The sequence below is a fragment of the Bos indicus x Bos taurus genome, chromosome 4, assembly GCF_003369695.1.
Source record: "Bos indicus x Bos taurus breed Angus x Brahman F1 hybrid chromosome 4, Bos_hybrid_MaternalHap_v2.0, whole genome shotgun sequence".
In the NCBI taxonomy this organism is placed as follows: domain Eukaryota; kingdom Metazoa; phylum Chordata; class Mammalia; order Artiodactyla; family Bovidae; genus Bos; species Bos indicus x Bos taurus.
The window spans coordinates 57,753,686-57,859,972 of NC_040079.1; the positions used below are offsets into that span (position 1 = coordinate 57,753,686).

A 106,287-nucleotide genomic window follows, 5' to 3' on the forward strand; every position below is an offset into this window, starting at 1 on the left:
GTAGGACTATTTGGAATTCTGAGACAACACACCAGGTAACACGGTATTACAGAACCGGTTGGTGGGTAAGGGAGAAAGAGTAAATGGGCTAACAATTGTCAATTGTCGAGGGCCTGAATGTGCTCTAACACATCATCTCACCAATCCTCAAAATGACTCTGCCAAGTAGGTAGTGTGAGTCTCCTTTTTTGTTAAGTTTTGTTAAGTTTTCAGAGTAGAGCCACATAGCCACGAATAGTGCCTGACATACAATCAGTGTTCAAGAAATATCTTTTCGATGGATGGTAGGTAATATACCTAGTAAATGAAAGTTATCAGGATTCATACTGAGATCCACCTGGTTACAAAGCCACACTATTTCCTCCATAGTACATTGCCTTTCGTGTGAGACTACACAGAATTGATTTAAAATGGTTAAAAAAACACTATCAATGTAAACATGGTCAGGAAACCATGATTTCTACTTTTATATCAGAGTGATTTCAATTTCCAAATGGGTTTTAGTAAAGAATGAAGAAAGACAGAAAACACATGCCAGGATCTTCAAGGGCTTTTTTAATTTAAAACACATATAGCACGTGAAAATAACATAAATTCACATTAATACATTATATTTATATGAAATATGTTTTAGTTAATCCAACTCATCCATTTTTGTTGCTACATTCTAGCAATTTCTTTTAAATGTTGCTTATGAAAATACTATCCAAAATGTGCTACTTTAATTTCATTAATCTTAGGTGTTGTAGCTCTTTTATCTCACATTTATACCAAATGAAATATTTGAAAATGCTAAAATAATGCTTTCTTAGTGGCTTTGCATCCTGTATTAAAATATTTTACAACTATAAAAGTTGAAAATAATTTTATTGATTCCCTATATATACATCCATGTAAATATACTTGTACTGCATATTTTATTAATTGATAAAGTTCTTTAAAAATTCTACCAACTTCTTTAGAATAGTTCCTATGAAAGCATCATCCAAAATATATTTCAATTTTTGTGTTAGGTGTTCTATCTCCTTTACTTCTTTGCCCCATACTTAGATCAAAACAAAGTATCTGAAATGTGAATATAAATACAATTTTATATTCCTAGCTGTTCTGTATCTTGTATTAAAATATTTTACAATTATAATAAAAGTTGAAAAATAATTTATTGGTTTTCCGGTATATGTACTTTTCTACCTACTATAAATGAACTAATCTATGGGATTAAGTCATTTTGCTATCTCAAACACAGAGAGGGCCAAAAACAAGGGAATTACAAACATTCCAAGATTATTAAAGTAGATGCACATTAAAATACTACAGATATGGCATATTCAACATCTATCAATCAGAGACAGTGTTTAACTTTCCACTTGGCAACCATATTTTCTAGAGAACTACCACTTTTCAAAGCATTACTGTTGGATAGGTTTTATACTGGAAGAGAGGATCTATAAAACATTACTGTCCTCATCCAAAACCAAAACTAAATAAGGACTTAAAACATATTATTAAAAAAGATGGTGACTGGGGTAAAAATGACTATGACCAATGAGCTACAGGACTTCAAGATGAAAATGCCTTTGCTTCTTCAAATTTTATTTGATAAAGTTAACTGGATTTTCTTTTCTGATAATGCTTAAGCCCTAAATTTGACTGTGTACTATAACAATTTTACTTGGATAGTAAAAGAAAAAAAAAAAAACCACTGTATTCTAAAAGACAGATTAATAATCTGCTGAACTTAAATTGAGAACTGATCAGTGGAAAATATCTGGCTGGATAAATAAATTTAAAAAGATTGAAAACATTGCAAAATAAGCTGTTTTGAAAAAAACTTGAAATGATTAAAAAAAAAGTTGTTAAAAGCTATTAAAGATCTTTCCTGAGGGCTACTAAAGGCAAAAACAACCTTAATAGACACATGGTTACAAACAAATTTCCTCACAAAGACAGAGGTTGTGATCAGTAGCAGGATCTTAGGGAAGTGTCATTTCAGAAACTGCATTAGTCTCTTCTAAGTGTTTTAAAGAGTTTGAGTTGGTACATCCTAGAACTAGAGAAAATTAGAAGCAATTCGCCTCGTTGGATACAAAAGGACTTATATATTCTTGATTTATTCAATTTCATTGTTCTCTTACATATATTTTTCTTCTTTAAAACTTTAAGATGAACATTTATTTATGGAATATGAAATGATTTACTCATTTATATGACAAGTTTAATAAGGCTGACATTCAATGGAAAACAATGAAATAATTTACCTTTTAGAAATTAGAAAAACTTTAAATCATTTTTCCTATCTTGTTTTTAAGGGTCCCTTATTAAAGCTTGTGATTTTTATTAATGTAAATAAACTAAAGTGATTGTTTTTGTGCACCTCTTTGCACCACAGTGTAACGGGCAGTCTTTTCTCAATTAACTTTTAACACTCTGTACATACTATTCTGAAACACTGTGGTGAAGTATGGCCTTGCATCCTTGAGCAAGACGCTACATAAGGGAGGGTTAGCTGAGTTAGAAGGGTCTTCCACATCCCAAATTTCAAGCATACTGCAACCAGGCCTGAAAAAATAAGCAAATATATATATTAAAAATGCATTCATATCTAGAAGAACTATAATTATAAAATATCTCAGATTTTTAGAGACTAACATTTAATAAATTAAAGATCTTAGTACATTTCAAAAAACATGTTTAAAATTTAGAGATATTAATAATAAAATGAAATTATGCTATATTCTTATATTCCAGTTAACCAAATAACCAATATATGATTGAATCAAATAATAAGAGCTCAATGTAATTCAGAAACATATATTTAAAAATCCACCTTCAAAGTGAAATATAAATGAGTATATGTTCTAAGCGGTACTGCCATCCAAATATAATACCCGTTTACTGTAAAATGAGACAAATTAAAGCAAAGTTAATAGTTAATCTAATTCCTGATGAATTACCTACTTCATATTCTTGAACTTAAATTTTGAGTTAAATTAGCATGATAACATATAAAGTCCAAAGCAGGAAAGAGAAGCTCTTCTGCCACTGTTACTCCCCTCAACTCTTCCCTTTCTGAGTGGACTGAATGAGATATTTCTCACTAGAGAATAACCCTGCATGGGAATCATTACAGGGAAGAAGTCAGACAAAATCAGTCTATATTGAGGTATAATTTACATACAATAAAATTCACCCAGTTTATGTGTAAATTTTCATAAGCATGGGTAAACGTGTATGTGTGTGAACACCATCATAATCATAAGACAGAAAATTTCCATCATCTCAACAAGTTCCCTTGTACTCTTTTATAGTCAATCCCCTCCCTGAAACATCAGCCTAGGTAAGTACTGATCTTCCTTCCACACTATAGTGTTGCCTTTTTAGAATATGCTAGAAAATACATATTTAGCATATGCTACACACATGGCTACTCAAGTGGTAAATTTTTATCCTTTCTACTTCAACCTTTCTTTCATGTATTTGTACTTAAAATGCATCTTCCTGTAAGGAAGGACATAGATGGGTTTTGCTTTTATATTCAGTCTCAATCTCTGACATTTGATTGGAGTGTTTAGTCCCCACTCACATTTGCAAGTACTGATATACTTCTTCCTATATATTATTTATTAGATTTTAAAATTAGATACAAAAATTGGCTACGAAAATCTCAAAAATTAGCTCTTCAAAAGTCTAATATAGCCAATTCCTAATTATTCATAGGAGAAATGAAAATTCTTAATGTTAAGATTAATACAACTAAGGATTTTTTAAATCAAGGAGACTAAACAAAGGCCTGATGATATTCATTACACATCTCAGAATTTGATGTATTTTTTAGGTATTCAAAATTTAGAAATTTAAAACTGTTAATTAGAAACATTTTCTTATTATGTCCTTCTGAGTTATGTGAAACTTTTCTTATATGTCTTATAAAGCCAATGTAAATCAGCTGTAGTAGCAGAATGCTAGTATCTCACTTTGCTATAAATTCAAATCTGTATTTTAGATATCTAATAAAAGTTTTAAAAACTTGAAAATTATGGAAAAAAGCAACATTCAGATGTTAAAATTGAAAGAATTAGGATAGCAAAATACACTATCATTTCTGAAATCACATTATGCTTAAATAGTATATAATTCCATGCAAGAATTTTAAATAAAATGCCAAGATAACAATTTTAATGGAATTAATTTAAAATAAAAAATTTTAAAGAATCAGGACTGCTGTAATGAAGTAAAACATTCATTGCTTTAAAATATACCATATATCATAGAGCATAGGGCTCATACTCACTTAGTTCTCACAACACACCATGCCTCTTCTAAAATGTAGTAATTTACATGTAACTCCACCAACTTATCTCTCACTTCTTTTGCAGATTTTCGACTATATGCGGAGTAAACTATTTTTGTCCGAGCTCTTTAAATTCAAACAAGTAAAAAATGTGTCTAAATAAGTGATAACAGAGTTGACTAAAGAAATTTTGTTACCAAATTAAAACCCCAATGCTTACTGGATGGAGCACTGATTATACATGATCCCAAACAGCATGAATTATTTGGGGATAGAAATTTCCACATTTTACTTACATTTTAAATGTTCTAAAACTTACAGAAATTTGAATTTTTCAGGTACTGATTATCAGTGTATAAGCCAGTTTAGAGTCTAGAGATAGGTAGCAGTATAATAGTTCAGAATATAAAATTAGCTTTGCATAATTAATAAAATAACTAATCTGGAAGAAACTCAGATAGAGGCTAAATATAGTGAAAATACAGATTTCAGTAGATAATTTCATTTAGAGAAGGTCTGAAAGACATATGAGTTGAAGCTAATGTAGTAAATAGAATAATTAGACAATGAGCATCTACAGTAGTAGTCAGGTAGAGAAAGTACCCTAACAGAAGCTTGAGAAACAGGAATGTTGACCAAAATATGGTAGACAGATGATTTAGTTCTAAATGGGAGTTTTTATAAAATCCTAAGTAAATGATCAATTATACATTAGACTTTTCTTAAGAGTTCAAACATACAGAATGCCCAATCTTCAAAGCCAAACATAAAACTTTAATTTAAAATATTACCTTTAACAATAAACCAAGGTCACATTACAAGGAAAAGATTATCCAATTACTAGGATGATTAAAATAATTTTTAAAAGTCACTTAAGGAAAACAAAACTTTCAGATTTCAGTGGAAAATAGGGTTCCCATAATCAACTAATAAAAGAGCATAAAAGCATTTAACATAGTGGACTTCATAAACTCTTTTTATCCGTGAAAAAAAGGCTAATCATTGGCTACCAGTAAGATCAAGAGTGGTTTCTTGATCTAGTTTTTACTTTGAGCAAAATTCAGTTTTGCTTTTTTCAGTTTTCAGCCATTTATTAAGGTTGCTTTAACAGGTACATGTTGTAATTTCTGAATTGTTACTACTTTTTAACTTCTAGAATGAACATGAGGATGAAAGAATGTGTGTGTGTAGATAAACATTTTCCCCATTCCTACGAGTCAGCAGAAGTCCTTGGTGTGTCTGGTTGTAGTACTCTATCAGTTGCCCACCTCAAGTCTGCATCCTCATAATGTGGGTGATTCACAATGGGGTGAAGAGTGGAAAGCTTGACACTTGCCATTGTAGGCATGGCACCAGCAAAAACAGCATCTGGAAAACAAGATTATATTTCTTAACAACATGTTTTAAAGAAAACCAAAAGTTACTCATCTGTAATATTTGAACCCAGTTAAGAAAGATGTGCTGTGCTTAGTTGCTCAGTCATGTCCAACTCTTTCCGACCCCATGGACTGTAGCCTACCAGTGGACAGAGGTCCATGGGATTTTTCTGGCAAGAATACCAGAGTAGCTCGTCATTTCCTCCTCCAGGGGATCTTCCCAACCCAGGAATCGAACTTAGGTCTCCTACATCGCAGGCAGATTCTTCACCATCTGAGCCACCAGGGGAGCCTGGGAATACTGGTGTGGGTAGCCTATCCCTTCTCCAGAGGATCTTCCCAACCCAGGAATCAAACCAGGCTCTCCTGCATTGCAGGCGGATTCTTTACCAGAAGAGCTACCAGGGAAGCCCAAGAAAGATGAAGTACAGTTAAAATAATAATCATTGATAGCATTCTTTTTTTTTCACTTAATATTTACTGATGGTCTACATAATAATAGCCAACTTTGTTAAATGTTATCTTGGTGCCATACACTTGGTGATTATACAATTTAACTTGCACAGCTTTGGGGGTGGGTTCTATGTTATTCCTGTTTTGTAGATTAGGAAGCCAAGAGACAGCAAAGCAATTAGCCCTAGACAGCACAGCTAGGAACTCTCAGGGCCCATCCTCTCAGCCACTTCACTAGAGCACACTGCCCTGTTCAAGTGCTATACTAACAGACAGCACTACAAAGACGGGACTGGAAAGAATTGTAAAATTTCATATCTTGTTCCAACAGTCTGAAGTTCTAGGAACTAGAAGACTTATAAAGGGCAAGTCTCATGGTACATGTTTTAAAGTGAGTTTCATGGGTTATGAACTGTAGTCCTGAGAACTTGACAGATGAAGGCATTGTTTTCTTCCCTCAGATCACTTTTAAATATTCATAACTAAGCCTTGACTTTATAAATACATTTCATCAAACCATTTCATTACATGTTAGTAGTACTTTCTGGAATAATACCATGTATAAATCCATTGCTTTGTGGTTGTAACTAGTGATACACCAAAATCTACTGTGTGGCTTCAGTTTTAGTTGTATTTCTTGAGAGACAAAAAGACCAAATGAACGAAATAAATATGATTTATTAGAATCATATAATAAATGATTATATAACTATGAAGATCATTATCACTTTTAATCAGCAAAGTAAAACCACCAATAAGAACTAGGCATATTACTCAGATCTACTGGAAATAATTGAATATTTATTTTCAAATATTATTAACCATTCTAAATGTAACTTTGAATGAATTTGTTGTTGCTCTTCAGTCGCTCAGTCATGTCCAACTCTTTGCAACCCCACAGCCTGCAGCACACCAGCTTCCCTGTCCTTCACCATCTCCCAGAGCTTGCTCAAACTCATGTCCATTGAGTCGGTGATGCCATCTAACCATCTCATCCTCTGTCATCCCCTTCTCCTCTTGCCTTCAATCTTTCCCAGCACCAGGGTCTTTTCCAATGAGTTAGTTCTTTGCATAAGGTGGCCAAAGTACTGAAACTTCAGCTTCAGCATCAGTCCTTCCAATGAATATTCAGGATTGATTTCCTTTAGAATTGACTGGTTTGATCTCCTGGCCAACTCTCAAGAGTCTTCTCCAACATCACAGTTCAAAAGTATCAGTTCTTCGGCACTCAGCTTTCTTTATGGTCCAGCTCTCACATCCATATATGACTACTGGAAAAACCATAGCTTTGACTAGATAGACCTTTGTCCGCAAAGTAATGTCTCTGCTTTTTAATACGTTGTCTAGGTCTGTTGTAGCTTTTCTTCCAAGGAGAAAGCGTCTTTTAATTTCATGGCTGCAGTCACCATCTGCAGTGATTTTGGAACCCAAGAAAATAAAAGTCTGTCACTGTTTCCATTGTTTCCCATCTATTTGCCATGCTTGGATACCACGATTTTCATTTTTTCTACTCTGAGTTTTAAGCCAACTTTTTCACTCTTCTCTATCACCTTCATCAAAAGGCTTGTTAGTTCCTTTTTGCTTTCTGTCACAAGGGTGGTGTTATCTGCATATCTGAGGTTATTGATATTTCTTCCAGCAATCTTGATTCCATCTTGCACTTCATCTGGCCCAGCATTTTGCATGATGTGCTCTGCTGCAAAGTCACTTCAGTCGTGTCCGACTCTGTGCGACCCCATAGACGGCAGCCCATCAGGCCCCACCATCCCTGGGATTCTCCAGGCAAGAACACTGGAGTGGGTTGCCATTTTCTCCTCCAATGCATGAAAGTGCAAAGTGAAAGTGAAGTCACTCAGTCATGTCCGACTCTTAGCGACCCCATGGACTGCAGCCTAGCAGGCTCCCCTGTCCATGGGATTTTCCAGGCAAGAGTACTGGAGTGGGTTGCCATTGCCTTCTTTGATGATGTGCTCTACATATAAGTTAAATAAGCAAGGTGACAATATACAGCTTTCACGTACTCCTTTCCCAATTTAGAACCAGTCCATTGCTCCATGTCCAATTCTCACTGCTACTTCTTGACCTGCATACAGGTTTCTCAGGAGGCAGGTTAGGTGGTTTAGTATTCTTATCTCTTGAAGAATTTTCCATATTTTGTTGTGGTCCACACAGTCAAAGGCTTTATTTAGTGTGGTCAATGAAGCAGAAGATGCCTTTCTGGACTTCTTCTGCTTTTTCTATGATCCAATGGATGTTGGCAATTTGATCTCTGGTTCCTCTGTCTTTTCGAAATCCAGCTTGAACATCTGGAAGTTCTCAGTTAATGAAGCCTAGTCTGGAGAATTTTGAGCATTACTTTGCTAGCAGGTGAGATGAGTGCAATTGTGCGGTACTTTGAGCATTCTTTGGCATTGCCTTTCTTTGGGACTGGAATGAAAACTGACCTTTTCCAGTGCTTTGGCCACTGCTGAGTTTTCCAAATTTACTGGCATATTGAGTGCAGCACTTTCACAGCATCATCTTTTAGGATTTGAAATAGCTCAACTGGAATTCCATCACCTCCACTAGCTTTGTTTATTGTCATGCTTCCTAAGACCTACTTGACTTTGCATTCCAGGATGTCTGGCTCTAGGCAAGTGATCACACCATCCTGATTATCTGGGTCAATAAGATCTTTTTTGTACAGTTATGTGTATTCTTGCCACCTCCTCTCAATATCTTCTGCTTCTGTTAGGTACATACCATTTCTGTCCTTTATCGAGCCCATCTTTGCATGAAATGTTCCCTTGGTATCTCTAATTTTCTTGAAGAGATCTCTAGTCTTTCCCATTCTATTGTTTTCCTTTGTTTCTTTGCATTGTTCACTTAGGAAGGCTTTCTTATCTCTCCCTGCTACTCTTTGGAACTCTGCATTCAGATGAGTGTATCTTTCCTTTTTTCCTTTGCCTTTCACTTCTCTTTTTTTCTCAGTTATTTGTAAGGCCTCCTCAGACAACCATTTTGTCTTTTTGCATTTCTTTTTTTTGGACATGGTTTCCATCACCACCTCCTGTACAATGTTATGAAACTCTGTCCATAGTGCTTCAGGCACTCTATCAGAACTAATCTCTTGAATCCATTTGTCACATCCACTGTATAATTGTAGGGATTTGATTTAGGTCATATCTGAATGGCCTAGTGGTTTTCCCTACTTTCTTCAATTTAAGTCTGAATTTGGCAATAGGGAGTTCATGATCTGAGCCACAATCAGCTCCTGGTCTTGTTTTTCTGACTGTATAGAGCTTCTCCATCTTTGGCTGCAAAGACTATAATCAATCTGATTTCAGTACTGGCCATCTGGTGGTGTCTATGTGTAGAGCTGTCTCTTCTGTGTTGGAAGACTGTATATGCATTCTCTTGGCAAAAGTCTATTAGCCTTTGCCCTGCTTTATTTTGTACTCCAAGGCCAAATTTGCCTGTTATTCCAGGTATCCCTTGATTTCCTACTTTTGCATTCCAGTCTCCTGTGATGAAAAGGATATCTTTTTTGGTGTTAGTTCTAGAAGGTCTTGTAGGTCTTCACAGATCATTCAACTTCAGCTTCCTTGGCATTAGTGGTTGCTGCATAGACTTAGATTACTGTGATATTGAATGGTTTGCTTTGGAAACAAACAGAGATCATTCTGTTGCTTTTGAGATTACACCCAAGTACTGCATTTTGGACTCTTTTGTTGACAATGAGGGCAATTACATTTCTTCTAAGGGATTTATATCTCTTCATATGCCTGCAGTCCATGGGGTCGCTGGGAATCAGGCACGACTGAGCAACTTCGCTTTCACTTTTCACTTTCATGCATTGGAGAAGGAGATGGCACCCCACTCCTGTATTCTTGCCTGGAGAATCCCATGGACGGAGGAGCCTGGTAGGCTACCGTCTATGGGGTCGCGCAGAGTTGGACACGACTGAAGTGACTTAGCAGCAGCAGCATATGCCTTAAATTAAAAAACATATAAATAAACTGAAGTAAACATATCTTTATTACTGTAAGATTCAATAATTAATGATGAAAAGCTCTTAGTCAGGAGTAATTTTGTTCCTGGCAACTTCTGGAGACATTTTTGGTTACCACACTGTTACGGGAGAGGTGCTACTGACATCTGATTGGTAGAAGAAAGGAATGCTGCTAATGCTGCTAAATATTATTCTGCCAGTGTAAAGGGTAGCCCCAAATTTCAAAGTTGAGAAACTCTGGGCTAGAGGGACCCAAGCTCAGAACTAGGGTCATCCAGAAGAAACTAGGGAAGCCTGTCCAGCAAGAACTGGAACCACGGAGAAGAAACCGTCTATGAAACAGAGGGAAAGGGAGAAATACTCCTTAGCTGCTTCTTTCCTCTTGGGAGTAAGGCATCAAATATGAGCATGACAGGGAAACCACAGGATCTTTTCTATAATATATTTAAATCTCCAATTAGCCTACTGCATGTATTAGAAAAAAGTATCCCTTCTGATCTGACAGAACCTCACTAATACATGACTTGTGAGTGGACCACAGGCTGGATTACAGTTCCCTCTTGTCCTCTCAACTGAGCACCTTTGTGCTGTGTACAAACTATGCAAAGCTACATGGTAGACCTGAATGTAAGCTCTAGTCTCACCCTAATTATAGAATCTCAAGCTTCGTTTAATAAAACCTGTGGTAACCATGAGAGAACTCATAATACAGAGATGAGAAAAATTGGTAGGATCAAAGAAGAGGCAAAAATGATGTAAGAGTTTGTGGGAAATCTCTCAGAAGGGTAAGTTTGCTAAACATAGGCTTTCTTTGCCAAGAACCCAAGACAAACACTGGAACAAAGATGCAAGCAAACATGAAAAGAACAGATACCTTTTAAAGCTTTGGAAAAACAGCTGTAAGTGGTGAGGGGTGAGAGAGATTAAAAGCAGTAACTACCTTGTACTTTATAGGGAAAAAATAAAGGATTAGTTCAAAAATTCTGATTAAACTAGCCTGGAAGCTCTAAGACTCAGAGTCTAAGTGATGAGGCATTGTCACTGTCATCCTTTGAAAGACACAGACCAAATATTTGAGTTGAAGTTTATAAGAGTTTACCTTAATGATAGCTAAATAGTAGAATGATGACTATCAAATAGGAGATAAGAGGAAAGTGGCTCAAAGAGTCACAGAATAAATTTAAATAAATCACAGTGAAGAAATTAAGCCAGAAAAAACTGTCTCGGACAGGACTATAGAATAGTTGCAGAAAATAGCATAGAATATATTCATTCTCTGGAAAGGTATTTAAAAATGAAGTAAATATCAATCTGCTTGAGGTGGTCTTAGATAAAGACTGTAAGAAAAGAAAAACTAAAAAAATATTTTAAACTATTTAAAAGTAGCATGTATAATCATCTTTTTGAGATGAGTTAGTGAAAAAACCCAAATGTCCAAGATTTTAACCCTTCTGTATGTGATTGGTTTTATAGACATGAAGCAGAGGGTATGCACTGGCGGAAGTAATGGGAAGGGTATTGTTAACCTCCCCACAGTCAAAACTGGTTTCTCCAGTCGCCTGTCACACAGTGCAAAAGTTTGTCATTTATTAAAGGCTTTTTACTTTGAAGTGTCACTGTTATGATACAGTAATAATCTCAGAGTTATAGCATATAACTTGTGAACAATTATTAACTCTAGATATCAATTAAAATTCTTTTTGACAGGTATCCAGGAGGGGTTTAAAGAAGACACGAAGTTTCCTTTTGGAAATTTGATTTGATGAACGCTGCAATTAACACACTAAAAATGTGTGAAGGTATAAATGCATGTGTTTTTTTAAATTGCATGTATACACACATACATATATGAAATGACAACTATACAATATACACAAATGTATAACAACATATAATGTGTATAAGTGTATGTGTGTGTGCTAGCTATACACATAATCAAAACAGCTACATACCTGGCCTGGTATTGTATTTGATCCACTGTATCAGTTCTTCCTGGGGCAAATTATTAAATTCTCCTATTATGCTCCATTGATTATGGAGGTTTGCATAACCTTGTATTGACATTACTGTTACAAGACTGAGGATAACAGGCATAAAACGAACTCTGCAAAAAATCCAGCCAAAGAGCTGAAATGAAAGAAACCATTTATTTATCATTCTTATATGAACAGTGCTATTGGGTCAATAATATATTCTCACCTTTCTACCTAAACCAAGATGGATTACCATTTGATACGAATAATATACAGAATATAATAATTATCTATTGTTTAAAACCCGCAAATATTTTAGAATTATATGATCCAGTTAAAAATGGAGCTTACTTTCCTCTTGAAAGAATTAAAGAAGAAATACCTGATCCTTCCAGGACAGATTTACAAGCAGGAGTTAAGGTTAACAAATCATAATTCTGACATATCCTCGAACTAAATCCTATAATATCTGGATGTCTTTTATGGACATCTTGAATATCTAGGGAAACACCATTAGTACTGACAATTTTTATCCTCTCAGGAATTTAAGTATTATGATATTCTAAGGCAAAACATTTATAATCAAGACCAAGTAAGGGGTCTCTAGAAGTAACTTGGTCCCAAAATTCTAGCTACTTTATCTAGCTGTCTTGCATATGAGCTACAGTAACAGAACCTTAGAAACTGACAATTTTTCCACAGATTATCCAAGCCCAACAGGACAATACTAGAACAATTGCACTGCATCTTCTCTAGTATTACAAGAGCACTTGAGGATAGTTTTGATGGGCCATGAAACTGTTACACTTACCTGAATTTCAAAAACTATATTAGTGAGAATACTGATAGAGGGGAAAGTCACAGAATTATCAGCTAAAGTCTAGGAATAAATTTCAAAGCTACTTGAATTTGCTTTTCTTATGCTATAATGAATCACAAACTAGTACTTTAAATCACTTAAGATAAAAAAACACCAAGTACTTTTATGTTTTAGATTAGTGACCAAAACCATGATTAACTACATTGTAGTTGCTATAGTGTTATAGAGTAGTTATAAAAGAATGAATACCTTACCCGCCGAGAACATATCAGTGAAGCCATAACACACATATGAGGTGTCAAAAAGAGCTTCAGTCTCATAATTAAAATGGCAAGGGGAGTAAATGCAAACAACTGCAATGTGTGAAAAATTATCTATAAAAACAAAAACAAAAATTAATTTTCACTTCATATTTTAAAATTAGTATATGTACAATAAAGTATATTAAAACTATTGGTATTCACTAGGACAAGGATCTTTTAACTCAGTAATACATCTATTAATATTCGTTCATTCATTCAACAAAGATTTATCAAATACCTGCTATATGCCAGGTACTGTTGTGAGTGCTGGATATAGTAGGGTGCTAAAACACCACTGAGCAATTCCTGTCCTCAGGAGACTCACATTTTAGTAGATTTAGTAAGGAGAGACAGAAAATAAACAGACATATCAAATAACAAAACCTATTAAACAGTCTTTCAGAAAGTGGTAAGCATAATGGAAAAGGAAGTAGAGCTGAAAAGGAGACTGAAGTGCAGGGTGTGGTGTGAAGTCACAGGCAGAAGTTGCAAGTGTACTTAGGATCATCAGAGTGGAACTCCTGAAAGGTGGTATTTGAGCAAGGCCCTATACCAGGTGAGAAAGGGAATCACAGAGACTTAAAAAAATGGGGTGCTTCAAAAATTTGTGATATTTAGTCAGCAACAAAAATCGTAACACAATCTAGGTTATTTTAGAAGTAGTGGAATTGTATAAATATTTGTACTAATCAGTAGGACACCCCATTTTGACTAAGATGGAGTTTCACTGAGCTAAGTTTTCAAACAAAACTTTTCTAATAGACATATTCATAAAATATCAACAAACTCCTCAGTACATAAATGGACAAAGAATTAATACAAGTAAAATTAACTAAATATTCATGTTCTAAACCACTAATATTAAAACAAGGTAAATAGTAAAAATAATATTTTCATCTATAAAATTGACAAATATTAAATTAATATTGAGTATTAGAGAGGATGCCATGAAACCACACACTGTAATAACTGGTATATGTTTGTAATTTAGTAATATTTATCAAGATCCTAGAAAAGAGCCAACCTTAGCTAGGGTCTAGCCAAGACCCTAGAACCAAACCAACCTAAATTTTGGTTCTAGGCATTAAAGGGAATAATCAAAACATAAAAATACTTCTATAAAGATGGTAACTTAAGTGAGCTTTTCACACCAGAAATAGAAACAAACTAAATGAACAATATAGAAGACTAAGTAAATTATTGCATTTTCACATGTGAAAAGTAAAGTGTTAGTTCCTCAGCTGTGTCTGACTCTTTGCAACCCCATGTACTGTAGCCCCCCAGGCTCCTTTGTCCATGAGATTCTCCAGGCAAGAATATTGGAGTGGGTTTCCATTCCCTTCTCCAGGGGATCTTCCCAATGCAGTAATCAAACCCAGGTTTCCTGCATTTCCTGCATTGTAGGCAGATTCTTTACCATCTGAGCTACCAGAGAAGCTCCACTATCACATGTTATATAGACATTAATATATTGGAAGACTATTTAATGGTGTGGAACAGTTTTCAAAAACAAAGATCATGGCATCTGGTCTCATCACTTCATAGCAAGTATATGGGGGAGAAAATGGAAACAGTGACAGACTTTATTTTTGGGGGGGCTCCAAAATCACTGCAGATGGTGACTACAGCCATGAAATTAAAAGGCGCTTGCTCCTTGCAAAAAAAGCCATGGCAAACCTAGACAGCATATTAAAAAGCATAGCCATCACTTTGCCAACAAAGGTCCATATAGTCAAAGCTATGGTTTTTCCAGTAATCATGTACAGATGTGACAGTTGGACCATAAAGAAGGCCGAATGCTGAAGAACTGATGCTTTTCAACAGTGGTGCTGAAAAAGATGCTTGAGAGTCCCTTGGATAGGAAGGCGATCAAACCAGTCCATCCTAAAGGAAATCAATCCTGAATATTCTTTGAAAGGACTGATACTGAAGCTTCAATACTTTGGCCACCTGACGCGAAGAACCGACTCACTGGAAAAGACACTGATACTAGGAAAGATTGAAGGCAGGAGGACAAGAGGATGACAGAGTATGAGATGGTTGGATGGCATCACCAACTCGATGGATATGAGTTTGAGCAAGCTTTGGGAGATGGTAAAGGATAGGGAAGTCTGGCGTACTGCAGTCCATGGGGTTGCAGAGTCTGACACTCTGTCTAGTCAAGGCTGTGGTTTTTCCAGTGGTCATGTATGGATGTGAGTTGGACTATAAAGAAAGCTGAGCGCTAAAGAATTGATGCTTTTGAACTGTGGTGTTGGAGAAGACTCTTGAGAGTCCCTTGGACTGCAAGGAGATCCAACCAGTCCATCCTAAAGGAGATCAGTCCTGGGTGTTCATTGGAAGGACTGATGTTGAAGCTGAAACTCCAATACTTTGGCCACCTGATACAAAAGAGCTGACTCATCTGAAAAGACCCTGATGCTGGGAAAGATTGAGGGCAGGAGGAGAAGGGGATGTCAAAGGATGAGATGGTTGGATGGCATTACCAACTCAACGGACATGGGTTTGGGTGAACTCCGGCAGTTGGTGATGTACAGGGAGGCCTGGCGTGCTGTGGTTCATGGGGTCACAAAGAGTTGGACACGACTGAGTGACTGAACTGAACTGAGATGTCCATCGGCAGACAAATGGATAAGAAAGCTGTGGTATGGTGAAAGAAATCAAAGAGGACACTAATAGATGGAGAAATATACCATGTTCATGGATTGGGAAGAATCAATATAGTGAAAATGAGAATACTACCCAAAGCAATTTATAGATTCAATGCAATCCCTATCAAGCTATCAACGGTTTACTTCACAGAGCTAGAACAAATAATTTCACAATTTGTATGGAAATACAAAAAACCTCGAATAGCCAAAGCGATCTTGAGAAAGAAGAATGGAACTGGAGGAATCAACCTGCCTGACTTCAGGTCTACTACAAAGCCACAGTCATCAAGACAGTATGGTACTGGCACAAAGACAGAGATATAGATCAATGGAACAAAATAGAAAGCCCAGAGATAAATCCAAGCACATATGGACACCTTATCTTTGACAAAGGAGGCAAGAACATACAATGGATTAAAGACAATCTCTTTAACAAGTGGTGCTGGGAAAACTGGTCAACCACTTGTAAAAGAATGAAACTAGAACACTTTCTAACACCATACACAAAAATAAACTCAAAATGGACTAAAGATCTAAACGTAAGACCAGAAACTATAAAACTCCTAGAGGAGAACATAGGCAAAATTACTCTCCGACATACACCACAGTAGGATCCTCTATGACCCACCTCCCAGAATATTGGAAATAAAAGCAAAAATAAACAAATGGGATCTAATTAAAATTAAAAGCTTCTGCACAACAGAGGAAACTATTGGCAAGGTGAAAAGACAGCCTTCAGAATGGGAGAAAATAATAGCAAATGAAGCAACAGACAAACAACTAATCTCAAAAATATACAAGCAACTCCTACAGCTCAACTCCAGAAAAATAAATGACCCAATCAAAAAATGGGCCAAAGAACTACATAGACATTTCTCCAAAGAAGACATACAGATGGCTAACAAACACATGAAAAGATGCTCAACATCACTCATTATCAGAGAAATGAAAATCAAAACCACTATGAGGTACCATTTCACGCCAGCCAGAATGGCTGCGATCCAAAAGTCTACAAGCAATAAATGCTGGCGAGGGTGTGGAGAAAAGGGAACCCTCTTACACTGTTGGTGGGAATGCAAACTAGTACAGCCACTATGGAGAACAGTGTGGAGATTCCTTAAAAAACTGGAAATAGAACTGCCTTATGATCCAGCAATCCCACTGCTGGGCATACACACTGAGGAAACCAGAAGGGAAAGAGACACGTGTACCCCCAATGTTCATTGCAGCACTGTTTATAATAGCCAGGACATGGAAGCAACCTAGATGTCCATCAGCAGATGAATGGATAAGAAAGCTGTGGTACATATACACAATGGAGTATTACTCAGCCATTAAAAAGAATACATTTGAATCAGTTCTAATGAGGTGGATGAAACTGGAGCCTATATACAGAGCGAAGTAAGCCAGAAAGAAAAACACCAATACAGTATACTAACACATATATATGGAATTTAGAAAGATGGTAACAATAACCCTGTATATAAGACAGCAAAAGAGACACTGATGTATAGAACAGTCTTATGGACTCTGTGGGAGAGGGAGAGGGTGGGAAGATTTGGGAGAATGGCATTGAAACATGTATAATATCATGTATGATACGAGTCTCCAGTCCAGGTTCGATGCACGATACTGGATGCTTGGAGCTGGTGCACTGGGACAACCCAGAGGGATGGTATGGGGAGGGAGGAGGGTTCAGGATGGGGAACACATGTATACCTGTGGCAGATTCATTTCGATATTTGGCAAAACCAATACAATATTGTAAAGTTTAAAAATAAAATGAAATTTTTTTAAAAATTAAAAAAAAAAAAAAAAGAAAGAAAGCTGTGGTACACACACACAATGGAATATTACTCAGGTATTAAAAAGAATGCATTTGAATCAGTTCTAATGAGGTGGATGAAACTGGAGCCTATTATAGAGAGCGAAGTAAGGCAGAAAGAAAAACACCAATGTAGTACATTAATGCACATATATGGAATTTAGAAAGATGGTAACTATGATACTATATATGAGACAGCAAAAGAGACACAGGTGTAAAGAACAGATTGTTGGACTCTGTGGGAGAAGGCAAGAGTGGGATGATTTGAGAGAATAGCATTGAAACATTTCATATGTGAAATAGGTTGCCAGTCCAGGTTTGATACATGAGGCAGGGTGCTCAGGGCTGGTACACTGGGATGACCCTGAGGGATGGGATGGGGAGGGAGGGTCAGGATAGGGAACACATGTACACCCATGGCTGATTCATGTGAATGTATGGCAAAAACCACCACAATATTGTAATTAGCCTCCAATTAAAATAAAAATAAAATAAAAATAAAACAGAATGACAAAAAGTGTACCTAAAGCTATTTTTTTCATTTTAAAATGATGTTTAAAAACTGAAATCTTTTTTAAAATAATTCTTGAACCCAAGTTTGGAATGTGGAAAATTTATTTCAAAATCAACCCTTCATTTTCCTTAGTCAGACTCACCCTTGAACAAAATCTGAATCATGCTTTGGAGAAAGAAAAGAAACCTACACATTTCACACCCAAATAGGTCCTTTTTTGGAGGGCCACTAAATCACAGATTGGTAGATTATGTGAGCCATCTACTTTAATCAACTACCCAAAACAGGGATCACTTTAATAAATCTATGAACAGAATATTCACCATTTCCGGGATAGGAATATGCCATAGGAGTACCTATTACAAAGACAGATGCTGTATATATGTGAGAAAATCTTTTCTAAAACTGAACTAGTGTTTTCCTGTAACTTCCACACCTATTGGTGCATCTCAGTTCTCAATTATCTAAAAACTGTAATTATGATTTTGCACTATTAACTTATGCTTTCTCTCCAAACAACAAACTATTCAACAATATAGTTCTATTAATCTGTGAATACAGAAGTGTACGGATTCCCAAAATATATTACTCAATACCAGTTTCTCAAAAGAAGTAATTTCTCCCCCAAATTCTGGATCACTTCAGTTTTTCAACTGAATAGCTCCAAATAAGTTGTATGTTATGACATATGCCTTCAGCTGTATGTCATATAAAGCCCTCTGGCTATAACAGAAAAACTTTGTTTATAATATAAAACACAAAATAAAATGGACTTAAATATAAAGGATCTAATATAAAGTAATCACAAAATATAATAAATTAGGGACTAGACAAAAGTGAAGGCTGATGCAATACTGACTGTCATGCTCAAAATGAGGTATTAGTAGGTCAAAAGAATATTCAGGAGTTAATTATTCTAAACGTTATCTCTCCCTAGCCCATCTTTTCACAAGTTCTTCACAGGATTATGATATTCTGGAACTAAATATTGTTTCTAAATCTCTTTCTTTTTCTTTCCTGTGAATTACTATGTATTCCTTCATTAATTTCTAAGCTCGTAACATAGAACAGCTGGCTAAAACTAACTAATATGAAGGAACAAATAAAACACAAATACATTAAATTATGAGTAAAAAATCACAATAGACTCCACTAATCTAACAAACTTTAATAATATCATGACAGTAGGGAGGTGACCCAGGGGTTCATTTAGTGAGTTGAGATTTGCAGACTGTCCCTGATTCAGAGGGTTGGCACAAAGCAAGGAACTTAGAACTTACTCCCTGGTGAAAAAAGTATCCTAAGGATTTATTCAAAATCCTCACCTAATTTTGAAACAAGCTGGAATGTACAACCTTTCATTATCATATCACATTCAGAGTTTGTCAACATTTCTGCCTCTCACACCCTGTCATCCCTTAAGGTGAAGGGAAGTCGCTCAGTCATGTCCGACTCTTTGTGACCCCATGGACAATAGCCAACCAGGCTCCTCCATCCGTGGGATTTCCAGGTAAGAATACTGGAGTGGGTTGCCATTTCCTTCTCCAGGGGATATTCCCGACCCAGGAATCGAACCCGGGTCTCCCGCATTGTAGGCAGACGCTTTACCATCTGAGCCACCAGGGAAGTCAAGGTGAAAACAGTTCCATCCCAAACCAAAGAGATTTATCAAGTGTGAGTCACAAGTGGGAGTAGGATTAGGTGCCAGGAAGACACAAGACTTCACATTGGTACTGCCCAGAAAGCTATCATCTCCTTCTATAAGATCTACTATTTTTAGAAATTTAAATCTGTTTATGTATTAGGAGTTTAACATACCCACTTTAGTTTAAAAAAAATTAGAGATTTTCTATCACTGTCCTCTTTTTGGTCAGCTTGACTTATAACTGCCTTTCAAAAAAATATATATATATAATCTTCTTTACTGCCAACAGACTAAAGTATTTAAAACTCAGATCTGACCACACCATCTCCAACTTCTCAACAAGGTCCTGATAACGTCCAGCTTCTTTGCATACAAAGCTCCCACAGTCTAATGCTGCTTACTTTTCCCACCTTGTCATTTTTATCCATCAGCAACACTGATTTGCCTTATATCTATGGATAAATTTGGAAAACTCAGCCGTAGCCACAGAAAGGCAATGCCAACAAATGTTCAAACTACCGCACAATTGCATTCATCTCACATACTACCAAAGTAATACTCAAAATTTTCCAAGGTAGGCCTTAACAGTATGTGAATGAGAACTTCCAGATATTCAAGCTGGATTTACAAAAGGCAGAGGAACAAGAGATCAAATTGCCAATATCTGTCGGATCACTGAAAAAGCCTAAGTCGAGAAAAACATCTATTTCTGCTTTATCGACTATGCCAAAGCCTTTGACTGTGTGGATCACAATAAACTGTGGAAAATTCTGAAAGAGATGGCAATACCAGACCACCTAACCTGCCTCCTGAGAAACCTGCATGCAAGTCAAGAAGCAACAGTTAGAACAGGACATGAACAACAGACTGGTTCCAAACTGGGAAAGGAGTACATCGAGTTGTATATTGTCACCCTACTTATTTAACTTATATGCAGAGTACATCATGCAAAATGCCACCCTGGATGAAGCACAAGCTGGAATCAAGACTGCAGGGAGAAATATCAATAACCTCAGATATGAAGATGACATCACCCGTATGGCAGAAAGCGAAAAGAACTAAAGAGCCTCTTGATGAAAGTGAAAGAGGAGAGTGAAAAAGTTGGTTTAAAACTCATCATTCAGAAAACTAAGCTCATGGCATCCATTCCCATCACTTCATGGCAACTAGATGGGGAAAAAATGAAAACAATGAGAGACTTTATTTTCTTGGGCTCTAAAATCACTGCAGATGGTGACTGCAGCCATAAAATTAAAGGACATTTGGTCCTCGGAAGAAAAGCTAGGACAAACATAGACAGCATATTAAAAAACAGAGACGTTACTTTGCCAACAAAGGTCTGTCTAGTCAAAGCTATGGTTTTTCTAGTAGTCACGTATGGATTTGAGAGCTGGACCATAAAGAAAGCTGAGTGCCAAAGAACTGATATTTTTGAACTGCGATGTTGGAGAAGACTCTTAAGAGTCATCCAGGAGATCAAACCAGTCAATCCTAAAGGAAATAAGTCCTGAATATTCACTGGAAGGACTGATGCTGAAGCTGAAGCTTCAATACTTTTGCCACCTGATGTGAAGAACCAACTCATTGGAAAAGGCCCTGGGAAAGATTGACGGCAGGAGGAGAAGGGAACAACAGACGATGGGATGGTTGCATGACATCACTGACTCAATGGACATGAGTTTGAGCAAGCTCTGGGAGTTGGTGATGGACAGGGAAAGCTGGCCTGCTGCAGTCCATGGAGTCACAAAGAGTCGAACACAACTGAGTCACTGAACTGAGCTAAACCAGATAAATTCATTACCTTCTGTCTTCCTTGCACACGTGCATCCTTTGTCTTCAGCTAGCTATTCCTCTATATACATTTTAAAAACCTTTCTCCAACTACCACATCCCCTCCACACAGATTTAATCACTTCTTCTGTACTACTTTTATATCTCCCTTTGTCATTTCACATATACTTATATGTTCTCGTTTTTTCCTTCTACTATATACCTTCATTTCCATAGAAGTAGAAACTTGGTGTATAGTAGGCACATAATAAAGATTGAATGGATAAATATACAGAATTAACACAAAAGAGAAAAGTGGGCAAAATAAGAATAAATGGAGAAATGAATGACAATGAGAAGGTAGCAAACTAATGTGAAAAAGGGAGGCAGAAACTTAAGGAATACTTATGGAATTAGGTGGTTGCAGAGTGAATGACAAACAGCATAGATTTTGTTGCTACACTGCCTGGATTCATAGTACTTGGCTCTACAAAGCTCAGCTCACTCTAGCTTTCTGACTTTAGGCAAGTTACTGACCATCTCTTTGCAACATTTTTTTTAAATCTGTGAAATAAAAAGTAATAATATTTACATCAGTGGGTTGTTGTGAGAATGAAAGTATAAAAGTAAGTAAATAACTACCCTCCCCAACCAAAATACCTGGCACATAGGAAGCAGAAAGTGCTGACCACTCCTCTAGGAGCGCTGGAAACGGATTGGCAGTGGATAAATGGAAGATTTACTGCAAATTTGCTGTGAGACCTTAGGTGAACTGTTTCATTTCTCCAGGTCTCCAGTTCTTGGCAGAGACTCTTTGCTTTTATTCCTAGAAACACAGCAAGATTCCACTTCCCAACTTCCCTGGCAGTCAGGTGTGGCCATATGTCTGAGTTCTGGCTGTGAGCAGGAAGCGATATTTGTCTCTTTTCCAGGGGTAGCTCTTACAAAGCCTCCAGTGTGCAGTGTTCTTTTTTCTTTGCTGGCTTGTACAAATCAAGCCTGAAAACCACATATTAAAGACGGCAGAACCATAGGTGGAAGGAATCTGGGTCCCTGAAACACTGCTTGTTGGAGAACCACCTGCTAATCCGAAACTCTGGTTTTAACTTTATGTGAGCAAAGAATTAAACTTCCACTGAGTTAAGTCATTTTGATGTTATCATTTATCTTTAACAGCTAATATCATTTAATTAACATGATTTTCTTATTTGCAAAGTGGGAATAATATTATGAGACTCAAACAGCACAGTACATGGCACATAGTAACTATTCAAAACACATTGTTTATCATCATAAGGTATTCCTATTAAGTTCACAATCAGTGGTCCTTTCATGTAAATTTGACCTGTCCCTTCAGACTCAAAGTTCTATTACTTAGGAAATCATATTTCTAGCCCATGCTATTTTTTCTCTTATCGCAGAACAATTTAGCACCATAAAAAAAAAAGACTATCCTGTTTTGTTCTCCATTGAAAAATTAGATGTATCTGAGAGCAGGAACACTGCTATACTATCTGGTTTATCCTATAACACTGCTAAGATTATAACTGATTGACCATCAAGTCTGTGTGTGGCAAAGTCACCAGTCACAGTACCTACCCTGATGGCCCATAGCTGATTGGCTCAGCGGGCTAGAAATTAATGTTTATTATTGTTGAATGAATGAATGAATGAAGGTAATTTAATTTAATTATACTCAGTGGTCATAAATCAGCTTTCTGGTTGTAAAGTCCTTACCACTCTTCAAAGTTGAGAGCAGCTTAAAAAGTGGGAAGATCAGCAGAAATTTACTATCAGTATTGAACCACTTTAGCACTGCTGATGGTACACCTGCAGCAAGGTTATACCTTTGTGAATATCCTTGAACTTAAATATAATACACAAATCTAGCAGAGATTAAAATGAAAGCTTTACCTCACCATGTTCAAGGAGCTGTTTTCTGGAATAAAACAAAAATATTCTCTATTAACTGACTGTTCATTATACTATGATTGTATCAGAATGAACCTCCACTTATTTGTTCTTATATTTTAAATAAATTAATATATAAATAAAGCTGTTAGGTAAAAATTACTAAGTTCTACCAAAAAATTACTAAATTAGATAAAAATTACTAAAAACAATGGAAATTTAAAAGGCATGATTTATAGTCATTCTATTTAAAGTATATTAAAATGCTCTTCTTTGGTTAAGACAAAATGGGTTTTACTGATTGCTAAATACTCCCTTTGGAGAAATAAATAATAAAAAGAATATTTATTAAATATTCAATCACATACATATATTATGCTTTAGATAAGCACTGCTGTGACTTTTGAGTTATTTTTATTTTTCACAATTATAAATATGAACATCCTTGCACTTAAAACTCTGTAAGCATCTCTGAGTATTTCCTTAGGATAAATTTCTAGAATAAATTTTTTGGGTAAAGCATATAAATAATTTTAGTTCCACAAAAGTTGTTTTAGAAATTTTCTAAATATTTATGTCTAAAAATTTACTAAAAATTTATGGCATACCTACCGTATTCCAGACACTGTGCAGTGAACACAGTGTGAACAGAACAGATCCTGTTCTTATTCTCCACAGTTTGTGTTAGATTGGGAAGAGGTACAAGACTGCTTATTTTGCTTCCCATTGTAAAGACAATATTTCACTTTTATAACAAAGGTTTGTAGTATAAAAGGCCTTCTCATATGGATTTTGGGTTTGGCAAGAGAAGTAAGACAGTATAAATATGAAAGTATGAAGTATAAGGAAGTTCAGGGGCACACACAGATCCAGAGATTAAAAAAAAAAAAAAAAGAGTAGTGAGGGGAAGGCCACTGAGAAGAGTACTGAAATCACTCAATTATTTTGCCACCACTGCAGCTCCTTCCTGACTTCTGCAGTCAAGGGTGGAAGTGGGTGTGGATGGATGGGTTCCCACATGTCCAGAAACCTGTCAGTCACAACAGAATCCTGTAGTGAGTGATTGCATGTAAGGAAGAGGCCTGGTAGGTAAGTATTATAATCACCAAAGACCCCAACAATAACTATGGATACAAATAAATCTAGTAACTAATTTAGAATATCAGTATACAATCAAATCATGAGAAACAAATAGGATGGAAGAAAAACACCAAGATAAATGAGCAAATGAACTCTCAAGAAAGTGTTAATATAAGCAATAAGAGTATTAAATGAAAGTTCCAATTATTATCTTCACAGATGCTTAAGAGAACACTGTATTCATACAAATAAAACAAGCTGTAATAAAAAAGAGCTTTCAGAGATAATTAAAAAAACATTTGCCAAATTTAAAACCTTAAAAAAAGGTCAAATAGCAGTGTACACAACTGAAAGTTGTGTTGAAGATGCATTCATGAAATTCTGAGGAGAAAAAAGAAATAAAAAATATGATAAATATAATAATAGATGTTCAAAAAGAGAGGCTAAAGCAAAAGAGAGAGGGAAAGAGAATATCCTTTGAGCTAAAGAAAAATTTGAGTGTTCAGATTGAAATTTCCATGAATAATTATATAAATAGAGCAGAAACTTTATTTAAAGAATAACAGCTGAAAACCTGCAACTCTGGAGAGAGATATGGACATTCAAGTACATGAAGCTCATAGGTAACTCCCCACACACACTGCAAATTCACTAGATATAATAAAACTGTCAAAAGCAAAAAATGAACTTCGAAAACAAAAAATCATCTCATATAAGGGAACCCCTGTAAGGCTATCAGCAGATTTCTCAACAGAAACCTTGCAAGCTAGGAGAGACTGGGATTCTTAAAAGTGCTCAAATAAAAAAAATCTGCCATCTAAGAATACTTTACCTAGCAAAGCTGTCTTTCAGATGAAGGTGAGAAAGACTTTCCCAGAAAAACAAAGTTGAGGGAGTCATCATCACTAGACCTGCCTTATAAGAAATGCTAAAGAGAGTCCTTCAAGCTGAAATGAAAGAATGCTCATTAGTAACATAAACATACACGAAAGCACAAAATTAGCTAGTAAAAGTAACTATATAGTCAATCTCAGAATTGTAAATCACTTAACTCTAGTATAAAAAGACTGAAGCATTAAAAAATAAATATAGCTACAATAATTTGCTAACTCATACACAATATAAGGAGATATAGATTGTGACATCAAAAGCATAAAATGGGGACGAGGGAAGTAAAAAAGCAGAATTTTTATATATAAATGAAGTTGAGCTGTTATCAGCTTAAAATAGACTCATAACTATAAGATGTATTATGATAACCACACAGCAAAAACGTGCAACAGATATGCAAAAGATAAAGGAATAAAAGTATACCACTATGAAAATCATCACATGATGAAGAAAGATAGCATGAAAGGAAGACAGACACTACAAAACAGAAAGAAAACAAGATGGCAAAAATAAGCCATCCCTATCTATTAATAATTAAGTATAAATTGATTAAATTCTCTAAAGACAAAGAGTGGCTAAATGGATAAAAAACAAGACCCAATCATGCTGCCTATGAGAGTCTCATTTTAGTTTTAAGGATATGCATGAAGGATACACACTTTTAAGTGAATGGATGACAAAAAATATCCCACTAAAATGGAAGTGAAAAGAAAGCACGGGTGAGCACGGGTGTGTGTGTGTGTGTGTGTGTGTGTAATCAGGAGAATCAGTCTAAGTTGAAAAATGTAACAAGAGGTACAGGATTTCCCAGGATATCCAGATCAGGCCTGTTGGAAATTTATCATCAAACCTTTGAGGATGACATGGCACTTTAGATGATCACAAAGATCTAAGATCTTGATAATGTATAAACATTAGATAAAAAGTCTCTGAGAGGTCTCCTTCCCATCTCTCTTTGTTACTTGCATGTGTCCTCAATAGGTTTCTAATCAGTATACTTTTCCTCTGCAGACACTACACACAGAAAAAGTCCTTCCTGGCATTAAGGGACAGAAAGCTACTGAAACTGGAAAACCTGACTCTCGATCAATGCTGCTTTCAGAGAAAGGTCTTGATCAAAAGGGAGAAAGAAAAAAAAAGGGAAATCTCAATTAAATAGGAGTTGGGAGACAAAAAGGGGGCACTTTCATGCCCTGAAACAATAGAAGAGTCCAACAAGAAGAATAAGGATTCCTCTTCTTTCCTGGCAAGTAGTCAGCCAATGAAAAGCCATGAACTTTTTTGTTTACTATAGCTCTCACAACTTTGTTTTCTCTTCCGTAAAAGTGTTCTCTTCTCCTTGCTGTGCAGGGACTTGCATGTGGCTCACCATGGTGGTAAACCTCAAAGTGCAATCCTCTGCTGATCCCCAGTAAACCCAATTTTGCTGAAGAAATTATCTGGCAGTCCAATTATTTTGTTAGGTCAACAATGAATAAAGGAAATGTGGCATGTGTGTATACTCTAATACAACAGAGTATTATTCCACCATAAAAAAAAAAGAAAGAAAAACAAGGAAATCCTGGCATTTGCCACTACATGGATAAACCTGGAGGGCATTATGGTACGTGAAATAGGGCAGACAAGGAAAGACAAATATTTTATGGTATCACTCGTATGTGGAATCTAAAAGTGACCCCCAAAAACATAAAAGAAAGAGCAGAATGGTAGTTGCCAGGGTCTGGGGACTGGGCATAATGATGCGATGTTCCTTAAAGGGTACAAGCATTTAGTTATAAGATGAAGAAATTCTGAGGAAGCAATGTACAGCACAGTGACTATACTTAATAATACTGCACGGTATACTTGGCATTTGCTAAGACGGTAGGCCTTAAGTATCTACACACATACAAACACTCACAGTAACTCTGTGAGTTGATAGATGTGTTGAATGTGTTAATTAACTTTGTTGTGGTGATCACTTCACAAAATTTATGAATATCAAATCATTGCATTATCTACTTTACACATATTTATTTTGCAAAAAACTATGAAAGAGAATATGGGGAACTATTTTTATGATACTGATGTGGGGAAGTGTATCTAAGCGCAGAAATGAACAGAAAACAGAGAGTGTACAGTTGTGATTGTACAGAAATTTTAATCTTCTATAGAGCAATGACCATTAATAAGTTACAAACTGACATTCTACAGTAAAGCCTGTTATACACATAACAGACAAAAGATTACTGTCTATACTATAAAAAGACACCATAAATAAATTTTCAAATGGACAAAATAGAAATACAAATAGCCAACAAACATATGGAAAGATGTACTTCACTGGTAAAAATGTAAAACTTCACTTCACTTTGTAAAATGAGTTACTTCTTAAAAAACTACCAGTAAGAAAATGTGATTAAGAAAACTTAATAACATTGGTGTTCACAGACATGCAGAGAAATGGACACTCTCACCATTATTCTCTCAGTATCCAGCAAACTGTAAAATATTCATAGCTTATGACCCAGCAGTCCCATTTCAAATATGTTAACTATTCTAAATACTGAAATAAGTGTCCAAATGAATGTGTATAAAGTCGGTAATTACTCATAGCATTGGTTGTTATGACAAAAAGAGAAGTATAATCTAAACTCCACTAATGTGAGAATGGCTAAGTACACGATAGTCACTCGTGATAATGAATAAATAAAACATGGGGACTACTATAAAGTATGAGCAAGATGCCCAAGAGAAACTGCTAAATAAAGGGAAAGTTACAGAGTAATACCAGTAAAAAAAAAAAATACACTGTGCTTTCAGAAGTATTTACTGCAATGATACAAACTAAGCCATTTATAAACAGCACTAATTGAGGAATACATCTAAGAGACGGGAATATTTCTTCTTTTCTTGATATACTATTTTTTCTGATTGTATCACCATAAGCATACAGTTGGCCCTTGAACGACACAACAGTGAGGGGTGCAGTTGAAAGTCTGAGTATAAATTACAGTCAGCTTTCCATATACTTGGTCCCTCTGTATCCTGAAATTCAATCAACCACAGATCTAGTAATAGTATAGTGTTTATTACTGTAAAAAGTTTGCGAATAAGTGGAACCACGCAGTTCAAATCCATGTTGTTCAACAGTCAACTGTATTATTTTTGTGGTTTAAAGGACCCTTCTGCCCAGATACCCATAGAGAGCCAGAACTTTCAGGAATGTAATCACCAAGAAAGACCTCATTTCCACCCACGTGCCCCTCAAGTCTGTCCTTTACATGGTTGTTGTTGTTTCAGTCACTAAATCATGTCCAACTCTTTCGTAACCCCAAAGACTGTAGTCCGCCAGGCTCCTCTTTCTCTGTTCATGGGATTTCCAGGCAAGAATATCAGAGTGAGACATTTCCTTCTCCAGGGGTTCTTCGTGACCGACAGGTGGATTCTTTACCACTGACTGAGCCACCATACCCGCTCAGTTTTTTTGAGACAGCAGCCATGTATCATGGGCTTCCCAGGTGGCACTGGTGGTAAAGAACTCACTGGCCAACGCAGGAGACATAAGAGACATGGTTTTGATCCCAGAGTGAGGAAGATACCCTGGAGGAGGGTGTGGAAACCCACTCCAATATTCTTGTCTGGAGAATCCCATGGACAGAAGAGCCTAGAGGGCTATAGTCCACAGGGTTGCAAAGAGTCATTCAAGACTGAAGTAGCTTAGCACACTTGCCATGCACCCCTTCATCATCTATTATTCAATTAAATATCTCAAGTCTCTTAATGCACTCCTTATATGAATAGTTTTCAGAGCTCTAAAAACATTGTTTTTAGAATGTCAAGACACATCCTCTGGGCTCCATCTGACCAGAACAAGGTAGAGTGGATCTATTAATTCTCTTGATTTGGAAACAATTTCAACAAATAAGATTTTACCATTTCAAGTATAAGATTCTAATTAGCTCTTCTGGCTACCATACAAAGTTGTTTACTGAAAATATAAGCAGAGGGCATAGGGTTCATGGAAGCCCTGTGCACTAATTTTACAATTTTTCTGTAAATATAAATTGGCCTAAAAAATAAACTTTATTTAAAAACAATAAATCTAATGGCTATATGTACAAATATAATGCAATCTGAGTTAAAATTTTTTCTTAGATGAAGTTTTCCTCACAATTTACTTCTCATGTCCTATAACAGTGTGTGCTTTAGTTATATTTTGCTTGTATTTGTTTATACCATAATTCTAGTGACTACTAAAACCACAAATAAATGTAATAAAACAGTTTTAACCATAAATGTAGGAAAAACTATTCCATGAATACTCAGAAAAGCAAGTTGCTTTCTCTGAAAGTTAAAAAAAATCACCAAAAATAACTTCAGCTTACTTCTGTTTACTGACTTTAAATTGTAGTGGTATATGAAATTAAACCAATTTAAACTTTGAGTTAATTCACAAATATAAATCCTTCAAAACAAGTCCAAATACATAAAAGAGACACAGCCATCATACAGTCTTTTTTTTTTCTTCCCAAGAAGAAGAAATCTAAGTTTGGTTCATGTTTCCTTTCGTAATCGTAATGGTGAAGTTTAATGTACATTCATTTGGAAAACTGATATTATAGTAAGTTATTTAATAACTGAATATTAAAAACAACTATGATATAATTACCTTAGATAGGTGTTTGCACACAAGACACACAGAATATCACGAAAAGCCTGTGAACAGAATCAAATTGATGAAATGTCTAAGGAATTAAGTGGTATTTAAAATGCCCTGATTCATTAACAAAGACATCCCTACTAGAAGGAAGTATTTTTGTTGTTAAAACAAGTCCTTGGGAACAATGTAGTTCCAGCTCTGCCTTAGGAAAGCAGTATCTTGAAGTTGTAACCTCCTTTTCTGTGAAAATAAAAGGTACTAGAGTAAATCTTTCGGGTCTAAAATTCTAAGGTTTATATATGGGTAACTTCTGACTGGAGTTTAAATTTATATTTTACTAGATGCAAGTGAGCTGTAGTTGGGGGACTGTTTCCACAAAGGAGGCAGGTTTCTCCAGGTATTTCAGAGGCTATTTTATGTCAAACTTCTAAGAAATTAGGACTCTCTCTCTATCTCTGTCTACAAAGACTATATTCCTACCTCAAACTCTTGATTATTATAAAATTAGCTGTGGCATACCTGCTTCCCTGGTCTACCTCAGCCTGAAGTGACTGCTACAGAAGGCTTAAGAGCACTTATCAAGATGTATCAGCTAATGATGAGAGAGGGAGGAGTAAAGATGAGTATGAAGCTAACGTTGGCCAAAGAGGTTTCAGCAGCATTTATAGACAAGAAATTTACAAGAACTTAAAATTTTGTACTCTGCATGATATGTGGCTTATAACTCACAGATAAACATTGAAAAAATACATAATAAAATTTGGACTCAAATGTTAAATCTAAGTTTAGAATTTTTAACTTCTCTCATTGATCCAAGAGCATCCTGCAAGGAAGAATGTTTCAAATAACAAAAATGAGATTACACTCCTTGTGACAAGCAAAAGCCTATTCAAAGGTACAGACAACAGAACACACACATTTATAGGAGTCTAAGATTCAGTAGTGTCATGGTAGAATCATACTACACATGTCTTGCTCCTTTCCTTCCCAGAAGAGATTTCACACAAGTGAAAAGTTAAATGAACATCAGAAGTATCCCTGATGTGGAAAATAAGCCATAACAGGACAAATAAAGACTGAGGCATTTATGTGGATGCAAAAGTGGAGTTAAGCTTTAACGGCTGCAGGGATGGTTATGTCTGTGTATACGTGTGGGGATGTTATGTCTGTGTATACTGTATGTTATGTCTGTGTATGTGTATATATGTGTATATGTGTGGAGATGGTTATGTCTGTGTATATGTCTGGGGATACGTGTGTCTGCATGCCAGCTACTGCACAAACATGGTTTGAGCTGTGGTATGTTTGGGGGCTAGTATTACATTTATGAGGCTTTATATCTTTATTTTTAAAATAGTTAATAGTAGATCTAGCTGTCATTTTCTCCTGTGCTGGATATTTCCCCCACTGAATAGTTAATTCTTGCATTAGTACTTCCAAGTGGGACCTCATAAGAGTAACAGAAGCTGACATGATGGAATAGAGAAATTGGCTAATCTCGACTCGAGCTAAGCAGGGTCAAAGCAAGGGAGAGCAGCAAACTTGTGTGCGGTTTACTCACTCCCTCTCATCACCTCTGTCTATTCCTGACACTTTCCAAGTGGTGCCTAGGGAACTAGACCAGGGGTGAAGCAGCACAGATGTAGAGGGAATGTCTTTCTCACTCATAAATTAGTCATCTTCGATGTGAAAACAAAATAATAAGAAATGCGGGAACTGAAACTACATAGAAAGATAGGCAATTTGACTTTAAATATAGAATACTGACTTCAACAGAACCAGCTGAAGTAGAGACAACTTGCTGTGACAGTAGAGAAATAATGTTACTGCTATCTGCTTAAAAGCATAAAACACCTACTGACTAAAGGCAGGGCAATTTTTCAATGATATAAATAAAGATGGTTCAAAATTGCTAAAAAACTGAGGACCCACTGTCTTTAACCAGGCTTTCAGATAAACTACTCCCAGACCAAGAAAATCTTCCAGTAGTATTTTAAACACTAGCTTTTCTATGGTGATAATACTATCTTTTTTGTGTGTGAAAACAGTGAACAGTAGAGAATGATATTTTAATGGCTATACAAATTTCTATTCATGTTTCAAAATGGATGAAGACTTCTTCGAATGTGTCTTATTTTGAAAGATACTGAAAATGTATTCTACTTTTCTTTTTTAGTACTAATAACAATTGCAATTATCTAATCATTTGGGAAATTCTTTGTTTATTGTTCCCACTGGATCAGACTGTGAGTTTCCAGAGAGGGTGGACTCGTCTTATTCACCCCAGCGTACCTACAGTGTTAACATAGTTCCTACCAGACAGTGGGTAACTGACACGCTTCTTTTGAAAGAATAAATAAAATTTAAAACTCCATATAAAGTGAGATAAAGAAAAATCTGAATAAAAAAAGGTTTCAGGGAGGGGAAGAGTCATCCTAAAAGTAAGACAGAATTCTGAGCTATTAGCACTAACCTAAGTCCTTGTCTTAAACCCAAAAGCAAGTAAAAAAAAATTTTAAATACCTTTTTAAAGATAACATAAGTAATCACCACAACAATTGGAAGCAGTAATGTCTTTGAATATCGCACTGGCGTCTGAAATATAGCAAATTATTCCAAACATTTTTTATTAAAGTTTATACTACTATAAAAGTCTATGTAAAATTGTCACAATGAGATTTCTTAAAGGTAAAAGATATCTTTGTCATTAACAGAATATATATTATCAAGTTTCATATTCTAACATAAGAATCAAAATTATAATGAGTTGCACAAATATATCAAAAATTATAATGATAAAAACTATTAAAGCAAAATTAGCTATGGATATTATTTTTTCCTTTCTTGAGTTTTATTTCCTTTATTTATATAATAGTAAGTTTTAAAATGTGTGTTTATTGATCCCTGGGCCCTAGATTATCATCTCCTGGGCTTTAAGTTTCTATTATTTTCATTTGTGAAACTATAGGACTAACAAGGGAGAAAGACTAAGTAATTACTGTGCTTGCTAAGTCACTTCAGTCGTGTCCGACTCTGTGCGACCCCATAGACAGCAGCCCACCAGGCTCCTCCATCCATGGGATTTTCCAGGCAAGAGTACTGGAGTGAGGTGCCATTGCCTTCTCCAAAGTAATTACTGTAAGTATAAATAAATACTTATTTATACTTATTATTTAGTATACTAAGTATACTTATTATTTAGCAGCAGCTAAATAATTCTCATGAGTTGTGACAGGGAGTGATTTACCACTTAACTACATGATATATTTCTTAAAGGCAGGAACCAAGTTATTTAACTCTTTGTAGTCCTATTACAAACTGCCTCATAGATAATTAATGGTCAATAATTGTTTTTGAATGAATGTATGACTGATTTGACAGATAAGAGAATAATATATGATTACTAGCATATTTACTTGGCAACATTTTATTATAAAATTTTGTAATATTTGAGATATTAAGTGAAAGAAAATTGAATTTTTAAAAAATAAAACAGTAATTTGGGTTTATTTTTCCTGAAGGCTCTCATACCTCCAACTGACCTAGATTATGAAAAGTAACTGAACTGCAATAATAGTAATTGACCATAGGTCACATCCTGTGCACTTGCCCTGGTAGGGGCCACTGTTTACTGATTTTACATGTACGAAACTAGATGAGAATGGCCATATTATTAGCAAAAGTTATCATAAAAAATGATAAGAATAAATAAACTGGGTGTTTCTAAATAAAATTTTTGAGTTTCAGATTAAAGAGAAACTTAAGAGCAAGAACTCATCATACCTGTAGAGGAAAAAAATAAAAGAATCATTCATACCGCTGTTTCCATGAAGTCAAATTCAGGAGCACAGGTGTAAATTAAGGTATCAAAATCTGTATATCTTAAGATTCTGGCGGCAATAAGGTCACTCAGGCGAATCTGGAAGAAAAATTAAAATTATAAAAATAATTATAGTTAATAATAATTGATTTGCTGCAGCAGTAATAATGTCTACAGAGAAGATATATCCATGGTACATGGATGCCCCTTCAAGAAAACAAAAAATACAGTGAACCCCATTATGTGCTGAGTTATGAAAAAAATTGAAAAAAAATAGAAATATCAAGAGAAATGAAAAGGAAAAAGAAGTCAGGAAAAATAAGTAAATAAGATGATAATATAAAGAATGAGCTAAAATCAACATTTGCTGGGCACAAACCACCATGCAGTTGACCATGAAATTTTATGATCAGATCATTTATCAAGAACAAAACATTTCATGTTAACCCCTTTTACCACATATTGTAAATCATTAACAAATTTTCTGTGTGTTGTCATTTTCACAAAGCCTCATACATTAAGGACAATTTTTTGGTGCTTCTTGAATTTTTCAGACATACATTGAAGCCATTAACAACGAAGCTATTCTTCAAGAGAATTACAACAACTATACATACCACTCTGATTTAGTTACTTGGTCTGGAAGGCCTTTAAAATAAATACCATCAACTAAATCCAATGTAGAACTATTTTCTACTGATCATTTATTATTTACTTTGGTGAGACAATTATTTTTACGCTGCATCCTTAGAAGGTAAGAAAAATATCTGGTATGCAAAGCAGTAATTCAAATTACTTTACAAGAACATAAATTATTTATATCAACTTCAATGATTATGGTTTTCAATTACTCATTATTGCATTATCTACCAGTACCAAACATACTTCACAGTTAAACTTTATTTTTCCAATTTAGAGTAGGGCTGGTGACTAATGATAATTTAACCAAGCCACTTTAGTTTCAAGTCTTTCTCACAGTTGTCACATAGAAGTCACTTAAGAATACCAAGGGTGTATGTGTGTGTGTGTGTTTTAGGATTTGTACAGAGTTGAGTGACAATGTAGGGCAAGTCAAGAAAGAAAATCACAGATCAACTTAATAGTAACTTGAGATGCCTAAATAAAGTTTACCATAAAATATACATCCCCTAAAGAATAAAAATTTAAGAATGACAAATAAACCTAATAAACCATAATGCAGAGCTAATAGTAAATGACAAATCCTTATATTTTGAAATTTCATTTACCATTAATAGGGCCAATTGTACTGGATAATGATAGCACTTGTCATTTTAAGAGAGTTAACTATGATAATCCCTTGTTAAGTTTGAAGCAATTTCATCAGCAGACAGGGTTCTAACTGGAGAGTACCTGATATGGTAAATTTCAGGGTAGATTATTGCATGATACACTCATCTATCTTCTATCCAAACAGAATGTGCTAAAAATCAAAAGTTAAATTCATGCACTGCTTTCTATTCCCTAAACAAATTAGCTGATAGGAATTTATCTTTGAAAACAGCCATCATTTGAGGCATGAGCCTTAAAACAGACAGAAACACTGTACATTAGGGATGTGGTCCATATATGTTCTAGAAGATGAAAAGATACAGAATTTTTATCATATTCTTTATATAAGAAAAATTTTAAAGATATCAAATCACACCTTTAGTGTCTAATTATAAATAAAACTTTGAGTTCTATACTTCAAAGTTGAGGACAGACTGTTCATATTTACATTTATAATGAATCAGTAACTTGCTAAACAAATTATTTGTATTTTAACCAAAATATAACCAACTATTTAACATAATTTTTCCAAGAAGGTTTAGTCACCATTCATTAATGTACTTTTTTCTTAGTGGGCTGAAAAAAATCTACAGGATTTTAGTACTGACTCTGCCAATAACCAGCTTGGGACTTTGAAGAAGGTACTCAGCCTCCATAAAATATAGAGGTTTCATTTTAAAATAGATGGTTTCAAAGTCTTCTCCAACTATGCATTTACAGAACTCTTAATGTTCTGACTAGAAAGTACTTACATGGTCTGATACACCTAAAATTTTAGATGTCAGAAATTTCAAAATGATTGTTCCAAAAAACCAAGCACTACCTTGAATTACCTAGAAAATAAACAAAATAGATGAAGTCAGAAGACTAAAAAGCTCTTTCTCTTGGAAATTATTAATAACAAACATTCTAATAACAAGTCCTAAGTGAAAGGGAAACACAAACTTGAAGAATTTTTAAATAAAAAAAAAATTTTTTTTTTAATAAGGTAATGAAAACTACATACTAGAAACTAAGGAATGTATGTAACACAGTGATCAGAAGAAAATGCATGTCCTCAAAAACTTTTATCAATAAAATAATGGGGGAGAATGGATACATGTATATGCATGGCAGAGTCCCTTTGCTGTTCCACTGAAACTATCACAACACTCTTAATCAGCTATATCCCAATGCAAAATAAAAAGTTTGTAAAAATTAGAGTAAAAATAAATGAAAAGCCTGACTCAAACATCTAGATAAAAAAAACAACAAAATTAAAAGGAAACACATGAAAGGAAATACTCAAAAGAAAAATAGTCAATTATATTTACACCTATGTGTATCCATTTTGTTGTCCTTTATTTCTTCTGAATGTTCTAAGATTCTTTCTCTCATCATTTACTTCCTGCTTCAAGGACTTCCATTTAAGGGTTGCTCTGCTAAAAACAAATTCTTAGTTTTCCTTCATCTGAGAATACATTTTACTTCCTCTTCATTTCAAAAAGACACTTTCACTGTATATGTAAATTATCATTCACAATTCTTTCCAGCATTTTTCAAATGCTGTGCCACATCCTTCTGGCTCCCATAGTTATAGAAAAGAAGTCTGGTGTGATTGAAATCTGTTTGGGCCTAAAGGTAATATCCCATTTCTCCCTGTTTTCAAAACTTTTTCTTTGCCTTTAGTTTGCAGCAGTTTATGATTGTGCCTTAACATGGATTTTGTTAGCTTTATCCTACTTTGGATTCACTCAGTTTCATGACATATATACATATATACATACACATACACATGCATATGGCTACTTTTGGGTTGCTAATCTTTTCTTTTGTATTTTAGATCCATGGAGTCATTTTTAGTATATATGGAATTTAAAAATCTATGTTCATGAGTAAAGCGAAGTTGAAAGTGAAGTTGCTCAGTCGTGTCTAATTCTTTGCGACCCCATAGACTATAGCCTACCAGGTTCCTCTGTCCATGGGATTTTCAGGCAAGAACACTGGAGTGGGTTGCCATTTCCTTCTCCAGGAGATCTTCCCAACCCAGGCACTGAACCCAGGTCTCCCTGAGTGTTCATGAGTAAACCTAGGCTTAACCATACTGTTCATGCCTGACCTTCAGTTCAGTTCAGTAGCTCAGTCGTGTCCGACTCTTTGTGATCCCATGAATCGCAGCACACCAGGCCTCCCTGTACATCACCAACTCCCAGAGTTCACTCAAACTCATGTCCATCGAGTTGGTGATGCCATCCAGCCATCTCATCCTCTGTCGTCCCCTTCTCCTCCTGCACCCAATGCCTCCCAGCATCAGAGTCTTTTCCAATGAGTCAATTCTTCGCATGAGGTGGCCAAAGTATTGGCGTTTCAGCTTTAGCATCAGTCCTTCCAATGAACACCCAGGACTGATCTCCTTCAGAATGGACTGGTTGGATCTCCTTGTAGTCCAAGGGACTCTCAAGAGTCTTCTCCAACACCACAGTTCAAAAGCATCAATTCTTCGGTGCTCAGCTTTCTTCACAGTCCAACTCTCACATCCATACATGACCACTGGAAAAACCACAGCCTTGACTAGACGGACCTTTGTTGGCAAAGTAATACCTCTACTTTTCAATATGCTATCTATGTTGGTCACAACTTTCCTTCCAAGGAGTAAGCGTCTTTTAATTTCATGGCTGTAATCACCATCTGCAGTGATTTTGGAACCCAAAAAATAAAATCTGACACTGTTTTCACTGTTTCCCCATCTATTTCCCATGAAGTGATGGGACAAGATGCCATGATCTTAGTTTCCTGAATGTTGAGCTTTAGATTACCAATAAAATTTTGTTTTCCTTTTTGTAAGGATTTACATTCCTTATGATACACACAGAGTTCCCCTTGGGTTTTGAGTAAATTTCAGCATAAGCTCAATTCAATATTTACCTTGCAACTAAAAACTGAGGTCTCCCATTAAGCACTGAGTTTGTTCCTATTGAGGAAAACTGTAAGTGAATCACTTAGGCCTAAAAGTACTTGTTTAGGCTTTATGTCATAAATACTTATCTTTGCTAAAGATACACAGAAGCGAAAAATAGAGAATACTTAGTACCTAGCAAGGGGAAAAAGAGTCTTTCTTCCAACTTACCATATGATGGTAAAGAATATTAAAATTAGGGTTTGATCACTCATAAGTGACAATTTTCCTATACATTGTTTTACTATCATTCAATTCAAAAACATAAGGATTTCCTTGTTTTCAAATTTCCCAATTATGACAGAATAAGATATGCAACATAATCTTTATTCCACAGGCATGTAAGAATTACTTCGAGTAATAAAATAGATGTTTTCGTAAAAAAAAAAAAAAGTGTCAGTTCAAAACAGTTTTGCCTTTTCTTTTACTCTTTTCAAAAAAAATTAGCCATATAGCTCTTTAGATGACTACGGTGGTTTATTTCTCCCTTTTGCAAGAGACTGGTGGTATTAATTATATCAGTTTAAAAACATACATATAAGCTGTATGTTTTCCAAAATCACTGCAGATGGTGACTGCAGCCATGAAATTAAAAGACGCTTACTCCTTGGAAGGAAAGTTATGGCCAACCTAGATAGCATATTCAAAAGCAGAGACATTACTTTGCCAACAAAGGTTCGTCTAGTCAAGGCTATGGTTTTTCCTGTGGTCATGTATGGATGTGAGAGTTGGACTGTGAAGAAGGCTGAGAGCCGAAGAATTGATGCTTTTGAACTGTGGTGTTGGAGAAGACTCTTGAGAGTCCCTTGGACTGCAAGGAGATCCAACCAGTCCATTCTGAAGGAGATCAGCCCTGGGTGTTCTTTGGAAGGAATGATGCTAAAGCTAAAACTCCAGTACTTTGGCCACCTCATGCGAAGTGTTGACTCATTGGAAAAGACTCTGATGCTGGGAGGGATTGGGGGCAGGAGGAGAAGGGGACGACAGAGGATGAGATGGCTGGATGGCATCATTGACTAGATGGATGTGAGACTGAGTGAACTCCAGGAGTTGGTGATAGACAGGGAGGCCTGGCATGCTGCGATTCATGGGGTCGCAAAGAGTCAGACATGACTGAGTGGCTGAACTGAACTGAACTGAAGCTGAATATTCATAATATCTTAACTTTTCCCTCATTCAGATTTTTGTTTCTTTGAAATTCTTGAGTTGAAAGCTTTTTATTCTTTCTGATCTAAAATTGGAAATATACAAGATAATAAACTTTCCTCTGAGCACAATGTTGGCAGAATTCCCTAAATATCCACAGGCACTGCTGACTTGCTGTCATTTTACAATAATTTGTAATTAAAACTTTGCTTTTCTTTTGAGTTCAATTATTAAATAAAAATCTTTAAATTTTCTTTTGATTTCTTGGTTTAATCTCTTAAAAAACAGGCATTGCCAATTTTTCTAAAATAAAATAAACTCATATATCACACATTAGAAAAGTAATGTGATTCAATAACTTAAGTGCATTTTCATCATGGTTGTGGGAGAATGCTTCCAGTAATGAAAAACTGGCAAAACTCATCCCATTTTGTTCATTTGTATTCTGAGTAGATATTTACCTTATATTTTCCAGTTTTACCATAACAATATATAATATGTAATCACACAGTTCTTCTATATGGCAGATTTTATTTTTTAGAAAGAGTACATTAAAGACCCAGAGTAAAAGAATGTTATCTGCCTGATATTATAAGAATTAAGTCATTGCAACACCTACCTAATAAAATACTTACTTTACTTTGTAACATAACACACAAGTATAAAGGTGACCTGGGCCACTCATGTGTACATTTGGGAACAAGTGAAACAAAGATCAGGTAATGGCTGAGTTGAAATTACAAAGGAACTGTGAGATTGTAAGGAAAATATTAAAAAGACAAAGATAATAAGAATCTAAAGATGGAAGATGAAGGAAAGATTGATGATGAATAAATGCAGAAAAAACAAACATGGACAGCAGGGACAGAACTACAGATTGAGTTATGTTGAAGAGAAGGTTACTAAATCTAAAGAAAAAAAAAACTCAAAGCAAATAGAAAAAAAAAATTGAAAGCAAGGTAGTAGGGGTATAGCAGAATGAAAAGTAAAGAAGAAAGGCCTGAGAGTAGTGCTGAAATAAATGAACTAACTTCTTGAAAAGGACTTGCAGATGTTGCTAAGGACTATTTCCCACCTTGTGAAAGTAGCTTAATATTTATTAACTATAAATCATTCAATTCTTAAAGTCCATTATTTGTATTCAGTTTATAGAAATAAAGAAGGATTTGAAGAAATTGTGGTAAAAATGTTGAACCTTACCCAAAAGTGGAGTTCAGATACTCCAAATCTTTGAATTTTATTTCTCTTTAGAATTATCACCTAAAATGCATATGATATAAAATAAAATAATTAAATAAAATTAACATTTATATTTTATATGAATGATACATTTCAAAAATCATGCAGCCAACCCCTTCTACCTTGGTTATCACCAGACATTTTCCTTCATTGTTGATTTTTCTGAATTTGAACATGGAAAATTTTGGGGGGTGTAAGAGCCAAATGCTTTCTGTGCCAAAAAGTTGACTCTAGGATCAAGTTAATTCCTCACTGAGTTACTTGGGATGTTTTATGTACAAAAACTCCTCTGAGGAGGCAGATAGTGTGGGAAAGGTACATTCCATGCAAGTGTACACATAAGTTACCCAGCAAAAGGAGAATTCTTCCTCTCCAAACTCCCACATATTTTAAAATGTTAAAAAATATGTCTAACTGAATTTATAAGAAAGAAAAGGTACTTATCAGGTGCCAAAGAAAGGAGGTGATTTTTAAAAACTAAACCATTAATTAGGAGAGAACCTATGACAGTTTTTAAGGAGGTCTGTAGGCCAGAGTTACAGTGTTACAAATGTGAGCTTATATTAAAAGGGAGGGCAGCAGAACTGACTTGAAGCTATGTAAGGCTAATTAAGACTCGTGCAGACATTTTGAGATCCCAGGGATCCTCAAAATCCCTGGGATCCTTGGTGCTATCAACTAAATATTTATATCCCTGTACAAATCCGTATGTTGAAATGATAATCTCAAATGCAACATATTTAGATGTGGAAACTTTGTGAGGTAATTATATAACATTATGAAAGTGGGAACTTCATAAATGGGCTTAATGTCTTTATAAGAAGAGACATAACAAAGTAAATCCCTTTCTCCATCATGGGAGGACAAAGCAGATATCCGTCTATACATCAAAAAGAAAGCTCTTACCAAGAACTAAATCAGGTGGCATCTTGATCTTGCACATTCCAGCATTTAGAATTGTAAGAAATAGATTTCTACAAAAGCTACCCAGTCTGGTATTTTTATTATAGCAGTCTAAATTGACAAAGATGTACAGGGAGGTATTTGTTTATTCTCAAGTTGGTATTGAAAAATAAAGGCTCCAATGAGAAACAAATCTTAGGCCTGTGTATTATTTAGATCTGGAGGAGAATTTTGTATCATCTATTTGGCCCAAGATGAACCAGATTTCCTGAACTTCCAACAACAGAAAAATATAAATTTACCATATTATACCATGCAAAATTGCTTGTAAATGCAAAATACAAGAAATAAACCAAGTGCCCAGACATAGGACAGTGGTTAAATTATCTATAGAATATGCAGAAGGGAATATTAACTATGAAATTATAAGGAAGGTTGAAGATCTCTATCCAGGAAAGGTTAATAAGTGATACCCAGGATAGGCTGATAAATCAAAAATGCAAAAGACTATAGTATGCTACCTTTCATGTAATTAAGAGGGGTTATGATAAAATATATATGTAATATTTATTAGTGCAAAAAAGAAAAAAGTAAATGGGTAAACTAGAAAACCAATGAGCTATCTCACTTATAAGATACAGGGAGGGGACTTCCCTGGTGAAGTCCCTGTGGTTAAGAATCCATACTGCAATGCATGGGACGCAGGTTCAATTCCTGGTTGGGGAACTAAGATCACATGTGCCTCAAATCAGCTGGGCCCCCTCGCCACAAACGGAGAGTCCGTGTGCCACCATGAAAGATCCCACATGATGCAATGAAGATCCTAGGACCCAACACAGCCAAATAAATAAATACTTTTTTTAAAAGAAACAGGCAGGACCAAGGTAAAAAGAAAAGTAGAGAGAATGAGGTGGAAAGGAGGAGAGAGAGTGGTATTTTCTGAGTATAAGATGTATATTTCTTATTCCTAGAAACATGGTACTTTTCACCACAAAAATAATTAAAAACAATCAAGAGGGAACTTTTGCTTGTGGTCAAAGTTGGTACACTTTGAAAGAAATTTACTTTCCCATCTTTAACAACTAAAAACAAGCAAAATAGGTAAGAGACTACTATGAACAATTAAATGTCAATGTATTATATCATTAAAAAATGGATCTATTCCTAGAAGCATATAATCTACCAAGACAGAATCATGAAGGAACAAAAACTGATCACACCTATAACTAGTAAGGATATTGAATCACATTCAAAAATCTCTCAAAAAAGAAAAGCCGGACCAGTTGGCTTTACTGGTGAATTCTACCAAATATTTCAAGAACTAATGTCAGTCCTTCTCAAATCCTTCCAAAAAACTGAAGAGAAAGGAATAATTCCAAACATATTGCATAAGGTCAGCGTGTTTCTGATACCAAAGTGAGACAAGGACACTACAATAAAACGAAACTATAGACCAATATCCCAGATGAACACAGATGCAAAAGTTCTTATCAAAATACTATCAAACCAAATTTAACATCACATTAAAGGATCACACACAATTGTCAAGTGATAATTATCTTTGCAATGCTAGGATGGTTCAACATAACAAGGGATAAAAATCACATAATCATTTGAATCAATGCAGAAAAACATTTGATAAAATCTGACACCCTTTCATGATAAAAACTCTCAACAAACTAAATGGAAATTATCTCAACATAATTAAGATCTTATTTTAAAATCCCATTGCTAACATCATACTCAATAGTGAAAAACTAAAAGCTTTCCTTTAAGATCAGGAACAAGGAAAATGTAAAATTCTCTCTGTTCACAGATGGCATCATCTTAAATGTGGAAGACACTAAAGATTCTATACACACACACAGTGTTAGAACTAATAAGTTCTGCAAAGTAGCAGGGTACAAACTCAATAAAGAAACTATGTTGTATTTCTATACATTAACAATGAGCTATCTAAAAAGGAAATTAAGAAAATAATGCTATTCACAATAGCCTAAAAATTATAAAATAGTAAGGATAAACATAACCAAAGAGGTGAAAGGTTTATACACTGAAAACACTGTTGAAAGAAATTAAAGAAATGGAAAGATAGTAGCTGTCTTTCTGTGTCTGACTTATTTCACATAGTATTATGTCCAGGTCTACCCACGTTGTCACAAACGGTAGAAAATCTTTAGCTACCATTTCCAGTGCCTTTCATAGAGCCAGACTGATATCTAATATTATAATATATTCCTTTCATATGAAGGACCTTCTTTAATATTTCTTTTAAAACTGCTGGTCATAAACTCTATTTTGCCTTCATTCTTGAAAGACATGTTTGCTGAATATAGAATTGTAGATATCATTTTTAAGTATTTTAAAGATGTTGCTTGACTGTTTTATTGCTTGTATTTTTTTCTTATGAAAACTCTGACATCCTTACTCTTTGTTCTTCTATATTTAATATGTCTTACTTCTCTTGCTGCTCTTAAGATTTTATCATTGACTTTGAACAAACTGATAATATGCCTTACTATATAGCTTTATGTTTCTTGTACTTGAGATTCATTGAATCATCCAGAAGATCATAATTTTTATCAAATTTGGAAAATTTTTGGTCATGATTTCTTCAAATATTTTTCTAGCTCCTCCCAACTCCACTGATTTAGACATGTACTTTTCATATATAAACTGTAACTGGGGGATTAGAAGATCAGCATTTTGCAATCCTTATTGAATTAATGAATCTGGTACTAACCTGGAGGCTGTGATCATAAAAAGAGAGGTACCAGATAGAAGTGCTTTCTGCATAAAGAACAATACTATCGACTTACCAAAGGTATTAAACTTGAACATGTCTAAGCTTTAGATTCAAGTATTAATACAGAAGACAAAAGAAGATGTAAAGCTGCCTCATAAGGACTGAGAGTTAAATCTAGATCACAGAACCCTTCACATGTTCAATGACCCAGGTTTTCCAACAAATAAATATTCCAGGAAGAATACATGGAGACATATTAGAAGCCTGTAGATTAAAAACAGAAACTTGATAAAATCATAAGGAAAAGCTTGGAGTGATCAAGTGATCTTGACCATAGCCAAGATAGACGCTACTGTTTTAGAGACCCTCTACGTCACGTGGAGGGCTTCTCGAATGGTTAAAAAAGTTCTGGCTTTGAGGTGATGGTATTTTAAGGATGTATAACAGTCCTTAATAACAGTATTATTAATACTCATCAGTATTAGTCAGTATATGAAATATTGGTTTTATAAAGCTTTCTATATCTGCTACATTTTAAAATAAAAAAGGTTTTCATAAAAAGAGGTGGATGAGCAGAATATAACAAGTTCTCTACTCTGTAATGCTGAAAAAGTTTGACAAAATGCTGAAAAGAGCCTGTGTTTTTTGGAGATAGAAAAAGGAGAGCTTACTCACTGTGAGGCAAAAAAAAAAAAAAAGTATGGGGAGATAAAAATGTTAAAAACCTAAATTTCAAGAATACAATATGGCAGAACCAATACAATATTGTGAAGTTTAAAAAAAAAAAAGAATATATGTATGTGTGTGTGTGTGTGTGTGTGTGTGTGTAACTGAGTCACTTTGCTCTACAGCAGAAACTGGCACAACATTGTAAAACAACTATACTTCAACTTTGAAAAGTGAGGGAAAAAACCTTAAATCTCGAAAGATTCAATCAATGCACCATATGTGGAAAAGTGCTGTATTTTTGTATTTCTGTATTAAGTTATCATTTTCTGATCATTGTGGAAAGGGAATATCCCAGGAACATTCCAGTGAAGGAGAACATTCCAGGTACTGGCATACGAACATCAAAAGTGTGACTATAAGGTAATAAAACTGATTTACTGAACCACCATTCCAAATACAACTTCAAATGAGAGTTATTCCATGAAAGTAAGTTACATGAGGAGACTATACACTTATTCTAATTAGGTTGCCATTGCTCAAAACAGTTTGGAACTCCTCTTTATAAACTTTATAATTCAGAGTTTATTTCCTTGTGGGTGCAAGAAAATCGGTCTTATTACTTTATTGTCACACCATATTTTGATCAAGATCTGTATTACCCAGTCCAATCACCCACCTTAGTCACAAGACTTTGGTCGTTTTCAAAAATCAAATCCACCCTTGAAAGACGCAGATTTGCCAGCATTGAAGATATTCAAAAGAATGTGCCACAGTCTGTGAAGGCAATTCAGAGGAATTCCAAAAATGCTTTGGGCAATGGCAGTGTCACTGCAATAAGTATTTAGCCTACTGAAGTGACTTAGAAGGAAATAAATAATTTTTATCATAAATTATGGCATATTTTAAAAAGTAAGTCATTACTTTATTATTTAAAAAATAGTTACTGGGGTATCGGCTTAAAAAGGTAAACCTTCCTTATATTATTTTTAAAGGATGAGATAGAGAAAAGCATTATCTTGGAAAAACTTCTCATGTGAGTAATAATCCAGAAAGGGCCCTATTTGTTCTTGTTAACTGTTGTTGTGCTCAGTCTTGTCCGACTCTTGGTGACTTCATGGACTATAACCCATTAGGCTCCTCTGTCCATGGAATTTTTCAGGCAAGAATACTGGAGCAGGTTGCCATTTCCTACTCCAGGGGATCTTCCTGACCCAGGGATTGACCCCACATCTTTTGCATCTCCTGCATCGGCAGGCAGATTCTTCATCACTAGTGCCACTTGAGAAACCCATTTATTCTTTCTCACCTACATTAAATGGTTAAAATTGCTATTTGAAGGTAAAAAAAAAATCTTTATGAGCTTAACAAACACTCACCAATGTTATTATCAGAGATGAAGAATAGTAAGAAGATAAATACATTGGATTTCCAAACATGAATACAAAACAAAGCAAAACTGAAATCTGAAAATTGAAAAAAATACATTTTATAGTTATTAAATAAATATCATAATTCATACTTTGTCTACAAGGATACAGTCATTTCTAATATAAACTTTATTTGCATAGAATATTAATAAATAGATCTTGACCAAGTGATAACAGAATTTCAACACACTGACAGGCTGTAAGTATCTTCAACACCATAAATACTATATAACAGAATTTAATTTTTTTCTCATTTGCAACCTGGCACAAAGAAAAAGCAATGGCACCCCACTCCAGTACTCTTGCCTGGAAAATCCCATGGACAGAGGAGCCTGGTAGGCTACAGTCCATGGGGTCGTTAAGAGTCAGACACGACTGAGCGACTTCACTTTCACTTTCCACTTTTATGCATTGGAGAAGGAAATGGCAACCCACTCCAGTGTTCTTGCCTGGAGAATCTCAGGGACGGGGGAGCCTGGTGGGCTGCCGTCTATGGGGTCGCACAGAGTCGGACACGACTGAAGCGACTTAGTAGTAGTAGTAGTATAAAGAAAAAACTATTATTTCTACTGATTTAATAATGGAGTGATATAAAAAGAAAGACTTAGTTATAAGTATTAGTTTTCTAATCTGAGTTTTGTTAAACTACTTGAGGACTTCTCTCAATAAGGAAGTTTTATTTTACATTCTTATTAAAGATTTTCATTTTTTATTTTCTTAAAGGAGATGTGTTTGGAAACTAATATAAAAACAACAATGGAAAAAATTTACAGTCCTGCAAAGTATTAAAAATCTCTGGCCTCAGAGAGAAAAGGCAGTTTCAAAAGTAGCAACAATAATAATAAAACAAAAGATTTTAAAGTTTCATTGAGTACAAAACATCTGCAGTCTAGTTGAAAGTATAGTTGCTCTAATATGTCATTCAGTTATCCTTCTAATATTATCAACATCATATGTATTAAACACTACCTGAGAGGAGATATATAACACAGTCAGTTCTATTTTATAAACTCTGAAATCTTATTTTAATATATGACTTATAAGTATTTAAAACATTACCATGTTTGCATGAATTATCTTTTGAAACTTGTTTGGCTCAATGTACCCCACAACATACATAGGAAATAATGAGGCTATCTGAAATAAAAACATAAAAAAGCAGAAGTGAAAAAAATGTAGAAAAGCATTTCCCTATTCATTAGCAAAGTAATTGTAAGAGGACAGTCATATTTCTAATAATTAGAGTCAGAATAATGTGAACCAACCTCCTCACTAATGACTAGAACAGCTCAAAAAAATACTAAAACTACCTGTATGAAAGGCTTCCCAGTGACTCATTGATAAAGAATCCACTTGCCAAGCAGGAGACATGGGTTCAATTCCTGGCTTGGGAAGATACCCTGGAGAAGAAAATGGCAATCCACTCCAGTATTCTTGCCTGGGAAATCACATGGACAGAGGAGCCTGGCAGGCTATAGCCTATTGGGTTGCAAAAGAGTCAGACACGACTTAGCAACTACACAACAACAACCTATAAGGCATAAAAGAATTAGGAAGGTAAGAGCAGAGAAAAGATAGAAATCTACACAGATGAGCATGACATTTTGGATCACGTTTCTTCCAGAGGCATCTGCCAATTCCATCAGCAGCAGATGCCTGCCAGCTGAGAGGCAGTTGAGAGGTTTCTACATACTCAGCAGTCAGGTAATCCCAAGAGTGAGATCCCTGCTAAGTCCTCAAGATTTGGTTGGGACTTTGAAGAGTTATACTGTAAGCGTGAGTGCTCAGTCGCTCAGTCACGTCTCACTCTTTGCAACCCCATGGCCTGCAGCCCCCAGTGTTCCTCTGTCCAGATATTCTCCAGGCAAGGATACTGGAGTGGGTTGCCATTTCCTCCTCCAGGGAATCTTCCCAACACAGGGATTGAACCCATGTCTCCTGTGTCTCTGCATTGGCAGGTGGATTCCTTACCGCTAAGCTACCTGGGAAGCCCCTAGATGAGAAGCAACCAGAAATCAAAGCATCCCTCCAAAATACTGAATCCCATCTTTGAATTATCTCATTCTCTGATTGCAGGAGTATGATTAAAGATTGTTAGTCCCTGTATTTGCCTGCTGGAAGAAAATTTAATTTTCTCTGAAAGAAGTGAATATCATCATAGTCTCAAATTAACTCTATTGAACTCAAATTGTTCATGTACAATGTCCAATGCCATATCAAAACTAATCAGATATAGGAGGAGATATGACATTATCACTAAGACAACATCAACAGATCTAAGAAGAATCTAAATCTAGTTCAGGGGTCAGCAAACTTTTTATGGAAAAAGTCAGATAGTAAATGTATTATGATTTATAGGCCACATACAGACTCAATTGTATATTCTTCTATGTTTTTTAAACAACATTATAAAAATGTAAAAACTATATCTTAGCTCACAAATCACTCAAAAACATGTGTGGTATCATCAGACATAGACTTTATGTTTCACATATGCACAGAAATAATACAGAAGATTGAAAATTCCAGGAGGGTACTGAAAGCCATAAAAAATAAAATAAAAATGTACAACTAGTATTACAATAATCAATAGTAAGAAGTCAAAGATAGGTTTAAAAGCAGGTGAAACGCAAGCAAACAAGTGATAAATTGGAAGAAGGATCAGAAGAAAGTATAAAGTGGCAAAAGGATGAACAACATATGAAAGAACACAAGACATGTAAAACATACAGTGTAAAGATCATACTTTATATCTCAGAAAGGGTTGAGGGATTTATACTTAAAAGACACTGTACCTGAGAAGTTCCCAAAATCTACAGAAAAAAAAAAAAATCAAGCCCTGATTCATAAAGTATTACTAACCCCCAGCAAAGGCTAAATTATAACAAATAAAACCTAACCACACTTAGACATGTCGTAGTAAAAACTGCTTATAACCAAAGGTAAAGAGTAAACACTCAAATAGAGTATGAAACTGACTGACTTTAAGACTTACTATAAAGTTTCTGTAATCAAGACATCGTGGTACTGGAGAAAAAATAAACAAACTGGCCAAAGGAATAAAATAGAAGGTCTCAAAACAGATCCACACAATCAGAGGCAACTGAGCTTTGACAACAGAGCAAAGGTAATTCAGTGGAGAAATGACAGTCTTTTCAGTAAAATGTGCTGGAAGACTTGGACATGCATGTATTAAAAAAAAAATCTAGATCTATACATTACGTCTTTCAAAACACTGACTCAAATTTATCTTAGATTTAAATGTAGAACACAGACTAAAAAACTTCTAAAAGATAATATAGGAGAAAATCAAGGTGATCTTGTTTAAGGATGAGTTTTTAGATAGACAAGCATACGCATGATTCATGGAAAAAAACTGATAAAACTGAGCTTCCTTAAAATTAAAAATTCCAGCTCCACAAAAGACACTATTAAAAAAACTAAAAGACAAGCCAGGTATTGTGAGAAAATCATTACATAACTCATATCTAATAAAGGTCTAGCATGTAAATACTAAGAACTCTCAAAACTCAGAAATAAGAAAACAAATAACCCAATTTAAAAATGGGCAAAATATCAGAACAAATACCTAATCAAAGAAGATACGCAGAGAGCAACTAAGCATATATAAGGATGCAAAAGACAATACTACATTAGGGAACTGTAAATCAGAAAAACAAGATACTTCTACACACCTATTAGAGTGGCCAAAATTCAAAACCTTGACACAACTGGCAATTTCTTACAAAATCAGTCTTACCATACAGCCCATCAATCACAATCCTGGGCACTTACCCAACTGAGCTGAAATCTTTTGCCCACTCAAAACCTTCACATGAATTTTTATAGAATCCCAAATCATGTTATTTGGTGACTAGTCACGATCGTTTCAAGAGGTGAATGGATAAACAAACTGTGGTACATTCAGACAATGGAATACTATTCATCAGTGAAAAGAAACAAGCTATCATTTCATGAAAAGACATGGAGGAACCTAAAATACATATGCCTAAGTGAAAGAAGACAGTCTAAAAAAGTGACATGATCTATGATTCTAACTATATGACATTTTATTCTGGCTGTATTTTATTTCATTAAAAATTGCAGAGCTCACCTGTGAATTACAATATTAACATTTCTTGTATTTTAGATGACTGCATTCACAATCACAATTATGACTGGACCCAGGAATTCTTTTGTTTGGGCCTTTGAAAACTCCCATGCAACTTAACATTCAGCAGTGACCAGATTACGGATTTGTTGTAGAAGTAAAACAATGATGGATAATTAATTTAAGAATTCAGAATGGGAGAAAATAATAGCAAATGAAGCAACTGACAAACAACTAATCTCAAAAATATACAAGCAACTCCTATGGCTCAATTCCAGAAAAATAAATGACCCAATCAAAAAATGGGCCAAAGAACTACATAGACATTTCTCCAAAGAAGACATACAGATGGCTAACAAACACATGAAAAGATGCTCAACATCACTCATTATCAGAGAAATGCAAATCAAAACCACTATGAGGTACCATTTCACGCCAGCCAGAATGGCTGCGATCCAAAAGTCTACAAGCAATAAATGCTGGAGAGGATGTGGAGAAAAGGGAACCCTCTTACACTGTTGGTGGGAATGCAAACTAGTACAGCCACTATGGAGAACAGTGTGGAGATTCCTTAAAAAACTGGAAATAGAACTGCCTTATGATCCAGCAATCCCACTTCTGGGCATACACACTGAGGAAACCAGAAGGGAAAGAGACACGTGTACCCCCAATGTTCATCGCAGCACTGTTTATAATAGCCAGGACATGGAAGCAACCTAGATGTCCATCAGCAGATGAATGGATAAGAAAGCTGTGGTACATATACACAATGGAGTATTACTCAGCCATTAAAAAGAATACATTTGAATCAGTTCTGATGAGGTGGATGAAACTGGAGCCTATTATACAGAGTGAAGTAAGCCAGAAAGAAAAACACCAATACAGTATACTAACGCATATATATATGGAATTTAGAAAGATGGTAACAATAACCCTGTGTACGAGACAGCAAAAGAGACACTGATGTATAGAACAGTCTTATGGACTCTGTGGGAGAAGGAGAGGGTGGGAAGATTTGGGAGAATGGCATTGAAACATGTATAATATCATGTATGAAACGAGTCGCCAGTCCAGGTTTGATGCACGATACTGGATGCTTGGGGCTGGTGCACTGGGACGACCCAGAGGGATGGTATGGGGAGGGAGGAGGGAGGAGGGTTCAGGATGGGGAACACATGTATACCTGTGGCGGATTCATTTCGATATTTGGCAAAACCAATACAATATTGTAAAGTTTAAAAAAAAAAAAAAAGAATTCCAAAGAAATTTTTATTTCAAGAAGTACCAGTTGGAGATGGTTGATGACTTCCAAATAACAACCAATTTACCTGAATATAGTTTCCGTGAATTTTGCTTACAACTTAATTGCTTGGAGCTTAAAGTACAGTTTTCTGGAAACGAGGCTATAAATTCAAATCTATTCAATGGATACCAGAGGACCAATGCTATCTTCACCCTAAAGAAACTTACTTGCTGGTGGTGTGGGGAAAAGGCAAGGACACAAATGTCTCAGCAAACCTCTTTTCAACACATTATCAAGTGCCTCATGGAGCAAGCTCAAGAAAGGCCACAGAACCTCAGAGTCACAGAATGCATAAATTGTTACAGGTTTATTCTATTGATCAACTACCCAGAACTCTATGATTTACCTGATAAAGAATTCAAAATTATTTTTGTGGAAACTCAATGAGCTACAAGAAAACACAGAAACACAATTCAATGAAATTAGGAAAACAGTATATGAACAACATGAGAAGATTAACAAAGAGATAAAAATTATTTTTAAAAGAACCAAACAAATTCTGGAACTGAAGAATTCAATCAATGAAATGAAAAATGCAACAGAGTATCAACATCAGAAGAGACCAAACAGCAGACAAAACAGTGAGTTAGATAGGAACTCCTGAAATACTCTATCAGAGGAGAACAAAGAAAAAAACAATGAAAAAACAGTGAAGAAAGCCTACCTGATCTATATGAAAACATCAAATGATCAAACATCAGAATCACTGGAGTTTTATGAGAAGAGAAAGAGAAGAGGTAGAAAGTTTATTTAAAGAAATAACAGTTGAGAACTTCCAAACCTACAAAGAAATCTGGACATTCAAGTTCACAAAGCTAATAAATCACCCGATCACTATGACTCAAAAAGACCTTCCCTAAAGCACACCATGATGAAACTGTCAAAAATCAGAGACAGAGAGAACCCCAAAAGCAGAAAGAGAAAAAAAGAAGTTGCCATTACACTATCAACTATAGAAATCAAAACAGTACAGTTCAGGAATAAATAATATACATACCAGTGGAACAGACTGAGTGGCCAGAAATAAACCCATGTATATACAGTCAACTAATATTTGACACAGAAACCAAGAATACTTAGGGGGAAAGATAATGTCTTAAATAAATGGTGGCGAGAAAACTGGATATTCTCATAAAATTGGACTTCTATCCACATCATTCACAAAAAATAATTAAAATGAATTTTAAAGACTTAAATATAAAACCAGATGCCACAAAACTTTTAGAAGAAAACCTGGGGAATAAGCTCCCTGACCTCGGTCTTTTCAATGATCTTTTGGATGGTAACACCAAAAACACAAGCAACAAAAGCAAAAATCAACAAGTGAAACTATATCAAACTAAAAAACCTCATGCACACCAAAAAAAAAAGAAAGAAAAGGCAACCTATGCAATGGGAGAAAATATCTGCAGAGCACATATTAGGTGAAAGATTAATATCCCAAATGCATAAAGAACTCCACAACTCAATAACAAAAAATGATTAAAAATTGGTAGAAGAAAAATGAATATTTTTTGAAAGAAGACATCCAATTGGCCAACAGATACATGAAAAGACACTCAACATCACTGCTGCTGCTGCTGCTAAGTCACTTCAGTCGTGTCCGACTCTGTGCGACCCCATAGACGGCAGCCCACCAGGCTCTGCAGTCCCTGGGATTCTCCGGGCAAGAACACTGGAGTGGGTCGCCATTTCCTTCTCCAATGCATGAAAGAGAAAAGTGAAAGTGAAGTTGCTCAGTTTTTTCCAACTCTTAGCAACCCCATGGACTGCAGCCTACCAAGCTCCTCCACCCATGGGATTTTCCAGGCAAGAGTATTGGAGTGGGGTGCCATTGCCTTCTCCTCTCAACATCACTAACTATCAGGAAATGAAATCAAATCCACAATGAGATATCTGCTCACATGTATTAGAATGGCTATTATCAAGAAGACAAAAGAAAACAAATGTTGGTGAGGATGTGGAGGAAAGGGAACACTTGTGCATGCACTGTTGAGTTCAGTTCATTCACTCAGTCGTGTCTGACTCTTTGTGACCCCATGGACTGCAGCAAGCCAGGATTCCCTGTCCATTACTAAGTCCCAGAGCCTACTCAAACTCATGTCCATCACGTAAGTGATGCCATCCAACCATCCCATCCTCTGTTGTCCCCTTCTCCTCCTGCCTTCAATCTTTCCCAGGATCAAGGTCTTTTCCAATGAGTCGGTTCTTCACATCACGTGGCCAAACTATCGGAGTTTCAGCTTCAGAATCAGTCCTTCCACTGAATATTCAGGACTGATTTCCTTTAGGATTAACTGGTTGTATTGCATGCGCTGTTAGTAGAAATGTAAACTGGTGGAGCCACTATGGAAAACAGTATGGAGTTTCCTCAAAAAATTTAAAATACAACTACCATATGATCCAGCAATCCCACTTCTGGGTACATATTCCAGAGGAAATGAAAACAGAGTATTGAAGAGATCCCTGCACATCTATATTCACAATAGCCAAGGTATGAAAACAAACTAAGTGTCCATCAATAGATGAATGGATACAGAAGAAGTGTATACACACACACACTATGGAATAATACTCAACCATGAGAAAGAAGGAAATCCTGCCATTTGTGACAACACAGATGGACCTTGAGGGCATTATACTAAGTGAGAGAATTCAGATAAAGACTAGGTTGGCCAAAAAGTTTGTTTGGTTTCTGGTAACTTCTCACAGGAAAAAAACCAAACGAACTTTCTGGCCAACTCAACACTTCATATCACCTTATGTGGAATCTAAAAAAGCCAAACTTGTCAAAACAGAGAGTAGAATGTTGATTGGGGGCTTGGGGGTAGGGGAATGAGAGAGATGTTGGACAAAGCGCATAAATTTGCAACTAGAAGATGATTCGCAGAGTCGGACACAACTGAGCGAGACTGAACTGAGAAGATGAGTAAGTCCTGGAGATCTAATGTACTGCAGAGTTATTATAGTCAATACTATACTAGATAAGTCACAGTTGCTAAGAGACTAGATCTTAAATGCTCTCACCACAAAAATGAAATAATAATTTTGTGACTTGATAGAGGTGTTAACTAACACTATGATACTAATCAGGTGATAATCATACTGTAATATAATAATGTATCAAATCAATACACTGTACACTTTAACTTTACAAAATGTTAATAATAGCTCAATAAAAAATTAAAAAAATAAAAGTCTAGTATATCTTTTGAATGGATAAAAAACCATTAAGGCAATATCAAAATTACCCAAAGAACTAAACAGTTTCATCAGCACCACTAAATTAATACACTTGCTTGCAAAATGATGGACATTGGAAATCTATTCTACTATGCTGGCATATGCAAATAATGAAAACCATAGAAATTCCGTGTTATTAATAGTTATAGATCAAATATAAGGAAGTAAGACAGAGTGAAGATTCTAAATATGCTTTAGACATGTGGCATAAACTAAATTGAGATTATAACTTCATTTTTTATAGACAATTCCACATACAAAAGATTCTTGGCAGAACTTCTCACTGCCAATAAAGAATGTCTTTACACATTATCAGTGTTTGTTAGCTAAGGGGAAAGGAGTTCTAACAAAAATTCATAGTAGGAAATTTCATCAAAATTGATCTTTTACTCTGCATCCCTGGTGGCTCAGATGGTAAAGAATCTGACCGCAGTGTGGAAGAACCAGGTTTGATCCCTGGGTCACGAAGATACCCCAGAGTAGGAAATAGCAACCCACTCCAGTATGCTTGGCTGGAGAATTCCATAGACAGAGGATCCTGGTGGGCTATAGTCCATGAGGCCAGAAATAGCTGGCAAGAGACCACCTGATGAGAAGAGCTGACTCATTTGAAAAGACCCTGACGCACGAGATTGAGGGCAGGAGGAGAAGGGGGACCACAGAGGACAAGATGGTTGGATGGCATCACCGACTCAATGGACATGAGTTTGGGTGAACTTCGGGAGTTGGTGATGGACAGAGAGGTCTGGTGTGCTGCGGTCCATGGGGTCCCTAAGAGTTGGACATGACTGAGCGACTGAACTGAACTGAGTGATGAACACTTTCACTTTCTGCTTCCCCAGCTCAGTTTCTTGACATTAATTACTTAGTTGTTTGGGGTAACAGGATATGGTCTCAGTTTACTCCATAATATCAAGATTAAAGCTCTGAGAAATGGTGTCCAGTAAGATTCTGCTCTTCAGACAAAAGAGCCAACATTTAGCTGGATTAGAAGCAGAAATCCCCTAGCATGAATAGTTTAAGTGGCCCTTATCACGTTACGCAGCTTGGCACCTAAAATGATTACTCAGGCAAAAGGAGAATCTACAGGTAGAATTACAGAGATCACTTCGAATACCAATAGGAAAAATTATGAATTAAAATAAGAGCAAAAATCCCATTTTACAGGTTGACCTTTAATATCGGCCTAACCAACATATTAACAGAAGGTAGGATTACGTAATTTTTAAAAAAATCAAACATGTATGTCAACTTTATAATCATTCAATATTTTGAAAATCTATTAGGACACAAATATAATCATATTTAAAATTTCTCCAAAATAAAAAAGAACATTTATAAAAGAATGCATATATGTGTATAACTGAGTCACTCTGCTGTATAGCAGAAATTAGCACAGCATTGTAAATCAACTATACGTCAACAAAAAATTTTTTCGATGGAAACAACCAAGTACATCATTGTAAATCAACTATACGTCAACAAAAAATTTTTTTCGATGGAAACAACCAAGTACATCTTGCATTCAACTTAAATAAGTTTAAAATCATCTTACCTGTGTAAAAAGTATAAACTGAGCAAATTGCCAGGGAAGCATAAAAGCAACATTGGAAAGGCAGAGTGCAATAAAGTGCCTTCTGCTATTGTTCGTGGTCCTTAATGAAGAGAATTGACACCAATAAGTTTTACTATATATAAAAGTAGCCTATCATTGAGCCGAAAGACTGGTTGCAAAATGTTAAAATCTAATGATCCCCTTACCTTTGATGTAAGATAACAAAATACAGTTAACTTTTAAAAACACATTAAAAAGAACAAAATATTTGAATTATAAAAATGCTTATAATAAAACAATCAAAATTAGAGCTTTAAATAAGATATTGTATCTAGTTTATCAGTAAGTATTTTAAACATATAGCACAATAATTACAGTCATTATTTTGTAGTTAACTTTTAATGGAGTATAATCCATAAAAATAATGAATCACACTTCTGTATACCTAAAACTAATACAATAATGTAAAACAACTATATTCAACTAAAATTTATTTTCCTGTAATGATGCATGACATTAGACATTTACTACTCCATCAAGAAGGTCAGAAAATAGAATGTGAACTGACTTTGCATACCTCGAGATATTTATATTATATGAGCAGCAGTAGCTTTCATATACCACCACTTTTAAGTTTTGAAAAATGTTAAGTGCTGGTGAAATTATAAGCTAACGACTAAGAGAGAAATTTAAAGGTCATTTTCAACAATGACTTCAAAGGAATGATTCTGGAATACAGTTAAACTAATGCATATTGAAATTTAAGTTGTCCATTTTTCAATTATGCGATGTATCAGTAACCAATACCTTTTGCCATATAAGACTTTAATATCTTTTAGAATATGAAAAAAAGAAATGCAAACATTTTGTGTAAATTATAAAACTCTGTTATTTTTCTAAAGGTGATACACTGTTATAATATGGTACATAAATTTTCAAAAGTAAAAATTTTAATGATCACACTTTAGTAATATAGCACAAAATACATTAAGTACTCAGTTATGGTTATAAAATAAAAATTACTTTTGGCTAAAGTCCATCCTAAAGGAAATCAGTCCTGAATATTCATTGGAAAGTGATGCTGAAGCTGAAACTCCAATACTTTGACCACCTGATGCAAAGAGCTCACTCATTTGAAAAGACCCTGATGCTGGGAAAGATTGAGGGCAGGAGGAGTAGGGGACGACAGAGGATGAGATGGTTGGATGGCATCACCGACTCAATGGACATGAATTTGAGTAAGCTCTGGGAGCTGGTGATGGACAGGGAGGCTTGGCGAGCTGTAGTCCATGGGGTCACAAAGAGTCGGACACAACTCAGTGACTAAACTGAACTGAACTGAAAGTATGGAGTATAACACGTGCATTCCAGCATACAATTCTAAGTGTTCTAATTCACGTATTTCCTTCCATGAAATATCTGCCTGGCCAGACTAATATCACTTTAAAAAATTTAAATAAATGGAAAATAAATGGATAAAAATTAGATTCCCAAATCCAAATTCAATACAAAAAAAACCTTCCATGTACGTAAGGTAGTCTGCACCTTTTTAGAGGTTGTTACTACCCCAGTTTCCCTTTATATATCTTCTTTAAGTGAACATATAAAGGGCTTTAAATGGCTACAAGACAGTGTGCTAAGTGCTCCATGGTTAAAGAGATAAATGTAGCATGGTCTCTGTTTTTCAGTGGCATTTTACTATATTAAGTGTATATTCAGACATTTGTGTATGTGTGCTGCATTAACAAATTTATGGTTTCCAGAAATAAAGAAGATGCACACACATGATCTTAATATGGGCAAAATCTGAAGGGTACTAATAAGTGATCATTAATAATGATCACTATCCCATTTCTCTGGGAGTTTGGAGGGGATAGTGATCACTATTTCATTCAGTGATAGATCTCAATAACATTCTATGAAACCTATCTATGTGATAAAGTTATTTATAGCATTCTACTATTTATGCTTCTGATGTTGTTGCTCAGACTTTCAAATTTTCTGACATGCTTATAACGTTAATCCCAACCAAAATATATGTCCAGGAAAATAAGATGAGATGAAACCTTGGTTAAACCTATAGAAATATCTGTAGTTCAGAAATATTAATAAACATATGAACATGGATACTCCTTATCTAACTCAACATTTCTCAAATTCATTTGTGCATCAAACACTTATTTCATGCTTCATCAAAACCACAGATTGAAAACAATGAGTCAGAGTACAAGAGGATTGAGGGGAAAAAGTATTAGCTTCTCAAAACCCTTTGAATCTTTCTTGTTGTTCAGTGGCTATGTCATGTTCGACTCTGACCCCATGGATTGCAGCACTCCAGGCCTCCCTGACCCTCACTATCTCCTGGAGTTTGCCCAAGTTCACGTCCACTGAATGAATTGGTGCTGGCACCCACTTCATCCTCTGTCGCCCTCTTCTCCTTTTGCCTTCAATCTTTCCCAGCATCAGGGTCTTTTCCAATGAGTCTGCTCTTTTCACCAGGTGGCCAAAGTACTGGAGCTTCAACTTCAGCATCAGTCCCTCCAATGAGTATTCAGGATTGATTTCCTTTAGGACTGACTGGTTTGATCTCCTTACTATCCAAGGGACTCTTGGGAGTCTTCTCCAATACCACAGTTCAAAAGCATCATATCTTTGGTGCTCTGCCTTCCTTATGGTCCACCTCTCATATCTGTACATGACTATTGGAAAGAACATGGCTTTGACTATATGGACCTTTGTCAGCAAAGTGATGTCTTTGCTTTTTAATACACTGCCTAGATTTGTCATAACTTTCCTTCCAAGAAGCAAGCTTCTTCTAATTTCAAGGCTGCAGTCATCATCTGCAGTGATTTTTAGAGCCCAAGAAGAGGAAAATTTGCCACTGCTTCCACTTTTCCCCCTTCTATTTGTCATAAAGTGATGGGACCAGATGCCATGACCTTGGGTTTTTTTTTTTTTTTTAATGCTGAGTGTTAAGCCAGTTTTTTCACTCTCCTTTCACCCTCATCAAGAGGCTCTTTAGTTCCTCTTCACTTTCTGCCATTGGAGTGGTATCACAGCTTATATGAGGCTGTGAGTATTTCTCCTGGCAATCTTGATTCCAGCTTGTAACTCATCCAGCCCAGCATTTTGCATTATGTACTCTGCACATAAGTTAAATAAGCAGGGTAACAATATGCAGGCTTGTCATACTCCTTTACTAATTTTGAACCAGTCAGTTTTTCCATGTAAGGTTCTAACTGTTGTAGGTTTCTCAAGAGACAAGTAAGATGGTCTGGTATTCCCATATGTTTAAGAATTTTCCACAGTTTGTTTAGACCCACATAATAAAAAGTTTTAGTGTAGTCAGTGAAACAGAAATACATGTTTTTCTGGAATTCCCTTGCTTTCTCCATGATCCAATGAATGTTGGCAACTTGATCTCTGGTTCCTTTGCCTTTTCTAAACCTAGCTTGTACATCTGGAAGTTCTCAATTCATGTACTGCTGAAGCCTACCTTAAAGGATTTTGAGCATAAGCTTACTAGCAGGGAAAGTGAGCACAGTTGTCCGGTAGTTCGAACATTTTTCAACACAGACCTTCTTTGGAATTGGGATGAAGAGTTACCTTTTCCAGTCTGGTGGCCACTACTGGGTTTTCCAAATTTGCTGACATATTGAGTGCAGTAGTTCAACAGCCTTATCTTTTAGGATTTGAAATAGTTCAGGAATTCCATCACCTCCACTGCTTTATTGGTAGTGTCCAACTACTCAGTCATGTCCAACTCTTTGCGACCCCATGAAATTCTCTAGGCCAGAATACTAGAGTGGGTAGCCTTTCCCTTCTCCAGGGGATCTTCCTGACCCAGGAATAGAACTGGGGTCTCCTGCATTGCAGGTGGATTCTTTACCAATTGAGCTATCAGGGAAGCCCCTTATTGGTAGCAATGCTTCCTCAAGCCCACTTGACTTCACACTCCAGGGTGTCTGGCTCTAGGTGAATGACCACAGCTTTATGGGCATCTGGGTCATTAAGACCTTTTTTGTACAGTTCTTTTGTGTATTCTTGCCACCACCTCTTTTTAATCTCTTCTGACTCTGTTAGGTCTTTACCATTTCTGTCCTTTATCGTGCCCATCCTTGGATGAAATGTTCCTTTGATATCTTCAATTGTTTTGACAAGATCTCCAGTCTTTCCCATTCTATTGTTTTCTTCTATTTCTTTGCATTGTTCAATGAAGAAGCCTTCTTGTCTCTCCCTGCTAGTCTCTGGAACTCTGCATTCAGTTGGGTATATCTTTCCCTATCTCCCTTGCTTTCTGCTTCTCTTCTTCCTTCAGCTATTTGTAAAGCCTCCTCAGACTGCCACTTTGCCTTCTTGCATTTCTTTTTCTTTGGGATGGTTTTGGTCACTGTCTCCTGTATGAACCTCCGTCCCATAGTCCTTCAGGCACTCTGTTCAGTAGATCTAATCCCTTGAATCTGTTGTCATCTCCACTGTATAATCATAAGGGATTGGATTTAGGTCATACCTGAATAGCCTAGTAGTTTTGCCACCTTTCTTTAGCTAAAGCCTGAATTTTCCTATAAACAGCTGATGATCTCAGCCACAGTCAGCTCCAGGTCTTGTTTTTGCCGACCGTATAGAACTTCTCGATCTTCAGCTGCAAAGAATACAATCAATCTGATTTTGGTATTGACCATTTAGTGATGTCCATGTATAGAGTCATCTCTTGTGTTGTTGGGAAAGGGTGTTTGCTATCACCAGTACATTCTCTTGGCAGAATTCAGTTAGGCTTTGCCCTGCTTCTTCATTTTGTGCTGCAAGGCCAAACTTGCCTGTTATCCTAGGTATCTCTTGACTTCTTACTTTTGCATCCCAATCCCCTATGATGAAAAGGACATCTTTTATGTTGTTAGTTCCAGAAGGCCTTGTAGGTCTTCATAGAACTGGTCAACTTCAGCTTCTTCAGCATCAGTGGTTGTGACATGGACTCGGATTACTGTGATGCTGAATGGATTACTGTGATACGTGAAACTTTACCAAATATATATGATCACATACATATTGGTTTATTAAAACATAATGTGATTATTTAAAATCTGTAGCCTAAACTATTTTAAGTGGAAAGCAATTTTTTTTACATAGTGATTTTAGATTTTTTTTTAAACTGGACACAATTTTGAATAATATTTAAAAACTGAACCTAAATTTAGTAACTATAACAATAGGTTGAAGTAATTTTGAGAAACTCATAATGTGTCTAGATTTGTTTTACAAATTAAAATTACCTGAGAATCACAGTTAAGATGTACATCTGAAGTACAAGAAACGGATATGAAAAACTTTCCCGGAGAGGTGGTGTCCACATCACCCGAGTGGCCTGAAATCAAAAAATGCTTACTTTACTCTATGTTCCATTGCAATAAACATCATTAATTAATAATCATGGGTAGGTTGGCCTTGGCTGGTCTTAGTAATTTTCGTATTAGGCTTATTTATTTCTGAATACCTGTATAGCTTCTCAGTTTTTGAAGTACTCTTATAGGACATAGTCACTAGGTAGAGAGCCATTAATTACCAAGTCCAGAAACAAGTGAAAGATAGATCAGGTCAAATGTAAGGACACCCAAAGGACAAAGAAGATGATAGGGTTAGGAGCAGTGAGGATTCTGGGAACAACAAGCCAGATCCACATTCCAGCTCTGCAGTGATAACTGTGGCACCCCAGGGCTTTGGGATTTATGCATGCTCAGAAAAAAATTAACAAATGTCACCTAGGGCATTCACAAACACCAAGAGTTTGTACATGACAAGTATAATGAGTACAGACATATTCTATAAATAATTAAGATTGTCTTTGAATTTGTGAAATATACCTTTGGAAGAGTTAACTGCAAACTTCTAAAAACAACAAGGAGTATTTGGGAATCACTGATATGATGTTTAAAATGTAAGTGTTAATTATCAATAAATTTCATACAGTCTTTAAAACTATTTTCAAGACAAATGGGACTGTGATCTCATGGACTGTAGCCAGTCAGGCTCCTCTGTCCATGGAACTCTGCAGGCAAGAATACTGGAGTCGGTAGCCATTCTCTTCTCCAGAAAATCTTCCCAACCCAGGGGTTGAACTGGGGTCTCCAGCGCAGCAGGCAGATTCATTACCATCTGAGCCACCAGGTAAACCCAGATAAATGGATGGGAATAGTACAAAATTTTATATAAAGAATTCTGAAATTCTAGAAAAGAATCTAAACTCTTATAACCTTGCAAGAGTCTTAAAATTCATTGCTCTTCCTACAGGAAACCAAATTGTAAACCTTGGAAGATGAATTACATACAATATGTATAAGAAGATTAAAACATAATGCATACTCAAAAGAAAAGCCTTGTCTTTGCATAAAGACAAGACACATTTTTTTTGTATAACACATTGTTGATTGACAATATATTTAAGTTAATACATTTAAGATATTTATGTATAATTTTATGATTCCCTTCCCAGGTGGTGCTAGTGGGAAACAACCTGCCTGTCAATGCAGGAGATGGGAGATACAGGCTCGATCCTTGAGTCGGAAAGATCCCCTGGAGGAAGGCACGGCAACCTACTCTAGCATTCTTGCCTGGAGAATCCCATGGACAGAGGAGCCTGGCAGACTACAGTCCACAGGGTCACACACAGTCGGACATGACTGAAGCGACTTAGCACACATTAGTCTAACTGATTTTTTAAAAATAACTGCGTATCTACTTTTCCCAACGTAATGGATACAGACTTCTATCCTATACAATCTCTGCCATAAGATATTACATATTTTGATTCCAAAAACTAGCAGTCAAGATTCTTCCACTTTTCACTGCCAAAACCTCAGCATCTAACACAGAACCTGGCACACATTTTATACTTGTTTTGTTGAATAAATCTATCATATTCTAAATAAGTTTTCATGAGTTCTTTTTAGGTGAATCCTGTTTTGGTGGACTGAGTTACTAAGTTAATTTCTGTTTTGAATTCAGCTTGTGTTATTAAAAGGATCATGAAATAATAGAAGTGAGGTTTTAGAGCCAGAGAGAAGGATAAGAGGAAACCTAGCTTCATCATGGAGTCAATGTGGAATCTTGACTTTGTAATTTAACCACTCCAAATTTCAATTTCATATCTTCTACTATGAAGATATCAACCACCTCTCTAAAAAGTCTGATGGAAGTATATGAGATAATGTATATAAGGTGCCTGAACTCAACAAGTATAATATTTCCTTTTTCTACAAAATATATGTAACACATATACATGCTAAAAACCAGGCAAGATATTTTACATCATAAATTCTAATTACTATGTAAAAAATGTGGATCAATATGATTAAAATAACAACTTACAACACAACTTTCTTTAAAATATTGCAAAGTCCTAAGTAAGATACAATTAAATACTACTTTAATATACTGCCCCTTCTATTTCTAAAAATTATTTTCTAGAAAACAAACCTCTCCATGGTTGAAAAAGTAGCATAAAACTGTAATTATACCTCCAAGTTGAGTCCCACTGTAAAAAAAATATATATACAATCAAAATTCATGTAAAATATAGTGACTTTTTCACAAAATTATTTTAGATTTTAAAATGGCACAATACTAAACCATATAAAATAACAATAAAAATTGCAAAAGTACTCATGTAGTTGATGTTTTACTATTGAATGTATAAGGATCCAAAGTATAGATATAAAGTAGTCTGAATCTTACAATTTATTGTATTTAAAATATTTTCTAAGTATAATCTTAGATGTGAACATAAAATATTTTTTAACACAGGACAGCATTTTAAAGTGTATATACTCCATTCTTTGAATATTCTGAGTGGAGGAAAATTTTTGTCATCAAATTGGATATCAGTGACTGAAAGATGAAGAGTCTAACAGTTTCATTTAGCAGTAACTGAACCATCTTCTAAGTCACTTCAGTCGTGTCCGACTCTGTGCGACCCCATAGACGGCAGCCCACCAGGCTCCCCCGTCCCTGGGATTCTCCAGGCAAGAACACTGGAGTGGGTTGCCATTTCCTTCTCCAATGCAGGAAAGTGAAAAGTGAAAGTAAAGTCGCTCAGTCGTGTCCAACCCTCAGCGACCCCATGGACTGCAGCCTAGCAGGCTCCTCCGTCCATGGGATTTTCCAGGCAGGAGTATTGGAGTGGGGTGCCATTGCCTTCTCCGAACCAAACCATCTAAACTACTGCAAATATTCTTTGCTGAGTCCCAACGAACAACATTATAAAACATAAAATTCAGATCAAGGATGCCTGATAATTATCAAAGATGAAGAACCATTTCTTAAGGTTGCCTTTCTTTAAAGTATTGTTCATCATTATACACACAACTTCACACTCTCAAGACAAATACTGGTTTAATGACTGAAAAAAGGAGAAGAATGAGTTCAACAAAACAAGTAGAGGAAAGCCAGTTCGAAGTAATTTACCTTGAAGAGATTTTCACTAAGGGAAATTCAAAGGGCACACTTTGGAGAAGGAATTGAGAGGAAGAAGGTATGAGAAGCAAGAATAAATGCTGCATATAGAAACTAGGAACATGTAGATAAATCTAAAGAAGACTAGACAACATAAAAGAAACAGTGGTGACTACTGTGGAGGGGTACTATAAGTACTAAACTTCTAATTATTATAGTTAGAATAATTATAAGATGCTAGGAACTGTTTTCAAGTACAATGTTCTAAATTTCTTGTATTGATCAAAAAGAAGAGGAAAGATATCAATCAATTTTAGACTTGGTCAAGTTAAATATGCATGTTTAAGTTTTATCTTTAACCACCAAAAGAATAGAAACAGAATACCTGTGTCCCAAGTTAGTGCCCACAGGGGGAGAGTAGCCATGGTTAAGAAATAGAAAATTTCTCCCCAAACCCCTATTTCTTTTGTTCCTCGTATGCCATAGTTTCTAGTCTCCTCACAATTTTGGTGACACTTTTATAGTCAGCATATGTTATATCGATATATCCTTCTTAAAGACTGGAGCTTAATAAAGTATTGATATCCTGGAACTGTGTAACTAATTTAGAGAAGACTGTCACCTCATGGGTAGCTTTCCTAATGAAAAATACTAAGTTTTAAAATGTCTTGGTCTAGTGTAAAATTTTCCAAATTTGATGTTTGGCAAAACTAATACAATTATGTAAAGTTTAAAAATAAAATAAAATTAAAAAAAAAAAATTTTTAAAAAATAAAAATAAAAAAAAATAAAAGAAGAAATTTAGATTATTCTGTCAAGCAAATCCTTAGAGACTTAATCATTAAGCACATATTTCCATGTATGAATAATGAAGGATTTGTGTGTTGAATGCAATTCATGCTTTAAAAGTGAATAGGTGGTGGGATTTTCCTTTTCAATTAAACCTTGTCTCAAACCTAAAAAAAAATAAAATAAAATAAAATCTCTTGGTCTAGTGTAAAATTTTCCAAATTTGAAAAAAGTATAATAAATACAAACTATTGTTTAAAATAGAACATCTTAAAGCCTGTGAGCATAATCTAAAAGCAATTCTTTTCCCTCAAAATACTGATGAGTTTATATATTTTTCTATATAGCATACATATGGAAAAGTGCATTAAGGTTTTCAGATAGTTTACAGAACACTTATAAAGTGAATATTCTTTTAACCACCATATGTCGCTGAAATAGAAAACAGATCACATCCTGACACCTCACATGCCATCCCTTGAGACAGGCACTATCCTGAGTTTTGTAATTATCAACATAACTGCTTCTATATGCATCATACTATCATTTACTTTTAGCTGTATTCAAACTTTATACAAATATAATTTTGCAGTATTTTCAAATCTTGTACCTGCTTTGATTCATTCAACATTATATTTGTAAGATTTTTTTCCACGTTGATGTTTGTACCTATAGCTCATTCATTCTCACTGTTGTATAATATTTCCCTATACTAATAAACTTACAATGTGTACATTTCTCTGTGGAGGGATGTTTAAGTTGTTTTTAGTTTGGAGTTACTACAATGATGTTATGTTATTGTACATACTTTCTGGTGTACATGTAGAAGAGTTTCTTAGGCATATTTACTTCAAACTGGAATTGCTGAATTATAAGGTATATACATCTTCAAATGATTAGATAATGCACTATGTTTTTCCAAAATAGTTGTACTAATTGATATGTCCACCAACCGGGGATAAAAGTTCCTGTTGTCAATTTTCCCAACCCAGGGATTGAACCCAGGTCTCCTCCTTTGCAGGCAGATTCTTTACCATCTGAGCCAGCAGAGAAGCCCTTTGTCAATCTAGTAGATGTGAGATAGTATCTCACTGTGGTTAAAATGAGTATTTTCCTGATAATTAATACGGTGATCAACTTTATATACGTTTGTTGGCAATCTGGAACTCTTCTGGAAGATGTCTTTCCATATTTTTTCCAGTTTTCAATTGGGTGGTCTTATTTTGTCTACCTCCTAGACTATAAATTCCATAAGGACAGGGATTATTTGTTTTTGTATTCCTAGCTCCTATAGAATAGTGCTCTCAGTCACAGCAGGCATCTAATAATAATTGTCAAATTAATGAGTGTAAGTTTGGATACCACATCCATAAGTCTGGATTACCCTACAAGGATAAAAAGGACAACTTTTAATATCTTAAAGACTTTATTTTAGTGACTAGCTCTAGTTTGAGGCTGCATATTTGGCTAAACTTTTGAAAAAAATAAAATCTAAAAGTTTCCATCTGTTAGTCAATTAATCTTGTTAATTATCCTTTTAATTTAATCAACAAATGTCAGAAAGTCCACTGAAATGTCTTTTAATACAGTAATCTTACCTCAGGTAAGCACCATACATGAAGAACAATCCCATCATTATTCCATTTAAAATAAAAATCACACCAACATAAAAGCAAGCAGGGTCTCCCAATCCTTTGAAAAGACACAGATTATTAAGTATTTAATGAGTAAATGACTATATAGCAATTGAGCATAATTATCTCAGTGCTTTGTAATCAAGAGCTCATGAATTAGCTGAAAGCTCTGTGGCTCAGACTGCTGCTCTACTTAATAGTTACATTAGTACTTTCCCCATACATGAGGTATTATTGGTTACATTTGTATTTTTCTCCACCGAAGTATTATCATACTGTAATGATTAGTTGGTGCTTCATTTTATTTAGGTGATGCTCCTATTGTTCAGTGTCTAGAACTGTCTGTAGAGTTACTTGATAAAGCACAAGAGAAAATCCACTACATTAATTTTATCCTGGATGACTAAGATACGGCCCCTGACCTTAAGGCACAGCTTTAGTCTATAGGAGATAAACTGATCCATTACTATGTATAGCCAGGACCATAATACTTAGTACATTCCATGTATAAACACCATGTACATATGGGATATATTGACATAGACATAATCCACTAGGTGCTTTTCCACTATCATCTCACATAATACTCAGAAAAAATCTTTGAAATCACCTGGTGTGAAAATAATGTTTTTCAGTGGTTGAGAAAACAACACAGAAAACTTAACCTGCCAAAAGTTATTTAGGTAACTGGTGGAGCCAGGATTTGAGGGCTAGCCTTTCTGATTTCTTCTACTTCTCTGATCATTCCTTTTTAGTCTGTCCTAATAATTCCTCTTCCTATACACACTCTCCTTCAACGTTGGACTACTTTAGGATCTGTCATATGCCCTCTTCTTTTCTAAGTCTGCATGTTCTCCTTAAGGAAATTCTTTCACTTCTGTGGTTCCAATTACCATCTACATACAGATGATGCCAAGTCTACATTCAAATGAGAACTGTCTTATTCCTGTATGTATGTACATAGGTAGCCACTTGACATCTCTACTTTGGAATCTCTCAGATACTTCAAATTAATGAATTAATTCAAACCTGCTATTTTTATAATGTTTCTTACTATTTTGAATGGAAGGATTCAATTACTTAAGCCAGAAATCCAACAATATTACATAAATCCAGCCTCTTTCCCATCAATCATCAAATCCTTTCATTTCTGCTTTCTCCTCTCTCTAAAATCCATTCATTTTCCAGTTATCTTTCCTGCAATCACTTGCTGAGAGCAAAATAGTTTCCTACCTGGACTCACTGAATTCACTTTTGTCCTTTACTAATTACCTTTTCCATGTAATTGCCAAAATCATGTTTTAAAAATAAAAATCTGTCAAAATTCTTATAATATCCTTAGCCAGCAAATGGTTCTGTTATCTGACTCTTGTTTACATTCCAAACATCATTTCACACCATGTTTTCTTCTCTAACTGCTCAAGAAAGTCTAGCTTTCTTTCAATTCTCTCTTGCTTCAGAACTTTGGAATATGCTGGTCCCTATTCTCCAAACACTTCTCTTATCCTCAGCAATTTTATTTCCTTGTTTGTAATATCCACCACAGTTGTACCTGCTAACATCCCTCTTAAGCTGTAAAATCTATGCTGGTAAGGCCCCATGTTTACCAGGTTTATCTTAGGGTCCCAAGTGCCAATACTAACCTATCACTAGGTGGCAACTTAATAAATACCATATATACATATATAAGGTGATTTTTTCCCATCCCTCGAAAAGGTTCTACCTTCCATGCTGGCCGAATCTCTCATTTTATGAGACATTCTCTCAATTCCCTTGAACAAAAAAGTTTAAATGTCCTCAAATATCCTCTACCACCACTGTTTTAGATATTATAAAGACCATCTGAGGGAATCAGTAAAAATGTAAGGGAAACATGAAAATACAGATTTAGGATATATTCTGAGAACAGAATGTGATTGCACACAAGTTAATAGAAAAAAATATATATATAAAACAATGTTGTAGGGAATATGAAAAAGAAAAAAACAACTATGTAAGTGTTATGCAAGTAGATACATGTGATTGCAAATAAAAGTTTCAAGGTACAGCATCATACTTCATACAACATTATACATATAGATAGTAATAGTGCTAAATCACAAATATCTTAAATAGCAATGACAATTACAGATTCTGTAAAACTGTTAAATGATTCTAAAAGTGGTTCTCTGACAGAAATACTAATGTAGAAGATGTATATGAAGAACTATTCGTGGACTGTGAGAGCACAAAAAAGTAGAACTTCTAAAGTAATCTATTATTATATATGTCTTATTTTTAAATATTTATGCATGACTAAATTTTTACATTAACTTTATTAACTATTACAGATAGAACTGTGACTATTTGATCTACATCCCCCAAATTTACATATTCAAGCCACCTCAGAACCTTTTCTGTACCTTCTGAAATGAAGGAATGTCTTATAATCAGTATGACCTTACACAGATATATATTAATATTCAAATTAAATTCCAAATTAATACTCATGTTAGTAAGTACACTGCCTTCTCAAAAAATTATTTTAAAGGGTAAAGGTAAATATTTAGATGAATCAGTTCTATAATTTTTTAAAGAAAAAAATCAATCATAGTACTTTATAATAATTCTTAGAGAGTCATAATATTATAAAATGTTTACGTAAACACTAATGACAATATACAGCAGCATTTTAGGAAGAAACATGCCTTCACAGCTTTGAACTTCATTTAGAGGTTCTATTCTGGTCACGTTCCAGCAGGTCTTAGTTTCTAACCCAAATAAATTCATTATTCCCACAAATGTGCGATAGCAGAAGGCTAAAATCACCTAAAAAAGATAAAATAAAAAAGATAGTAGATATACATTATCTTTATAATTATTCCAAAATATCATTTTATGATGGCTGCCTTTAACATTATAAACTTTGATGAATTTATTTAAATCATTTCATGTAGGAAACAGTCATTTAAAAAACTTTATATATACACACACACTATAAAGTTGTGTATTACTGAGTAATGCACAGCTACACAATTTATGTTGTGACTGACATCTCTGTAATATAGTCCTTTAAACAACTGAAACAGAATAGTAGCTGTAAAATCAAGCATTAAGTATATAATTAAAATATGAAGATAATTAATAGCAAACATACAAAGCTTTACAGGAGTATTTTATAACATTTCTCTTAGGCCCTTGAATTTATTCTCTTCATAGTCTAAAAACCAACTCATAGTCTATAAAACAACTGCACGTGGACTAATAGCTCCTATGCCCATTAAGCATTAACATTTGATTAAGCAGATTTAATTAACCAATCCTTCCCAATCCGAAATCTGCCTTAAAATTTTTAAAGACAAAGGAAATTAGCAACAAAAAATTACAAAAAAGTGCTGATTCCTGGGAGATTGTTTTAAAAAAATAATTTTATAGATTTGAGAAAAATAATGCAGATCACTGTGTGGGGGGGTGGGGGCGAGTTAAAAAATAAAGACTTCAAAGGGAAAGTAAAAATAACCTAGAACTAACTACTTTTACTATTTTGGTGACCATCCTTCCAGTTTCTCCCTAGGCACAAGACAATTAGCTAGTGTCACTGGGGCTTCCTTGTGGCACTAGTGACAAAGAACCTGCCTGCCCATGAAGGTTAGACGTAAGAGATGTAGGTTCGATCCCTGGGTTGGGAAGATCCCCTGGAAGAGGGCACAGCAACCCGCTCCAATATTCTTGCCGAGAGAATCCCATGGACAGAGAAGCCTGACAGGCTGCAGTCCATAGTGTCACACAGGGTCGGACATGACTGAAGCGACTTAGCACGCACACATGCAGAGTTATTCACTGTACAATAAATATTATACAAGTAGTTAATGTAATACACATCAGTAAATATCATAAACAACTTTTCACGTATAATATAGATTTACTATATCACTTAATTTTGTAAAACTGACATTCTGCTAAAATTTATAACTTCTTGTGTATTTTTCACAAATGTACAAAAATTTGCCACATTAAATGTTTGTGAAAAATCTAGAATTATACTCCTTTATGAGATGTCATTCAATATAGGAAGAAAGCATGACTTTGAAGTCAAAATAAACAAAAAATTCTGATTCTGAAAGTTACAGTTTCTATGGTGTGAAATAATCCTTCAGCCTCTGCACCTCAGCCACCTCATCTCTAAAATGACATTTATGACCATCTTACAAGAGTGATGGGAGATTACAGCTTACATATATAAGTGCTGGCATAGAGTAAGCATTAAATGCCTTTTCCCTTTTAAAACACATTTTCACACTCATGTTTTAAGATGAAAAATTAATCTCCCTGTGAACACAAAGTATGGACATTTACTTCAACACTGAAGTACCACATAAGGCTGCAAGCAAATTTAAGTGTTCTCTATATTGTATCTATGCGATATGAAAATAAGACTGGACGAGTCCTTGTTGGCTGTCATTTACATGCTTTCAAGTTTTAAAAATGAATGAACAACATTATCATGATTGTTTTTTCATAACATCAAAGAAACTGAAAATTGTACAAATTATTCAATAAATTTTTTGATAAGCAAAATGAAAAAACTAGCTAATGTTTTAGAGACCATACTGATGGAAATTAGTGGAACAAAAAACAGATTTAATGATATAAAACTCTAAAAATAACTCAAAACTAAAAATAATAATTATCAAACACTGGAAGAACTTGGCCTAGTCTGATAAGCTAAATCCTTATCTTATTTACACAGAGTAAGTCAACATTAACTAAAGTTGAAGATTCAACAGATAGTTTTTTTTTCTCTTTGATTTTTCTATTTTAACTAGAATTATCCAGATAATCATTAGAAGAAATAAGGTCAAAGTGCCTCTGAAAAGTAAGATGGGATACGGAGAAAGCTGCTGCAGAAAACCACTTCTTTCATCTTAAATCTTATGTAGGTCTATACAATTGTTACTACCACAAATTACATTGAAAAGCACTTATAGAAATCAAGGAAATAAATAAATCTGAGAAACCCCTAAGTTCTTTGAAATTCAATAACACAATATTTAAATATCCAGTGGATCAAAGAAGAAAACACATGGAAAATTAGAAAATCACTTAAACTAAATGAAGATGAGAAAAAAAAGGCAATACTTAAATAATGTAAATGTCCACTTTGGGAAATGGAGTAGATGTACTTTTCTCTATTCCTACAAGTACAACTATAACTTCTGTGAATCATATAAATCAAACATTAGAAGAAAGGTAGAAAAAAGAAGGCACACTAGCTAGGAATCTCAGGACCCAGGGAATGACATGGTGGTAAGTTCCCTGGACTTTCCTTTTGCCTTATTTTCTCAGATTTGGAGCCAGAGTCTGGCAACCAGAAACACCACTGGGGGCTTACACAGCATTCAGAAAAGGCCTACTCTTTCTAGCCAAAGGACTAGGAAAACGGCAGCCTAGAAATAGATAACTTTTAGACAATAAAAACCACCAAACACTCAAAAAACAATACATATGTACATATGTACACATACACATATATAGTACCATTCTCTTCAATAGAGGTCAAATGGAGTATGTAAATAAAAACTTAATCTAGGTTTTTAAATTCTCTAAACACAATGAATTTAAGCTATAAATTAATAACAAAGATAAATCTTCAAACACTTGAAAACTAAAAGAAAGCCACTGCTAAGTCGCTTCAGTCGTGTCCAACTCTGTGCGACCCCATAGATGGCAGCCCACCAGGCTTCCCCGTCCCTGGGATTCTCCAGGCAAGAACACTGGAGTGGGCTGCCATTTCCTTCTCCAATGCATGAAAGTGAAAAGTGAAAGTGAAGTCGCTCAGTCCTGTCCAACTCTTAGAGACCCCATGGACTGCAGACTACCAGGCTCCTCCGTCCATGGGATTTTCCAGGCAAGAGTACTGGAGTGGGGTGCCATTGCCTTCTCCGAAGAAACCCACTAAACCCACTAAAAAAAAGTCCATAGACCAAGTAAGCATCCTCAAGGGAAATAAAATATATTGAATCTAATTTTTAAAAAAGTATAAGGTTTCCCAAGTCCAGCATGTAAGAAGCTTTTAATTTGCCACTCCATTCTAATAAGAAAAAAATTAAACAAGCTGAAAAGTCAACTCTTTTTAGATCCAAAAGAGAAATGAAGTCACTAGGCAAACTGCTGCTCCCAGACTGTAAAGGTTGACAGGCAAATACAGAGAATCACAACTTACTGGAGCAAAAACCCAGGGGTAGAAACCTCCATGGGAACCAGATGGAGAGACGGAAAACCTAAATTATAATTGATGAATTGCTAGAGGCACAGTGTAGACAATTCTGAGAATCAAAAACTCCAGGGAGACACAGTAATAGGGATAATGCCCACATATTTATGAATTTTATCTCTAGGAGATCACCAGTTTCTTACAGTGATATCAGAAAAAAATCTGTTTCTGAGGGGGAAGTGGAAAGAGGAGTGTATTTTGAAATACACCAGAGCACTCTGTTCTTAACAAGGCCTGCCCTTGAAAGAGACTATTCCACCAGTAGGCCTAACCAGCTAGGGTGTTATCAGAGCCTAAACTACAGGGTGGCAGAGTAATACCCAACTCCACCCTTCTATGTGAGAGAAGGGAAATACCAATTCCAGCCCACTCTAGTCATCCTGCTGTACCTAAATGGGAAAGAAAAACCAAGAAAGAAGACTGCAAAGTTCACAGTCTAGAGGTACAGGTTCACAAAAGATTGAGACCTAATTACAGAATGCTTCCCTTACACTATTAAAGGCCTATTTATGGCAGCTCTGTACCCAGTACCTCAAGCTAGCTATTACATCATAAGGCATACTAAAAGCCAAAACACAGTTTGAAGAAACAGAGCAAGCATCAGAACTAGACTTAGATATGGCAGGCATGTTGAAATTGTAAGACTGGTAATTCAGAACAACAATAATTAATGTGCTAAAGGCTCTAACAGATAAAGAAAGGAGCATGCAAGAACCGATTGGCAATATTAGCAGAGAAGTTCTCTATACACTATAACAGAATACACTACAGTGGAAATCAAGAATGCCTTTGATGTGCTTATTGGTAGGCTGGACTTGGCTTGAGGAAAGAATCTCTGAGCTTCAGTATATTTCAATAAGAAACCTCCAAAACTGAAAATCAAAAATATAAAAGACAAAAATAAGAGAACAGAATATCCAAGAACTGTGGGGCAACCACAGAAGGTACACCATGCATGTAATGGGAATGCCATAGGAGAAAAGATAAAGAAACAGAAGAAATACTATGAATAGAAACAATGACTGGGAATTTCCTCACATCAAACTACAGGTACAGAAAGCTTAGAGAACACCAACCATGATAAATGCCAAAAAACTATACCTATTCATAAATCATACATATTGAATATGCATATAACATTCAAACTATAAAAAATTAAAGATAAAGAAAAATCCTTACAGAAGTCAGAAGAAAAACATGCCTTACTTAAGAAGGAATAAAGGTTAAGAAGTACCTCTGACTTCTCAGAAACTATTCAATTTAAGAAGAAAATGAAACATTTAAAGAGTTGAGAGGGTAAAAACCAACTTAACCTCACGTGAAATTATCCTTTAAAAGTGAAGGAGAAATACTTTCTCAAACAAACAAAAATTGAAAGACTTTGTATGTTTTTTACTACTACTACTACTAAGTCGCTTCAGTCGTGTCCAACTCTGTGCGACCCCATAGATGGCAGCCCACCAGGCTCCACTGTCCCTGGGATTCTCCAGGCAAGAACACTGGAGTGGGTTGCCATTTCCTTCTCCAATGCACGAAAGTGAAAAGTGAAAGTGAAGTCGCTCAGTCATGTCCGACTCTTCGCGACCCCATGAACTGCAGCCCACCAGGCTCCTCCGTCCATGGGATTCTCCAGGCAAGAGCACTGGAGTGGGTTGCCATTGAGAGATAAGAAAGATATGGATTAGAAAACTTGGACCCACAGAAAGAGCATCAAAGAAAGAATAAGTGAAGATAAAAAAAAACCTTTCTATGAGGCCACCATCACCCTAATACCAAAACCTGACAAAGATCCCACAAAAAAAGAAAACTACAGGCCAATATCACTGATGAACATAGATGCAAAAATCCTTAACAAAATTCTAGCAATCAGAATCCAACAACACATTAAAAAGATCATACACCATGACCAAGTGGGCTTTATCCCAGGGATGCAAGGATTCTTCAATATCCGCAAATCAATCAATGTAATACACCACATTAACAAATTGAAAAATAAAAACCATATGATTATCTCAATAGATGCAGAGAAAGCCTTTGACAAAATTCAACATCCATTTATGATAAAAACTCTCCAGAAAGCAGGAATAGAAGGAACATACCTCAACATAATAAAAGCTATATATGACAAACCCACAGCAAACATTGAAAAAAAAATTGAAAGCATTTCCTCTAAAGTCAGGAACAAGACAAGGGTGCCCGCTTTCACCATTACTATTCAACATAGTTTTGGAAGTTTTGGCCACAGCAATCAGAGCAGAAAAAGAAATAAAAGGAATCCAAATTGGAAAAGAAGAAGTAAAACTCTCACTATTTGCAGATGACATGATCCTCTACATAGAAAACCCTAAAGACTCCACCAGAAAATTACTAGAACTAATCAATGATTATAGTAAAGTTGCAGGATATAAAATCAACACACAGAAATCCGTTGCATTCCTATACACTAATAATGAGAAAATAGAAAGAGAAATTAAGGAAACAATTCCATTCACCATTGCAACGAAAAGAATAAAATACTTAGGAATATATCTACCTAAAGAAACTAAAGACCTATATATAGAAAACTATAAAACACTGGTGAATAGAAAACTATAAAACACTGGTGAAAGAAATCAAAGAGGACACTAATAGATGGAGAAATATACCATGTTCATGGATTGGAAGAATCAATATAGTGAAAATGAGTATACTACCCAAAGCAATTTATAGATTCAATGCAATCCCTATCAAGCTACCAACGGTTTTCTTCACAGAGCTAGAACAAATAATTTCACAATTTGTATGGAAATACAAAAAACCTCGAATAGCCAAAGCTATCTTGAGAAAGAAGAATGGAACTGGAGGAATCAACCTGCCTGACTTCAGGCTCTACTACAAAGCCACAGTCATCAAGACAGTATGGTACTGGCACAAAGACAGAAATATAGATGAATGGAACAAAATAGAAAGCCCAGAGATAAATCCACACACATATGGACACCTTATCTTTGACAAAGGAGGCAAGAATATACAATGGATTAAAGACAATCTCTTTAACAAGTGGTGCTGGGAAAACTGGACAACCACTTGTAAAAGAATGAAACTAGACCACTTTCTAACACCATACACAAAAATAAACTCAAAATGGATTAAAGATCTAAATGTAAGACCAGAAACTATAAAACTCCTAGAGGAGAACATAGGCAAAACACTCTCTGACATACACCACAGCAGGATCCTCTATGACCCACCTCCCAGAATATTGGAAATAAAAGCAAAAATAAACAAATGGGACCTAATTAAAATTAAAAGCTTCTGCACAACAAAGGAAACTATAAGCAAGGTGAAAAGACAGCCTTCAGAATGGGAGAAAATAATAGCAAATGAAGCAACAGACAAACAACTAATCTCAAAAATATACAAGCAACTCCTATGGCTCAATTCCAGAAAAATAAATGACCCAATCAAAAAATGGGCCAAAGAACTACATAGACATTTCTCCAAAGAAGACATACAGATGGCTAACAAACACATGAAAAGAAGCTCAACATCACTCATTATCAGCGAAATGCAAATCAAAACCACTATGAGGTACCATTTCACGCCAGCCAGAATGGCTGCGATCCAAAAGTCTACAAGGGTGTGGAGAAAAGGAAACCCTCTTACACTGTTGGTGGGAATGCAAACTAGTACAGCCACTATGGAGAACAGTGTGGAGATTCCTTTAAAAACTGGAAACAGAACTGCCTTATGACCCAGCAAGCCCACTGCTGGGCATACACACTGAGGAAACCAGAAGGGAAAGAGACACGTGTACCCCAATGTTCATCGCAGCACTGTTTATAATAGCCAGGACATGGAAGCAACCTATACGTCCATCAGTAGATGAATGGATAAGAAAGCTGTGGCACATATACACAATGGAGTATTACTCAGCCATTAAAAAGAATACATTTGAATCAGTTCTAATGAGGTGGATGAAACTGGAGCCTATATACAGAGCGAAGTAAGCCAGAAAGAAAAACACCAATACAGTATACTAACGCATATATATATGGAATTTAGAAAGATGGTAACAATAACCCTGTATACGAGACAGCAAAAGAGACACAGATGTATAGAACAGTCTTTTGGACTCTGTGGGAGAGGAAGAGGGTGGGATGATTTGGGAGAATGGCATTGAAATATGTATAATATCATATATGAAACGAGTTGCCAGTCCAGGTTCGATGCACAATACTGGATGCTTGGGGCTGGTGCACTGGGACGACCCAGAGGGATGGTATGGGGAGGGAGGAGGGAGGAGGGTTCAGGATGGGGAACACATGTATACCTGTGGCAGATTCATTTTGATATATGGCAAAATCAATACAATAAAGTTAATTATAATAAAATTTAAAAAAATAAAAATTAAAAAAGAAACTTTTCTTTTTACTCTTAATTGATCTAAAGTATAATAGCTTTGTTCAAAATTATAATAGCAGCAGTGTATTCTTTATGCAGTTATGCATGTACTTATGTATAATAAACATAAATGACAGCAATGATTCAGGGTTGGAAGGAGGAATTAGAATTACTTTGTGATTAGAAGGTCCTCACACACACACACACACTGCCCTGAAAGTGGTTTAGTGTTATCTAAAAGTGATCTTGGATTCATTTTAAATGTATACTGCAATCTCTAGGTCAACCACCAAAAAAAGTTAAAAAAAAATTATTATAACTAATACAGTAAGAAAGAGAAAATGAAATAATATAAAATGCTCAGAACCACAAAAGGCATGAGAACAGTGGACTCAAAATAGGAACAAAACACAAGGGCAACAAATATAAAATATTGTAGCAACAAATATAGTTGCTATCAATCTATGTCAATAATTACTTAGAACATCAATGGTCTAAATGCACCAATCAAGAGACAGAGATTATCAGAGTAAATCAGAAAATCAAGACTCAAACATACTTTGTCTAAACTAACTTTAAATATAAAGACACATATAGATTAAGAGTAAATGAAGAGGACTTCCCTGGTGGTCCAGTAGTTAAGAATCCGCCTGCCAATGCAGGGAGCATAGGTTTGATCCCTGGTTGGGGAAGATTCCATGTGCCACAGAGCAACTAGGCCTGTGAGCCACAACTACGAAAGCCCATGTACCCTAGAGCCCATCCTCTGCAACAAGAGAAGCCGCCGCAATGAGAAGCCTATGTACCACAAACCAGAGTAGCCCCACCTGCCCCAACTGGAGAAAGCGCTTGTACAGCAACAAAGATCCAGTGCAGCCAAAAATAAAATAAATATGTTTTAAAAAGAGCAAATTAATAAAGTAAGATATACTATGTAAAAACTAATTAAAAGAAAAATCAGAGTAGCTGTACTAATTTCAGACAGAGCAAAACTTCATGAAAAGTTATCAGGGATAAAAAGTGGTATTAGATAATGATAAAGAACGTGAATGTGAACGTGAACGTGAAGTCACTCAGTCGTGTCCGACTCTTTGCGACCCCATTGACTGCAGCCTACCAGGCTCCTCTGTCCATGGGATTTTCGGGCAATGGTACTGGAGTGGATTGCCATTTCCTTCTCCAAGGGATCTTCCCAACCCAGGGATCAAACCTGGGTCTCCCGCATCGTAGACAGACGCTTTACCGTCTGAGCCACCAGGGAAGTCCTAATGATAAAGGTGTCAGTTCTAAAAGGAGACATGGCAATCCTCAGTGTGCCTGCAAGTAACAACGGGGCATAAATAAAATCAATAAGCCTCCAGCCAGGCTAAGAAAAAAAGAGGAAGAACACAAATTACTAATATCAGAAATGGAAGAGAGGTCATCCTCATAGATTTCATAGACATTAAAAGGATAGTAAAGGAATAATGAACCTCATTCCATAGTTCATCAGGCACTCTATCTATCAGATCTAGGCCCTTAAATCTATTTCTCACTTCCACTGTATAATCACAGATGGTGACTGCAGCCATGAAATTAAAAGACACTTACTCCTTGGAAGGAAAGTTATGACCAACCTAGATAGCATATTCAAAAGCAGAGACATTACTTTGCCAACAAAGGTTCGTCTAGTCAAGGCTATGGTTTTTCTTGTGGTCATGTATGGATGTGAGAGTTGGACTGTGAAGAAGGCTGAGTGCTGAAGAATTGATGCTTTTGAACTGTGGTGTTGGAGAAGACTCTTGAGAGTCCCTTGGACTGCAAGGAGATCCAACCAGTCCATTCTGAAGGAGATCAGCCCTGGGATTTCTTTGGAAGGAATGATGCTAAAGCTGAAACTCCAGTACTTTGGCCACCTCATGCAAAGAGTTGATTCATTGGAAAAGACCCTAATGCTGGGAGGGATTGGGGGCAGGAGGAGAAGGGAACGACAGAGGATGAGATGGCTGGATGGCATCACTGACTCGATGGACATGAGTCTGAGTGAACTCCGGGAGTTGGTGATGGACAGGGAGGCCTGGCATGCTGCAATTCATGGGGTCACAAAGAGTTGGACACGACTGAACGACTGATCTGATCTGATCTCTGAAAGGAATAATGGGGCTTCCCTGGTGGCTCAGTGGTAAAGAATCCATCTGCCAATGCAGGAGACATGGGTTTGATCCCTGCATCAGGGAGATCCCCTGGAGAAAGAAATGCCAATCCATTTAGGTATTCTGGCCTGGAAAATCTCATGGACAGAGGAGCCTGGCAGGCTATAGTCCATGGGGTTTCAAAAGAGTTGGACCTGACTGAGCAACTAAATCACCACAACAAAAGGAATAATGAACAATCCTATGCCCACAAATGTGATAACCTATGAACCATCTCCATCTGTGAATCCGTGGCTCCTTCCCATCTGGCTTGTCTATTACACTGGCTATTACTGCTATACTAAGGTTCTATTCTTTAAGTTCATGTGAGAATAATTTCTGGGATTTTTTTTATTTAGGAAAGGAACTTTTGATGTGGTGCTCAACTATAAGGACACATACAGCAATCAATAAACTTTATAGATCCCTTCCTTCCTATAACATCATCATGTGGTTATAATTTCTATCTGATAAAAAAAGAAACCCCTCTACAAACATTTGTCCCAGAACATTGCTTACCTCTGGATAAAGATGGAAGCGTTTCACTGTATTAATTACAAGAGGATATTCAGTGAGCCTGTCATTCATAATCATCCATAGTCCTTGCAAAAATGAAGGTGCTTCAACAATGGTCTTGAAGTAGGAATAATAAAGTCCCTTTTAAAAAGTATAAATTGTTAACATAAGTAAAATTTTAAAATACTTACTTTTCTAACTCTTTTTAGACAATTTACTCTGAAAAGGAAAAAAAGACTGATAATAAGACTTCCTAATTTCTACTTACTACTGCATTCTTGAATGCAAACAAAAGCATACCTTTTCAGGTCATCACTATACTATTCTTTCATATTTTCCATAGGTTCAAAAGAGTTAAAGGGATGTATTCAACGTTTTAAGAATTTTTCTAATCGTACCTTATAATAAGTAAGCAATACATTTTAATTCTACCAAGCCTGACTTTACCCCCGTATTGTGAGACACCTAGAGGCTGAGATCTGATAATTCTGGCATAGGTATGACTTTGTGTCATTGTATGTGTACAACTTTGCATAACTACTTATATTTCTCCAACCCTTTAGAAATAATAAATGATGGTCACAAGGGCATCAGATGGTACTTCATGCTTTCCTTTGCCTTCCAGTTCCATTGACTGGCTCTACACAAAGTGAAAGCTAACTGTGAGCTCCTGTTCATGACCGAAATGTTGTCCTGAAAGAGGGGCTATTCTAGTGCATGACTACAGCATGTGAAATGATTTTTTTATTAGGCTAGTAAAATTGCTATTTAAAATTCAAAGACTAACAAAAGTATGCTGCTTCATATTACTTGCTCATCAATTTCCTGCTTTCTTTCCTAAAAACTAAAGGGCAACATAGTTTGTAATATATGTTCCTCTCAAAAATCATTAAAAGGAACCTTCAACTCTACACTCATTCTGGCTTCATACAACTATAAGGTACTTTATTTTTTACAGATTAAGCAACAGTAGTGACTAATAAAATTAAAGATTTGTTTTAACTAATATCTGAAAGGGCACTTCTTCATAATTTTAATTAGTATCAATAGAGCAAGTTCATATAAGGATCTTTCCTTTTTGCTTATGAGAGAAACAAGGCAATACAACGAAAAGATATCTAATATGCATGTCTGTACTAACAGAAAGAGGAAACATACACATTTTTATTAATAAGTTATTATTTTTGTGTCTGGTACTGTGCTACTTGCTTCATTCATTTTCTCTTTCTTCATTTTCAATAAAATCCTGTAAGGCTGGCATTATTTCTAATTAACAGATGAGACTGATAATCAGACAACTTACTCATCATTATACAACAAAGCATAGAACTGATATCTGAATCTAGTGATCTGTCATTGAAGCCCAGACGCCGACACAGCTACAGTTTTCAGTTCAGTCGCTCAGTTGTGTCTGACTCTTTGCGACACCATGAACTGCAGCACGCCAGGCCTCCCTGTCCATCACCAACTCTTTATTAAATAATATTTTATATCCTCTCTTTGGAAATAACACCTATAAGATATTAAAAATTCAAATGCCATACAAATGCTAACATGTCCAACTCTTCGAAGCTTTTAAGTGGCTATACGGAGAGAGATTTAAAAAGCAATGCCTGAGATACCTAGACGAGGCACATGTATAGAAGTCACTAAGGAGCTAGGTGAGAAAACAGTGGGAGTGGGGAGTTATGTGCTTAACAGGTACAGTCTATTTGGGATAATAAAGTTCTGGAGATGGATGAGGGTTAATGGTTGCACAATGTAAGTGTGTTTAATGCCATAGAAATATATACTTAGAAATAATTGAAATGGTAAGTTTTGCTAATTTTAATTCTTTAATTAAAAACTTTAATTAAGTCACAATTAAAGGCAAACAAAGGAGAAAGCAATGGCAACCCACTCCAGTACTCTTGCCTGGAAAATCCCACGGATGGAGGAGCCTTGGAGGCTGCAGTCCATGGGGTCACGAAGAGTCAGACACGACTGAGCGACTTCATTTTGACTTTTCACTTTCATGCATTGGAGAAGGAAATGGCAACCCACTCCAGTGTTCTTGCCTGGAGAATCCCAGGGATGGGGGAGCTTGGTGGGCTGCCGTCTCTGGGGTCGCACAGAGTTGGACATGACTGAAGCGACTTAGCAGCAGCAGCAGCAGCAAAGGCAAACAAAAGAGCCAATTTCAGCTCTTCTCTTGGCCCCTGATTAGCACATCTGGACACCTGGCTTCTCTTAATTGTAAATTTCTGCAACTTGGGCTTTCTTTATCCCATTTAACCCCAACAACAATTAAAGATACAGTAGATTACATTATCCATTTTACGGATTTGGTGTCAAAAGAACAAAAAAAGTATTAAAGAAATGATATCAAAAGTTCTTTAAAAGAGATTATCTCTAAAAGAGATTATCTGGAAATAAAGAGAGCTTAAAAAATAAATTTAAAGTGCCAGCTAAAACTGACCAACTCTACCCCAAGAGAAAGCAATTTCCAAGAATTCTGATAGGTCAGTATCACTTCTTAAACTTTGTTTTCCTTTCCTCAGCTATTAAAATTGATCTTTCAGTTAAGTTCAGTTCACTCAGTCGTGTCTGACTCTTTGCGACCCCATGAATCACAGCACGGCAGGCCTCCCTATCCATCACCAACTCCTGGAGTTCACCCAAACTCATGTCCGTCGAGTCGGTTGATGCCATCCAACCATCTCATCCTCTGTCATCCCCTTCTCCTCCCGGCCCCAATCCCTCCCAGCATCAGAGTCTTTTCCAATGAGTCAACTCTTCACATGAGGTGGCCAAAGTACTGGAGTTTCAGCTTCAGCATCAGTGCTTCCAATGAACACCCAGGACTGATTTCCTTTAGAATGGACTGGTTGGATTTCCTTGCAGTCCAAGGGACTCTCAAGAGTCTTCTCCAACACCACAGTTCAAAAGCATCAATTCTCCGGCACTCAGCTTTCTTCACAGTCCAACTCTCACATCCATACATGACCACTGGAAAAACGATAGCCTGGACTAGACGGACCTTTGTTGGCATTGCAAAGTCTCTGCTTTTTAATATGCTGTCTAGGTTGGTCATAACTTTTCTTCCAAGGAGTAAGCATCTTTTTATTTCATGGCTGCAGTCACTATCTGCAGTGATTTTGGAGCCCCCCAAAATTTATATATTAAAAAAAAAAAACTAAAAAAAAAAGTCTCACACTGTTTCCATTGTTTCCCCATCTATTTCCCATGAACTGATGGGACCAGATGCCATGATGTTAGTTTTCTGAATGTTGAGCTTTAAAGCCAACTTTTTCACTCTCCTCTTTCACTTTCATCAAGAGGCTTTTCAGTTCCTCTTCACTTTCTGCCATAAGGGTGGTGTCATCTGCATATCTGAGGTTATTGATATTTCTCCCAGAAATCTTGATTCCAGCTTGTGCTTCTTCCAGCCCAGCGTTTCTCATGATGTACTCTGCATAGAAGTTAAATAAGCAGGGTGACAATATACAGCCTTGACATACTCCTTTTCCTATTTGGAACCAGTTTGTTGTTCCATGTCCAGTTCTAAGTGTTGCTTCCTGACCTGCATATAGGTTTCTCAAGAGGCAGGTCAGGTGGTCTGGTATTCCCATCTCTTTCAGAATTTTCCACAGTTTATTGTGATCCACACAGTCAAAGGTTTTGGCATAGTCAATAAAGGAGAAATAGATCTTTTCCTGGAACTCTCTTGCTTTTTCGATGATCCAGCAGATGTTGGCAATTTGATCTCTGGTTCCTCTGCATTTTCTAAAACCAGCTTGAACATCTGGAAGTTCACAGTTCACGTATTGTTGAAGCCTGGCTTGGAGAATTTTGAGCATTACTTTACTAGCATGTGAGATGAGTGCAATTGTGCAGTAGTTTGAGCATTCTTTGGCCATTGCCTTTCTTAGGGACTGGAATGAAAACTGACCTTTTCCAGTCCTGTGGCCACTGCTGAGTTTTCCAAATTTGCTGGCATATTGAGTCCAGCACTTTTCACAGCATCATCTTTCAGGATTTGAAATAGCTCAACTGGAATTCCATCATCTCCACTAGCTTTGTTCGTAGTGATGCTTTCTAAGGCCCACTTGACTTCAAAGTCCAGGATGTCTGGCTCTAGGTGAGTATCACACCATCGTGATTATCTGGGTCATGAAGATCTTTTTTGTACAGTTCTTCTGTGTATTCTTGCCACCTCTTCTTAATATCTTCTGCTTCTGTTAGGTCCATACCATTTCTGGCCTTTATCGAGCCCATCTTTGCATGAAATGGTCCCTTGGTATCTCTGATTTTCTTGAAGAGATCTCTAGTCTTTCCCATTCTGTTGTTTTCCTCTATTTCTATGCATTGATTGCTGAGGAAGGCTTTCTTATCTCTCCTTGCTATTCTTTGGAACTCTGCATTCAGATGCTTTATCTTTCCTTTTCTCCTTTGCTTTTCGCTTCTCTTTCCACAGCTATTTGTAAGACCTCCTCAGACAGCCATTTGCTTTTTTACATTTCTTTTCCATGGGGATGGTCTTAATCCCTGTCTCCTGTACAATGTCACAAACCTTCATCCATAGTTTATCAGGCACTCTTATCTATCAGATCTAGGCCCTTAAATCTATTTCTCACTTCCACTGTATAATCATAAGGGATTTGATTTAGGTCATACTTGAATGGTCTAGTGGTTTTCCTGACTGTCTTCAATTTCAGTCTGAAATTGGCAATAAGGAGTTCATGATCTGAGCCACAGTCAGCTCCTGGTCTTGTTTTTGCTGACTGTATAGAGCTTATCCATCTTTGGCTGCAAAGAATATAATCAATCTGATTTGTGTTGACCATCTGGTGATGTCCATGTGTAGAGTCTTCTCTTGTGTTGTTGGAAGAGGGTGTTTGCTATGACCAGTGCGTTCTCTTGGCAAAACTCTATTAGCCTTTGCCCTGCTTTATTCTGTATTCCAAGGCCAAATTTGCCTGTTACCCCAGGTGTTTCTTGACTTCCTACTTTTGCATTCCAGTCCCCTATAATGAAAAGGACATCTTTTTTGGGTGTTAGTTCTAAAATGTCTTGTAGGTCTGCATAGAGCCATTCAACTTCAGTTTCTTCAGTGTTACTGGTTGGGGCACAGGCTTGGATTACTGTGATATTGAGTGGTTTGCCTTGGAAACGAACAGAGATAATTCTGTCGTTTTTAAGATTGCATCCAAGTGCTGCATTTCAGACTATTCTGTTGACCATGATGGCTACTCCATTTCTTCTAAGGGATTCCCGCCCACAGTCGTAGATATAATGGTCATCTGAGTTAAATTCACCCATCCAGTCCATTTTAGTCCGCTGATTCCTACAATGTCGATGTTCACTCTTGCCATCTCCTGTTTGACCACTACCAATTTGCCTTGATTCATGGACCTAACATTTCAGGTTCCTATGCAATATTGCTCTTTACAGTTCGGACCTTGCTTCTATCACCAGTCACATCCACAACTGAGTATTGTTTTTGGTTTGGCTCCATCCCTTCATTCTTTCTGGAGTTATTTCTCCACTGATCTCCAGTAGCATATTGGGCACCTACCGACCTGGGGAGTTCCTCTTTCAGAGTCCTATCATTTTGCTTTGATATTCTAGCAATTGATCTTTACTATCTTATAAAGAAGTCTGCCTGTAGGAAAGGAAGAGAATGTGACAAAAGAATCCTGAAACACTTTTCTGTGGTATATATTTTATTTTTTAGATTCCATATATCAAAATAAGTGGTAAAATTAGAAAGGAATAGCTGGATCATATTTTTAGTTTTTTCAGAAGCTTGTACACTGTTTTCCACAGTGGCTGCACCAATTTACATTCCCATCAACAGGGTAGGAGAGTGTCCTTTCTTCCAAATTTCATCGACATTTGTCATTTGTAGACATTGCAATGGTAGCCATTCTGACTGTGGTGAGGTGGTATCTCATTGTGGTTTTGACTTGCACTTCCCTAACAATTTGTGATGTTGAGCATCTTTTCATGTGCCTGTTAGCCACCTGTATGTTTTCTTCAGAAAAAGTTTACTCACGTCTTCTGTCAACTTTTCAAAAATTTTTTATATTGAGTTGTATGAACTGTTTATGTATTTTGGATATTAACCAGTTATCAGTCACAGCATTTACAAGTATTTTCTCCCATCCAGTAGATTGTCTTTTAGTTTTGAGAATGGTTTCTTCAGCTCCCCCAAAGCTTTTAGGTTTTACTAGGCTCTATTTATTTATTTCTGCTTTTATTTATTTTGCCTTAGGAGACAGATCCAAAAATAAATACTGCTGCAATTTATGTCAAACCGTGTTCTGCCTATGTTCTCTTCTGGGAGATTTATGGTTTCAGGTCTTACATTTAGGTCTTTAATCCATTTTGACTGTACTCTTGCTTACAAAGTGAGGACTAAAACACTTTTTATTTAAATAATAAACCTATAGGCCAGATTTCAAAAACAAACCTATGGTTACCAAAGGGGAAATGTGGGTGAAGGACAGGGAGAGATAAATTAGGAGCTTGGGATTAACATACACACATTACTATATATAAAATAGATAACCAACAAGGACTTATTATATACTACAGAGAACTCTATTCAATATTCTGTAATAATCTACAGAAGTAAAGAATCCGAAAAAGAATGAATATATGTATATTTATAACTGAATCAGTTTGCTACACATCTGAAACACAACATTGTAAGTCAACTACGTCCTAATAAAATTCTTTTTAAAAACAGCAAAAATAAAATAAACCTAAAATAGTGTGAGAAACAGTACAATTCACCAAAATTCATTTCAGATCCTAATATATTTGCACCTTACTATTCTTAAATTACAAATGAATTCATTAGAAGAAAGAACCTAACCATTTCAGTGCGAAAAGTCATCTCCCGTTCTAAGGCTGAGAGGTGAGAAAAATGACGATCATTTTCAAAAAGTGTTATCAAATGTACCCTAGAAGAAAAATAACATGTTTCAAAAACAGGGCTAAACTATTATAAACAAAGTATAAAAACCATAAGAAGAACAAAGAATAAATTTTTACAATAAATATTGAGATAACTTTATAGTTTGTCAATTTGTAAATTTTTAGGGATTTATAATCCAGCACTATAACACAGATAATTGTGTATTTCCCCTTCCTGGATCACTGCCTTGTCATGGTGAAGGGGCTGGCGTAACTCAATGAAGGTATAAGCCATGCCGTGTAGGGTCACCCAAGATGGATGGATCATAGTGGAGAGTTCTAACAAAACATGATCCACTGGAGCAGGGAGGCCTGGCAAGTTGCAGTCCATGGGGTCGAAAAGAGTCGGGCATGACTGGGAGACTGAACAACAACAATTGTTGATCTAAAACTCTTGTAGATTTCTCCATCATTCTTCCCATTCCAGGCATCTAAATCAGAACTGAGGCATGCTTTTGTTTATCTGTTATGTTTTACAAGTGTTTCTAATGTACCAGGTTTGGGAAATATCTCTTAACTGTTGAAAAGATTTAGAATATAATTTTAAATAAAATTATTTTAGGTTAAATAAATTTTTTAATAAGTAGAACACTACATAAAGTGCCAAAGAAAACAGGACTGTACTTAAAGATATTTCATCAGTACAACTAAAATAAATAAATAAATAAACCCAGCTGTAGGTACTGAAACAGGAGCATAAGTGACAAGTAAAATTGTAGTGAGCAATTATACTGTCCTTAATTATACAGTAGATGCTTTCCAATGAAGTAGAAAATAAAACAAAATTCCATATGGCAACCGTGTCTTCCACTCACCTTCATTTATACTTAGGACATATACCAGGGTATCACAAGCTGTAGGAAATGTTTCTTAACATTACAGTCTTAGTTCTATTAACAACATCGAGATCTCCCTGCAGAATAATGGTCAGAAAAGCACTGTCCCAACAGGACGTGGGGTAGATCCCATTCTTCCCAAGAGCAGAAATCCTTGAGCTCAGGTAGAAATGAAGATATGTCAGAGGAAAATTATTTTACATATACTTTTTACAAATATATCATTTATGTAAAATAATGTGTATGTGTATGCACACTGAAAGGCTCATTTAATTCTGTATTACCATTACAGGGTGTTTATCTTCATTTCTACCTGATTTCCAATTGACAGGTGCTACTAAAACTTTACACAAACCCTAAGTTTATGTCACTGCCGCCGCCGCTGCTGCTGCTGCTGCTAAGTCGCTTCAGTCATGTCCAACTCTGTGCGACCCCATAGATGGCAGCCCACCAGACTCCTCTGTCCCTGGGATTCTCCAGGCAAGAACACTGGAATGCGTTGCCATTTCCTTCTCCAATGCATGCATACATGCTAAGTTGCTTCAATCATGCCCAACTCTGTTCGACCCCATGGACACCAGCCCACCAAGCTCCTCTGTCCACGGGATTCTCTAGGTAAGAATACTGGAGTGGGTTCCCATTTCCTTCTCCCTTATGTCACTAACAACTCTCAATTGCTAGAAAATGAGGAAGTTTTTTACATGAAATAAACATGAAAACCACACTACAAAAGCTAGATATTTAGGAAATACAGTGGTGAACCTTTTGGTAAAGCAAAAATATTTTAATTCATAAATTACTATTCCCATAATGCATTCATTTATAAATGTTTCACACATGAGGTTTTTAAAAGTTTTATACACACACACATATACATATGTTAACTGGTACACATATAGATATTCTATATACATAGCAAGCAGTTAATTTTTTATATATACAAACAGTGATGGTAATTTTTATAATCCAAATGTTTTTATTTATATCAAAATGAAACTAATCTTACCAGTGCAAAATTGCCACAAAGGCAGCTGGAAAAAGAAAAAAAAAAGGAAAAAGTCATTAACAGTTGCCTTATTATGCCTTTAAAATGACTACTTAATAACTTTTAAAACAAACACTGCAATGTTGGAAGCTTCCAATCATGCTTCTCCAGCTCTTTTTCATATTCTCACCATCCTGAGCTCAGTCCTACCACTCCTCAACATTTCTCAGATGTCTAGTTTTATGTCACAATCAGCAAACTATGGTCTATGATCTGTCTGGTCTATTTTGTCTGCAAGCTAAAATGGTTGTTAATTTTTTTAAGGGTTGTAAAAAATAGGAAAGAAGAATAAATAACAAAGACTGTATGTGGCCTGAAGTTTAAAATTTTTACTACTTGGGTCTTTACAGAAAAAGTATATACTCACTACATATGTTAACTTTCCATCTAATACATGGTAATACTATGAACCACTTTAACATTAAACCTATACCTTCCCTCTCAACTCTGATAAGGTTTCATTAACTCTAAGATGGACAATGTCCTACTCAACTATATTTGTATCCTCTTTCTTATTCTCAAGGCAATTACTCTTAAAAATAATACTTAAGAAAAAATAAAATATCCTACTAAGTCCATCTAGCTTTCCAAAATCTTTATTAGTGTCTCTCACCCACTCCCCTTAACCCACATTCCCTACCCAACAAAATTGTAAGGTGTAATGATGTCAATACTGTAAATGCAAAGAAGGGCTTATCACAGCTCCTTCTAAAGTTGTGATTAAAAGCCTGTCTCCTGTATCCTGCCTCTGTCAACTTCACCTCTGAAAGTGACCCAACCTTGTACCTTACTGACACAAAGACCATTTGATGCAAGCACTCTCAGCATCTTATATCCATTTCAACATTTCTCTATATAGTGAGCTTTGCTTCTCTGTTCTCTACCATCTCACAACAGGAAGTATCTCTTCTCTTTTCTACTGATAGCTTCTCAAATTCATGCCTTTATCTCCATCCTTCCCAATTATTCCAAGACTGCACCATCAAGTATTCACTCTCTTCGAACCTCAATCTCACCCTCTCTCCTCGATCGTTCTCCTTCAGCCTTTCATATTCCCAGGCCTTAAAATACTTCTCTTGATATAGTAGACCTTCCAACTACAAAATATTCTCTTCTCCATCCCCTGCCTTGTCTGACAAGATAATCAGCCAACTTCTTTAAAGTTCCTATAACTCTTAAATGACCAATGACCCTTCAGTTATCAACATCAACAGTCTCTTTCAATTCTCCTGCTTTTCAATCTCTCTGTAGAATTTCACCAGATTCTTAGATTTCTTTCTCTATCAAGACCCATCATACCAACCTGCCAATTCATCCATTTTCTGACCATTTTGTTTTTATATGCTTCTCTGTTTTTTATTTTTCTCTTCTCTCTTAAAACTAAGTATGTAGGGGTTTTCCCAAGTATCTTTACTTTGCTCTCTTTTCTATCTTGGAAATCTCACTCAATGTCAATGTTTCAACTCACTTCTACATGAATAATTCCCAAATCTACAATCCTCATGCCTGACCAAATGTTCTTTCTTCCTCTCATCACATTCCTTTCCTCTTCTACCTCATCACCTACCCAGGTCCTCTCAACATGTTTCCATCAACTTTCACCTCTGACTTCTCTTCTCCATTCCTACTGTCGCTACCCTCATTAAGACCACTGCTGCCTGGGGCTTCCCTGGTCCAGTGGTTAAGAGTCCACTCTGCAATGCAGGGATACCGGTTTGATCCCTGGTCCCAGAGGATCCCACATGCCACCGCAGAGCAACTAAGCCTGAGCACCATAACTATGAGCCTGTGCTCTAGAGCCCGGAAGCTGCAGCTACTGAGCCCACATGTAGCAACTACCGAAGCCTTGGTGCCTAAAGCCTGTGCTCCCCAACAAGAGAAGCCAGTGCACCCCAACTAGAAAAAGTCCACATGCAGCAACAAAGACATTAACACCAAAAAATAATAATAATAACATAAAAAAGACCATTATTGTCTGGATTTTAGCATTCAACTGTTTTTTTCTACCTCAGTCCGTATCCAGTCCATTTTACACACTGCTGTCAAATCAATCTCTCTGAAGCACACTTCTGATCCTATCACTCTATTTAAGTCATTCAATGTCAATATCAAGAACGTACTAAATGTCACAAAATTGTTCACTTTAAAAATGGTTAATTTTATGTTATGTGCATTTCACCTCATTTAAAAAAAATTATTTTCCTAAAGAAAAGAACCCATCAGTGCCATCCTACTGAATGAAGTTCAAATGCCTTAAATGTAGACTTGAATTAGACTCCCCACGGCTGGTCCCAACCAATTTTTTGAACACTCTACGTTCTCTTTTGGACCCTTACTTTTATTTCATATTTTCTTACTTCCATGGCTCTGATTATGCTGTTCTATAGGCTTCTAATACTTGTTGTTTGCTCCACACATCCAAATATTACCCTTTTTTGGTCCCAATTAAAATCCCACATTTTCCGTAACTAGACATCTGACAAAATCTAAATATGAACCCCCATTATTTCTCAAGTATTGTCTACATGCTCCAAATGTGGAGATCCATTCTACTGTAATATCAGCAATCAACTTACGATGGAAAAGAAATCACAACTTACATTAGGAGATATCTATCTGTGTTTCAATATATAACAGCAGCCAGTCTGAGCAAGGACTAGGCTCAAAATTGCTCTTAATGAAAAAGCAAAATTTACATCTTCAAAAATTAGGAATGCAAATAAAGAAAAATCTTTCAAGGGCTTAAATAAGAAGGCAATTTAGGCATCAAGCTCCTCAGCAAGATGAAAGTAAATAGATACCAACATGGGGAAATATATTGCCTAATTTGATCCTATTTCCCCTGTGAAAGATCCTCAACTCATTAAAACCAACATATTATTTTGCTTCATTCAAGGTGCAGAAAAATATAAAGTCTGACTTCCCCCTCCCCCAAAGCTACCCTATCATTTTCACTAGGGATAAATGGCTGCCTTAAGATGACATTTTGTTGGTGACACATAAAGTTATCACTGTGCCTGCAAACCTTTGAAAATGTTTTAAAATAAGAACTAAGAGGGCTCGGAATTTTTGTCAGCAATTTTCCAGATACTGGAACTCGCCATTATTGCTGCCAGACTTGCTTGTTAAACTGATATTCAAGATTCATGGAAACCACGTCCAACCCTAGGCTCAAGAGGGTACACGGGTCTCTCCATTGTGAGCCTAGTCGCCCGGGAGTGCTGGTGCCGGAGCTGTCGGGGCTCCTGCAAGGGGCTTTCCTCGGTCGGTTCCGCTCACCTATGCCGAAGGCCCCCTTGCCCGAGACCTGACGCCTTTGCAATAGTTGCGCCTTGTCCGAGAGCTGCTCCAGCAAAGAGCTGAGAAACGGAAAGCGGTCGTTCAGAAGATCGGTCCTTCTAACCATCTCCACTGGCACGCAATTCTGCGTTTTCAAGTTTCGGATCCTCCGCGGCGAATACTTCCGGGCGCCCCTTGTCAGGTTCCCCCTGCGTGTGCTCAAAGGCAGCTCCGGCCTTTTCACCTCCTCCTTCGGCTCCTTCTCCAACTCCCGCTCCCCAGATCCTGTGGCCCGGCGCCGCCGCCTAGACTGAGTGGAGCGGAGAAAGTGCGATGGCTCTGAAGCCGCACCTCTGAGCTTACTCCTCGTTTGCCCGACCATTTTCTCATAGTCCCCGTTCGGATGGGGCTGGTACTCTCTCCGGCGCCGGCCCGGCCTAGTCAGGCGAGGTCCGCAAGATGCCTGGCTCGGCTCACATTCTCAACGACTCGCCGCAGCGCCGTTGCAGGCTGCCCGGTCGTCAAGGCGACCGCGAAACAAAACCCAGGCTGCCTGGCGCCGCTCGTGCGCCGCTCACGCGCGCAGCCCCACGTGCGCTTATCCTGCGCACCCTGCCACGTGCACCTCCCACGCGTTCAGCCCCAGGTGCGCTTATCCAAAGCACCACGCGCAACCTCCCACGTGCGCTACCACGCCTGCAGCCCCACGTGCGCAGGTTCTTAGCACCGCCCCTCGCAGACCCTCCCACGTGCGCCCCCACGTGTCCATTCTGTAGTGAGCTGACTGCTCGGCGCTCCAAGCACGTCTCCACGCGCGTTTCCCAGCGCATCTTCTCACCTGCGCGGCTCAGCTGTCATACCTTGCTAGCGAACAAGACTGAAGAACTTTCTTCGTTTTAATTCCTTTCTTCGGGTTTAGCCTTAGCTTTGTTTTTGCCAAAAGGTTGTCTGTTTCAAGGTTATTAACAAAAAAGGAGATCTCAATTTTAAAAAGTAACAGTAGGGGGGAAAAAGCGAGGAAAGGAAGCGAGAGCCTGTGACGCGCCTGGCACTTATTAGGAGCGTCTCTCCTCGCCCCTTTGGAACACTTGGCTGGTATGGGACACCTAGAGTTCATCTCCTACACCGAGGCAGTGGCCCGACGCTGCAGGCAGCAGGTGGCAGAGCTGGCGTGAACCCGGTGAGTCTAACCGCACAGCCTCAGGTTGAATGCGAATTCAGAGTTGTCCCCTTTGAGGACAGAGTTTATCCATCTATTCTGAAGTGAAATTGTGTCCCAAACCAGGTTGCTCAGAATTCCTCGGCAGTTGAGCGCGGAGCAGTGCTCAGCACTCTCCCCTTTCTGAACCAGAAACCACCCGGGACCACATAAAAGGAGAAACCCACAGTCACTGCAGAGCCATACGCGACGCCACAGCGACTGGCAAAGATGCACAGGGACCGTGGCGCTTGTCATGTCCTCTGCTCCCGGCCCTGCGGCCAGAGCCCACACCGCCTCACGTCCCATCTGTTTCCCGACGGATCCAACTCCCTAAAACCCCTTTCCCCCATCTGGTCTAGACGCCCTGCGGCTAGGTTAATTTCCCAGATGCCACACCGCTCAGAAATGCTTAGGACTCCCATTGGCCCATAAATAAAAGTTAAACTCCTTGGCTTGTTTATTGGCACCTTTAGTAGCCTGCCCCATCTACCTTTTCAACTTCAATTTCCCACGTCCCCTGACATAGATCTTCCTCTCCAGTCATTCCAAGTGAGGTCTTCAATGTGACTCTTTTAGTTAACTATCCCTTTACTCATACCCTAAAGCCCTCTTGCGTTCTCATCCGTTTTTGCCTACCTCTTTCAGTTTTGTTTCTTTCCAAGCCCCACCCGGTTTCTCCAGCCTAGGTTAATTTCCCTATTCTGCAGGTCTAAACCGGCAAGGGCACCCCGCTCCAGTACTCTTGCCTGGAAAATCCCATGGACCGAGGATCCTGGTAGGCTGCAGTCCATGGGGTCGCTAAGAGTCGGACATGACTGAGCGACTTCACTTTCACTTTTCACTTTCATGCATTGGAGAAGGAAATGGCAACCCACTCCAGTGTTCTTGCCTGGAGAATCCCAGGGACAGGGGAGCCTGGTGGGCTGCCGTCTATGGGGTCGCACACGACTGAAGCGACTTAGCAGCAGCAGCAAACCAGTTACTGACAGCATTATTCATCTTGTCACTTAAATTAAGTAAGTGTTATTATTAATTTGCTGGTTTGTAAGATCCCCCCACCCCCCCCCCCCCCAAGGAGCCTTTCTATGTTCCTGGCACTGTTTGCTGCTTAAAATGGTCGGGCATTTAGGGAATTCCCTAACAGTCTAGCGGTTAGGACCCCGCTCTTTAATTGCCGAGGGCCCAGATTCAATCCTCACCCCCATCTCCACCCCCACCCCCTCGAGGCTAAAAAAATTAACAAAATGTTTTCGTATTTAATTGTATTTAATTCACACAGTAACTGTATGAATTAGGAAACCGTGGACTAAGGATGTAGTGATTTACCCAAGTTTTAACAACTGAAAAATTGTCCAACTCTGAGTTTAAAATACAAGGCACTTATGGGTGGTTGATAAAAATATATTATTTAAAAAATACGCAAATTCAAAAAATGCCTTATTTTTTCATATGAATATTCTAATATTGTTTTTGGAGTGCTATGATTTAATGAAAAGGAAATTATAGAATTATGTAAGACATGAATTGGGTGCATTTGCACCTTTATGTATGTATTAAATAGAGCATCTGGTTCTGGAGCTTTTTTATTTCTCTTTAATCTATCATTCGGAGAAGGCAATGGCAGTAATCTTGCCTGGAGAATCCCATGGACAGAGGAGCCTGGTAGGCTGCAGTCCGTGGGGTCTCTAAGAGTCCGACAGGACTGAGCGACTTCCCTTTCACTTTTCACTTTCATGCATTGGAGAAGGAAATGGCAACCCACTCCAGTGTTCTTGCCTGGAGAATCCCAGGGACAGGGGAGCCTGGTGGGCTGCCATCTACGGGGTTGCACAGAGTCGGACACGACTGAAGCGACTTAGTAGCAGCAGCAATCTATCATTATTGGTATATTTACAGGTTACTACTTCTGGTATCAGTTTGGGGAATTTATATTTTCCAACAGACATTTCAAGTCAACTGAATTATACACTCTTTTACCTGAAATCGATATGGTCACCTGTGCCTTTTCTAAAAATCAGTGTTTTCCCAAATAATCTGTTTATTCTTCAACGCTGTGATTTTTCCTAGATGTGTTTAAGTTATATCTTGTTGAATATTTTCAAAGGTAATTTGAGGGTCCCTGTTGATAGATTATCTACTTAAGTGATTTTATGTTTTACATCTTTGTTTTTTGTGAGGAGTGGGTAGTTTTCTGGGAGCAAAGAGTGGCTGCTACTGGGATGTTGGCCAAATGTCATTTTCAGGGACATTTTCTTGTATAACTCTGAACTGAAATTTCTGATTTTGGTCTTTTCTTCAGTCTGTTTTGTCTGTTTCTTACGTTTCTCTCTTTGCGAATTTGTTTCTTCGAGTTTCCTGTTGTCTTTTGGATCACTCCATGTGCAAACAGAATAAAGCATATGCTTATCCTTGGTCTAGCCCTCAAAGGTTCAAATCTGGTCATGTTCTCCATTTAAAAAATAATTTTTATGATGTTCATTGTACTATTATTTACATAAGTGAAAATTAGAACTCCCATGTCAAACAGTGAATTACAGAACACCGATGATGGTGAAGCATTGCTAAATTGAATAAAGTAATTTTAAATGAATACTTAACAGTATAGGAAAATACTTATAGTGTTAAAGATGGGCTTACTGGGTGGAGCTAATGGTAAAGAACCTGCCTGCCAGTGCAGGAGATGTCGGAGATGTGGGTCTATCCCTGAGTCAGAAAGATCCCCTGGAGGAAGGCATGGCTACTACTCCAGTATTCTTACCTAGAAAATCCCATGGACAGAGAAGCCTGGCAGACTACAGTCCATAAAGTCACAAAAAGCTGGACATGATTGGGTAATTTAGCATGCATATAGTGTTAAAGGTAAAATAAGCAGTGTATATATGATTCAGTGTATAGTAAACACATAGAATTAACTGTGTTCCATGGACTTCCCTGGTGGCTCAGTTGGTAAGGCATCTGCCTGCAATGCAGGAGACCTGGCTTTGATCCCTGGGTCGGGAAGATCCCCTGGAGAAGGAAATGGCAACCCACTCCAGTGCTCTTGCCTGGAAAATCCCATGGATGGAGGAGCCTACATAGGTTTAACATAGAAGTAACCCCATACATAGGAGTAACCCCATAGGCTACAGTCCATGGGGTTGCAAAGAGTCAGACACAAATTGAGTGACTTCACATACTCCCCTCTAAATCTTTTACATAGAAGACTCATATATGGAAAATTACCAGTGTGTGACCTTTAGTTTAGTAACTTAGTCACTCTAATATTTATATCCTGATCTGAAAAATGCTGAAGCACTTAAAGCATAGTAAAGCATCTAAAAGAGTACATGCTTACTTTTAAAATTGTTACTATATCTTGGGGACTTACCTGGTGGTCCGGTGGTTAAGACTCCAAGCTCCCACTGCAAGGGGCAGGGCTTTGATTCTTGGTCAGGGAACTAAGATCATACATGTCGTACATTATGACCAAAAAATAAGATAAAGTGCTCTGGAGTGACCATATTTAGAGTATGCCGATAAGTATTACTTCCAATTAATGTTTTGCTCACCTATATTTTTGTCATTAGTTTTATGTTAGTTCTATTGTTAAACAGTAATAAGAATTCTGTGCTCACTAGTTAACTGAGAAAACTGAGAGTTGCCTAAATGATTTTGCATTCTCTCAGTAAGGGGAGGGATAGATTGTGTATGTGAGGGGAAACATGACACTTAGTTTTATTCTGTTGAACAGAATCATGGCATGTTTTCATCTTGTATAACTTCCCTAACAGTGTTCATTTATTTTGAGCTAGCTATTTTGGACACAGTTGTTGCAGTCATATTTAGCTATATGCTTGTTAATAGCAATGACTTAAATCAGTATTCCTGATACTTATTTTCTGCTGAACTGACAGTGCATTATAATTTTATATAATGCAGTATATTCTCAAATTATTTTTTTCTCTTTGAAATGAAGATAATACGTGATTTAGCAAATTGTTTCCCTCACATAGAGATTTTCCAGGCATCTATGTCTAAAACGTGTCTCAAGTTTTCTTTTAGTAAAGCAATTGCTTCTTTATGCCAAAATGCAGTGAAACTGTAAAACCTGAAGATGGCAGTAATGACTTGTAAATCAGGATTTTAAAAATTAACAGAAGTTTTTTAGTTCATTTTTTTAAATATGAAAAAATCACTGTTATTGTACATCAGTTAACTAAATAGGAAATGTAGGGAAATTCCAAATTAATCCATCATAAAGATATTACATTGTGTATTTCATATATCAAAATAATTAAGATATTCATCATGGCCAGTGTTTGGTTTTCACAAATAATAATGATTTTGCTTTCATTGAATCAGATATTTTTAATCAAGTTTAAGTGTTTTAACTTTGCACAAATATATAGATATAAATTTAAGTGGATAGTTGGGTTACATCTATATCTAGCTTAGTTATATGGATCTGGAAAGATTGAGATAATAAAGTGAATATTGCTTTGAAAATATTATACAAGTTGATAATTTAGAATACTAATTTCACTTTAATAATATGCATACAAAATGGGGTTTTATTTGTGCTATTTCACAGTTTCGTATACATTACTTTTTTCCCCCTCTTTAAAGAGTTGGAATTGGCATCAAAGTGTTTACCTCTAGTCTGTCATCATTAACTAGTCCTAAAGATGAGAGCAAAATTCTTAGGATCTCATGATTATATTAACTATTACTGAGCCACATATCCAAGATTTTTTCAGAGCATTTAGATTTAGTTATTTTATTCATTTCAATTAAGTTTTTAAAAGATGGACTGAATGAGATTCATTTTCTATACTTTTGCAAGACTTCCTATAAATTCACAAAGATGAAAAAAATTCTGTTTATTCATGTATCTCTGTATTTGCTTCAAAAATAGAATAACCATAGACTCAGTTTTCTTGGTGGCTGTTTATTTTCTGATTGGTCTGTTTCATATATGTTAAAAGGTCCTTTCAAATTCATCTGCAGCAAGTTACTTCCACTAAAAGAAATGTCTTTGCACATGTATGTTTTATGAAACAACTTCTTCAGTCTAAAAGCATTACATATCTTGCATTGATTCATTTTTATATAGTGCATTTGCTGCTATGAATTACTTTATAGAGCCTGTTTCAATTCTAGTTTTATGCAGGTGCTTGTTCATAGAAGAAAATGGAAAGTCATCAAATTGCAGTGAAGCATACAGCTTGAATGTAAATACATCTGTATGTGATACTTTGTGTAAACACTGCCTTTTCATCCACAGGAGAAAAGATATCTTGTAATAAGTTGAAATTTCTGGAAGTTCTAGTCCTTCTGTGTCTGTGAGGGTCCTATTCTCCTTTTAAAACTGTCTCTCTCAACCACCCATACTGGTTAGTTCCCCAGGCCTATATCAGATGAAATGAGATCTGCTTGACCTTAAACAGCCTTTATATAGAAATATTTCATTCAGAGGAAGGAAGATAATCCAGTAATTAATTGGGAGAATTCCTTCACCTCCTCCACAGAGAGACCACCTGATTGTATAATATGTGCACACTGATGTGAGCAGAAGGGTACTTGGTAATCATTTTAAAATGACTTAACCAATACATACACAACCACGGGCATGTATTTATGTCATACCTCCAAAGTCCATTTTTCCATGAACCCAATGATGATAGTTCCTTGAATAATTTCCAACATATGGATTTTAAAAAATTTACAACCAAAGTAACTAATACAAGAACTACTACAAATAAGCAAAAGTCTTAGACCATATTAAAGAATGGACTGTTGTTTATGTATGAGCAGCTTAGATGCAAAATATAGCAAAAAAAGAAGTGAAACATAAGACACGTGTGTGCTATGTTTTATATCTCACTTTAGATTGACTTAAAATTTAACTTGGATTATAACACAGTGGTAAAGAAATATCACAGTGGGATATTAGCCAGTATGTCTTGGCAATTTACTTCACCAGCTCTGATTTCTTCAACCATGAAATAAAGACTGTGGACTGCATAGCCTTATTACAGGGCTTCTGAATTGGTAAAGTGGCCCTAGTGGTAAGGAACCCACCTGCCAGTGCAGGAGACATTAAGAGACACAGGTTCAGTCCCTGGGTTGGGAAGATCCCCTGGAGGAGGGCATGGCAACCTACTCCAGTATTCTTGCCTGGAGAATCCCATGGACAAAGGAGCCTGGCAGGCTACAGTTCATGGGGTTGCAAAGAGTCAGACATAACTGAAGCCACTTAGCATGCACGCATAGCCTTATTTAAACTTTTAAACTTGATTCCAGTTAGTATTTGAACATACGTTTAGGTAGCTGGAAAAATATACATGTTGAGTTATATAGTGCCCTGTACCAAACTCCCTTGTTAACCATGCTTCTCTTCTCTCCTTACCTGTCTCTAGCTATGTGTTCAGATTCCACCTTGATGGTCTTACTCTCTGCAATCTACCCCTCAATTTGTTCCCTATCCTGTCCTTCGGTTGCTACACCTCTCACTGCCAACTCAGATGAACTAAGCCTATCTCACTCGACCTATTCAGCCCAGCCCCAACCTGGCCTCTACTGCATCCCTAAACTCTGTTCTGGTTCTTTCCTGATTCTATATGATGTCCAGTCTCTTAGATACAGTTGACTTCATTGTTCCTATTCTCTTAATTATGTCCATCCTTTAGAAGCCTAAGTGGCAACTAGTGTATAAAGGGAAGAGGAAACGTCCCTAAATAATAAGTGTTTTTATGAAGACCACCAAGGTCTTGCTTTGGACATCAGAGTCCTGCTTTCACATAAATATTGACTTGTTCTTCAAAGGTAAATGTGGAAGTTTAGAATTTCCTTCTTGTCATTGCTACAATCTGAAACTCTTGAGACTCATCAGTGACAATGTAAAATTCAGTAGGAGAAAAATTGTTGAGTTATTTGTTTATGTTTCTTAATTAAGATTATGTACCTGGAGACACAGAAGACAATGTATTGTATAAATCCACGTATATGAAATGCCCAGCAGAAGGATATTCAGAGAAACAGAAAGTAAAGGCAATGTAGGCCTTAATTTTTCTCTCTAAAATCTAGAAATATTTGTCATAGGGTTTAGCATAGAGTCTTAGTTATGAATACAGACAGGGTTTGAAACCTGGCTATCTCACTTACTTTGTAGGCCTATGAGCATTTAATTTCTCTATGCCTCAATTTTCTCATACCTCAAATGGGAATAATAATAGCACATGCCTCAAAGAGTTGTTGCAAAGGTTAAGTAAGATAATGTATATAAAGTATATAGATATAGTAAATGTTTTATAAAAGTAAATAATTATTACCATATCAAGGCTCAAGATGGAAATGGAAGTATTTATATCATCTTTTTCTTTTCCAGGGAGTCCAGAGAAACAGCTACAGTTCTTCCTAGGGAAAAAAAAAAGAGGAGATAAAAATAACCCAATTTAAATTGAGAGCCTAAAACCATACAATGCTATCTAATAGGCAGAATTATCTTCTTTTTACAGATAAAAAGGAATTTTGAGGCAGGGAGAAGATTTTAGACTGCTCACTCTTAACTCACAAGTACACATGATTTACTCCCTGGAAGTCCTCAAAGTTGACAAGTTGGGCCCTAAAAAATGGAAATGAAATATTTTCTGGATAGCTTTTTTTATGTTTTAAAGTAACAGCTTTAGTGATATATAATTCACATAGCATGAAATATATTCTTTTAAAGTGTAGGATTCTGTGACTTTAGTATATTCACAGTGTTGTGGAACAATCACTGCTATCTAATTCCACATTTTTACTACTCCCCACCCCCAAAATACATCATACTAGCTAGCTGTCATTCCCATTTCTCCTTTCTTCTATCCCCTAGCAGTCTGCTTTCTGTCTCTCTGAGTATCTTTCTACTGGGTGTTTCATATAAATGGAGTCACACAACGTGTCTTTTGTGTTTGGCTTCATTCACCTAGTGTAATGTTTTCAAGGTTCATCCATGTTGAAGCACATATCAGTACTTCATTTCTTCTTATAGCTAAATAATATTTAGTTACATAAATATAACAAATTTCATTTATCTGTTTACCAGTTGATGGACATTTGGGTTGTTTCTACTTTTATGGATATTATGAATAATAGGAATATACATATACAAGATTTTATGTGAACATACGTTTTCATTTCTCCTAGATATATACCGGGCATAGAACTCCTAGGTCATGTGGTAACTCTACCTTTAACATTTTAATGAACCACCAGACTGTTTTCCAAAGTGGCCATATCATTTTATATTCTCACCACCAATGTACAAGGGGTCCAATTTCTTTACATCCTTGCCAACACTTGTTACTCTCAATCTTTTGATTATAGCCATCATAGTGGGTGTGAAGTGGTAGCTCATTGGCTTTTTTAAATTGTTGTTTAGTCATTAAATCCTCTTCTGCTCTTTTGCAACCCTATGAACTGTAGCCTACCAGGCTCCTACTGTCCATGGGATTTCCCAAGCAAGAATACTGGAGTGGGTTGCCATTTCCTTCTCCAGGCGATCTTTCTGACCCAGGGATTGAACCTGCATCTCTTGCATTGGCAGTTGGGTTATTTACCACTGAGCAGCTCAGTGGTAAAGGGCTATTTTTTTTAATTAATAGACTTTATTTCTTAAAATAGTTTTAGAATTTCATAAAAACTGAGCAGAAAGTACAGAATTCCTATATGTCCCCATATACCCTTCCCCTCTACTGTTGCACATCCTGTATTAACATTTTGCACTAGTTTGGTACATTTGTTACAGTTGATAAATTAATAATGATACATTTTTATTAACTTATGTAATTATAGTTTGCATTATGGCTCACTCTTTGAGCTGTATGGTTCTTTGGGCTTCGACAATTGCATCATGTCATGTATCCTTCATTATAATATCATCAGAATAGTTTCATCACCCTAACAAGTCTATATGTTTCACCTTTTCATCCCTCTCTCTTCCCAAACCTCTGCAAACCACTAATCTTTTTATTATCTCCATGTGCTTAGTCACTCAGTCATGTCCGGCTCTTTGAGACCCCATGGACTGTAGTCCGCCAGGCTCCTTTGTCCGTGGGGAATTCTCCAGGCAGGAATACTGGAGTGGGTTGCCATGCCCTTCTCCAGGGGATCTTCCCAACCCAGGGACCGAACCCAGGTCTCCCACATTGCAGGCGGTTTCTTTACCATCTGAGCCACTAGGGAAGTCCACTATCTCCATAGTTTTGCCTTTTCCAAAATGTCATACACGGTGGCTGTACCATTTTGCATTCTCACCAGGAATAACTGTTATTCTTTGTCCTTGTCAGCATTTGGCATTGTTGGTGTTTTGGATTTTAGCCATTCTAACAGGTGTGTAATGGCATCTCGTTGTTGTTTGAATTTGCATTTCCCAAATGACATGTGATGTTGAGCATATTTTAATATTTATTTGCCACCTTTATATATTTTCTTGGTATGTTTTCTATTCAGATAGATCTTTTGCCTGTTAAAAATATGGATTGTTTTCTGATTGATGAGTTTGAATAGGTCTTTGTATATTAATACAAGCCCATTATCAGATATGTGTTTTGCAAACATATTCTCCCAGTTGTGGCCAATCTTTTCATTCTCCTAGTAATGTCTTTCATAGAACAATTTTTTTTAATTGTAATATAGTCCATCATATTAACTTTTTCTTCAATGGAGCATGCTTTTGATGTTGTATCTAAAAATCCAAAATCACCTAGATTCTCTCTTGTTATGTTCTAGGAGTTTTATAGTTTTGCATTTTACATTGAGATCTGTGATCCATCTGGGGTTAATTTTTGTAAAGGGTGAAAAGTCTTTGTCTAGATCCATTATTTTACATGTGGATATTCAGTTGTTCTGGCATAATTTTTTTTTTAAGTTATAGTTTCTGGTTTGGGAGAATGGCACTGAAACATGTATATTGCCATATGTGAAACGAATCGCCAGTCCAGGTTCGATGCATGATACAGGCTGCTCGGGGATAGTGCACTGGGATGACCCAGAGGGATGGGATGGGGAGGGAGGTGGGAGGGGGATTCAGGATGGAGAACACATGTACACCTGTGGTGGATTCATGTCAATGTATGGCAAAACCAATACAATAAAGTAATTAGCCTCCAATTAAAATAAATAAATTTATATTTAAAAAAAGTTATAGTTTCTCCACTGAATTGCCTTTGCTTCATTGTCAGGGATCAGTTGACTGTATTCATATGGTTTTATTTTCCGGGCTCTCCATTGTGTTTTGTGGATCTACTTGTCCCTTCTTTCACCAGTACCATACTGTCTTTATTAATGTAGCTTTATAGTAAATTTTGAAGTTGAGTACTGTCAGTCCTCCAGCTTTGTTCTTTTTCAATATTTTGGTTGGCTGTTCTGGGTCTTTTGAATATAAATTTTAGAACCAGTCTGTTGATGGGCACAAAACTCGCTGGAATTTTGACTGGAATTGTGTTGAGTCTATAAATTCAATTGGTTTTCACTCTTGAGTATCTGTATGCACACATAGAATATATCTCCATTTATTTAGATCTTCTTTGATTTCTTTCATCAGAGTTTCATCATTTTCTTCATATGGATCTTGTACATATTTTATTATATTTATACCTAAGTATTTCTTCTCTTACATTTTGTTGCTGATATAAATAGTGTTATATTTTTAATTTCAAATTACAATTGTTCATTGCTGGTAGATTAGAAAGTATTTGATTATTTTTATTGACCTTGCATCCTGTGACCTTGTTATAATTGCTTATTGTTCTTTGTTAAGTTTTTTGTTGGTAGCGTGTTAATATTATATATATTTATTATATATATTATATATATTATATATATATTGAGTAAGAATGAGAGGGAAAAAATCCTTAAAACTGTAAGCAAACTGAAAAAAATGAACCCAGTTGTATTGCAAATGAACAGCATAACCATATAGGAAGAAAAACTAATCTAATTAACTACTAAACATGTCATTTGACTGAATACCCTTAGTTGAGTGAGGAGAGAATGTCTACAAACAAATCCTAAACTTTTTAGAAGATTTACTGTAGTTGTAAGAAATAAGTAATATGAAATTATTTGGAATGTATAGTAGAATTGAGTGAATAAATATGTTGATGTTGTTGAGAGCCAGGATTCTCACTGTGGAAGAAGGCAGATACAGATATGAAATGGGGCAAAGCCTGGAAAAAAATACCCTATGGCAGTACATTGGAGTTGAATATAGCAGCATAAACTCATGACTTCTAATACATTTCTAATACACACAAACACATATATATATTTGAATGTGTATGCTTACATACACTTATGTATTCCTAATTCTGTCAGCTGAAAAGGCCCAGAAACATACCAGAGTAAGTACATCTGGCACCCAGATAATTGGTTCCTAATACAGTTTCCCAAACTAACAAAGGAATCTAGGCTCCGGTAGGAATTGTTAATTCCAAGGCTAAGGCAGGAAAGGTACAGGATGAACCTGGAACAATGTGTAATGCCAGAAACTGAAGAAGTACTTTAAAAAAGCAAATTAGGACATGTCAAGGGGACACAGGAGCCAACTTAAGGGGCTCCCAATGGCCAAATCTGGGATGTTTTGAGCATCAAAATAACTAAGGGTTGTAATAAACTATAAGCCATTGAAAAATAGGAATTATTTTGCTGTTAAAGACAAAGAAAGACTGAGAATCTATAGGTACCAGATTAAAGGAAACTAAAGAAAGATAATAGCTAAATGCAATATGTGATTCTGAACCAGATCTTATCCTCACTGAAGGAAAAAATATGCTACAGAGGACATCACTGGTGTCATTTGACAAAACGAGAGTAATATGGTAGATCACAATATCATACCATGGTCAAAATTCCTGAAATTGCTAATTCTGCTATTGATATTTAATGGAATCATCTCCGTTTTAGGAAGTATACTTTGAGTTACTTAGGAGATAATGTGGCATGATATACGAGCTTACTGTAGGGATAATGGGGCATGATACATGAAGCTTACTGTCAGATGTTCAGAAAACCAACTTGTATGTATGTGTATATGCACTGACTACTTCGTATGAATGCAAATGATAAATGGAGCAAAACCTTAACAATTGGTGAATCTGGGTAGAGAGTACACAGTTTCTTTTGTATGTAACTTTTATGCAAGTTTGGAATTATTCCAAATAGAAGATTTTGTTTTTAAAGGCTGGTGCTTTGCAGGCACAGAATATTAAGGTTAATAGAACAGACTTCT

At 36.3% G+C, this 106,287-nt stretch overlaps 1 protein-coding gene across 1 annotated transcript; it reads right to left on the reverse strand.

Annotated features, from left to right (window-relative positions):
- Positions 1-534: 534 nt before the first annotated feature.
- DPY19L2 (dpy-19 like 2) lies at positions 535-93,512 on the reverse strand. Its single transcript, XM_027539512.1, has 22 exons — positions 92,837-93,512; positions 89,519-89,543; positions 87,576-87,663; positions 80,717-80,854; positions 70,078-70,198; positions 67,355-67,448; positions 63,993-64,050; positions 61,793-61,884; positions 56,523-56,622; positions 47,370-47,447; positions 46,260-46,346; positions 40,527-40,586; positions 35,998-36,078; positions 33,953-34,054; positions 32,659-32,730; positions 30,145-30,191; positions 23,526-23,550; positions 13,159-13,278; positions 12,064-12,238; positions 5,560-5,659; positions 4,292-4,417; positions 535-2,559 (listed from the first exon to the last, which is right to left on the reverse strand). The coding sequence occupies exons 1-22, from the start codon at positions 93,216-93,218 to the stop codon at positions 2,409-2,411; spliced, it is 2,322 nt and encodes a 773-aa protein (XP_027395313.1). The 5' UTR covers positions 93,219-93,512; the 3' UTR covers positions 535-2,408.
- Positions 93,513-106,287: the final 12,775 nt, after the last annotated feature.

What these genes read in the sequence shown, in the direction of transcription:
- DPY19L2 (XM_027539512.1), bottom strand. Translation starts at nt 93,218, where the DNA reads ATGGTCGGGCAAACGAGGAGTAAGCTCAGAGGTGCGGCTTCAGAGCCA. An exon ending in ATCTTAACTGTGATTCTCAG is followed by an intron (nt 56,623 to 61,792) that starts GTAATTTTAATT and finishes CTCTTCATTAAG; the next exon opens with GACCACGAACAATAGCAGAA. An exon ending in TATGAGGATGCAGACTTGAG is followed by an intron (nt 4,418 to 5,559) that starts GTGGGCAACTGA and finishes TTGAATTTAAAG; the next exon opens with AGCTCGGACAAAAATAGTTT.